At 40.7% G+C, this 144,179-nt stretch overlaps 6 protein-coding genes across 14 annotated transcripts in view; 3 read left to right on the top strand and 3 right to left on the bottom strand.

Annotated features, from left to right (window-relative positions):
- dnm3a (dynamin 3a) overlaps positions 1–20,646 on the bottom strand; it is a 57,588-nt gene extending 36,942 nt beyond the window's left edge. For all 6 annotated transcript variants that reach the window (XM_056262775.1, XM_056262776.1, XM_056262777.1 and 3 more), the window contains exons 1-7: positions 20,438–20,646; positions 4,396–4,469; positions 2,787–2,936; positions 2,020–2,223; positions 1,796–1,894; positions 125–285; positions 1–14 (exon numbers count right to left, since the gene is read on the bottom strand). The exon at positions 1–14 is cut by the window's left edge and continues 129 nt beyond it. In XM_056262775.1, coding sequence (XP_056118750.1) covers positions 1–14; positions 125–285; positions 1,796–1,894; positions 2,020–2,223; positions 2,787–2,936; positions 4,396–4,469; positions 20,438–20,598 — 863 coding nt within the window. In that variant the 5' untranslated portion in view covers positions 20,599–20,646. The remainder of the gene's footprint in view (positions 15–124; positions 286–1,795; positions 1,895–2,019; positions 2,224–2,786; positions 2,937–4,395; positions 4,470–20,437) is intronic.
- Positions 20,647–22,680: 2,034 nt separating this feature from the next.
- Positions 22,681–32,097, bottom strand: mettl13 (methyltransferase 13, eEF1A lysine and N-terminal methyltransferase). The gene is made up of 8 exons (XM_056262773.1): positions 31,784–32,097; positions 28,993–29,734; positions 27,110–27,309; positions 26,829–27,018; positions 26,547–26,723; positions 23,457–23,669; positions 23,122–23,253; positions 22,681–23,007 (listed from the first exon to the last, which is right to left on the bottom strand). The coding sequence occupies exons 1-8, from the start codon at positions 31,934–31,936 to the stop codon at positions 22,715–22,717; spliced, it is 2,100 nt and encodes a 699-aa protein (XP_056118748.1). The 5' UTR covers positions 31,937–32,097; the 3' UTR covers positions 22,681–22,714.
- Positions 32,098–32,245: 148 nt separating this feature from the next.
- On the top strand, positions 32,246–34,908 carry itpa (inosine triphosphatase (nucleoside triphosphate pyrophosphatase)). Its single transcript, XM_056262774.1, has 8 exons — positions 32,246–32,368; positions 33,033–33,090; positions 33,175–33,239; positions 33,323–33,396; positions 33,483–33,514; positions 33,597–33,709; positions 34,238–34,314; positions 34,652–34,908. The coding sequence occupies exons 1-8, from the start codon at positions 32,306–32,308 to the stop codon at positions 34,779–34,781; spliced, it is 612 nt and encodes a 203-aa protein (XP_056118749.1). The 5' UTR covers positions 32,246–32,305; the 3' UTR covers positions 34,782–34,908.
- Positions 34,909–44,840: 9,932 nt separating this feature from the next.
- vamp4 (vesicle-associated membrane protein 4) lies at positions 44,841–60,142 on the top strand. 3 transcript variants are annotated; one of them, XM_056262770.1, is made up of 9 exons: positions 44,913–44,997; positions 46,783–46,915; positions 49,977–50,078; positions 52,551–52,597; positions 52,735–52,785; positions 55,870–55,970; positions 58,830–58,909; positions 59,394–59,445; positions 59,592–60,142. In XM_056262770.1, exons 2-9 carry the CDS (start codon positions 46,913–46,915, stop codon positions 59,615–59,617), a joined length of 462 nt encoding a protein of 153 aa, XP_056118745.1. In that variant the 5' UTR covers positions 44,913–44,997; positions 46,783–46,912; the 3' UTR covers positions 59,618–60,142. The 3 variants fall into 3 exon arrangements, with proteins under 3 accessions (XP_056118747.1, XP_056118745.1, XP_056118746.1); XM_056262771.1 differs by lacking the exon at positions 44,913–44,997 and adding an exon at positions 45,015–45,032; XM_056262772.1 differs by lacking the exon at positions 46,783–46,915 and having other exon boundaries at positions 44,841–44,997.
- A 6,733-nt stretch (positions 60,143–66,875) lies between these two features.
- Positions 66,876–73,742, top strand: myoc (myocilin). The gene is made up of 4 exons (XM_056262769.1): positions 66,876–67,428; positions 70,516–70,581; positions 70,825–70,920; positions 72,483–73,742. The coding sequence occupies exons 1-4, from the start codon at positions 66,951–66,953 to the stop codon at positions 73,268–73,270; spliced, it is 1,428 nt and encodes a 475-aa protein (XP_056118744.1). The 5' UTR covers positions 66,876–66,950; the 3' UTR covers positions 73,271–73,742.
- Positions 73,743–75,304: 1,562 nt separating this feature from the next.
- On the bottom strand, positions 75,305–110,998 carry prrc2c (proline-rich coiled-coil 2C). Of its 2 annotated transcripts, none has more exons than XM_056262767.1 (33): positions 110,618–110,998; positions 99,782–99,951; positions 98,973–99,150; positions 98,731–98,843; positions 98,440–98,565; positions 97,997–98,292; positions 97,805–97,884; positions 97,486–97,622; positions 96,946–97,033; positions 96,682–96,853; positions 95,986–96,565; positions 95,250–95,425; positions 94,812–95,058; positions 94,350–94,560; positions 91,804–94,218; positions 88,819–88,979; positions 85,136–85,290; positions 84,636–85,014; positions 84,370–84,455; positions 84,051–84,245; positions 83,602–83,853; positions 83,079–83,171; positions 82,888–82,989; positions 82,480–82,663; positions 82,180–82,377; positions 81,387–81,508; positions 81,068–81,258; positions 80,740–80,974; positions 80,312–80,620; positions 80,089–80,192; positions 79,186–79,333; positions 78,884–79,108; positions 75,305–77,108 (listed from the first exon to the last, which is right to left on the bottom strand). In XM_056262767.1, the coding sequence occupies exons 2-33, from the start codon at positions 99,894–99,896 to the stop codon at positions 76,860–76,862; spliced, it is 8,322 nt and encodes a 2,773-aa protein (XP_056118742.1). In that variant the 5' UTR covers positions 99,897–99,951; positions 110,618–110,998; the 3' UTR covers positions 75,305–76,859. The 2 variants fall into 2 exon arrangements, with proteins under 2 accessions (XP_056118742.1, XP_056118743.1); XM_056262768.1 differs by having other exon boundaries at positions 79,207–79,333.
- Between the last annotated feature and the right edge of the window lie 33,181 nt (positions 110,999–144,179).

The raw sequence follows: 144,179 nt of genomic DNA, 5'->3' as shown, positions 1-144,179 counted from the left end.
TGGTTGGTAAGTTGCTAGGGAGGCAAAAAAGAGAAGAAATACAATTAAAGCTATCATTTCCATCTGTGGGCTCTCATGTATTTCACACATGTGGTAATTCTTGTGATGTTCTGTGTCTTGTCACCTGGTTGAGGAGCCTCTGTAAGTACGGAGTGCCCATGCAGTCTGCCATGTGTCGGTATGCAGGATGTGACTTGAAGAACCGTTTCTCTGCAGCCAGAGCTGCACTGATGTCCTTTTTTCCTTCTATGTCCTTCTGACCACGGTTTACCACACCAATATAACCTGTAGCCACAACATTGTTTTACAATGACGCCTCTTTGTTTTAGAGAAAAGTCATTACGAGAATAATCTTGTAGAACCTGCTGTGAAAAATGTGACCTCATTATTTCAAATTGAAATAGCTAACAGGATACTGAACTTTGTTTGTTTTGCATTGGAGTATCAACCAATTTACACGTATTTACATTTAAATGGGTTGCATAAAATACAAAAAATGTTAAAACAATTTTGCTTTAATGAAACTAAAACATCACACTTATAACATCATGTGATGTGATGTGATGTAGTTTTCTAAAATGGTTTTGAATTTGATCATTTGTCCATGCACTTCTTTCACTTTTTTTCAATCTTATTATCCTGTGAGATTTCTTCTTTTTTTACACACAATGGTAAGATTATAGCACAGTTTTTATTAGTATTACATTCTGTCTACACAAGCCGCAGTGATTCAAAACTAGGAGGCCTCAGCAACCTCTCAATGGGGCATTAGAATGAATTAAAATCAGACAACAACAAAAAAACTAAACAAAAAAAATGCTAAAACAACTAAACATTAAGGTGTTTGTTTTTATTCACACCCTAAACTACTTTTTTCTTCTTTGAAGAACTAGAATAGCTTAATTTTAAATGTGTGATTTCTAGACCTGGAAAAGCCATGTAAATTAATAAAATCTTAAAACACCATAGGGATTTTTCATAAAGAATACATATTTTCCTAGTTATGCCTCTCTCTCTCTCTCTCTCTCTATATATATATATATATATATATATATATATATATATACTCTAAAATGTTTTATTGGGTAGAAATTTTGAGTAAATTTTTTTTTATTTTTTTATTTACTCATCCTTAAACCGTAATTCATGAACAACTGTCATGTAACATTCATGTAAATTATATGGTTAAAAAGAGTGGGATGCCTAAAGTACAGTCAGCTGCTAAAACTTCAGGATTTCTGAAATGTAATTATATTAATTATAATTGTTTTAGTTATTTATTTGAATATATGGACATGCCTAGTATCTGTAATTTATATATATATAAAATAAAAAATAAAAAAACATGACAGAGGATGTACCAAAGAAAACTTTGAATATTTTTGTTGTGGACAATGGGATGCCTTGAATCAAAAAGGTTGAGAAAAAAGCATAAGCTCAGCTCTGATATGGAAAAAAATATCTAGAACTTTAGACTTGAGGTGGGAAAATGTGATTTCTTGTTCAGCAGTTTTGTGACCCAACAAAAATGGAAAAGTCAAGGTCCTACAACTATAAGTCCGACTGTATCCAATCTGCATAAATGACGAATAGGATTTCTAGAGTGTCTTAACCCTCTTCCATGGCTGGACTTCTGTGTGTCTAATGCATTAAGGGAGCAGCAGGAAGCATGAAGACTCTGCACCTGGCCCTGTTTTAGCCACTATAGCCTACAGCAGACTTGCTTGGCAGTAGCCCAGGTCTTAGACCAAACTGCACAGGCCTCTACTGACACATTTCTACATGTGTGCTGTACCTCTGCGAAGTGGCAGTAACCTGTTCTCCAGCACGTCCCTGACATCTGTGCCCTTGTCCACCAGATCCAGCTTAGTGATCACGCCAATGGTGCGATGGCCTGACAGGAAGATCACGCAAAGCAGGAAGAAAAACAAGAAGGAAAAACATTATGATGTTGTGAATGGGCCAAAAGGGGATATAACTGAGGACAGATATGAACCATAATCGTTCTTTCCCACTCACCCTGCGGATCCACGTCTTTGGCCAGTTTAAGAGCATCGGAGTTAGCCAGATCCATGTTAGCGGGTGTGACAGCAAGGATGAGACAATTCTCTCTGCAGATGAACTGCATGATCATGTCTCTGATCTGGTATTCAATGTCAGGAGGCTGATCTCCCACTGGTACTTTAGTTATGCCTGGAAGATCTATCAGAGTCAAGTTCAAAACTGCAGAAAGAAAATGAGAAAAACAAAGACAGAGATATTTGGCCAGATACTTCTAGGAAAGAAAAAAATCTCTCCGAGGCATGGACAACATTAAAAGGCGAGCAAATATACCTTTACTATTGTTTTTATTTTTTTTATTTTTATTTTTATAAATTAATACTTTTATTCAGCAAGGACACATTAAACTGAAAAAAAAATTTATCAAAAAGTAAAGACATTTATAATGTAACAAAAGATTTCTATTTCAAATAAATGCTCTTCTTTTGAACCTTCTATTCATCTAGGAATCCAGAAAAAAAATGTATCACGGTTTCCACAAAAATATTAAGCAGCACTGTTTATAATTTATCTGTTTTCATCAGTGATAATAATGAAATCTTTCTTGAGCAGCAAATCAGCTGCTGAATATTCAGCTTTGCCATCACAGCAAAAAGTTACATTGTAAAATATATTAAAGTAGAAAACCGTTTTAATATGTGTTTTTGATGAAAATAAATTCAGCCTTGTTGAGCATAAGTGCGTTAATGTACGTTAATGAATTACTTGTTTTCTGACAATAATACCATTTGGAGAGTAGACCCGAAGGTTGATGGGAATGGAGGATATGCCCTTATTTGTTCCAGTGACTCTGTCTGTCTCTGCTTCAATCTCCAGTCGGACATCATCAAAGTCTGTAAACTTCTTTCCTTTACAGTGCAGAAACTCTGCATGCTCTGTAGTGGAGAACGGAAAGTACGAATTATAAAAGTAGAAGATGATAGGGCCTTAAGGAACTGACAGCGCAACAGTTTGTATTCAAATTCAAAGATCTGTCAGTTCTCCACTCTCCATACACTGACTGGTTTTAATCTTAACAGAGGAGACACTGACCTCTAGTGCTCAATGCACATACATACCACAAGATACAGGCTATTTTTTCGAAGTAGAGATGGAACCCAAAGACTCAGACTAGAACGGATTATAAAATTAACCGTATAGAATATTATTACCAAAAGGGATTTGATAAATTAAAATTGAATATTGAAAGTTAATTATTTTACATTTGTAGGTGTAATATTGAAATCCAAATTAAAATTTATAGACATTTAAAAAAAGGTTCAAAACTATGTTTAACTCCTTTTGTATGATGAGACCTTATATACTGAAGTATACTATGATATACTATATATTGAAGTAGCCAAATTTTCTATGTGTGCAATTGTGTGATAATTTGATGTCAGGGTACGTTTAACAATATACTAGAAACAGAAACGTTTTTCCTTTGCGTTTTTGAAAAGTTTTGTGTATAGACAACAGCATTGTCAACAAAAATTTGTGTCCACGAGAACGATTAAAAACGCTGTATTATGCTGTCAGGCCAGTGGTTGGCAATGTCACTTTGTAAAGAAACACGTGCCTAAAGACTGAAAATGTAATGCGCATGTACGCACCGTTGTAGTCATTTACACAGAGACGATAACGGTATCGTTTTCACTTGGATCAGAAGTCAATGACATGGCATTATTCTAAAAAATATTTATAATAAAGAAAACAATTTAGAAGATTTTAAAAATTTCTAATTTTTGAAATGTGTAAATGGTTTTTCTTCTAAAATGATTTGTCAATTAATAACGAAACAAGAAGAAAGAGGAGTTACTATAAGGGTGCATACATTTAAATAATTGTAGTGTACAAAGATGTAGAAAAAGCTTTTGTGCAGTCATCATTTTCAGTGAATGGAATTATAGAATGATTTAAACAGATTTTAAAAGCCAAACAATTGAAAAAAATCTCTTCAGCTTTACCTGGCTTTGTGATAATTGGTTAAATGATTATTTGTTGAATGTGTGTATTTTTATTGTGTTACTGTGCCTTAAATTTTAGATTGTTTGTTGGTTGTAATATTTTTAAGTCCGTAGTAAAAGCCCAACTAAAATGTAGTATCCTACACTGTTGTCACATGAACTCAGCATATGATATATTTACTTCAAGGGTGAAATCTAGTTGTTGTTTTTTTAAATAATTTTTAATCCAATGTTGTGTAATAAAAAATAAAAATATAAAAAAAAGTTTAAAAAACTCCACTTGTATACATATATATCGAGTTATATTGAGATATTCCGAACAACGTTTTGGTACCTGATCACTAATTAAGTACCACAACCAAAATGTGCACGTGAGTATCACTCATACCTGTAGTTGAACTGATGAGCTGAAGGACAAGTGGTCTCCTTGTAACAATTCCTGATCCTCTAGGCAGGAAATCTCTGAGAATATAGCATTGATCATTATGTCAACAAAAAAAAAAATCACTCATGAGTAAACACGTTGTGCAAGCCAAAATACAATTCTCCTTCCAAAAAAATACACACAAAAAACTTCCCCCACATGATACACAGACAGAGACCCTTGTCTGAGGCAGAGTGCCAGAGACTCTGTCATTGCATACTTGGATTAGTCCAGTTTTACAGTGAAACCATAAACCTTGTCCCACCTCCTCACACCCTTAATGACCCTCATACTCTGATATTTATGGCACGTTTTCACACAACTTGTACTGGCCTGCACATTTACACATGAGTTGTGGGTGAATTTAGCCTTAAATAACCAGAAAGTAGTCAATTCATAATCCAGTCCAGTTCATTTTCACCATCAATTTGCAGATCACACGAGTGCACTCTATAAATAAAACAGTCCAGACGAGGAACTGCAGCTGGATCACTGATATTCTTTACGCGTGATGTTAAAATACCTCCTACCCCTGTTTAAAGTGCAAAGAAATATCTAAATAACCCAAATCTTAGTTTGATTACCCCCAAAAAGTGTCAACACCATCATAGTTTTTTCAGATCGTGGCTGATTCAATGATGAGGACCTATTTGTCTTAGAAACAATTTAGATTTTTGTTCTTTATCCAATCTATTTCGAAAGACGCAATAATACAATGATGGGAAAAGTTTGACATTTCCATGGAAAATATGTTTTCCACTTGGTCTGATAAATCCTAGGCTTGAAATGAAGTGTGCGCGGATCTAAAACAGAACTATTTCCCAAAATAGAGGGGAAAGTCCCATTGGATTAGACCTAGTTAAAGGCATCCAGGGAGGAGGCCAGAATGCAGGTAGAAGCTGCATAAAGTGTATATCATAGACTGCTGCAGTGATGACGTTTTTTTTGTAGGCCAACCCGGAAGTTAACATCCCCCTGGTTCCCTCGACAAAAACCCAACAGGATTTTTCCATTGGCTTTTGGATTATTGCAGATTGCAGAATTGGCTCTATGACCAAAAAAAAAAAAAAAAAGCTAAACGAAGGCTATAAACAAACAATGGCCACATGACTTCAACATCACCATCGTTAAGCTTCAGACAACTCTTTCAGTCTTTATTAAAAAACATTTTCACTGAAAATTTAAGGTATAATAGTTAGCAAGAGCGCAATTTATAAACACAAAGAGGCTGTTAGATCGGACTTGTCAGTAGATGAGTTCTCCTGTTCAGCGTGATGATGTTAGCAAAAGCCTTTCTCAAGACAAGTAAAAGCTTTAAAGGAGGTATTCACAAGGAGGTATTACTGATGTATTTTATGTTTTTATGATTGAAACGTGAAATTATTTAGTGCATTATTTTAGGCACTAAAAACCTACTGACTTCAGGATGATGGAACTGGGTCACTCGTTTACGGTTTTGGCCTACAAAAATACATCAGCCCTGCAGCACTGCTACTAGGCTACAGATAGAAAAAGAAAATCATCATAGTCAACTGCATCATCATATTTCCACATACTGTTGGTAGTGCGACTATTAGTATTGTTCATAATGAGGGTTTGGCATTTGTACAAACCACTAACCCCAAAGGCCCTGATATACTTCAAGCGAAATCAAAGAACAAACTGATGTGACATCATTTTGAACAAAATCAGGTTAAAACGAAGTTCGTTTGGAGTTCGTTTTGGGAGTTCGAAACAGTTTGCTAAAGCAAACTTTCCAGAAAATTATGTGCGGACTGGTAAACACTTCCGTACTACCATTGGTTTGTGGCAATTACGTAATAGGTAGGTGTGCGCTGAGGCTCTGCCTTATTTCACATGGAAATCTTCTCTGGTTCATTTTTTTCTGTTCAGTCAGACATCCGTGACTAAAAACATGAACACACTGGAGAACTGCTTTATAGTAGAAAATGAAGTTGTACTTCTGATGAAATGAGACGAAATGAGAAGAATGAAAAAGAACTTCGCCGTGAGTATATCGGGGCCTTAAGTATTGAACGTATTTTAGAAATGAAACTACAGTATGAACAAGCCAGCCTGTGGTATTTAGCTTGAACTTTCACCTAGGCAGTGACTCATCTGTGTGTTTGACACATGGCTCACTCTTCTACAACAATGTCCTTTACATTCCCAGTCATTCCCAATACTTACCCTTGACCTCCACTTTCTAACCCCTTAACAAAGCCCCTCTTGACTCAACTGCTGCAGCCTCATCTTCTCCCCCTTCTCCTTGCTTTCTTCTTCACTATCTGCTTATTTCACCCTGTCCCTCCCCCAGTACCCAGCATGCATTACTGTAGTAAACAGACACAGTAATGCTGAATTGAGCACTGCCTATGTGTAACATTGCATTAATGTTTACACATTTCAGCGGGTGTTTAAGTAAGCATTTCAAGATTGATTAAAGCACTGGCTCAAGCAAAAAGTAACATTCTGTCATTATTCTGTTAAGCTCCAAAACTGTCAAAAAGCACCATAAAAAACCATGGCCTATGTGGTGGAAGAAGGAGTAAAGACTGAGGTAGATTGGGAGCCAGGGTGGAGCAGACAAAGTTGGTGACCAGGGTGGTACGGAGCTGAAGACCACCAAGGCGGAGCCAAAGAGCATTTCAGTGGAGCTGGCAGAACTAGAAATCCCCACGGTAGGGCAGACGGAGCCGAAGGCCACTTCAGCAGAGTAGGTGAAACTGTAGACCCCCACAGTGAAGCAATAGGCTATGTGCACAAGCGTAGTTTCGAACTTCCGCTATTGTCAGAAGTCGGCATGTCAGTTTCCGGTTTACGGCTGTTCATCCGCATCCGCTATAAACGAACAAGATGAGTGCTGCTGTTGTACGAAAAAAAGAGTTGTTAAACACATCTAAGTTTCTAAGAACTGTAGGTGGATCTATCATCTAACGCCCGTTTCACACATACCCCGTTTGCAGTGCGTGTTGCGGTGCAGGAGCAACGCGCGCTATAGTGCTTTCACATATGATGCGTTTGCAGTGAATAACTGATCCGCGGCTGTACCACAAACACATACTTACTTTTTTTTTTTTTGCGCGTCGCCCAAAATGTCTATTTTGTGCAGCCACTGCGCACGAAGGTTGGTGTTTTTCGGGAAGCGGTGGAAGCTCAAATGGCTGTTAGCGACTTGAAGCAGAGCAAAGTGGCACACAGCAGTGCTCCTAACGCACCATGTTAACAGGTTAGGGCTTTCACTTTTCACACCGTTCCAGATGCGGCACGTATAACAGCAGTACAGATCGTTACTGCACCGAATCTGCTGTGCTGCATTAAAGTGACACCGCATGTTTCGTGGTCAAAATGCACAAAGATTGACCTGAAAATGTAGTAATTTCACCATAAATGCGTTTCATTAAATAAAATGTAGTAATCTCACCATAAATGCATTTAATATACCGGTACTACTATTTTTCACAGTCATCTGAAGACTGTGAAGACCGGGGTAAATCAAGGAAAACTACAATTAAGGCGACATAATGAACAACACTCGTCTCATTCGTGGAGGTGGAAAAACAAGTTCTTGTGACATGCAAGATCTATTGTAGGCTATTACAATTTAAATGCAAAAGAAAAGGCACATGAGTCGGCTGTTTTTGCCAATTTTAAGTTTTAATTTAAATTATTTGCCATTTTAATATAGTAAATTTGACCACTTGCTTGAGCAACTTAATATAAGTAATGCATGGAATAACTTGCGTTGTTTAAATTGTGTTTAAACGTGCACACATCCATTAAAGAGTGTGTACAAAGAGAATAGCAATGCTGACAACTTTTTTTGAAAAAAGTTGCAGCACAACTTCTGGATTTTAAATAAAAATAGAAAGTATGTGTTTGTGGTACAGCCGCGGATCAGTTATTCACTGCAAACGCATCATATGTGAAAGCACTATAGCGCGCGTTGCTCCTGCACCGCAACACGCACTGCAAACGGGGTATGTGTGATAGATCCACCTACAGTTCTTAGAAACTTAGATGTGTTTAACAACTCTTTTTTTCGTACAACAGCAGCACTCATCTTGTTCGTTTATAGCGGATGCGGATGAACAGCCGTAAACCGGAAACTGACATGCCGACTTCTGACAATAGCGGAAGTTCGAAATTACGCTTGTGCACATAGCCTATTAGAGCCGAAGACCACCACAATGGTGGAGCTAGTGGGGCTGATGACCACCGAGGCGAAACAGGCGGAACTAGAGACCACCGCGGCGGCTCTGACAGAACTAAAACAGAGAGGTTGAAACGGCTGGCTGTCACAGTGAGTTCATAGATGACCTCTGTGGTCATGTCAGGGCAGGCAGGAAGTTCAGGGATGACCTTCGTGGTCATGTCAGAGTCAATAGAGTGCATAGGTGACTCTTAATCGGCCTCCGCCAGTTTTGAAAGCCTTGGGACAGCCTTAGTTGCTTCAGGTGCGGTGGCCATGACAGCTGAAGACTCTGGAGTGGCAGCCCTGAAGGCTGTGGCAACCATGACGTGAAGAGGCTCTGGCGTGGCTGCCATGTTAAAACTAATAATTTTGAATGAATAAATAACTTGGCTATTCTCTATAGCTTTCCCAAAACTTTGTATTGCTGCTCTTCTTACATTACTTTTATGTTCTCTGGATGAATCGCTTGTGTTGTTCATTTGTTTGTCACTTTTTTAGTGACACTTTTTCAAAGTGTCTGCTAAAATTATGAATGTATATGTAAAGTAGACCAGTGTGACAGCCTGGGAAATTCCTCAAAAAAAAAAAAAGATTACAAATACATCAGCAACATTGTATTTCTGCATTTTGTCATGTCATCTACTAGTCATGTAATAATCAACTACATCCTCTACTAAACCCAAGCACTACGCTCCCTCTATCAGTGAGATCCCATTTCACTAACCCATTTCTCCAGGCATCTTTGGTGTTCCACTGACTGGCAGTGATACTGAGATCACAGATGGCTGAGGGTGCAGTGTTCTTCATTCATATATAACCCATTGCTATGGATACACGTACTAATTTTTTTGCTGTGCATGAGCTCTAAGTAGGCCATCATATGACTGCACCGAATAAGTTCATTCTGGTGCATAAATGAAAACCATTTGCAACTCATTGTACAGCATTTCAGCTGATCAATTTATATTAAAAACAGAGGCAGACCACATAACTTATTATATGGTCAGGACTCAGGTGTTCTGAAGCATGGAGAAACATGATTTTTATTTGAGTGATAGCCAAGGTCATGGTTTTGATTCCCATGGAATGCAAGAACTGATAGAAATAAATTAAAGTGCCACTATTTATTATCCTTTTTTTCAAATATTATCTTTCACGCAGTGTGTTATATAGTTGTTTGTAAATGTAAAAGTGCACGACAAATAAAGTTATTGTCTCCTAATAGAAACAATCGATTCTGAAGTGCCGAAATTAGTCTCATCTTCTGTTCCATACCTACATAACAATGTAACAAATTTGCATAATAACAGCCTATGGTCTTCATTGGCTGTCAGCGAACAATGTCTACTTTGACCCTCAAAAACACGGTAGTTGTAGCTGAGGCCTGGAAAAGTTTGGTTTATGTTTTGACGCTGTTTTCAGAGCTGTGAATCCAGTTTGATGCACTTCAAAAGGATGAGGACTCACTCTGAAATTGATATTTCCAGAAAACAGACACCATCATTCGCATCACTGTGTATGAAACACTGAAGAGCTGAAATTTAGATATGGTAATAGGCAGGGTTTTTTCCGACACGTGCTGTAAGCGGTAGACCAAGTGCTGCGTTCCAGTCCAAAATTGTCATGCCCTTCACTCGCTAACTTCCCTCCGTCTCGTTCACTCAGATGTACGTCATTGCTTACGTTGCATGAGTGCCGACTACTGGCGGAAACTGCAATGGGCTGAATTGGAACGTCCTAAGCCCTTGATCACTTGGAATCAGAGAGGAGTTTTTCTCCTTTAAGAATTTGTTTAATGCAGCATCCAAATGTATATAGATGTGTTTGGGTTGTTTTAAAAAAAAAAAAATCATAATTAATATATCATAGAGTTGTTTGTGGTGGTGGTGATTAGATAAGATCTGCGGTGACGTACCCAATCGTGTTGCATTGTGGTATAGAGCTGCCTGAAGTGTACATATGAAGTAGACTCGCTCCCTCGGTCAAAAGGGAGCGAAGGTCTGTCCATATAAACTTCCCTCGTCCACTTCACGAAGTGGAACTCACTTCAAAAAGGCGGCAGGGATTCCCCCGAGGGGAAGTGCTTAGGGAAGTTTGCAAATGCGTGTCTAAAAGTGGACTGGAACGCAGCACAAGGGTTCAGGGTTCCGGTTTCGCCCTCTGAGCTTTTCGGCACCTCCGTGGAGGCGGTGGTTGGAAAGTTTAGAGAGGCGAAGGCGTGCTCAGCTTCATTTAGGACCATGTATACCGCTGAGATCCGTATCCATGCCCAGACAGGGCCAGAGAGCCAGCGTTGCCTCTCGTGCGCCTCCTCCGTGGAGGAGTAGGTCACAGAAGAGGTGCGACTCCCGCAAGAAGAGGGATCTGAGGGAGGTGATCCAGCACAAACGCACACAGTGTCGGTGATGGATCACCTCCCTTGAGGGCATGATTATATCTTAGCCCTCTCCTCTCTTCCCCGACTCCCCAGGCACTTCTTACATCAGGCCTGAGGCTGGGCCAATGGTGAGAACAATGTTCTGATGGCCCGCCGGCGCCTCGCCTCGGCTTGGTTAGTGAGAGTGCCTCTTTCAGGCATGTAAAGGTGGTAGACCCCATGCTCATAAAGAACTGTCTGGTGAGTCTTCACTTCGCATGCCGCAGGTTAGCTGAGTTGGTCTTCTTTAAGTGTGATTTTTGTGTGCAACTAACACTAAAATGTATCTCTCTACAGACCTCGTTCCCTGTATAGAGTTATGGGGTCATGTCAATGTCATAAGGTATTAGGTAAGGTAAAAAATGTTGGTATTATGGCCCTAAAGTTCCCCTGTTAGGTGGCTAGAATGGTAGAGAGAAGCACCAGTTGTATGGGCTTCTTTTGCGAGTATGTGATGGCTTCCCTTGTTGTCATGAGTAAGATAAAGCGAGGTGCGCCACCGCTCATTCTAGTTGTAAAACTATGTTTATAGCTTAGGCTTCCTCTCATGGTGAGAGCATTTGAGGCCGCCGCTCACTCATATGAAATATGTTCTCAGCGGAGAGTTAAGTGGCATAACGTCATTCTACAAAGAAGAATGGGAATGTTTATGCTACCGCTTGTTTTTTTCTACACACACCTGTGTTAGCCCTCGGGCTATTAGCCACCTCAGGGTAGAGTAGTTGGTCTCTCTCTCAAAAAAAGTTTTTTTTGTTTTGGAGTATAGACTGAAGCTGGAGCTCAGGACCGTCTTACATTTTTTGGTCCTGAGTACATCGCCCCCTTGAGCTCTGTTTGGGTTTTCAGTAGGCTGAGCGATTCTGCAGCCCCTCGTATGAAAAAAATAAAATAATCAATTTCTAGTAAGGCTGTGGCTCCTCCGAGCCCTCAGGTAGATCCAGGGTTCCAGACTGCGACCATTTTTTGAGAATGTGCGAGTTAAAATGTTATGTGGTCGCATTTGTGCGAGTGGACGCTTGAGCAACAGAACGCCGTTGTATCAGCTGCTGCAGTCCGTAACTTATGTTCAAAATGAACGAGGCTACATCATGAATCCATTTTCCAAACCGTGTTTTTGACTTATTCTGAATCACTACGGTACGCTTATAATAAGTGTTTATATTCGGACTATTTTATCCCGGGGTCGTCTCGGCTGCGGAGTTGCCCAGTGCCTGCGTGACTCGCCATAGACATTAACGGAGAGAAGTTCCGTCTACAATGTTCTTCCGCAAGACACGTGCAGTTTATTTATTGACGAACGTAGACGTCACGCGCATTGCACACTGATGGTGAAACGCGCCAATTACGAATTCACGAATTAAGGCATATAAAAATGATAAAAATGGTCTCACGAAACACAGAGCCCCTTCCTCCTACGTGTTTTCAGCGGTTATATTTTCCTCTGTCGAGCGATTACTCTCATGATCGCTCGACAGAGGAAAAGGAAATTATTATAAAATGCAGAAGGTAATTGGAGTGTGAGTTTTCTGCTTTTTGTTACAACTATAAACTTTGATAACGAAAAATCTGTATCAGTTTATTATAATAGCTACTCTAATCTTTTAAAATGTATGTTTAATGATTTTTAAAAGATAGAAAGATGATTATAGATAGACAGATAGAATATGATTTAAATGTAAATAGATAGATTGTATATAATTCAAATGTAAAATGCTTAAAATTACAGATTAAAATTACTGTCCAAAATCCATGAAAATCCTGAAATTGGGCAATGATAATTACCATATATTACATGTTTTTTTTATATAATATATTACAGGTATTTCTGCAGCAACCCAGAAAGCCTTTGCTAGCCTTGGTCCATTAAAACCACTATTCATCAGCATGCATTGATTAATCCCATGGCATGTAGCAAAAAAAAAAGAAAAAAAAGGTGCGACCAAATCATATGCTGGTGCGACCAACTGAGAAAGTTGGTAGCACCAGTGCAACCAGTGGAAAAGTTAGTCTGGAGCCCTGGGTAGATCTATGCTTACAGGCTGGCCCTCACCAGGGGCGCCTCTGTAGCTGGCCTAGGCTATGCTAGGGATAGTGGAGGTGTTCTGCAAAAGCATTTCTGCCTCTGTTCCTTCACTTTGTGAATGTAGGTTTTTTAGCATCCCTAAATGACAGCCTCCTCCCATGGGAGTCGTTAGGCCAAGGCCCGCCCCCTTTTCTGCATTCTGGGGCAAGAAGAGTAATGCAGCTTGGTGCAGAGGAATGATTTATAAAGACACTGGGTTAGGCCTCAATAAGTTCCCAAATAAGGGCACTAGGTAGCCATCCCTCAGGTTATCAGGTAGGCCTCACCAGGCCTCCTTATAAGTGGTCTTCCAGCGACGCTGGGTTCTGGCAGCTAGTGGCCGCTTGCTATCAGTTTAGCTGGCCTTAGCAGGCAGCTTCTGAAGGCGAGCTTCCGCCCTAGCATGACTAATGGTCATTGTCTGCTACCGGTTCCCTCCCGGAAGCTCTTTTATCTAGCCTACAGCCTGGTTTGCCTACCAGGCAGGCCATGTGCTCCCCTCACTGAGGGTCACTATGAGTACTCAGCCTCCTGAGTCTGGTCAGATGGTCGTAGGCCTCTCGTGAGGCCTCCCAGTTAGATCAGGTCTCCTTAGTGCTTTGAATTAGATTTAGATATCTGCATCTGATCATCACATTACATATTCAAATTCTCAGTGTTAAGCATGATAATATGGTAACATATCACACTGAAGTATGCTGATTTAAAAATAACATTTATTTAAAATAAAAGTTCTTCTTTTGGCAAAATTACATTTAACTAAACAGAGGATTTATTCCCTTCAAACTTAAATTGTCAATGTTTCATTACATCACTGTTGGAAAACACTCTTATCAGAATAATTTTTTACCTTTATAAATTACATTGCTTCCCTAATTTTATTAAATGTATGCTCCATCTTTCATTTCATCAATACATTCAATTAGAATAATAAGACACTGTTACCAATCAAATTAAATAATTGACATTGAAAAATTACAAATGTATTAAATGAGATTATGAGAGTGTTTTTAAATATTTTTTGAATATACAAATAAGGAATGTTGAAAAAATGATAGGCTACTTTGAAACTAAACCGCCAGTAGGTGGCGGCAGGCGACCGTCTTAATGAGCGAGTCATTGAGTCATTCATTCAAATGGTTCGTTCAAACGGCTGATTTATTCAGAATGAGGCAGTTTATGAATGGTTAATTAAATCTTTGACTCAACTGATTCGTTCAAAATGCTGAATCATTCAGTAATGAAACAAGGATGACGCCCGTTTCACACATACTCCGTTTGCAGTGCGTATGCGGTGCGTATTTTTTTCCGTACCCATGTTAACAGGTTAGAGCTTTCACACTGCACGCGGATGCGGTCCGTCGATCCGTTCTAGTTGCGGTGCGTATACAGCAGTGCAGAGATCGTTTACGCACCGAGTCTATTTTTGCTGTGCTGCAAACGCTGAATTAAAGTGACAGCGCACGGTTCGTGGTCAAAATGAACAAAGACTGACCTGAATATGTAGTAATTTCACCATAAATGCATTTAATTCAATAAAATGTAGTAATCTCACCATAAATGTATTTAATTAAATAAAATGTAACCATAAATGCATTTAATTAAATACTACTTTGTTCACAGTCATCTTTTTACTTTAAGACCGGGGTAAAGCAAAGAAAGCTACAATTTACTTCAACAAGGCCACATAAAGAACGAAACTCGTCTCATTCGTTGAGGTGGAAAAACAAGTTAATTGTGACATGCAAGATTTATTGTATACAGATTTAAATTATGCAAAAGAAAAGGTATGAGTCTGCTGTTTTTTGTCAATTTTAGGTTTTAATTTAAAATGTTTGCGATTTTAATATAAGTACATGGTTAAATATGTTACCACTTGCTTGAGCAACTTAATATAGCCTATAATCTAGGCCTATATAAAAGTAATGCATTGAATAATACGTTGTTTAAATTGTGTTTTAAACGTGAATAGGCCTACAAAGAGAATTGCACTGGAGGCAAAAACTTTTGCTGCTGATAACTTGATTTGATTGATGATTTTTTTAAATACAAATAGTGAGTAAATGTGTTTGTGGTACAGCCGCGGATCAGTTGCGCACTGCAAACGCACGCAGCATATGTGAAAGCACTATAGCGCGTGCTGCTCCTGTACCGCATACGCACCGCAACACGCACCGCATACGCACTGCACACGGAGTATGTGTGAAACGGGCGTGAGTGTTCCTGTGAGTTGCGTTATGGTTCTGCTGTGATCTTTGTTTGGAACTATTTTCGCTACTGAAACAGAACAAAAACAGTCATTGCGTCTAAAATGTAAATGACTTAATTTTAACTATTTGTTTATTGAACTGTTATCAAATCAGTGTCTCTGTGTTTCAATCGTGATGGTATTCAGGAAAACAGCACTCTGGTCGTGTGATGTTTCTTAACTGTATAATATGTTATAAATAACAGCGCGAGCCTCAACAGCGCAACTTTGTTACGGTCAGTAGTCCTACATTAGGTAGGTAGGCCTATATTATTATCAACTATAGCTATCAATCGCCACTTACATTAAATTAAATTAAAACAGAATCATCCTCGTGTTTTCGGTGATTCCCTAGTTATTTTTAATTTTATTTTTTTTATATTAAAATTGTTTTAATCAGGGCATTTGTCCGGTTGGGCAAGTAGCTACAATTCTCTTTCACTTGTCCCTTCAAAAAAACTAAAAAAACAAACACAAAACACGTGTCCTGCACAAGCGTTATTGTCGAGCCCTGATATGTTTTCCTTGATTGGTTTTCCCTGAAGAGAATTACGTTGTTGAAAAAGAAAAGTAAAAGAGTGACGCACGTTCATTGCGTTTTACCGTGATGATGAGAGTTCCGTGTCTTTATTAAACAACACATTATGATGATTTATCTGTCATCCACCCTCGATTAATTGGAATGTTATGTTTTTATTACTTGGCCCGCCCAGGCCGCGGATTATGATCTGCGCAGCACTATCGGCAAACTATACGGTTTGAGAATTGACGGAGGCGGCCGCCTCGTAATTCTCTATGCAGGAAAAACCCTGCCTTATCTAGCAAGTGTCCAGAGGCTCTGTCTTCGGACAGACAGGAATTTGGCCAGACTGAAATGTCCAATGTAAGTGGACCACCAGCTCAGGCCTTCCTGGTGGCATTTCGGGTGAGTATGTTCCCCTGAATAATAATTGGCTGGGGCTCCTTTGGGTTCCCTAGCCACATTCCCTAGAAGGAACCCCTTCTAAATTTGAAGCTGTGGTCCTAGGCCCTTGAGCAGGCCCAGGTAGGCCTTTCATTACACAATGTTTATGGAGGTTTTCCTGTGGAACCTTTAGCTTGGGCTATGACCGTAGGGAATGCTGTCACTGACAACCCAGTGTGACCTGAGGGTGAGTGGTTCTGGCATTTCATTTGAATTTGCTGGTTTTGACAGTTGTCACTGCCAATGGGTATGCACTCCCCTTAGCATGGTGGTGTTGGTATATCATTCCCCTTAACGTCAATCGACGCAGTGCGAGTTCCCTTTCGAAAGGAACGTCTAGGTTACGACTGTAACCTCTGTTCCCTGCGAACAGGGAACGAGACACTGCGTTCACTATGCCTCGGTGCAGGGCTCGAATTTCGGTGCGGGATTGCGGGTATTGCGCATAATTCTAATCATTCCCGCAGGTCTCCCATTTATAATGCGGGAAATTCCCGCACTCGTAATCCACACAGATTATAAAATCAAATCATTCTTTTAACTATTAATCTGCCAGACGCAATTTCACAAACAGCGTGAGTGTTCAGCGGTGCCGCGCGCGTCTTCTATCTCTTCTCTCAAAATGTGTTGTGCAAGGCAAGCATCAAGCGCTGCGGTGATAATACACACTCGCGTTTAGGAGTCGGGACATGACGGAATATTCACTTGCACAATCGGGCAAGCAGTGCATCGTGACTGAAGTTTACCATTTGCACGTCTTTTTAAGTCTTACCAGTTTAAACATTCAAGCGATTTTAAACTAATCAGTGCTCGCGCGCTCTTAGAGAGATTATTTTCTATGCGCACATTCATAGAGAATCCGTGCCTCAAAAACAGCTGGCCAGTAACAAAAGTTATTTTTCGCGGATTATATTGCGGTCTTCGTGAGTATACTCTAAACATAGTCGCTTTTGTCTTTAATAAGCATAAAACGCATGCCAGTATAATGAACACAGGATCCGTGCACTAGCTCTTAAAGTGACGGAAGCCATATGTGTGTGTCATTAATTTTGTTGTCAAAACAACAAAAGATAGCTTTAAGTTAAAGGAATCAGGATTAATAGCCTATGTATTTAATTTATTCAGGACTAAAATACTACCCAGTGTTATTTTCCATTTGATTACTTTATTCAGTTTCTGTATATGAATACTAGTGTGTTAGACCTATTCAAAAACTTTTCTCTTTATTTGTCTTTATTTGTATCTTTATTCTATTGTATTTATTTGTGCTACTTTTATCAATTTAATTAAACAATTTAAATCAAGCTTCCTTGTGTTGTGTAAATTTACAACCCCATTGTAAAAATGCAATGAGCGCAAACATTTAGGCAAGATAAATGTAATAATTTTGTTTGGAAAAAATGCTTTTCCCTTTCTCCCCCTCAAACAAAAAAAAATCCCCCCCATGAGAATCATCTAAGGGGGGATTTCCCCCCCATTTTCCAAAACGAAATTCAGGCCCTGCGGTGTCTGCCTACAAACAGTCCCTTCAGACGAAAAGGTGATTATCATGTTTGCAAGGCGCCCTTATATACTTCCAGGTCGCACGTTAATGATTCATGGGCTGTCGCCGGTCAATATGATTGCCTTGATTTGATAGTAATTTCAGACACCTGTCACGCCTGAGGCATTCCCCTTAGCGTCAATCGACGCAGCGTCTCGTTCCCTGTTCTCAGGGAACAGAGGTTACAGTCGTAACCTAGATGTTTTCAGACTCTTTGAGAAATTAGGTTATGTGCAATGTACATTATAAGCACATTTAAGTGTTTTTTTTTACTTTGAGTGCATGTAAACCTATTGTACGAGACCTCCAAAACAAAATTAGGAATCTTTAAAATGGCATAATAGAGGCACTTTCAATTCTGTCTAAGTCGCATGGGATAAAACTGTCTGCCAAATGCATAAATGTAAACTGTGAGTTTGTAGCATTCTTCTAGTCTAACTCAACAGTAGAGCATGGCGCTAGAAATGCCAAGGTCATGGGTTTGAATCCCAGGGAATTTACTTTGAGATGTGGGCATTGCACTCAAAAAATTAATATGAGCTTTCAGTTGATTGTGGAGGGGCGGGGTTTAAACATAATAAATTATTAGAGAAGTTTAACATACATTATCAGAGAGAGGTCTGTCATTTTGACAGGAAGATCAAGTCATGACATTTTGATTAAAGTTTACAGAGCCAAAAAGTATTACACATATTTGTGTTAACATTACCATAAAAAGCAACTGAAGCATTATGCATTGACACAGGGGTTGTAGCTGCCCTATCAAGTGTGTAGTCATCTTCATCATCATTTAGTGCAACTTTCACTTTTCTAAGGTATGCATTACTTGTTCAAGTCTTTTTGAAAAGAGGAACATGTAACATCTTAGTATGATTTTACACTTTCAGGGATGTATGCATTTTGACATACAGTATGTGATTGCGTATTGTGAAGTGGGTCAACATGTTCTAAACAACATAACATTTGCTATACAGAATTCAAGTGATTCAAGTCATTAAAAAATAACAGCCTGTCTATCAAATCAGAGTAAACTGGGTTTCCACTAACTGCCTGAAAGCATGATGCCTCACACACTGACTGGGATTTTGGTCAGAATGCTTGAGTGCCTCCGTCTCAGATAAGCAATGAATCCTGTTCTCAGTCAGACACACTTATCTTAGGCTCTATTCACTTCACTTCAGCTCACCAAACTGATATGCACAGAGTAAACAATAGCTTTCACTAACAATCACAGCTTCCTGTTGGACAGGCCCAGTCTTTCCATGCGGAAACCAGCGTGCAAAGAGAAGATCCTGTGAGGTTCTCTTGTGCAAAGACAATAAAAGATGATTAAAGACTTGAAACTGTATGCTTTACAGAGACTCTTAAAATAGTTTCATAATAGTTTAAAAGTTTGGGGTCTGAAAGATTTTGTTTTGTTTTGAAGGTAGCTCTTATGCTCGAAACTCCAGTAAAAACAGTAACAGCTTAAAATATTATTACAATTAGATTAACTGTTTTCTATTGTAATATATTTTTAAATGTAATTTATTAATGTAATGGCAAAGCTGAATTTTCAGCATCATAACTCCAGTCTTCAGTGTCACATGATCCTTCAGAAATTATTCTAATATGCTGATTTGCTGTGCTAATTAATATATTTGTGGAGATTATGATAAATTTGTTTAAGGATTCATTAATGTTTGATGAATAGAAAGAACAAATGAAAAGAAACATGACCCTATACTTTTGAACAATAGAATGTGTCTGTGTGTGTGTGTGTGTGTGTGTGTGTGTGTGTGTGTGTGTGTGTGTGTGTGTGTGTGTGTGTGTGTGTGTGTGTGTGTGTGTGTGTGTGTGTGTGTTACACTTAACAGATTTAACTTAATTTTCGGTTTTAATATGATCACAAGTTTGAAGTTCAGAGGGTTGCAGAAGAAACCAGATAGTACATCAAGCTGTTTTATCTCAAGAGATCAATGAAAAAAATGTTAACCCTTTTGAAACGACCGCCTTTAAAAAACAAATGACAATAAGTGACCAAATTATCAGACTCAGCAAAATATTAATCTTTTAAGAAAATTAAGAAAAATAAGTGTTTCTATCTCATTTAAATACGGTCTTAAATTCTATAATATCAGATCGCCAGCTGATCTGTATAGTCCAGAGGAAATTAAGTAAATCTTCAGATTCTGCATGGCACAGGGACTTTGGCTTGGCAGGCCATTAGACAGATGGAGGAAGAGGTAGTGACTGCTCCCGACTACAGATGAGAGCGTGACCATCTGCACCTGCTTCAGCTATACACTTCAGTGCCTCTGCCGAAAAGTGACTCGATTCAACACCACTAGCCAATTAATCAGTCAATTCTGAGATTATCGCCATCCGCCACATGGCCATTTAATATTTGTATCCATTTCTTTTGTTAGGATTTTGACATTTCTATATCATACTTCGGTCACCCTGACTCCTACCTACCACCCATATATTGATATCAGCCTGTTATTGAAACCCTACATTGTTCCCTGGAATGTTGAACTGAGCTATTAATTATAATACACAGCTATCTAGACAGTGCCCAGTTATGATGGTGTCATACCTGCCCACGAAATTTTCCAGGACAGAGCTTTTGCCCGCGCTCTGCCCCCCGACCACCGCGATCTGCGGCAGGTCCAGGTCGCAGCTCTGTCCGATGGCACTGAAGGCGTCCTGCAGGCGGTTCACCAGCGGGATGAGATCCTCCATCCCCCGGTTGCCCATGGTTACGAAGCCGCGAGGATGCGGCGCGTGAATCACTGGGCTCAGCAAACCTTTGATATATATAATATATATATAAATATATATATAAATATTAAAATTGAGAGAGAGAGAGAGAGAAACAACTTGCCAAATTTAAATAAGCTCAGTTTTTATCCAGACATAACGTTAGTATCTTAATTTGTGACATACAAAACCACTATTTCAATCATACTGCGTTACTTAACGATATAAAGTTTTGTTTTTTCTTTACAAAGCGTATGTAATGAACATACAAATCAGTTAACTTTGTAAATTTAACGTAATTACCTGTTGTTCGTTTTTCCGAGCGTTGGTCCTCCTCACAGACGGAGCCGTTCAGAAAGAGTAACGGCGCTCGTGTACAGGACACTGAGCAGTGACTGAACTTAAAAACACACACCCCTTTCTATACACGACGAACCGAAAGAAACTATAAGGTGATATATAAAGAAACTAAATAAACTATCTTCACTGAAACTCGCCGTTTTAATCATCGTAATAATCTCCGTTTTAATTTGCCCTGAACTCAACTTGTGGTCGAAACCTGTCAGCCAACTGTTCGTTTTTCGTAGAGCGCGCTTGCGCGTGCTCGCGCTAACGCCACTCCTCTGGGGGAATATAAATACAGATTTGGTGATTCTCAGCAGTATGCTCTTTTTGCTTATTATTGCTTGTTATTAATGTATGAGGAAAAAAATTCAGAATTCAGTGATAAGGAAAAAGGCAGAGTGACGTACCAGCAGTGGCGTGCGGCGCGTGCTTGCGACCCTGCCCCTTTGCTTAATGCTTTCACAATCTAAAAACGATACACCAGAATGAATAATACAGACTAAAATCTGTTTGTATTCATAATATATATAGCCTATATATATAAAGCAAAACTCACTCAGTCCGTTGCGACCGGTTAATCCAAGTGTCTATTCAGTGAAAAAGCTAAAACTTAAAAAATTACAAAAACAAATATAAACACGTGGTTACTTCTATCAATCACTCATTTATTTGAATAGCGTAAACACATACTATTTTTATGATATGGAGCAGCAGAAAGGAGGATATGGAGCACCAGAATTTCAAACATGTGAAGTGGTATAAATAGAGCTGAATATAATATTGGAAACTAGGACATTTGTGCACATCTAGGTAGTAGCTAATACTATTCGTTTATAATTGATTTTGTATGGCCTTTTACCCCTTGATAGGACAGTGAATGCCACTGCAGGGTGCAGCCACCCTCATGTCAGAACAGTAAAACTGTTGAGTAAGACTCATCCAGTAAAAATAACACTGCACGGCCATTATAGGGTTGCCAGATAGTTTGATTCTGTAAAAAACACTAGTGAATTTCTCTTTACAGCAATACATTTAATTTATATTTTTGTCAACCAGTAAAAATGTCCTAAAACCTTACATTATATGAACATAGTTGATATGTTATTATAAGGCATATCTCAGGAAACAAACAGATATTTAATGTCAAAGAATTTATGATTATTTTATTATTTCTGTTTCAGGACCATTACAATTCTTCTTTGTTTGAACATGAAACCAATAAAGCAAGATAAAATGTACTCCCTTTTTATAAGGGAGTCTTATTATTATCTGAACATAACGTGTAGTCCCTATATTGCTATTATTTGTCCTATAAAGTGAGACAATTACTTAAAGTGCAAAATTTTTGCATGTTGTATTGATAATTTGGGTTAATGAAGCCTTTTGATGTTAGTATTTCCATTTAGATATCAGTGAAAATAGTTGGTATAATTTAAACACATTCAAATACTTTTGAACATTTGAAATACTACTTTGGTGTTTTCTTTAAAAGCGCTGGAAGAGAAGAGTAACATCTATCACAAAATGATATTGATGTGTGCGGATAAATAATTTATAATAAATGCCGCAATATTCCATAAAAAAATTTCATGGTGACTTTAACGGTCAATCAGATGATCTCCTCCTTTCTAAGTAGACATTTTGTTGTTTTCCACAATAGGATGCAATTGGACCAGACTAAATGCCAACACGAGACTGGGACTGGAATAATTCCTTGAAAATGCTGTGCAGAAGTGAAATAAGCCATTTATTTTATCTCTCCACACCTTTAGATGACTTTCAGGTCATTCAGCCTTGCAGTAATGTCTATTTGAGGCACACATGGTGCAGTCTGGGTGTTTGCACGTAGTGTCTTCTGTAGGTCTTTTGCTGTCTGCTGTAATGTTTGTGGAACGCTGTGAGGTTTGTGTTCCTCTCCTGCACTTCTGCAACACAGTAGCACCTCGTTGACTTCACCCTCGATTCCACGAGAGAACACACGCGGGAACACGGCTTGAACACGTTCAAGAACTGACTTCCTGAGAGCCGAGTCTCGACACACAAGGTTCAACATAAATAGTCCTGTGGGATGGGAAAAAGTAAGATTGATCATGGGAAACAACCACTTATTACAGCACAAATGTATATTTTACTATCTCAAAATCAGAATTTTTCAAAACTTCTTTTAGTGCTTACCTCGAGGGGTTAATAAGCTGTAAACGTTCTTCAGAAGTGATGTTTCTACAAAGGCAGATGGAGGGCAGCTCATGCCCAGGGTCGTGTCTTTGCTGTCAACGTCAAACATGATGACATCAAAAGAATGTCCCCCTATAAAGAGTGCAGAATTTTTTATATATATTAGAAGGAACAGGTTGTCTGTCTTGAGCAAAGCAGCTAAAACCCAAATCCACCTCTATGTCTTCTCCATAAAATAGATGACCAAAAGGCCATTGAATATTGTTGTGGACAACAGGGGGCCTTAGAATCAAAAAGGTTTAGAATTAGAATTACGAGTCTAGATGATCTCTCACCCTGGCTCTCCAGTGTTTTGATGTGCTCCAGTCCATCTCCAAGTATAACTTTCAGCCTCTTGTCATTCTGAAATCCAAACCAGGTCTGAGCCACTTCCAGCACTGCTGGGTCCAGTTCAACCACTTCCACCCGTGCACAAGGCACAAAGTCATGAAGAAACTGGGGCAGACCCCCGCCACCTAGTCCCACCAGTAACACGGACACTGGGTGATCTGTTGGAGAACATGTGACTGACTAATCAGAACAGACTTTTTTGTGAATTATGCATATCGTTAAGGGGGACTGACATTCATCACCATAATAGTGGTCCATATGATTAATGCTCGTTATTGCAGTGTTCTGAACTCATACAATAGCTTTGTGCGAGGAACAGACCGACATCTACTAGTTATCAATTACCAAAGCTATCTTACATTCAATTTACAGCAAAATGGCATTGGTTCTCACATTTGTACTGTAGTAATCTAACACATGCTCTGCCATTCTGTGAATTCTGGGTTCAGGCTAGAAGCAAAATTTAGGGAAGGGCAAAATTATCAGTGAACATATGCAATAAAGCATCAATAGTGCGCCACTAAAAAATACAACATTTTTCACGTTTCTAACTAACGTGAGCATTTGGGTGAGAAGTGTGGTGGAATATGTGTATATGAATACTGTGATAATTATGGTACTATTATGGTTACCATAATTATCACAGAGAATTATGGTTCTCCCAATACATTGCAGGTGGTATTATGCAAATTAGTGTGAAGTGCTACAGTGTATGTTTCTTATGTTTTCAGATTTTTTTTGATGTTTTTTTTTGTATTTATTATCTTTTTGGGAAATGTGTCATGTATAAATTATACAGAGCTATCATTTTTATGTAATGTGGGGGGGGGGGGATTTATTTCTCATTTTAATTCACATTTTTGTGAATTGTATCATGTTTAATGAGGTCCATGCAACGCGTGCATAAAAACTACTTCACGTACGCTCTCGATCAATCCGCAATTGCCAAGTCAGCAATTATTCTCATAGTTTAGCGGCCGCGGGGCCCCTCAGATAAGGCAGGGCCCCAGGCAGGCCCGGCGCCACGAGGGGGCAAAAGGGGGAATTGCCCCCTCAGATCTGATTTGTGCCCCCTCAGTTTCATTTTTGTATTCATGGTTACAAATGAAATGTTTTAAACCTTAAATGTTTAACCTTTGGAGCGGTACGGTCCCATATAGGATGTATAATGTTCAGTGACGTGACATCACTACCAGATTCGCGCGTTGCTTGGCACTGAGCCAGAGACGGACGAGCTCAGCGCTGTCATATATCAAAACTATGCAGTGTTTTAAACCTCATATTGTTTATTTTAGGTTTCAGACATTGAAATACACATAGGCACTAGTAAAACAATACATTTGGAGTTTGTAAAATACACACGGATGTCTGTGGAAGCAGTAGGTAATAACAATCTATTTAAATATAATTTGCCAACGTGTGTTATTCATATCAGACAAACATAGTGGAAGTGACTATAAAGTTTACTCTATTCTTCTCACAGTTCACCGGCCACTTTCTTACATATATTTCGGGAGAAACTGATGATGACTGACAGGACTCTCTGAACTGCGGCGCAAATAAACATGGTGGCGCCCATCTCACATTATAGATCAAGATCAAGATTATTTATAAAGGTTTTAAACAACCAAACACACACACTTACACATTTTTGACAATCGGAATATCAGATAGTTGATGACATGGTAAGCCTTTTTGTGAATATTTTGAATAAAAAAGGAAAAACGAAATAAAAGCGATACACATCTGTCATTCATTATTGTGGCTGCGGTGTGTCACGTGACAAATATGACGCGTTGCCATGGAAACATTAAGGGGGAACGTTCTAAAATAAAAACTTACTCTGGGGAGTCAGAATATTTTAAATTTAAGCGTGAAAGAGTTCATATATGAATGAATAATAAATTATGCTGGCTTATCTTTTTATTACGCGGTTACCTGTGCAGTTGCATATGGGGTGTTTTATGGAGCGCTGCATTTAAAAATCTGTTGTTCCAAAGCGAGGTGTGTATTGATTGTTCATTGATGGTATAAAGTTAAGCCCCCCTAACAATTTCACATGCCCCCTCAGTCATTTCATCCTGCAGCCGGGCCTAGCCCCAGGCGACCACCTGTACCGCCTGTTGGACGGTATAGCTCATTAATGTATTATAATTACTATGTTGTGTGTGTTCTTCATACCTTTTAGAAATTAACATTTTGTGCTTTTGTTGTTGTTTATTATAATTTTAATTTTTAATAGTAATCAATCAGTTGATTTTAAGTCTAGAATGTAATGTTTTAACTGTTTTTTGCATATAATGTACAGCATAGCCTACATAGATACATTCACTATATTTGTTTTCATTGGCTTTATATTACACATTGTTTGGAGTACAACATTGTTAAAAATAATGGATTCAAAATCATTTTTAATTAAAAAAAATGTTTAATGTAAACTAATGTCACAATGTCAAAATGAATAATAATCGACAGCTTATTCGATTATCAAAATAATCGTGAGTTGCAGCCCTAGTGCACAGTGACTTTTTCAGTCTTTTCCAATAGAACACGTCTTGTGGATCAATTTAATAATAAAATGATTTATTTTTTTATATTGATATTATAATTGATAATAATCAGAAATGTTTCTTAAGCACCAAATCATCATATTAGAATGATTTCTGAAGGATCATGTGACACTGAAGACTGGAGTAATGATGCTGAAAATTCAGCTTTGGATCACAGGAATAAATTACATTTTAAAATAGATTCACATAGAAAACAGTTATTTTGTAATAATTTTTCACAATATTACTGTTTTTACAGTATTTTGGATCAAATAAATGCAGGCTTGATGAGATTTCTTTCAAAATCATTGAAGAATCTTATCGACCACAAACTTTTGAATGGTAGTGTCTATTTAGCCAGGATATAATTAATTATTTTAACATCAAATAAAGTAAACACTTTAATTAAAAAGGATTACGATACAACCCTTTCCAAATGTAAACGCTTCAAACTTTTTCTAAGCTTCTTAATGTTGGTACACTTACCTTTATTATTGATTGCATCCATTCCTAGCATGGCAAAACCCGCCACCATGACTTCATGGTGTGTACAGCAGAGAAAACCCCTGTCCACACTGCGATCTTTAGCTTCCATTAAAGCAGGGGCTTCAGAAACAGATGCTTTGGCTTTTTTCTTGTTCTTCTTTTTATGAGTAGAAGAAGCTGGAGAAAGAAACGAAACACTGACATAAGTCTTCAGTCGTATCTGTAAACATTGCAGAATTCAAACACAGCTGTTTTCAGCATCCAGGTATTCTGTAACTGCACCTGTGGCTTTAGACCAGAGTCTGCTCTCTGACTGCACCAGCTGGGAATTATTCATGAAGATCAGCCTGCGATAGAGATGACCATCCTCTCCTCTCACATCCTCCACAGAGTACTCTCCAGTCAAAGCACTGAGCCCTCGTCCAACGACTTCCCTCCACCCCAGATCTCCTCCCACAGACAGGAACGGCACCTATACCACAGCAAATGTGAGAGAGAGAGTGCATGAGCGAGAAATGAAGACAAGATAAAGAGCGATACAGCTGCATGTTATTCTCGTGCACCTGCTGATTGGCTGGCATTCCAGGAGGAGCGAGTTCCATCACCATTGGAGAGAGCTCTGATTGGACCGCCTGCATGTCCTCATACTCTTGATCTCGATGCATTGCCACAATGACCAGGCGTCTGAATTTTGCACTGGACGCTAGCTGAGTCCGACCTTCAGCTGAGCCATATAACCAGTCAGACTCACGGCCCTGAGGAACTAAAAAAAAAAAAAAAAAATTGTTTTTCATTTTTTATAAAAGTTTAATTGGCAAACGCTTAAGGCTAAGAGTCTATGATTGGATGATTATTGCAGTGATTATAATGTTTCTAGCATGTTATATGTTTTGCAACAGTTCTTCTAACCCTAATTGATGGAGTGTGTAGCTTCTCATCTCTTAAACAACCATGTAGGAACTGGAAGCGACATCATGGCCATATTCCAGGATGACAATGTCAAGATTCATCAGGCTCAAATTGTGAAAGAATGGTTGGGAGGGAGCATGAGAATCATTTTCACACATGAATCGGCACCTCTGAGTCACTCCAGACCTTACATTTTTGGATAGTGCCGGAGTAGACTTTACAGAGTCCTTGACTCTTGCATTGTCAATACAAGACCTTGACCAAACATTGATACACCTCTTGATGGAAATAAATGTTGTGATGCATTTTTTTGACAATGCATGAGTCAAGCACTCTGTAAAGTCTCCTCCAGCACATCCCAAAGAACTACAATCTCACAAATCATTAAAACTCATCGAATTAAAGATGTTGATAATAAATATAGAAACAATATATTTTACATTTATTGCAAAATACACATAATGGGTCTCATTCCTGAAACATTCGTAAATATACGAGTAAATATGCGAGTGATTTGCGCGTAAAGAGACCTTCCCGAAAACTTCTCCTGATTCACAAATACTTCGTAAACGTCAGATGTGATAGTGAAATGTGTGTGTAATGAATTCCAATCAGTCGTAAATGGGACGCGCGTGCACGCTCATTCTCAATTACCATAAATCCCGCCCATTAAATCCGACTGACAACTATATATGGGCATCATATTATGACACCAAACGAAGGATTTCAACATGTCTTCTCAAAAATTAATGAAAAAGAAAAATTTCTCAGATGCAGAAATCGAAGTTTTATTATCAGAAAAAGAAAAAAGTAAAAAGAAAAACTACCGGTATATATAATATTTTTTCAAAATGCTGTGTAAATATGTACCCGATTAAGGTGAATTAAAATGCAGCCTTAGTTATTAATGAGCAAAACGTTCGGATGTTAAACTCACTATTTACACGTGGCTGGGAGCAGGTGTAGATTTCTTTCGTACCAACTAACATTTGGAAAATACGAACATTTTAATGAATCCGAAAATTTACGCCAGAACTACTTTACACACGATTTACACAAAAATTCGTTCTGCTCGTGTTTCATGAATGACACCCATTACGCATAGAAATATTTAAGAAGTTTGACAAGGAAACTGACTCTACTTCCTTCACAGTGCTTCATGGGAGTGAGCGGGCACTAAAGTGTTTTTTGGTGTGAATGTGATTTGCTTGTTGATTCATGGAGATTTCCTTGCAGAATCATGGATAATGTAGTTTTTCACCATGAACTCCGCTGTTAAACACAATTATTTACAATTTAAATAATGTGTGCACCATCGATTAACAACCTTGTAGCTCACATTAGGTCGGTCTTAATTAATAATGCATTTATGCATTTATTTGCATAAATTAATAAAATCAATTCCCAGATTGAGTAAATGAATGGGATTTTTACTTCCAGAACTCGACTGTTGCACTCTGTAAAACAGGTAATTACACGTGTCTTAGCCTATGACAATGATAATAACAATGAAGAGGCTAAAGAACCAAATGCTCACCGATAAAGATAGCAAAGTGGTTACTCCGTGGCAGCTTGGCAGAAGGCAGGCTGTCCTGTACATTCAGAGTGTATCGTGGCTGGCCGGTGGCTGCGTGGCACAGTGTGAGGGACTGTGTGCTGCTAGCATCTGTTCCACCTCTGAGCTTATGAAGCATTAGATTGTAGGCCTGCCTCTCCTTCACAGCAGACAACAGTTCCGGTACTGATGCGAGTCTAACCGGAGCGCCATCCTCCCCCTGACAGAGCTCAAGCACTGCAAACGGTGGAGCTTGGCGGAATTTGGTGCAGACCAGAACGAAAACAGGGAGGGCGAAGGAGGTATCGGACACTTCATTCTGCTGTCCACATAGACAGTGAATTCGTACAGCCCAGCCCTGAGCGAAATGTTCCACAGCCAGCTTTATGACATGTTCCTGGGCTAATGTTACGCAAACGTACCGGCCCCCAACACTCAAAACTCTGACAACTTCTGCAAGCATCCTGCCTGCAAGAGCACCGTCCTCTTCTGAAGCCATGGCATCAAGCGTGCCCTTATCTAGGGCTGCCTGAAAGCTCCCGCTCTCAAAGCCTGTCTGGGTGGCATCCACCTGCTGGAAGGTCAGGTCAGGACGGCGCTCTGCGTTCCGCTGGTTCATGTGAGACACCACCGTCTCGCTGATGTCAATGTTGGTTAGCTGATGGTAGCCAACATCATAGAGCTGTTCACTCAGCTCAGAGTTACCACAGCCGACCACCAACACCTGCAGGCCAACAGTTACAATTCTACTTATACGTTTACATTACACTTGTACAACCTACCTATTTAGGTTCCTAAAGAATTATTGGCTGCTTAAAAATAGTTTAGCCATTATTTACCAAAGATATTGAAATACTCTATCTTTTCTCTAGTATTTAATCTATATTTAATATATAGCCTACAGTGAAGACTAGGGCTGGGTATCGATTCAGATGTTCAAATTCGATTCGATTTCGATTCACAAGCTCACAGTTCGATTCGATTTCGATTCTCGATTCGATTTCGATTCTTGATTTGAATTTCGATTCCTGATTCGATTCTCGATTCGACTATAATGAATATAGATGTAATACAAATCTCAGTCTAAATATCAGTTATCATTTTTTAGACAATTTTTTATTACATTGATCTCACCTAAATGTTTGTTTTTACAATGGGGGAGTTTATGCAACACATGGAAGCTTAATTTCAATCTTTGAATTAAATTGAAAAAAGTAGCGCAAATAAATACAATAGAATAGGCCTAAAGACACAAATAAAGAGACATAAAAAGAAAAGTTTTGGGGTAGGTCAGAAATACTACAGAAACTGAATAAAGTAATCCAATGTAAAATAACACTGGATAGTCTTTTAGTTCTGACTGAATTAAATACATAGGCTATTAATTCTGATTCCTTACAATTAATGCTATATTATGTTGTTTTGACAACAAAATTAATGACAGACACATATGGCTGCGTTCACTTTAAGAACTAGTGCACGGATCCATTACTGTTTCATTATACTGTCTGTCACACGCGTTTTATGCTTATTTAAGACATAACCGACTGTCTTTACGAGGTTACTCACCAAGACCAGAGTTTTGACATCATTTTGCGTGTTTTTAACTGTTAAAGCGATATAATCCACGAAAAATAACTTTTGTTACTGGCGAGCTGTTTGTTGTGAGGCGGATTTAGGCTGCACGCAATGAAAAACATGCACGAGTGCGCGAGCACAGGATAGTTTAAAATTGCTTGAAAAAAGACGTGAAAATGATAAACGTTAGTTAAAATGCAATGCTGGCCCGATTGTGCAAGTGAATCATGTCCCGACTCCTAAACACGAGTGTGTATCGACGCCTGCAGCGCTTGACGCTTACCTTGTGCAGAGTGAGAAGACGCAGCACGTGAGCCCTGAATATGGAAAAAATCGATTCGTGGCCGTTGAGAATCTATTTTGAATCGACCACATTTAAAAAAACGATTAATCGAAAAATTGATTTTTTTGCCCAGCCCTAGTGAAGACAATGCAGTGCTAGTTTAAATTTGATTAACAGTATATTGGATCCGTGCAGCTCTTAAAGTGACAGCAGCCTAATAAACCTCATTCTGTCTTTGTTTGAATTTGAATCAAACAAAAGTCACTCGCTGCTCTTGACTGAATAACTTTAAATAAGGATAATCTCTATTTAATATATAGCCTACAGTGAAGACCATGCAGTGGTAGTTTAAATTTGATTATTCATTTTCTCTACCTGAAAATTACTGTTAGAGACTTACCTAAAAAAACTTGAAAAGCAGTGTTTATTTTATTTGTATGTTTGTTCTAATGTATTTGTGCTATTACAATTTAAAATAACTGTTTTCTATTTCTATTTTTAAAATGTAATTTATTTCTGTCATAGTTTACAACCATTCTAATATACTGATTCGATGCTCAATATTATTATTTTTTATATTATTATCAATGTTGAAAACAGTTGTGCTGCTTTATATGTTTGTGGAAACTAATGACTAACATTTTTTTTTCAGGATTCTTTGATGAACAGAAAGTTCAAAAGAACAGCGTTTATTTTAAACAGAAAGTAATAGATACTAAATATTTTGTAATACTATGTCTTTACTATCACTTTTGATCACATTACACCTTACTGAATAAAGAATTAATTTTTTTTTTTTTTTTTTTTAATCTCTTACTGACCCCAAACATTTAAACGCTATTATGACATATTTGAACTCGACCGAGACCATCGGGAATCATTAAAGTCTGGCATCATTAAAATCATAGTTACCTTATCACGGGGTTTAATGTATTTATGTAGTACACCGCAGAGCGAGTTGTAGTCTCCGTACCACTCGAAAGCCTTTTCTCCTCTTTTACGGAAAAAGCGCTCCCAGTAGTCGGCTGAGCTGAACTCCTCAGCGGTGCGAGGCAATAAGCTCATGCTTATGGATCTGATCCTCAAGCCCCCTCTCAATTAAGCTTTATTTAGATTTAACTGATGAATTATAACTTTTTGCAGGCAGATAAAACTTTACCAAGATAGGGTAAATACTACTGAAGATATGATTTTTATGCTGCAGTCGTTGACATGTGATGACGCTCGCCCACATGTTTTGCACTTTCCACCCGGAGTGATTTTACAGAAGGACGACATAGAACAAGCAGCGATTGGTCAGTGTGTGAGGGGGTGTGTCTAGAGTGTGGTATATGCGTTCACTGATTGGTAGGAGTTGTAGATCGATGAATACGATTGGTTTATGGCATGTCCGTTCCTACAGTGCGTTGTTGCGGGGCCGAAACAGGCTGAAGCATGGCAGTACCTACCGGCAGAGCTGTGGTATTCGTAACCGGGAACGCGAAAAAATTGGAAGAGGTGAGAGTATGGCGTGTTTCATAATAGTGAACCAGCCATAAAGTATCCAGTAAAAGTACAACGTAAAACAGAATGTGAATAAGCGTCTTGCAGTGCGTGAAGTCTCTCCTCTCCTCACGTGTAATATGTTATGGCAGCTTCATAAATAATCCATATCCAGTCCTGCTAAATAAACGACTAGTTAGTTAGTGGATTTTATAGTTTATAAGATTTTTATTTTTAGATTCAAGTTATCAACTGCACACATTTGAGCTATTCCCACAAATAGGCTACAAAACACGGCCTGCAATGTTAAGTACGTTTTTATTTGTGTTCAGTGGTTAGGATCATGGTCAATAATGCAATACAGCAAATCATAAATGTTATATTAATTCTTTTATTTTATAATAATTTTCAGGAAGATTAGCAAAAATGCAAATTAAAACTAAATCCCGATTAAAATCATGATCTTGATATTTTCTAGAAATAAACGGTAAAAAAATAAATGTTAACGTTATGTAGACAATTAAAAATAAAAACACTGGAATGGGCCCAAAAATTCAGCCTAAATTAAAATATGACTCAGCAGAGGTTTGTATTGGTTAAAACTGCGTCAAACACAGTATATGTTTTTGCAATTAAAATTATTTTACTAATTGAATCTAATAGTTCCCTGTTCAAACAGGTCGTTCAGATCCTTGGTGACAAATTTCCCTACAAACTGATTTCTAAGAAGATTGACTGTAAGTATTTGGCTGTTATACTTATGTTTTCTTGACTTCTCAAGGATGCTGTTGCTGTATTTGTAATGTGATTGTGGCTTACAGTGCCTGAATATCAGGGAGAACCAGATGAGATTTCTACACAGAAGTGTCTAGAAGCAGTCAGGCAGGTGTGTAAATTGCACACTTTTTCACTGGCTTTCACTGAGTTGATGCCTCGGCTCACACATGATCTTGTGTGTTTCCTCTGAAGGTGGATGGGCCAGTGCTGGTGGAGGACACCTGTCTGTGCTTCAAGGCGCTAGGAGGACTACCAGGACCTTACATGTGAGTCTCTCTCTAGTTCCTTTTATATGCTGTAAATATAAAATTATATGCATGGTATACAGTATATATTTTTCTTCTCTTGACAGAAAATGGTTCTTGGATAAACTGAAGCCTGAAGGTAAGACACTTTGACAAAGGTTTGGTCTGCGTCTATTGAATTGATGTGAATTATTAAGCTGTTTTCTTTAATATGTTTGCAGGATTGTATAAATTGCTGGCAGGTTTTGAAGATAAATCAGCCTGGGCTCTGTGTACATTTGCTTTCTGTGCTGGAAAAGAGGAGCCAGTTCAGCTGTTCCGAGGAAGAACCGAGGTGAGCATGTTTATTTACTGTCCCATCAGATATAGTGCTTTTTACTTAGAGGTTTGGTGCTCATACAGGCAATACAGGTTTAAGGATCTCATCTTATTTCCTTCTCTCTTTTCCCCATCATTTCTGTCTCCAATATCACTATCAAAACAAACTAAATCTATTGACAGATGAGAGGTATTGTATATAAGCACCACAGATTTTTAATGTACTCTACCATTCAAAAGTTGGGGGTTGTTAAAAAAAAGTGTTATGCTCACTAAGGCTCCGTTTATTTGATCAAAATATAGTAAAACTGTAACATTGTGAAATATTATTTACTGTGACGCAAAGCTGAATTTTCAGCATCATTTGTCCAGTCTTCGGTGTCACATGATCCTTCAGAAATCATTCTGATATGCAAGCTTTTCTTATTCTTATCACTATTGTGCTGCTTAATATTTTTGTGGAAACGGTGTTATGCTGTGTTAACCCAATAGCCTGCAGGTTTTTGATTCTTCCCTCAGACATTTCTAATAATATTTTTTTCAGGGCCGTATTGTTGAGCCCAGGGGTCCAAGGGATTTTGGCTGGGATCCTTGTTTCCAGCCTGATGGTTATGAAAAAACGTGAGGAGAATTCGATTTTTAAATTGTGTTTCTCAGGTTCACCACTAAGTGGCAGTATCGGTCAAATTAAAGCCAATGAGTTTTGATTTAACAAAATGTACACCTATTTATAATAGACTTTTCCTAGAGTTCATGTGATTGCAGTGTAAGAATGCTGAATGCTGTATTTTTCTTTAAAGAATGAAATATTAACTTAAATCAGTGATAAGGAAACACAAGCCTGACAGTTTATTTTTTCGGTATCTCAAATCGAATGCTGTGAGATAAAATGAAAGCTTTTTTGATTTGATCCTGCTTTTGTTTTTCTCTTTCCCCTGTGCTGTGTTTCTGTGGGCAGTTATGCTGAGCTCCCTAAAGAAGTGAAGAACAGCATCTCCCATCGGTACCGTGCCCTGGCAGCCTTGTCGGAACACTTCTCCCAGCAAAACGACACACCAGAGACCAAGCGCACAAAACACCAGGACTGAGTTCTGTTCTCTTTCCAAGCAGAATCGGCCAATCACAGCTCAGTTTGGCTCTTCCTCAAATCAATGCACTAATGTGCTGATCTTAAACGCTTTAATATGTACTCCATCCTCTTTGTCTTTTAAATAAATGCTTATGATGTTTATAAAAAAAAAAGAAATCACAGCATATCATCATCTTTCATTCTAATATTCATTTAAAGTTGTAATGAATCTAGATGGATTTGAATTAAGTTACCATTAGCTATAGTAACTATAGTTAGCTTTATGTAAAAAATGTTTATGGTATGTCCCCATTTGAATTGCTTTGTAAAAGTGTGTGTGTGTGGCTGAATGTCCTCACTTATATAGTGAAATATTATGATAACTGACTAGCAAGGAGTAAAAGGCTTGTAAATCGGCCAGAATATGTTCTTATTTAAATCGAGTGTTTAGCACGTTTGTTTGGTAGGTTTATGGTAGGGCTTGGGTTGATATAAAGTCTATGTAATGCCTTCACTAATATAGTGAAGCACTATCCTGTGAGTGTGTGAGGACTGAGCAGGTCTCCGGATAGAGACGTGGGGAATTCAGAGTAATAAATCTTCCGGATGTTCCTGTGACACCTCCTGTTTGTTCATCTGCCCTCTGCGCAGGGGGGATGTTACTCTGTATTACAGTTTTATCATCCACTGTTTGTGTTTCTCATTATTAATGGCATGCAGGCAGTGTTTTCACTGCTGTTTCTTGCATTCTCTGTCATTCACTCACTCACTTTCTCTTCCTGACCCTCTTTCCCTCGTGACAAAGAACCCTTTATTGGTAACACGTGCGTATGGAGGCATTTGATTGAGAAAGCAGTATCGAGAAGAGAAGAGTTCCTCTCTTGGAGAAGGTTCAAGACCCATTTCATTTAGGGGGAAAGATATGAGATTCCTTTTTTTTCCCTTTTTTTTGGTGTTTCCTAGGGCGAGCATCACAATAATGCTCTTACTTGAGAGGTTTCTTTAAATCACAAACAGCAAATATTAAATTTCAGATATGAATAATGTGGCTTGCCGAGGAGAGGTGTGCTGTCACATTTCTATTACTTTTTATTATTAATAAACAAGCAGACTTGCTTTGAATACCATAACGACTCATGGGTTCCATATAACAAGGCCCTGGCAACCACCCACAATGCAGTGTTAATTAATTACTTATTAATGAATAAAACATTATTATTATTTAATTTAATATATATATGGGGTATAATATAGTTTTTACCCCATACACAGTAACTGGATTTCCAGATTTCATTTCATAAACGTAAAAAAAATACTGCTCAAATGTCCAAGGTCATTAAGATTTTTTCAAAAAAATAAAAAAATGTGTCAAGGTTTCCACAAAAATATGAAGCAGCACAACTGTTTTCAACATTAATAATAATAAGAAATGTTTCTTGAGCATCAAATCATCATATTAGAATGATTCCTGAAGGATCATGTGACACTGAAGACTGGAGTCTTGAGTAATGATGCTGAAAATTCAGCTTTACCATCACAGGAATAAATTACATTTTAACATATATTACAATATAAAACATATATTTAATATTTTTAATTGTAAAAAATATGCTTTTTACTCACAGCCATAAATCAGACTCACTGCTATGCATGTGCAATACCATAAATAATGCTTATGTAAGAATAGGAGCAATACATTGCTTTTGGTCTGCGTAACCTCTCCAAGATGCCCAGTAGTTCTCGGTCTCTTGATTTTTTGATAGGTTCAACATCTGTAATATAAGCCTAATGTTAGATTCACCAGACAGAAATGTAATCATTAAGCTACAAAATGTTTATGGGGCTATAAAGCAAACATTTTAAAGTTAATATCCTGGATCATAATTATACGTCTGCTAGACTTACATTTCAAACTGAAAAGCTCTTTACTCATTCAAAGGCCTTTTACATTGGATTTGCTTGCTGGATGCACTCAAATTAAGTTTGGAGCTGTGTGGGGGGAAAGAATTTTTAAAAGCACCTCAGGTTTGAATTCCTCATGGTTGCACGGGATGATTGCGATGCAAACAACTGCTGAGAGAATGCGACAGAGCACTGAGACAAATGGCTCGGGAAAACATCTCCGGTATTCAAACTGTCTATGTCCAAACCACATCAAAACACGGGCCACGTCCCCGTCCCAGCTCCTGCTGGGCTTATGGGAGTGTGCCCATAAATATCAAGGAGTGGCATCCATGGAAAACACAGAAAGACGGCGAGAAACAGGTACCATGATGACCCTCAATTATACACAACAACATTCCTCACCTCTTAATCGTGTGGAAATGCTTTTGTCTGATGCTTTTCGAGTTCACAATGTGTAAACATGTTGTCGGATGTCTGTCTAGTGGGGAAAACAAGTGTTTAAGGTGAAGAAACATCCTGTAAACATTGTCAGACAACCAAACTATGGGCTGTTTGGCGATCTGCATAATAAAGTTTCTAAATGCCTTGTGGGTATTTAAAAAAAATAAAGGTAAAATGCAATTTTGTTCCACTAACTTGTTATAGCAAGTAACATTCACACACACACACACACACACACACAGAGAGAGAGAGATAGAGATAGAGACAGATAGACAGACAGACAGACGGACCCAACCCACCAAGGCATGGACTCTACGAGACCCTGTGGCATCTGTCACCAACACATTAGTGGCAGATCCTTTAAGTCCTTTAGGTTGCGAGGTGAAGCCACCATGGATCGAACTTGTTGGTCCAGCACATCCCACAGATTCTCGATTCGATTGAGATATGGGGAGTTTGGAGGCCAAGTAAACACCGTGAACTCTTCATCATGTTCTTCAAACCATTCCTGAACAATGTGTGCAGTGTGGCAAAGTGCTTTATCCTGCTGAAACAGGCCACTTCCACCAGGGAACACCATTCTCATGAAGGTGTACCTGGTCCTCAACAATGTTTAGATAGGTGGCACATGTCAGATTTACGTCCACATGAATGAACGGACCCAGGGTTTCCCAGCAGAACATTGCCCAGAACATCACACTCCCTCAACCGGCTTGTCATCGTCCGTCCCACAGTTTATCCTGGTTCAATTACTTCCCCAAAGAAAATGGGACTCATCGGACCAGACGACCACTGTTGACAAATTCTCACCACCCACAACCCACAAGCTTTGCCGTTTCAGAGATACTCTCCTTGCCCTACACCTTGCCATAACAACTTGGTCTTTATTCCTGCCCATTTCTTCTGCATCCAACACTTTGATTACAAGAACTGATTGTTTGCTTACCCTCTAATCCCAGACCTTGTTCGGAGTTGATCAAGGATGTTTGTATTTATGTTTATATATATATATATATATATATATATATATATATATATATATATATATATATATATATATATATATATATAAACTACCATTCAGAACTTTAGCGTCGATAAAATGTTTGAATGTTTTTGAAAGACGTTTCTTATCCTTATTTAACACAGCAAAAACAGTAATGTTGTGAAATATTATTTCAATAACTGTTTCCTATTGTAATATTATTTCAAATGTAATTAATTCCTGTGATGCAAAGCTGAATTTCCAGCATTATTACTCCAGTCTCCAGTCTCACATGATCCTTCAGAAATCATTCTAATATGCTGATTTGCTGCTCAAGAAACATTTCTGATTATTATCGATGTTGAAAACAGTTGTGCTGCTTAATAGTTTTGTGGAAACCATGCTTTTTTCAGGATCCTTTGATGAATGGAAAGGTCAAAGAACCGCGTTTATATGAAATATAAATTTTTAGTAACATTATTAAGATCTTTGCTGTGAATTTTGATCCATTCAATGCATCCTTGCTGTATAAAAGTATTAATTTATATTAAAAACTCATACTGAACCCAAGTTTTTGAAAGGTATTGTATATACATATAAATATAAATAAAAAAATATAACTGTCCATTCAATCAAACATACAGAGACTAAAGAGTGTCATATGTTCTAAATGGACTTGTAACTTCACTCATGAGAAAGTTATCACAAATCATGCGGGTGAATGAGGCCATAAACTGCACAGCAGGATGTCCTATAAAGTTCAGGAATCCAGTTTAAAAGGTCATAATCAACAGCAGCATCTCGCAGTGACCCATCAGGAGGCCTCCACAAACACCTGGTGCTCATCTTCAGCAGGACTTCTTTGTGGCGTAGTAGCATCCTTTACAGATCTGGTGAAATAATTGTATGCGCAGTTCCTGTTTAGGGAAAATGTGTTTATTGCCTTGTTGACTAGACAGCAGCATGTGATCCAAGGGTTTCACAAACATTGTTTAGGTCTGTTTGAACTGAATGATGTTAAAAAAAAGAGAGGCTTGTGCAAGTGTTAACATCTGACAGAACATAGATCCTAGGAAAGCTCTGTTTTTCACATAATTTTGCCTTATTCAGTGGGGTCTAAGTGAAAACACATGCTTTTTTTAAAATGCATGTGCCCTCGTAGTCTTTAAACAAAACTTCCCGTCCCTCTCTTCTCTTCGCTTCTACAATTAATGTGTTTACTTGCCCGAGGCTGGGGGGCAACCTGTCACTAACATGAGATCACAGCCATGCAAGTCAATAACCATCCAAACAATTCCCCATGGAGTCATGGACAAAATAAGTCCCGCCATCACAATAGGGAAGAAAGAACTTCGCAACTTCAGAAACTTCTCAAAAATGTATATTACTAAATCCTTAGTGTGTGAGTCTTGAAATTATGTTGCCCACTGGTTGATGACAGTGACAATCTATAAATTAGAACTAGCCTGCCATGTTCAATTTGGCCCGAATACCAGTTAGCCCTTACCTTAAATTGCAACGTTTGACACTATCAGACAGACAATCATCATACATGTTGTAAACGTCATTAATTTAAAAATTCTGTTTCAAATTCGTCAAAACAACGGCATAAAATATTGCACTTACATGCTCAGATGACACAGGTTCACAGGTGCCGCAAACCATATTCATCCGCACAGTCACGCAGAGCCAAAGCACAACCACAACAATGTTCTTTCGCAACGTGCATGCAGTCTTGTTTTTCAACCGCTAGAGGGCCAAAAGGTACAGAGTGTAGCCTACCTTTAATGTAAAAGTATGATGTAATAAATACTGAATTTAAATTAATACAAATTTGTAATTTGAAAACAAAATGTGTAATCAAAAGTTTTATAATAAATTAAAAAGCAAAGTAGAAGCATTTTAAGTTTAATCACCAAAGTATGTTGTTTTCAACCTAAATAAGATGTGTCATGATGAATAAGTGTAAAGAGCACTAAAGTATGAATATATTTTAAATACTATTATAAACGCATCCAGGTGCACTTATGGTCTTGAACACATATAATACTGAGTAAAACGGCAGCATCCTGTGTGGACACCATGCATTCGGAAGTAAATCTGACCTCTGGTGAACTTTTAAACTTCAGGACACATGGCAGGTGTGACCTGTGTCATGGTGTTTGAAGTCTTCATGACAGTAGGTAAACACATTACCGGTAAAGATGAATGCTTCCTACTCCATCACATGCAGAAACACCGCAATGAATAAGGTTTCCGGAGACATGGATGTTTCATGTTTGATTGAGGTCTGTTCTGCAGTCAAGGTCAGTTTAAGATTTATCAACTGCACCGGTAGCAGAAGAAACTGCAAAGGGAGAGAAAGAAAGCAGGGCACATTTTGATCTTCTCACCCTCAGGGCTTCATGTCATGAAAATTGCCATCTTGGACAAAGATTTTAGGGTCTGTGTGGAAGCAAATACAGGCAGTTTTTCGTGTGTGTAGCTTTAAATGCAAAATGAGCTGCTGCTCCCCACCCCCCTTTCCAGAAGAGGGCTGTGGGCTACTTTACACTGTTGCCGTGGGTTGTTTTTTTAGTCCGTGCAGGTTAAAGCGTATTTTACCCCCCTGGAACACAGTTTTTACTGGGCTATAGCTAGTAGCTAGTTTTAACAGTGATTGGGCAGGTTTTGAATAGCAATTGTGCTGTTTTTGTTACACAAACCTGGAAACCCTGTCTTAGATACTCCGACAACGACAAAACAGAGGAAAAAGTATGGGGTCGTTTACAAAGAATGCGTTTTTGCATTTCACTGTGCTGCTTTTATATTATTTACTATCTAAACACACGCTAGACAGATTCGAGGCCATTGACCAATTGTGGGACGCGAGCGCATTGCGTCCGTCTAGCGCGTTAACAAAGAAAAGCAAAGGAAAGTAGGGCAGTGGATAGAAAAAACGCGTTCTGTGTTCATTGAAACAGCCAGCAAAATTTATTTTCCACTATTTTCAAGCTATACTAGCTGCTATAGCAAGGAAATTAACATGGCGGATTGTGCACAGCTAAAGGAGGATCTTAAGGTGATGATACACGGGGCAACTTTTTGAGCAACGTTGCTGCGGGCAATGTTGCCGAGTGATGTTGCTTGGGCACTTTCCTGTTGAGAATGGGCAGCAAATTTCTATCTGGATAATTTAGATCGGTCGTGGGTCCTGTGTCTCACCTGGTTACCCTTTGACGGCAACTTTGCTCAAAAAGTTGCCCTGTGTATCATCACCTTAAAGGTGCCTTGTGTAAAAAAATCAATTCAAAATCCACATATTCCATACCAGATGGGGGCAGTATACCTCCAGAAAGTTGGCCTACTCTAGTCTGTTTTTTAGTTTCGGTTTGTTAATCTTCTAAAAACCGTCAAATCGTCCGCTTTGTCCCACCAAAGCCTATTTTGATCGGTGAGTGATGTAGAATAGAATGACTGCTGCGCTTGACAGGGCGCATAACGGGCAGAGAGAGAGAGAGCGCCCCGGCCGCGCGCGCGCACTCTCACGTCTTCAAACAACACGAGCGCTGTCCTCCTGCTCTCCCTCGCGCATATTAATCAAATCAATTGACACGATCGTAAGACCGCAGTTCATTTGGAGATTTTTAGAGATTAGAGACTCAATGAAAACATCTCAACACTAAATTATAAAGGCCGGTCTCATATAGACGCTATTGACAGGTTCAAGTACGCCCACAAGCCGTGCGAGTTATTCGTGTATTGGAGTTTGGCTGGTGGTTATGTATGTTGCCCGCATACTGCCTCCCATGGCCGAAACTGGTATTATGACACCGGCCGGGCCGGGGCTAGTAATTTAGCATGCTAATTCAGGTTTATATCTCGACAGCACTATAACTTGTCATTTTTTTAATGACATCATTGCATTTATTTCTTCTCATTCTTTTGATACGTGTAGCTCATTTGTTGGATATTTTTACCTCAATTTTTACATATGGCACCTTTAATGATCTAAGGTTCTAAGCTCAAAGGGTAGATTCAACCAGCCACCAGTCGTGGGTGGGGCTTGTCACACTGTGACGTCACAATATATAGAAAATGCGAAGGACTCTTTTTGAGACACTGTTTATGATTTAAGGGAATATTAAAAAAGGAGTGGGTGGATTGTCACCATTATAGGATGGTTGTGTACTCACACTTCCCACACACATACATATGTCCAAAAACCATGTAAAAGTAAATTTAGCATAATAGGTTCCCTTTAAATTTGTCTATATAGTTTTAAGTTTTAGCTATTTTAGTAATTCTAAACCAAACAAAAACTAGACATTTTGCCTTGGCAACTATAGCTAAAAAATTATATTTTATTTTCTTTCAGTTAATGTTTATTTCAAGTAATGAAATGTTTATTTATGGACAGAAAGAAGTGCTCAAGTGCATGTGGGACTCATCTCTCTCATCCTTCAGCCTTACACACCTCGCCCCTGTCGTTTATAATCCTGTAACTATAAAGTCAGGATTCCCGCTGATCACCATCCCATCAGCCGGCCTGCCACCTTTCCATATACTGGTCTTATGAAATGTTCAATTGTCCATCTAGAGGCCTCAGCAGAATCCTCTGTGACTAAATCGCTCCTGCTCTTTCTCTCCTAGTTTTCAGGACGTCTGCTTGCCTCATCAGAACGACGGGAACGTTTATTTTAGCCATTTTCAACATGCACCAAACCCAGGACTCTGACTGCGTGTATAAACATTAGGATCAACAGGCAGATAAATATTTCCTTTTAGTGACATAGGTCATAAATTTGTTCCCTCATAAATTTCGGAATATATTTCCTTGGTCTAATGTTCTGTGAATTGCTGATATGGTTGCAAGCATGTTCCCTCCATTGTATGAAGAGATGTTGAAGGTTAAACTGGACAAACAAAAAAGTATGAGGAGTACAGCTTTATAACCCACCTGAAAAACAACCTAAAGTGTCCCACGGGTACCTTAAATTAACCTGAAGTTCATAAGTCATAGAAATGGGAGTCAGTGGAGTCTTTTTAAACGTGGAGGGTTAAGAAATAGCTGACTACGGTACAGTTCCAAATGCTCTTTCTTTTGTCAAATATATTGCTTTTTCAATTCAAATAGCAAAACTTGAGCCAAGTGACTTAGTGGAATATTCAAAGTCAGACTTGGCTTTCTCACTGTTTATATAATGATATTTCTCATCAGTTTTCCATTTCCTTCAATGTCTCACAGGATTCTGAAAATGAAACAATTGACGAGAGTTTTAGGGAGTCAGTATATACAGAGCGTTACACACTCCAGCTACCAGGTGTGCGTCTCAATCAGCTCCCAAGTTCACTAGTCAGGCATGGTTCAGGGTGTCGGCAATTTTAAGGGCTGTCTCAATTGTAAAATCCTTCCAGTGCACTGAAACGTTCGCTCGCTAAAAAGTCCCACAATGCACCGTGAAAACCACAGAGGTTCTGAAGAATGAAACATAACGTTAACTGCGTCCAAAATGCAGACTCTCTTGAGTAGGTACTTATTTTAAATAATTCACAACCGCTAAAAATGTATGTTCTGTATAGTATGAATGTGTTTAGTATTAATATAATCTGGCATACTACACTCGCCATGTTGTCATTATCATGTGACCTACCAGCATCAGTTGGGTTGCTTCACTGCCATTCATAAATACTCTCCCGTGGCCTCGTGGGATAGTAAATCGTCCATCATATGCACACTTCAGAATCTCGCTGGAAGAAGTAGATCATCCGGGAACTTTTTGCCTGCTATGAGTGCTGTGAATTCGGACATTCTTTTGTCACATACTGTTATATAGTAGGGATGTATGCGATTTCGAATGCAGCCAAAGTGTAGTGAGCCAGGGTCCTTGCTTACTGTCCTTTCCAGTGCCCGAATTCATGTATGATATACTTATTCGCAACATAGGGAGCTAGGAAGGTACGCCAGGTTTTTGCTCAAAAGACACATGCAGAAGAACTTCACTTTTATGTCTATAAGTGCATCCTTATAAGGGAATTAAGTATTAAAAGTGTGACCTTTGGCAAGGGCCTTTTTGGGGGACACTGGACAGTCCACCTAATCTTTTCACTTTGCGAAGCACCTTCTATCCCCATGTGAAACATTTCTCAAGGTTGCCTGTTTTACAGATCATGCCTCCTGTAGCTCGCGGGACACATTCCTGTCTGCTCACAAAACCATTTCTCCTCTGAAGAGCTGCATCACTCAGCATTTTTTTTGTATTCATGTGACAAGATGATCTGAATTTATTGCTCCAAATGTTCCATGAATCTTATCCAGTCCTTGGTTTTTATTTATTTTCAGTGTTTGTTTGATCAATTTCGGGAAATCTGATAGGCCTAAATAAAAAAATTCAACCTAAACTTGACTCATAAGTCTACAGTTAACCATCAGAAAATAACTTTGTGATGTTAAGCCAAACCTTACACAATATTTCATATTTTATGCAGGCGTACATGTATAAAAACTTATTTTGTGTGATAAACAATCTCTTATGCTCACCAAGGCTGCATTTATTTGATTGGAGATACATTTATTATGTTTTATTCTTGTTTCATACATTAGATGATGATTTAAATGGCGATGATTTTTATTATTTTTGTTGAATTAGATGTTGATGAGATTTTTTCATCCTTTTAATATATATGTATGTATTATTTATAACATATATTTATAATATTTTATTAATAGATGAAGAAATCACGCGCAGGAAACAGGATCCGTCCAGTTGTGTTGACTTCCGCTTCAGAGCCGAGCAAGAGGCGTCATCGCCATCATTCAGGACCCGTCACTTCGTTCAGGTTCAGATCAGACACTGTCACCGGGATTAATAACACACAGACGCGGTTCTTCCAAACAGGAATCGACAAAAGAGAGATCTCTGAGGTAGACTGGCCGGGGATGTGACTCTTGAGGCCTTTGTACGTGTGTTTGTGTGTCTGTCAAGCGGTCAGTGATTTATTCAGAGGTGTTAGCTGTTATGCTAACTGTCATTCCCACTGCTTTCACTTCAATCTTTCCATTCTTCCACAAATCTTCATGTCAACACGATCATTTGATTTCATGCTTGTTATTTTCTCCAAAGCATGTCTTCTAATTCGTGTCGATATTTTAGCGTCCTGTAGGGTATGTTTACATGGTTGTGATGACTAGCACACAGCTCCTCTGTTTAGCAGGTGCTGGACAGGAACATCAGCTGTTTTTGACATGATCGGCAACGTCTGGTCAGTTGAACGTTTGCTTGAAAACTAGTACATTTAGGAGTTGTTTGGAGTCTAATCTTAACATTTTGCGTATTCTTAATCTCATATGCACATAACATCCTGATCTCACTAAGTTGAATAATGTAAAAGTCCTGTAAAATTAGTGTATTTGACAAATGATAAGCGAAGGACTCGTTGTTTTCCAGTCTCGTATTGTTCATGAATGAGTGAATGTTGAGTCTGCCAGTCTTTTCTGCTCAGTGATTGTGCGAGTGCCATTGATTTAGTCTCAGTTATTCAAACAGTCTCTGATTAATCCACAGTTGTTGATGGAAAGTCAAGGCTATCCTGTTCCCTGAATTATGTAAGTCCCATCATCTGTTAGTGATCTCAGTGTTTCTTTTACCCGTTCGCTGACCTGTGTGTTTCTGAAGCGTTTAGATTCAGTGATGAGAGAACACTGAATAATGCCTAACCTGTTAGTTTTGTTTGTGAGCTGTCTGTCATCATGAAGCTGTTCCGTAACAATGTGACGCATGTGAAGGTTTAATCAGTGTAATCACTTTGAAGTCTGCAAACATTTTGCTATCAGAATGTCCATTGTGGGTTTGGTGGCTTGTATTGTTTGTATTTGTTATCATGGCCAGATTTCTGCTTACAACCCATCCATCCAGATTTCATATCACTATTTCCATCCATCCATCCATCCATCCAGATTGCATATCACTATTTCCTTCCATCCATCCATCCATCCATCCATCCATCATATTAATATTCCAGTCCAATTTGTTGTTCCAAATATGCATACTGTTATTTTTTTTAGCTTTAAAACAAAAATAAAATTTAAAAAATCTCCAATCCATCCATCAATCATATCACTATTTCTGTCCGTCCGTCTATCCATGATTTGTGAAGCACAGTGGACACAGAAGTCACTTTCAAACCAAGCAACTTTCTGTTGGTCAATGCAGCAAATCAGCGTGACCAGTTTGAACCCGTTGCAAAATCCGCTTGGGGGAGTCAATTTTTGCAATCACGTGAAATTCCTGATTGCATGGATTCCTTATTGAAATTGACCACACATTTGCACAACATCATTGATTCTCTGGTGTCTCATATAATTGATTGGGAAGCACCAAGTTTGAATTAGAAGCGCAAATGGAGTTTAAGAGCTAAGACAATATAGTCAAGAATGAGTAACTCATATTTCAGTCTGTTCCTCACCCAAAAGGGAGGTTGAGTAAATGATGACACCATGGTAAGGTTAAGTTTTGGCTTATCTGCACATTTAAATATTTTTGCACTGAAGTTAAAGACAAGTAAATATATCTACATGGTCTCAGTGGATGGTGGTTGGATTCTATGTCCTTATTTCTCTGTCTTGGCATCTTTTATTTACCTTTTCATGCTCTTTCTCTCAAACCCCATGTCTTTTTCCTCTTCCCTTCCTCTCGTTCCCTGTCCCCAGCCTCTCTTTTCCCTTATCCTGCTTTCTGGAACGCTCTTCTGTACTCCTGGATAAAGGAGAAGCCGTTTTCCTACAGCTCTTCCAGCAAGAGAAGCAGAGAGCAGTCAGAGAGCAGAGGACAGTGGACTCAATGGTACTAGACTTGGAGTTTGGGTTGAGAGTTGTCCAGTGGGTGGAGGAAGGAAGCAGCTTTAGTTTGCCTGTTAATGAAAAAAATTAAACTTCTCAAGAACAGCAAGAGTTCATAAATGTGTTTCATGTTTTTTTTTTAAGTACAATTGAGACACATCTATGTCATTTATTATTTACAGGGACACGTTTACCACATGTTCTTCATTCAAGTACTGTGTGTTATGGAGTAACTAACTAAAACTAGTGAAGCTGTCACATTTAGCAACAACCTAACTACATTTATGACTAGCATGACAGTAGATTGGCTGTTAAGATAATTTGCTTCTCCACTAAGAATCTATCAGTGTAGCATGACACTATTACGTTAGTCTATTATGTCACATTGTGTTTTACATTAGACAAACATACTCTCTTAGCTTTGCCAGGAAATCTGATTCATTTTAGCAAGTTCAATGCTTCACTGATTCATTTGAGTCATCAATCAATAGAGCGCTGCAGGAATGAGTCCTAATACCAGGAAATGAGTTAGCATTTTTGCACTTCCATCTGTCATGTCTCTGGTTACAAGGACTCTTTTTTGATTATCATTTTGTTTAGTTTGTTCCTAGTTTATCTTTTCCTGTGTTTATTTCCCGTTTCCTTGGTTTATACTTATGTTCTTCTCATTTGTTTCTATGGTTACTGATTATGTTGCTCACCTGTGTCTAGTTTAGTTAATCATTATCCTTTGTATATCTACTCCTTAGTTTATTTAGTTCTTTGTCGTCGGTTGTTGTCTTTGTTTTGTTTGCAAAGCTGTCATGTTTGTGGTTTCCCCATTGGATTATTTATTTTGTCATCATATCATCCTTCTTGTTTTGTTTATTTAAAATAAAAGACATAGTTGCATAGAGATCCTTGTAGGAATGGGCCAGATACCGGTTTGAAAAAGTCACGGTTTTAAAACCTCAAATTTTTTTCTTTATACCGTTCCTGCGGTATGACCTTCAAAGAAAGAAAGTGCAGGAATCCAGGTTTCCTTTTTTTTTCTTTAGCTGATTACTCACTTAAGTGACTGGATTTAAAAATATATTTTTTTTTTACAGAGAATAGTTTATTTATTTATGTTCTAGTTATTGTTGAGCTGCATGTTTAGGCTCCCTTAAGTGACTGCATTTATTCTAATTTAAGAAGAATTCAATTATTTATTTATTTATTTAATTATTTCACCTGACATTCATGTTTACTACTCTTCCAAATATTCTATACTTTGCTTAAAAATAAAATGTATTGTGATCCAATGAAAAAAAGATAATTTTTTTTACCAGACATTTAAAAAGAACACATTTAGAGCTGTAGCCTAATCGCAATACCACGATTCGAGATGTGCACCGATTGCAATTTTCTTTGCTGATTCTGATTTCTGCTATTTGTGCGACCTACCGAAAGCGATTTTTGCAGATTCCGATTTTCTTTCTAAAGGCTCGTACACACCGGGACGAATATCGGCGCGCGTTATTCGCCAGCGTTTTTCAACGCGTTTTTTGTGTTCACACCCAAGCGATTTTCGCTTTCGATGTGTGCTCGGCAAGACCGTTTTGTGTTTGAGCGCCCCCAAAGCCCGAGATTCTCTGGCGCCCCCAAGTTGTGTTTTACTGTAACTTCAGAAGCTCCAGACACGTGAGCAAAAACGCCAATCTCATTGGTCGGATAGTTTTTGACGCGGTGCGTCAAACTAAAAAAACGAACCCGAGGCGTTTTTTAAAAAATGACGCTTTTACGCGTGGCGTTTTTCGTGTCGGTGTGCACACTCACATTGGCGCCCTTTGTTTAGTCACGAGGCGTTAAACGTCGGCGAATATAGCGCGCGAAATTCGTCCCGGTGTGAACAGGCCTTAAGAACTCAAATTGACAGCATGAGCATATACAAACAAAAATCTACTTATCTTTAATGAAAATTTTATAAAAGTTTAAAAAGTCAGTAATAAAATAAGAACAAATAAATAAATTGCAAACAACTGCACAAATAAAATGCAATAGTAAAAAGACAGATATGAAATAGACCAGATACATTCTTCATCGTACAGTTTGCTGCATTATCACAATTTATCAAGGGTACATAAGTGTAGAATCTGGCTAGCTACAATTTCAAAATGAGTTTCCTATTAGTTGTACTGACTCTAGATCTGCACTCTGATGTTCAGTGGTGAGAAACTGTCAATCAGAGGGACTGTTTGAGAACCAGTCATTGTTATTCCATAGGTAAAGTTTAGATGTCTGGTAGTTTCTAGATGAAAACCTGCTGTGGACTTCTAAGCTATAGGCTACATGTTTGTAAAATAATGACCAAATGGTTTAACCATAAATGAACTGCTGGGTGAATATAATACACATTGAGGAACGTTATGACTTGGACATCAACTGCAGGAGCTTGTCTTTAACTGCTCTGTTTGATGTTTGCAAGCATCACGTTACAGTCGGCGTGGCTAGATTGATCCCCTTCACTAAACTAGTTAAATATAACAGGGTGGTCTATCCCAAGTCTGAATTACGATGGATTTACTTAAAAGTAGTTCAGCTTTTATGGTTTAAAGTTCAGTCAAATGAACTAACTAACAGACCACTGCCCAGATATATGGTCAGTATAGTTGAGCTTTCACTTTTGGTCACAGTCTGGTCTGAATTAAGACTTAAAGAACAAAGAGTTCCAGCTCAAAAATCCGATTAGATGAGTCACATTCAAAGGCATTGTAAAACAGCTGATAAATGCACGCTTGTTAATGCACAGATTGGTGCAGAGCAAAATTCAAACAAACTTAGCCAAATTAGAAGCTAATGAACTGTATTGCATTAAATTATGTATCAATTTATAAGTGATAATGTACAGTCCTGTAGTCATAATTTCAAAATAAGCCCAAAATAGAATAATTTTGCTATAATTCCTGGCTGACTGGACATCAAATGGAGACGAAATATTATTTGAGCTGAAATTATTTTATTATATGAGAAAAATGAGACAGTGAGTGACACAAGATGACATAAATCTAGTCAATCACTTCTGTGCTTCCTGTTTTTGCCTGCAGAGGGAGCCAGAGAGGGAGGAGCAGCTCGACCCCAGCATGCCCCCCAAATTCAAACGGCATCTGAACGATGAAGAGGTTACCGGCTCTATTCGCAGTGAGCGGGTAAGTCAGTTTTTTACCATATAGATTAACTAGAGCTGATTGAAACTGACCAGAGCCAGACCTGCACAGCTCTGCACTTCTACAACCCCATTGTGCCCTATGATCTGTTTGTGCTGTTAGTGTTTACAGGAGTAAACAGCTCTCCCCTCAGTGTCTCAGAACTTACATAATCCATCTACAACTACAGCTTTTATGCTATTACACACACACACACTACATTTCAACTCCTGTGTTGTAAAACCCTTCAGAGAGCAATTTGTTCTTATCAAATGTCACGCAGTTACCACGTGTCATAATAGCAGTGGATAAACTGAGGTGGATGAAAAATTAAACAGATGGGGAGAAAAATAAACAGAAAAACTCAAATAAAATGGAACAAGATTTTGCAGAAATAAACAGACGTCATATGTAAACTTACTAAACTAGATTATTTAAATGAACAAATTCGTTTTTTTTGGCCTATGCAAATCAATGCTGCAATTCTGTTTTACTTTCCAGCAGTCAAAATAATTAAGATTGTTCATATTATTTTGAAAGAAATTCATATTTTTATATAGCAAGGATGCAGTAAATTGAGCAAAAATGACGGTAAAGACATTTATAATGGTAATTTCTTTTTAAATTTCAAATAAACACTGTTCTTTTGAATTTTCTATTCATCAAAGAATTCTGAAAATAAGTAGGCCTATTACAGTTTACACAAAATATTAATCAGCACAAGTGTTAAACATTGATGATAATAATTAGAAATAATTATTGAGCAGCAAATCAGCATGTTAGAATGGGATCATGTGACACTGAAGACTGGAGTAACAACGCTGAAATTTCAGATTTGCATCACAGGAATAAATATTTTTTTTAAATATATTACAATAGAAAACAGTTATTAAATTGTAATAATATTTAACAATGTTACTGTGAGCGTAAGAGACTTCTTTCAAAAACTTTTGAATGGTAGTGTAAGTCACATGGACAGACCAAAAACCAGTAATAATACATCTCTATTTAAATAACAAAACCAAGCAGTGAACGGAAAAGTCGACATAAAGTGAAGACTAATGCCATGATGTAACCGGCATTAGCTCACGCAGGGGGTTATAAACTAGCGGAGCCCTTCCCAGAATCTGTCAGTACCAATCTCATTATTGACATTCAGTGTCTCCATCTTCTGCCAGTCCTAGAGAGTCACTAAAAACCCTGCCAGGCCTTACAGTCAAAAGCCTGTAAATCAGTGTCAGGATTTGATAACCTTGTGTATTTTGCTTGGGCACAACTCCCGACTGATGTATGATTGGGAGAAACTGTTGGATGGCTGAGACATTAGCACATCCAAAGAAAAGCCTCCTCTAATTGGCCTCGCATAGTAGCTCGAACTGCAGCAGTGAGAGAGCAAGAATGTGTAAAAGAGCTAAGATGAGTGTGGCTTTCCACGTGCCCGTTATGTAACACCGCTGACCGTGACCCGTGAAAAGACCCAGTTCTTGTTTTTAAATATTCCCTAGTAAAGGGCCATTTGGATATGAGCAAGTGTAGTGTTATTTGCAGTCATAACATGACATGTAAGCTCAGTTACTCATTTCCTGTATACTGAATCATTTGTATGAATTTTCCTAAAACCCTGCCGAAAAATCATAGTTCCAAAAACAGCAAAATTTATTTGAGAATGTGAAAAATTTCTAAAAATGCTTAGAAACTGCCAGACTTTGAGATACTGGTATGTCTCATGAACTACCCTAGATGTTGGGCAGCAAAATGAAATGTTGAATGTTGTCATATTTTAGTTCCAAACTATTATTTTCTACCAAATTTTATGGCTAGCAAAATAGATTTCAGTCATAATATTGCACTGAATCATGATTCATTTTGCAATGAATATTCAAAAGAGTGATGTATGCCTACATGAAATGAATCTGTAGGACAATATATTTTAGACATAGAAATCAAACCTTATTGGTTTTAGAAGGCATTCCTTTCAAAAACATTGGCTATAATTTAATTTGAGCTTGTAGCAGGTCACAGATGACATCAGTTGTGACGATAGTGATTCGTGTCTCTTCACCACTCATTCATACACAAACATCACAAGGGTAATTGATTATTTGAGTTGTTTTAAAAAAGATTATTCTATTTCTTTGTGGAAAACGTTTCATTTTTCCTTGGTACGGTTGACATTAGCATGGAATTGTCCAGATGGAATTTTAGAGGAGTGTCACAGGTCTTGGATGCAGTTATGGAAAGTTATATAATATTAGTCATCGGGATGTTGAAATGATCTGGTGAGGTATTTGTTCAAATTTGTGCAGTCATGGACTTTACAACAAAACTAATGGAAGGTCAACTGGATGCCTCCTGATCTGTGATTCATTGCACCAGAGATCAGATGGCACAAATGCAGACCACATGGACTACATATCTCTTGTCTCCTTGCACCAGTTCTAACTAGCCTGACACCCTGATCTTCTTAACTTGCAGAGGAACCTACTGGAGGAAGACTCAGATGAAGAGGAGGACTTTTTCCTGTAAGTCTGTAGTTTTGCATAATCAGCATTGACAAATAAAGCGATCTTTGAGCATTTATTACTGTTTGCACACAGCTTTAACAGGAAAGCTCTTTATGACAGTGTGATTGGTTAATGGATTTTTTTTTTTTTTGCAGGAGAGGACCTACAGGACCAAGATTTGGAGGCCAAAATGACAAAATTAGACAGTACGTATGACTTTTTAGGACTCATTTTTCTTTGCTGGCCTGCTTTTTACTTTCCTTGCCAAGGAATTTGAATTTTTTTTCTCCCAACTCCATGTGTGAACTCCATACATTCATAAACACAATTGTAATGGAAAAAGATGAACATGCGGTACAAAACAATACGGATTGGTATAAAACTACAAACTAGGGCTGCCCCCGAACAAAGATTTCTCTGGTCGACTAGTAGTCGTTCATTTAAGCCATTAGTCGACTAATTGCACGTTCATATTAATTTAATTACTTAAATATATACTGGGGGAATACTAAACCATAATGAGGCTTTTTGAATTGGTTCGTTTAAAAGTACACATTTCAAGCTTGCTATAGATATATTTCTCATGTCTGTGAGGCAAGTAGCCTATATGCTGAGTTTCGGTTCATTTTTGTGACGTGCTCCAGTTCACGGAGACCAAGACAGCAGAAAGCGCATCCTGTTTGTTTTTTTTATTTTGTTGTTATTGTAAGTTTACACAAATAAAAGTGCCAAATACCATATTTGTATAACCAAAAATGACGGAGTATATTAAGTTGTTTTATGCAGTAGTAAATGGTAATGTATAATACTTTAGCTTCCACACTCCGAACAAACACTTGGATATGCTGCTAATGATAGCGCACAATAAGCTAGGCTAACATTAGAGCGAGCAGCCAAGTAAAGTTGCTACTACTTACATGTTTCATATGATAGGCTTTACTACAAACACATTCTTACAGATGCTTCCAAGACTGCCATGCATCCTACATATATCCGTAGAGCAGTTGTCAGTTTTGTAGTCGAGATAGGCTCATTCGAGTCTGAGTCAAGGGCAAGACCAAAAGAGGGTCTAATCCGAGTTTAGACCAAGACTATGAAAACATGGTCTTTAACAAGGACTTGAGGACCAAGACCCAGAAAATGTGCTCTTGAATTCGAACAAGTCGGTCTTGACTACAACACTTGCAGCTGTAAGTAAAATGAGTGCCGGGGATGGTTACCGGTGTGCTGCTAGGGTGTTGCTTACTGGCTGAGGTCCAAAAGAGCCCACCGCCAAGTGTTTATGATGTTCTGCTGTCTAGATATAGCTCAGGTCCTTCCTTCAATGTGGATCTGTGGGATTTTTTTTACTGTTTTATCATCTGGCAAGGGAATATAGCTTTCAACAAGCCGCACAAATTGAGGCAACATTGATGTCTAGCATAACCTGTGTGAGACACTAATGGCAGTTTTCCACTGCATGGTACGGTTCGGCGCGGAACGGTTCGGCTCGCATCGCTTTTCCACTGGTGGTACGACTCGACTCGGTACGGCACGGTTCGGTTCGCTTTAGCTCGGTTGCTTTTCCACCGCAGTTAGTACCCCTTCAAAGTGGGTGGGACTGATCGTTATTTTGTCCCTACACTGTTTGTAGGTCCGGTGATAGCCGTGTGCGGCTAAGAGCTGAGCTACTTCTTGGAACACTTTTTCATTCCGTTTTGCCCCATCCAGCTCTCGCTGGATCCGCTCCTCGGCAACCAACGAGAGGAACGTCTGCACCTCGTCCACTGACCACGATTCAGCCATTTCTTTTTAAAAGTTTTGATCTCTTTTTTTTCCAAGAAAGTAAAAAACAGATGCTACCGCGTTGGCTGTTGTCTACTGGTTATTTAAATCTAGCGGGTTTAGTGTCTCGTGTTGCAAATCCAATGACGCTGGTAGTGACGATTCTGTCTGACCAATCAGTGATCTGCAGTGTTTTTACATCACATTTTAGTACCGGTACGGAACGCTTGGAACCTCAACAGACCAGGTACCATTTAAAGCGAGCCGAAGCGAGCCGTACTGTACCGTACCATGCAGTGGAAAAGCACCACGAGTGAGCCGTACCGAACCGAGCCGTACCGTACTATGCAGTGGAAAAGCGCCAAAGCGTGCCGTACCGAACCGAACCGTACCGTACTATGCAGTGGAAAAGCGCCATAAGAAGGGGCACTTTCAGAATTGAACAATTAGGAATTCCGAAATTTCCAAATAGTAGAAATGGTTCAGTTTAGGAATGTGGATGGATATCTAATAACTTCCACTGGCAGGGTGTTGTAGAAATCACAGTTATTGACTGCTCAAGCACTGCCCATGTCGTTGTGTTTTGCAGAATTTATATAACTCCTTATAATGGCATCTGTGAAAACACCCACCCACAAACACACCTCCCGTACGAGAAGAAGGGAAGCACTGTAACCATCTGGGTTTCTATGACACAACATAATATTTGCTGGGAAAAGTAAACGGCTACTCCCATTATTCTAAAACCCTCGGTTCCTGACGTAGCTGTAGTAGCCGGACTGTGGGCCTTTCTTTGTTGTTTGTTATGAAGTTTGGTACATACTAATATGCTGCAGTAATTCTCCCAAAGGAAACCCTGCAGAGCTTCGCCCCATGTGAGCAGCCACAGGTTTACATAACCACTGTGGAGTAACACATAAAACAATGAAATTTAATAGGGAAAACTTGGAAGGTGAAATTTCCCTAATGTTTTTTTCTGAACTTTTCCGTGAACGTCTTGGACTCTGTTGCTTCATTTGCATCTGTGCTAGAGGTTACTCCCAGGTGCAAGAGATGAGCGAGTTCCTGTGCGATTGGCCATTTGGTGCAGATCATGGTGTGTATTAGATAGGCATAGAAGCCTCATGAAAACATCCTGTTCTCAGTTCATTCGCAGGCTGCGTCTCCAAAAGCCATGCCAGTCCCTCGTGCCAGGTGTATGAGAGGAGCTAAATACCTCACAAGCTATTTAGTGCGTATTTGCGTGTCACGTCTACGAGTTCAAATAGTTCAAGCTATTTGGATGTGTCTAGACCACGTCTAGCAAAACGTTCTCACCTCCTCTCAACACTGCAGGGTCAACAGATCGTAGTCATAATGATATCTTGTTTAATCTCGAGCGGTTTACAGAAGAAGAGAGGGTTCTCTTCAAAATATTAGAAACACAGACACGGACATGTGCACCTGAGCTGTTAATGTTCTGTTGAGTTAAATGAAAGTACCAGATTGTTCTCTCATGTTGTCTTCTCTGTCTTGGTGGCCTTCAGTGTGCAGTCTCAAGTTGATGAGGTCATTGACGTCATGCAGGAGAACATCTCCAAAGTGATAGAACGTGGGGAACGTCTGGATGAGTTGCAGGATAAATCTGGTAAGATGGACGTGGAAAGCTCATTATGAATCCTCAGGCACTTTGTGATTCCATTGGATTCAAGAGATTAACATGATTAAAAATTACTCTCAGATCTTCTGTTGCTCAAAAAACCTGCTCATGTTAATTTTTCTTTTTGATGTGTGGGTGGAAATATGCAATATTTGGAACGTTAGCTCCCATGCCAAAATATTTAAGTTCAATTTAATTCAAGATTCGCAAAGCATATGTGAATCATTTCAGGGCAAGGCTTATATCAGCACATGCATAGTTTGGGAAGCTGTATGTAAACAAATTATTATTTCAGATCAAAAACATATTCAACAGCTCACTACACTAACTGTGGGAAAGTTTATTGAATCCCAATGTCACATGAATAAACCCCTTTGTTAGTTTCAGATTTCATCATACCTGATCCTAGTGAGTCATGTCCCATTTCTGTTATTTGGTTTGGGAGCTGCCTGGGACAAATGTGCAGGAGAGTAGTTAAAATATCCCCAGTCCCACAGAGTGATGTGGTATTTTTCTTATTTCAGGCCAATATAAAATAAATAAAGCTTGCCCCATAACAAAGGCACGTGCTTGGTCCTGTTTTTGTATGTTATACGAAAGGACTTTATGAGATGTGCATGTTGATTAACCTTTGCGGTAAAAGGAGCCACTGTGTTCAGAGTTTAAAAGTATGAGCAGATGTTGTAGTGTTGCATTTATTTGATTTTAAAGAGAAAAAAAGATGAAGTGTGTATTCCCACACCTCAGAGTTATGATGGTTTCCATTGGTTGAGCCAGTGTGGTTGTTTTTGCTGCTGTGGATGCTCAGATACCTTACTACGCACATAATATTGCGTAATATGAAATAATTTTATGATAATGATAATGCCACGTTACTCGGTGGATTGAATTCAGTGGAACAAAGTTTCAATAAGTGTTAATGTTAACTAAATTATAAAAAAATATAATATAAATATTAGATGAAAGCTTACAAAACTTGAGATGGGTAAAACTTTACAATTAGGTCATTGGTTAATGCATTAGCTAACGTGAACTAACAATTAGCAATTTTTTTTATTTATTAGTCTTTAGTTAATGCACTCTGGACAAACAACGAACAATTAATTTCTACTAACATTAACAATGTTAACAAATACAACTTTTAATTTGAATAATGACTTGGTAAATGTTGAAATTAATTAACTAACTAAGATGAATAAATGCTGTAAATGTATTGTTCATTGTTAGTTAATGTTAATGATTTGCTCTGCTACCAAGAAATTAGAAATGTTGCCTAACTAACTGAAATATTATAAATTATATAAACAAACAAGTGGAAGTGTAAAATTACTAAAACGTAAACTGAAAATAAGACTAAATTAAAGCTAAATTGAAAAAAAGAAAAGAAAAAAATTAGAAATAATATGAATTAAATATAAAAATAAACGCTAATTCAAAATACTAATAAATACTACAATAGTACATAATTAATACTAAAACACTGGATGGCATCAAGCTGAAAAAAGCTTTTACCCTCTGGGCTGCTGAACTTACAAAATGCAGTCAATTATTACGGAAAATGTACATATATCATTACACGTAAGTACGAAAATCAAAACGGGTCTGTTCTGAGCTCAAGTACGTTTTCTTTTTCTGTTTACTATCTTGCTGAAATTGCAATGCTTTTTATGTGGAGGTCCAAGTGAAGCATGGCGCTTATGTTGACAGGTGCATTGAAGCTCTGGACCGGTTCATGTGAAAGGGACTTGAGTGTCTGTATCCATTACCCTGGGAAAACCCAGACAACTTCCGGCAAATTTAGATTTGCTCTGCAAGTTAGTCTGGCAAAGAGCTCATTCAAGCTCATTTCCAATCCGTCGAAATCGAGGCACCAATCAGAAACGTTGGGGCGGGCTTTACACGATGACGACAGCGCTGGGATTTTGAAGCAGATTTTGTAGCCTACATTACAAAGATGGATGCCGCCGTCGAACATCACTTGTTCGAATCAGCTATCGCGTCTGTTTTAAGAGATTTGAACGTTTCCTTTTTGTTAAAAACCGAGCAAAGAACAACACTCGGAGATGTTTCTCCGCCGCTCTGCATACGTCATCTTCTTCATCGCTCTGATTGGGTTTAGGTCTATCCGCGACGTCCGTTGGTGACGCCCCTCTGGAAATGATTTGTCTATGACCCTTTGCCAGACCATAACTCAGTTACAGCTGAGAATGGTCTGGTTTTAACCAGGCTATGTATCCATTGTTTCCATTTCAAAAACAACACCTCCTCTTTGTTTGCTAATAGAGAACAAGTAGCTTCATAGTGCAGCATCTGGAAGACATTGTCACTCACAAAGGAGAATGTTTCCATATGCTGTCTGCAATGCTGCCTTTGTGCCTCATGCGTAAGGATGGACAAATGATTAAGTAAACAATACTGTTGCCACGTTTAGATTGCTTAGTCCTAACGGTGAATCCATAGACTGTTACTTAATGATTTCATGAATTTTTAAGGCTAAATGTAAACTGATGTGTCTGTATTAGTAGGACCCCTGTGTTCTTTGTATCTTTCTGGCTGTAAACACAGTCATCCTCTGTGGGATTGTTGAATGGCAGCTGGTTTAAGCTCAGCTTTATTGATTCTTGTTCTTGCATGCTAATAAGGCTGAACATGTTTAATTTGGTCACACGTGTTGCAGAGTTGTAACATCCCAAAACGGCATCATGAAATCAACAAGCATCTCTAGCAGACAAAGATAATCCATATAAAACAGTCTGTTGTTTATGAGTGTATGTCATTATATAATAACAAGCATGCATGGAAGTATACCTTAGTACTCCTGATCCTCTTATGTCACATGACTTTCAGAAAGCCTATCGGACAATGCGTCAGCGTTCAGCAGTAGAGCCAAGCATCTCCACAGAAGGATGTGGTGGAGAGACATGAAGGTGAGCCTCCATCCTGGATGATCTTCCACATCTGAAACTATCAATTTGATTTGATTTTCCTCTATAACATTCACTTTGGAACATAGTATATATATTAGGATTTTTATAGATATTTTGAAGCCTTGATAAAGTTTTGTTCAAGGTAATTAAATCAACCGCTTTACGTTTTTAGCGAGCGAGAGAGAGAAGCAACGCAACGCGCACGGAGCGGAAAGGGCTTGAATGAAGGCTGTAGATTTTTGGCTGTAGATAAAAATATTATAGATATACTGAAGCTCCGAAAGATCATTACCATAAACAACCCTGAGTGCTTGTGGTGAGAAACCGCTCCATTGTTTTGACGCGCTGTTCACTTTAATCTGTAGAAACCGTAAAATGGCGCAATCATGTCCAGCGGTCTGCCATTTAAATGACACTCTGCACTATGGGGTCTTTTAGCCCTGTTTATCCTATATACCTTGTAATATATATTTTTTGTCCCCAGATGAAAATGATTGTAGCGTTGGTAGTGGTCATCCTTCTCCTTATCATAATCAGTAAGTACACACACACACACACACACACACACTTTTTCCCCATGTAAACTGTCAGTACAATCCATTTGCTTTTATACTGAGGCTAGGGACTATCTGACTTCTTTCTTTTTCTTGAATTTACATCCCTCTTTTTTGTTTTTTTGCAGTTCCTGTGATCTTGCAGTATCGCTAGTGTCTGGCAGGGAGGTTAGAGGCATAATGTACTCTTCCTCCTTCCTCTCCCTCATCTTTCTGCTGTCATTCCTCCGTACCAGAGGGGGCGCTGCACAGGTTTGGGCTGCCCACTGTATTTGCCTATTTTGGCAGGGTCTGGAAACAAAACAAACAGGGGCAGAGTTTATTTTGTGCGTGTACGTCAACACAACATATCAAGCTCTCACAACGAAGGCACAACACCGGTGCAGACCAATCTCTTGTATGCGCACAAACACAATGGTTATTTTGTTGTATATGCATTCAGTAAGACTTCAGACAAATTAAAAATGTACTATACACAGAGAAACTTTTTAGCCCTGCATTCTGGTGGTATTTCGATGTCCTCTTTATAGTTAGTTTTACGCTAGAGCCGTTCTGTTTACACCATGATGCGCACGTACATTTAACAATTACAGGGTCCATTTCCCACATATGTAGGTCTATGAAATACTGACTTCTCATGTGGGCGGGGCCAAATAGGAAACCTGATGATGTCACGCTGCACCATTCTGGAAGTTTTAACATGGACAAAACATTGGGTATAATTCAAGTTAGTCTGAAAAGCAACAAGTAATGTTACTTAATATTTGCTGCTATTACCTGCTGTTTTTTTTTTTTTTTTTTTACATTTGGCAACAATGTTTTAATTTATCGTGGTTAATTGTATTGAGTTGGTATTATTTTATTTTAAGCTTAGTTATCTTCACTGGTGTAATTTGAACAGCTTGTTAATGGTCGGTAATGTAATAGTTGTGTGTGATAATGACTTGGTTGACTTGCTGAAGGTTACCCTGAACTCAACTGTAAACTTTAATCCATATCATTTTACTGACTTGTTTTTTTTTTCTTTGTTATATTTATTTGTAAATATCTATGACCAATGTAAGTCAGCATTGACTTCCCATTGGGAGACTGTGAAATAATCTTGCATTTGAAATAAAGTGATTTTAAAGGGCATTTAATCTGATTCATTGCATTTTTGTTCTCTCGCAAAACTATTGCGTTGCGTTCCCCTGAGGGCCTGTTTACGCTTGGTATTAAGATTAGGGATGCACAATATATTGGCCACCATATTGGTATCGGACGATATATACAGCATTTATCTGAAATGGAAAGCTTGTGTAACATTAAACACTACCCTTCAGAAATTTGGAGTCAGTACGAATTTTATTTTTATTTTTGGGGAAATAAATTTTAAAAAATCAATACTTTTATTCATCAAGGATGAGTTAAAATTGATCAAAAGTTACATTAAAGACATATATAATGTTAGAAAATATTCTATTTTAAATAAATACTGTTCTTTTGAACTTTCTATTCATCAAAGAATTCTGAAAAAGAAATTTACACAACTATTTTCAGTTCTTTTTAGCATAAAATCATATAAGAATGATTTCTGAAGGATCACGTGACAATAAAGACTGGAGTAATGATGCTGAAAATTCAGATTTCATCAGAGGAATAAATTACATTTGAAAATATATTAAAATAGAAAACAGTCATTTTAAATTGTCATAATATTTCCCAATATTATTTTTTTTATTTTTTTTTATCAAATAAATGCAGCATTGGTGAGCAGAAGAGACTTATTTTAAAAACATTAAAAATCTTATCGATCTAAAACTTTTCACCGGTAGTGTATGTTCATTTTTAATGTAACTGTTCTTGGCCTAATAAGAAAATTTGTCCAATATATTAAAGCCGATAAATAATGGATTATTTCCTTCAGCTGAGACGCTTCAGATGCGCACTGTTCGCCATGATGGTTTTGAATTGCTTGAAAAATGATTGGAATCACTTCAAAATGTGAAAAAAAATATAGCTAAGTGCAACATTTGCAGCACAAATCTGTCATATAGGCTACATCAAATTATAATGAGAACATTATAATTGTGTGCTTGGGACATGGCTTTTAATTGTGAGACTTTTGTTTTTGTAAGGCTCTCAAATTATATACAAATCTGGATTTAGATTTATCGGATTTAAAATATAAAGATTTATCGGTTATCTGTATCCCTAATTAAGATGCGTTTTGGTCAATTGATCACGAGTAGACGGCGCTAATGTAAACGGGTCTAAAACGTTTTGAGCTTGTCTTGTCCACTTTTGAATGACTTTTGACCACTTCCAGAGCAGTCAAACACATTTGGCCAGATTGCTTTCAAAGTGTAGACGCTCATGTGGTCAAATATGTTCGAAGAGGCACAAAAGACCGCCTACTTTCCAGCTACTTCAAGCGTAAACATGGGAAGCACGCTAGCCAGAAGGGATTTAAACTTTGTCGGACGATATTCCTGATTTCTAGCGCACTCACCAACGCGGTTCAGTTGCCTTGTGGCTGTCAGAGCAGAAACGAAAGCCGATGCTCTCTTTATGCTTTTTGCGTCGTCTCCGGTCGCATTCATATGTAAATTGCGTAAGCTTATTTTGTCCATTACATTTAAATTTCTGGAAAAACCCTCCCCCCATACTTTTACCTATCCATAGACCCTCCCCTCAAAGAAATGGACAGAAGACAGAAGTGGATTAAAACCAAGGGGGTAATCCATCGACCGGAAGTTGAAGCCGGCCGGGTGCCGCCATCTTGTAGCAGAACTTCACTTGCGTTAGCATTTCCATTGACTCCCATTCATTTTGGCGTCACTTTGACAGCGAATAACTTTACATCTGAGGCGTTTAAAGACTCCATTTGTCCATTATTTATTTCTAAAGAAACACGACAATGTATAAAGGGCTCCATTACCTTCTATGTTACATTATGGCCCCGTAGAAGCAGTTTTAGTAAAAATAGGCTAACGATTGCGTCATAACCACTCGACTCTCTGTCGCGCTGTACAGAAATTACCGTACAGACAGGAGGAGAAGCTCGCAGGCAATCGGGGGGACGTCCCGTCAAGGGAGAAGCCCATAGATAATGAGTCCATAAAAGCAACGGAATACTTACTCCTGCTCACTCACGCCAAAGAACTCTTTGCTCAAGTTCCCCGTCTCTGCAAGATTAACGTTGGCAATTTTCACGCACAGCTACTAGAAGAGTAACGTCTGTCAGACAGGTTGCTCACGTCATCAAGCTTAGTTTGAGTCGGTTTGAGTCTGCGCGTCAGGAACGGAAGTGCTCAGAAATCGCTAAAAATGGGCTTCAACTGTCTCAACTGAGTTCCAATGAGATGGCTCTGTCCATTTCTTATACTGTCTATGATTAAAACACCAGGTGTAAACGGGAATGTCTCCCTCGTTGGTTTACGTTAAGTTTCTCGGGGGCAAAAGTTTTGAAACCGAATGCAATACTTTTGCAAGAGAACAAAATACATTTTCAAGAGAACACAATATGTTTACGTGAGAACGCAAAAGCAGTGAAATAAAATGTTTCCTCCCATTGTCTCTTTAGGGGCTCCGTAGAATGGCCCGTAACTTTCAAGACTTGTGTGATGCTTCAAAAGACGCAGTGGATTTTCTGGTTTTATTTGAGAAACTTGAGGTTTTTTTTCTTCTAATAATATATAATGTTTCTCAACAGCCACAGTAATTTCTCCTGACTCATGTTTGGCAATTAATAAACATAAGAAGCAGTACGTCAGTTCAATGGATGTATATAACTTCATAAATGGCGTATAGTGTAACTCACCCAACTATACTTAGTAAAGGTCTCGTCTTCAGTAATAGTTTTTGTTTCGCATGTATGGTTTAAGTCTTTTTATAGAACTAAGTACTATTTCCTTCTTTACCGCTGAAATTCAACTCCCTGGTCAACTCCCTATAGTGGAATGAAAACAGATCTAAAGGAGTAAAACTCAGGAGCTGGTGTTTGAATCAGACCTTTAAGTATCATTACGTTCCTCACACTGAATGACTTTACTTTCATCCATTTATCCTTCTTTTCCTGCATTTTTATATATTTGTCTGTTCTTCTCATCTCAGTCATGCACTCTGGTTCCCATGTGTTAATGGCAGACGGCTTCACTCCATCTGTAGTTACCAATTTTGGACAAAGAGAGTTCAGAGACAGGCAAAAATCAGTCTGACTGGTACATCAATGAGTGTCCAGGTCTTGCCAAAGTCTATATGATATTCTGATCTCTAGCTAGGTCCCTCCTTCATGGTAAGACGTTTATAAATCTGATCCAAGCAAATGACTTGAGGTGGCTTTGTACATGTGTGGATTGAACTATTTAACTTGTTAGAGTGTCATGCTGTTCTGTTTTGCGTTAGCAAAATCTCCAATCAGTATTTAATCTCTGCCATGAAGAATGTCTCTCATTAGTTACATAACTAAGGTTCTTCCGCTCTCTCCCCAGGCAAACACGTCTTAATTGTGTGTGTTTGTGTATGCCATTCACAATAGTCTTAGATCTTTCACAAAAATAAGACATTTAAAAAAGTAATGTTTGCATGTTTATATACATATACATAATGTAAAGTTTGTCAGTTAATAAATGCTATTGAAGGTTTGTTGCAGATTTGCAGTTCTGAACTTGCTGGAATCTGTTCAATACTGAAAACAAAAGGTCACATATATGAGTGACAGATATCATATATCAGAATCCGATGTTTGTATGGAACTTTGTAAATGACATGAATAGGATTGCAGATATTAACTGATAGACTGAGGGAATGTTTAAGAATTGCATTGACTGAAGGAATGTAAGCCTTGATTCTACAACATCCTTCATTGTCAGCGTCTCAAGTTATAGAATGAGTATTATAGAATGAGTGTTTGACATAATGGATTTAGTTGGATATAATTTGCAGGCATGGTCTTGTAAATACACAATGTTTCTGGTAAATGTCTCTTCAATCTCCCATAAATCTGATGTGGTAATAGATGAAATGAAGCCTGCAAGGTGAAATTTGAGAGCTCTGATGGTGGTCCTGAAGAACGGCCAGAAGGTGCGAGCAGAGGTGTTGAAAACAAAAGTAAGATGTAACAACTTCCAGCCCCAAAATGTATTTGGCCACATTTAAGATGTACCGATGTCGTTACTGTATTCATTATATAACAAAATATTAAACTAAGTGAGATTTATTCTTAAGACCTCAAGCACATTTTTTTCCAAGCAAAACATTAAAAAAAACAAGTTTGATCGATTATAAAACAATAGATATTTAAATAAAAAATATATATATATTTGGGCACTTATACATAAATATATGTGATGAACTATTTCTGTGGTTATTCTGTTAGGACAGCTGTGCGAACTTGAGGAGAACTGACATCTGCTAAAAATCACTTTAGCACCTCTTGGTTAAAAGTCATTGCAAAATTGCTCAGAAAAGTTAGAAAGAAATGATCTGGCATAATTTGTTTGCAGATGTGACGTGGTTTCATATTTTGTCATCCATAGAGTGAAATTCATTTCTTTTTAAATGTGATGTGTTTAAATACTTTTTGGGACCATTAGATAACAATATCACATCAACATGTAGTTTTAGGAAGAAATTGCCTGTCAAGGTGTGTCCTTAGTTGCATGTCAGTAACTTTAAAGCCTCCAGGAAAAGTTGTAGTTGTTATTATGCAAATAATTAATGGAATTATTAATTGGTAATCCTGTTTATAACTATTTTTTCTTAATTGAGTAGAATAATTAAATCTGAATTTATAGCCATTTTGTTATGACATCCCTGTTTTGAAAATTAATTGTTGTACAATATTTTAGCCAATATATTTATTTATTTCCACTAATAATTTATTCGTCATATACTTGCTAAACTAGAAATGCATCGTATGTAAATGCAGATTGTTCAGAAGGCCATCTTACCCTTTTTTTGTACAGTGGGATAGAATGTGTGACAAAACATATCCACCGTTTAACATTTCACCTGCACACTAAAAAGAAAACAAGTAAAGGTAAAAATCTTTATAAGCACTGTCAGAAGCAAGGAATAGTGTGTACTAGGTATTTGTATTACTAAATTTCTCCGAAGACTTAGCTGGGCAAGAAATTCAGACATCTCACGCACATTCAAACAAAACAAAACGAATGGCCACCATGAAGAGAGATTCCAGTCCTGAACCATCTGGGCCACATTATAGATAAAAGAGTGTGAAAGTGTTTTGAGCCAATGTTTAGTAAGTAAACTAACAAAAACAGACTTATTGAAAGAGTGAGGTGATGAACTGTGGAGGGGAGAGTGGTGGAAATGACAGTGGGATGTCATAAGTAAATGAGAAAGAAGGAAACTAAATAGCGAGGGATTGTGAAGGTTGGTGACAGAACGAGAAATGGGCAAGGGAGCATGATTCTGAGGATTGAAGCTGTTATTAGTGTTATGTTAAACCGTTACAAATGCCATCAACAAGATCACTAACACCTCAAACATGCATTGACCTCTGCTACTGTTTGCATCACATTCTGACCCCTTTAGCTAAGCTCAACGTGTAAACCAACACTGTGGACCTCTCCCATGGACTGTCCCGGTTGGGGTAACTCTATCCAAATCTACCCCCTCTTAACAGCCTGTCTTGGGTTCCCCACAGTGAGATCCCCTGGCTGTGAATCACCAGCAGCAAACCAATAGGGACCACATACACCACAACACCCGAATTAGAAAGCAGCAGAAAGGTATATTCTCCCCATTAGGTACTCTTGAAACTCTCTCACACACACCTAGCTAGTTTGTTAGGCACATTACATAGGTAATTACTACAATACCTAGAGGGAAAATGCCTGAGCATACAAACCATTAAATGACACTTGGACATACTGTGAACAAACACTGTGTTCACCTGTGGTTGCCCCTGCATTCCTGAGCACAAAGCTAAACAAACAGCACACAAACCATCCCACACATGCTCCGATATGCCCTCCAAGAGGAGGTTGCAAAGAAAGAACTCTGGAAGGATCTTTTTGTTGTGGCAATCACTCAAGCACACAGCATCCCTCCTTTTCTTCCGTCCCTCTTTGAGTCTCTCCGTTCTTCCGTCCCTCCCTCCCTTTCCTCCCTGACTGTATAAATAAGTCCCAGCGTAATGTGCCTCAGACAAACTGCCTCCAAACCTGAAGAGACAAACTGAGGGATCACAGACATCGACCACCAATCCAAACGAGACACTCTGACCAGCCCCTCAAAGGCAATCTTTTGCACAAGCGAGAGGAAGTCAGTGGTAGCGAAAGATTGAGAAGACTCAGGTGAGAGGTCATTAGTGGAACGCCAGAGAAGTGAGCGGCTCCAGTTACGCTTGTGAGGCGAAAGGGAAGGGATAGGTTAGTGCCGGAGTTAAAGAGGACAGGGCAGAAAGACCTCTGTGTAAACCTTCCTGGAAGAAGAGCATCGGATAAAAAATATTCCGGGTATCTGAGGTCCACCTCAACATGAGGTTTTTGGCTGTGTTGTGTGTTTCCTGCCTTCTCATGGGCACCCAGGCTCAGAGCAGTGCTAGTTTTCGTCGGGCGAATGCTGGCAACGGCCGTTGTCAGTACAGCTTCACAGTGGACAGCCCTACAGAGGCCAGTTGTCCATCACCAGGTTCAAGTCCTGAGATGGAGGCCCTGAAGTCCCGCCTGGGGCTGCTAGAGGCGCTGGTCGCCCGTCTCGTAGGAGGTGAAGCCGTGTCAGAGTCATCGGCGGGTTCTGGATCTCAGTCAGGCCTCCAGGACGCTTACAACCAGGTGATGGGGGAGAAGGCTCAGATCCAGAGAGAGAAGCAAAGACTGGAAAGACAGGTTCAGGACCTGCAGCAGAGGATGGAAGAGCTCCGCCAGGAGGCTGAGAGGTTGAGGAGCAGACCCTGCACGCAAAAACCTCCTCCTAGAGTGCCGGAAATCGACAGCAGCTTCAAACCAGGATCAGGTTAGTGACAACCAAAAAATTTAAAGAAAAAAATTGTCAGGGGATATTTTGTTGAGGTTCATCTTGCGCAATCAAAATGATCTTTTGGCCAAGTGTTCACTACCTTAAGTTATTAACTAATGATCGTTGCAACGGAAGTGAATCAATCAAAACTAACTTTAGATGGAAAATAACTTAATTCTAGAGCTGCCATAAAGCCAAAACAATCTCTGTTACTTTAATTTCCTATTATCACTGTAAAGCCGCTTTGGAACAATCTACATTGTTAAAAGCGCTATATAAATGAAGATGACTTGACTTAAAACATTTTATCTGCTTGGGATACATTTGTGATGTGCAAAAATTGTGTGTACAACAGCTTTTGCCCTCGAAAGGAAACCTTTGTACTATATATACGTACTCCTATAGGGTTCACAGTATCATACAATGCATATTATTACTCTAAGGTACTAAAACGCATCATTAGGGATAAATAAAGTACAAAAGTGTCCCTTTAAGGGTACTGTCCCAGTGACAACCTTTTGTAACCCTAAAGGTGCAATTGTTGCAAACTATAAATTTATCATAAAGTGTGAAAGATCGCCAATAATACCTATTTTGTTTTGTCAGTATAATGATGGAAAATGCTCAAGCAAAATATACACCAACTTATAATCTTACTTTTGTGGCTACCAAAATGTTTAAAATGCAATTGAGCCATGACTTGTAAACAGGTGTGGTGTCTGGGAAAGCAGAGAGTGTGAGCATAATATGACATGCTAGAGTTACTGGCACCTTGCAACAGACTCTTACGGTTTATGTGTGTATTTCCACAGTTATACCTGCCTGGAAGTGTGAGTCATATTTCGGGGGGGATTGGTGAGCAGGTCATTGTGTTCATTTTAAAGCAGCAGCGAACAGTATAGATAGATCAGAGCTGAACTAGGTGACATCCCCCTGTCATATATTATAAGAGTAGGTCAACATGCGAGTGAATGAGGGTGTTGGGGGAAAGCCGCTGAAGCAGTAAAACAGTACTGTGCTAATGCTCGGCAGTAAAGTCTTACTGACAGCTCCCAGCAGACCACTGACTGATGCTGCATGAGGAGGGGTGGAGGTCGGGGGTAACTGATCCCTGCTGGGGTTGTTAGTGCTGGATTAAATATACTGTTGGTACCTTTACGTCATGTAAAAAACGCATGAAAAATAAAAACGGAGTTTAACAAGACAGGAGAGAAGCACCTTGGAGACCCTCTTTGCAAAAAAGGCCACAAATTCCAGCTCTTTGAGGTTGAAAAGAAAACAGGCCGTCCGTCTTGCACGTCCTCACCCTCTTGGATTCAGTTTTGCTTTCAGGTTCACAGTCCCTTTGCACCCCAAACATCATACTGTGCAAACGTACACAAGCATAGAGGGGCTGAATAAATAGTAATTAACCAGTGGATACAAAATTTTAATTACATTGATTAATGCAAGGTTCAAAGGTGCATTACTTGTTTATATTCCTCTGGCTGATTTGGCAGTCATTTTGGACTAACACTTAGCAGCAAAAGCAAAGGTTTTCTGGTACCAATGTAATAGCAGAAATGCTCTTTTTTTCAGTCATTTGTGATTAATGACAACAAATGTTAAATAAAGGGGGTCATTTTTATACTTTTTTATAAGTACCACTAATTGTGTAAAACATTTTGATGAGAAAAAAATACTGAGCAGTGAAGACGCCTAACTGAACATGCAAACAGTCCATGCAAAAAAAAAAGATCAGGATTCCATTCAGCCATATGAATGTTGTCAGTGTCACCTCATTAAGTACGAACATATGAATGCGTGCCTCTGGAGATCGTTTTGAAATGTTTTGGAAACTTTAAACAAAAGGAATTCTCATTTAGAATTATACTAAGAGTTGGCATCTGCTTCACGGCCTACAGTTGCAAAACCCAAAAGCATTCAAACAGAACAAAAACCCCCTCCAAAGTCTGAAAGATGTTAAGATGTGAAGGCTCCTGCAAATAAATTAGTCTGCAACACGCTACCAGATGGTCCAGAAGGTTCTTGAAGTTCTGCTTGATCTCTCAGGGAACCATTAGGCACGATATACAGATAAGCATAAACACCTGCAAACAAACCTTGGGAATTACATGCTTTTGTTGCCTTGTGGTGATGCATAGACCTGTGTCCATGAGCAAGTGTTGATTATAGGGATAAAGGACAGTAACTACAGACCTTCCCACTGCAGGTCTGAGCAAGCTATCATCATCAGCAGCCCTTTTTAACCCTCGTCACAGCAATCAATCAAAGTCAGATTTCAGATGTTCACGACCATTATAAGAGACTGTAAACATATAAGCACATGATCAGACAATAACAGAGTTAATTTAGCCCTTGGGCAATAAAATGGCATAACATTGAAGGAGAGAGGATAATGTGAGTGTAAGTTGTTCAGGTCCTTTCTGTATCATTAGTAGGACCAAACAAAACTAACTAACTAAAAATTTCCAACAAGGTTTCCAAATCACCCCTTCTCAACCATCTTCCATTTTTTTGGACTTTGGACAAACAGGTACTGGTTGAACCAAAAGTTGACAAGTCAGATCACTCAAACAAACTGAGCAATGTTGAAAATGTTGCACAAGTTGGGATAAGAAAAGTTATTTTTACAATGAAAAAATGACACAATGGCTTTTAACTTTGCTTGTTAACCAGGAAGAGTGTATGTGCTCTCTGCTGGAGTGCATGTCTGAATTTCGGATGTGTAATGGGAGGTCTGGAGTCTGGCAGGCACCGGGACAGCTGGGAATCTACTCAGGGCTGTTTATTTCCTTCTGTTAGATTCCTGACTGTCAGTAGAGCTGCCAGTCCCCCAAAACCATGCATCCCAACAAACATACCTCTCTCAGGCAACTCAGGATCAATGCCAAGTCTATAAGTCTGTCCAACTTTACTAGTTTAGACTTCCATCATGGTACTCTGGGACATAGTGAATCTCACTTGAGAGCTGATTTTAACCATTTTATTGGACTAGCTAAACATGTGATCTACCTGATAATAAGGGGCAGTAAACATTGCCTAGACAATAACAGCAAATTGATAATTTGGTTTGCCTTTTAGGTCCTGCACTTTCCCAACTGGTATCCAGGCCTGGGAATACACAAGGAGACACCAGCAGTTTAAGAGGTAGAGTAGGGGGTGTAACAAGGGTATAGTTACTTAGGCAGAGAACAAACTGCACTATCATAAATTATTAATCCAACTCCATACTGCAAATAAGACAAATTACTTAATATTCTTGTTACTGACTGCATGTCATGGTCACTAGTTGCCATTCTGATTGTGAAGGCTTGAAAAATGTAGACCTCAACACCTTCACATGCATGTCTCAATTTGAGTATGTGAATTTCTATCTTTCTGATCTCCTAGATCCAGCATGGCACTCGAGTTCAGGATATCAAGAGCTGACAGCTGTGGTTACTGAGGTGTCTGCCCCAAATCTGGAAGGTCCAGCGGACATCTCAGGTGAGTCTCACACCCTAACTGGCCATTTCCACCAACAGCGGAACAGCTGCGGATCCTATCCGGAACGGCGGCGGAGTCAATAGGTTTCCATTAAAATCAATGTGTGTATTTTCGCTGACAGCGGAACTGCTGCGTTCCGACTCCGTCCCAGCTCCGGCGATTCGCAGCCCTCCTGAGCAGATACGCAGAGCTTCTATTTTTGCCGGATGCCGGAGAGCTCCGCAGCAATTCAGCACAGGGCAAATTGTTATATCACGTGATCATGCGTGAATTCGCAAGATCTCATGGGTCCTCGTGACTTCAGCTGTCAGTCATGGCCACAGCCATTCCGCAACAAATCCGGACCTGATAGGTATTGAAGGACGGCGGAGCACGGAGCCGACACGCAGTGGAGCCGATCCGCAGTTGGTGGAAATCCGGGGTAACCCTAGGGTGTCTATCACCTATCTAAGCCACAATCTAGGGCCCTGTTTACACCTGGTATTAAGATGTGTTTTGGTCGATCACATCACTAATAGACAAGGGAGACACATTTCCGTTTACACTTGGTGTTTAAATCCGTCTCTTTTGTCCACTTTCAACCACTTCTGTCCTGATTTCTTTAAGGGGAGTGTTTATGGGCAGGTAAATGTATGGCCTTTTTCAGATCTTTCAATATAATGGATGAAATAAGCTCACGCAATTTACATATGAACGCGACTGGAGACGACGCAAAAAAACATATGCAGAGCATCAGCTTGAGTCTTGAGCCAACCAAGTTTATATCCCATCTTGCTAGCACGCTTCCCATAATGTTTACGCATTTAGTCGGTAGGCGGTCTTTTGTGGCTGTTCGAACACATGAGCATCTACACTATGAAAGCAATCTGGCCAAATGTGTTTTCGACTACCTCTGGAAGTGGTTGAAAGTGGTCAAGCTCAAAACATTTTAGACCCCGTTTACACCTGTATTTAGAGTCGTCCACTTGTGATCCGATCAACCGAAATGCATCTTAATACAAGGTGTAAACAGGGCCTAGTAGATGTCCTCTGACATTAGCTTGACTGTCAAGTCATGCTGATATATATATATATATATATATATATATATATATGCCCCATGCCCCTACATATGTTCATCTCAGGTGCCTGAAAAATTGATACTGTGCACATAGCTTTCATTCCTGCTGACAGCACTTACACAAATTCTGCTATTTTTACCAATTCATTTAACCCTAAAATAATCTAGCTTATAAAAGTAGTGTGTATGTTTAGTAAGGCGCCAAAATGGTAATGTGAATCACTTGACGCGATCATGTTGCTAAACAAAGACAGTAAGGTTCGGGTTTTTCCCAAGAAGTCCTTTGAATTCTGCCAAGCATCCCTTCCCCCAGTACCTCTCTCTTACAGGGTATTTTAGGAAAGGTTAAATATGTTTCTAATCTTTTACACTAGCAAGAATGGTAGGACAAGCTGTCCTCTCTTCCACCTTTTGCAGATTTTGTTTTAATGGTATCTTTCAACCTGTCATTTGCAATCCAATGTTTCCAACAAGTGTCCAATCTCTTGGGGGTTTTTTTCAGGCTGTGGTGACCTGGTGTGGGTAGAACAGCCTGAGATGCACCGTAAGGCTGACAGTATTGCAGGTAAATACGGTGTCTGGATGCAAGACCCAGAAGCTAAGGAACCTTATGGTCCAGAGATGGTATGGCGCATCGATGCCGTAGGGTCTGAAGTGCGTCAACTCTTTGGGTATGAAAACATGGACCAGCTGTCACGTGGGTTTCCTACCAAAGTCCTACTCTTGCCAGAATCTGTGGAGAGCACAGGTGCTACCATGTACAGAGGCTCCTTGTACTACCAACGGAGGCTCAGTCGCACCCTTCTAAGATACGATCTACTCTCCGAGAGTATTGCTGCTCGCCGTGATCTTCCCCATTCTGGCTTCCATGGTCAATTCCCTTACTCCTGGGGTGGTTACACAGACATTGACCTGGCAATAGATGAGAATGGTCTATGGGCCATATACAGTACCAACAAAGCCAAGGGCGCTATTGTGCTCTCCCAGCTGGACCCTAACAACTTGGAGGTGAAGGGCACCTGGGAGACTAAAATTCGCAAGACTTCTGTGGCTAATGCTTTTATGATCTGTGGCAAGCTGTACACGGTTGCTAGTTACACCTCGCCAAACACCACCATAAATTACATGTATGACACCGCAACCAGCCAGGGTAAAACAATCTCAGTGCCGTTCAAAAACCGCTATCGCTACAACAGCATGGTAGACTACAACCCAGGGCAGAGAAAGCTACAAGCTTGGGATAACTATTACATTGTATCTTATAAAGTGAGACTAGGCAAGCAGCAGTAAAGCGAAGCTATCGGCATAAATGTCCATTTCACCCAGCTTATAGACGCATTTTGCAATGTTTTAATATTTTAATATCAAGTGGGACAGCTATTGTTGGATTTACTGATATTCAATGACAATTATAGACAATCTAGCGTAAAAAAGCAACTGGGCAATTCAACCATAATTATGCTGGGGACATAAATAATAGCACCAAGAGTACGTACATTTAATGAACACAGAAAATATAAAAATTTTCCTGATAATATTGAAGCACCAACAATTGTATATAGGCTGTTATTTTCAAGACCATAATAAAAAGAAATTAAGTGTACCAGTGACTACATTGCACAACTTCACATTAAGTGGACTTATCTTTGTTCATGATAAACGTTAAAAAAAAAGAAGTTCCTTTGACCAACACGTTACCAAATGGATAAAGTTTCTAATCATGTATCATGATATCAGTTTAATAAATTGAGGCCACATTTAATTCCTCAGTGATTTTGTCCACTTATGTTAATAGAGAAATTATTTTTCTACCTTTGTAAGTAATGTCTTGTCTTTTGTGTTTAAGGCACTGAATAAATTCAAGGGGGAAAATGTAAATGGCATACAATTACAGTAAGCCTACCTTTTGACTAACAGATTGTAGAGGTATGCAACTTTAAAAACCATAACAAAACCTTTGCTAGTGTACTTGCTCTAATCCTCATGCAATCATACTATCCTATTTCTGTATATGATGAATATTTTCCCTACTCTCTTTTAAATAGACTCTGCTGCTTGAGATGTTAAGATTGGGATCTTGTGGCTACAAGTGTATTAACTTATGAGAATAAAGATTTAGTGTTAATCTGTGTGCCTCTCTTTTTAATTTAGTGGTGTTTGCTTATTTTGCATGCATTAAAGGTGCCCTAGAATGTTTTTTTTTAATTATTTTATAATGTTTCCTGGGTTACCCTTATAATGTTAGTATGTTTTTTAGATAAAAAATAATCATAATTTAGAAATAAATGGCATTTTTCCTAGCCTGCTTTTAGCCTCTGATTTGAACACTGTTTGAAGGGGCGTGTCTGCTGTGGGATTCAGTGTAACCGCGGCCACTGCTGTGATTGGCTGACATGCTTGCATATGAAAAAGCAACTCATTACATGTGAAACTCTCTCTCGAATACTTTTACTACTGCTATCATACGTTTTTACTATAACAGCTATCGAGATTAACGAATCGTGAGATGTTTTTAAAGTATTTAGATCTATTCCCATCACATAAAATGTTGCCGTGATGAGCATTGAGCAGATGAGTGTGTTGATCGCGAGAATGAAGATCTTATCATTGCAAAGCAGTTTCTGCACTCTCTCTGCTTTCCCCAATGCAAACACGATGATGTAAATACAGTAAGAGCTTCGTTGTGCAGTAACGTGCGTCATTGATTTCATAACGAGTTTGGCAAGTGTCCAGATAAACTCGCGCTGTGTGGAAAGATTGTTCTTTGATCGCTTTCTGTATATAATTTGTTCACAATTTAAATACGATTATTTTCATCCTACTAAAAGAAACGATGTGAAGCTGATATTTTAGTCACTGGCTTGACTTACTGATGCATAAACAGTATTGAACGATTTTGAGAGAAAGATTACCTGTCTGAACTTGAACAATTACACATCAGAAAGTGTTGCTTGGTAGCTCGATCCGAGGCCAGCTCTGTATTGGCCCAAGTTGAGGAAACAGCTTCGGCTGCGCAGTTCCGCCTGGCATTGAGGGCTGGCATTATGCAAATATTTGGAGGCGTACATATTAATGATCCCGACTATTGCGTCACAGTCGGTATTGTGTGGAGAACCGACCGTTTTTCAGGGGTGTTTTTCATAAACGTGAATTAAATGAGAACGCGAAAACAGTCCAGTTTGAGATTCACTCTATGTCATGTCCATGCACTGAACTCTTGTTATTTGACTATACCAAGGTAAATTCAATTTTGAATTATAGGTCACCTATTTATTGTATGGTATTTTACTGAATTCAGCACCACAAAACAAACATGACCACAGCTCATTTTTTACAGCATATTATTTTATTAGTTTCTGTAACCAAACCAGGAGAATGTAAATAAGACCTTACATATTTTAATACAGCGATTTAACCCCTGTACAAGTAAAACAAAACAGAAATCAAAAAAGAAAAGAAAAACAAATCAATTCCCTCTCCTCCCCTTCTGTTTGTAGTTTCTCATATCTACTAAAACAAGAAATGGGGGGCCATACTGAAACCCTTGTTCAACTGTATGCCCCTTTGCAATAGCAACCCAAGAGGAGTGGTTTGGAGAAAGACCATGTATACTCAGGCCTGTGGTCACCATAACAGAGTAGTCCAAAACATCTGGGAACCTGTTCAAGACTTGCATCACTCCTGCCCCAAACCCTCCATTGAGTTTGGCTGCCTTATGCTCAACATTCCTCTTTCTAAACCTGCAGCTCGTTACCATTGAACCTAAAATGCTTGACCACTCACCCCAACCCAAACCCCACCCCTCCTCTGCAGTGATTGGTCAGGAGAGTCAGAGTTGGTCAGCAGCATGGTTGGGAGCTGTGTGGAGAGGCTGGAAGGTGAAAGAATGGAGTTATAGAAGTGGGCGTGTCTACATCTGTCATCGTTCACAGAAAAGGGGAGGGGCTTAAGCTTAGGACATATCAAACATAGGCCTGGTCTGGAGGAACCGTTTACAAAAAAAAAAATATTCCATCATAATTCTACTATATGTTGACCAAGCTGAGCCATCTTTGTCAAAATCATATATTCATCTAAAAGGATTCATGTCTCTTGACGCCTAACCTTTGGCTAAAGATTCAAGGTTATTTTGCGCACACACGCAAACGCACAATCTTCAATTCTTGCAGGCGTAGACTACTGACTGAGAAGGCAAGAGGGAAGGCTCACAGTGGAGACTGCAATCGATGAACTAATCAGATATGTCGGTAATCAATTCCTAATCTGCTGAAATGACGTTCTATGTATTGTTAAGGCCAATACACATGGTTGAAGTGAAGTGAAAGAGAATGAGAGAGCAGGTAATGTTGAGAGGTGTACACACAAACACAATAATTATATGCAAGTGTGTGTAGACATTTCATTGTATCTTTATCGCCATAACCTCAACATTGTTTCTCGAGAACATCAAGAACAAAAATTGGAGAAAACATCTTCAATAAAAAAAGGAGATATTTGCCTTCCTAAAACGTGTTTTCTTTACATGCGGAAATGTAAAAGTGAAAAGTAAATCATATTGCTATTAAAAATGGCATTCTCACTGTAACTTTTGTTGATGTCTACCTTCATTGTTCACTGGGGATGTACAGTTCAGACAATGCAGGGGCGCTTTCTCTGTAATGCCAACCACAGCAGAGAGAAAGGATGGACTGATAAAAGGATGAGGAAAAAGGGCACAGTAAGTGTGAGAAATGCACATCACCTCGTAAAATTAACCTCCATCACTCTACTTCCCTGCTGCTTTCAGGTGCTATAAGACGTCACCCCCCTTCCCCTCTCCCAAGCCTCTGGCCTCTCAGTCCATCCTTCCATCCATGTGCCCTTTCTGAAGCAATAACGGCTACTTGCTCTCCTCTGGTTTAATGGCCTGCGGTTTGATCGGACCCGTCCGTATGGGTTTGGTTGTTGCTAGAGCAGGTTTGTCAGACTCTGCGCGGTCGGGTGGCGCCCCCTGGTGATTTGAAGTGATGCTGTCGGTGGGTTTGCCTGCTCCTTCCATGCGGGTGGGCTTGCTTACTGGAGCCTTGAGTTGTTGCTGCTCAGAGAAGAACTTGTGGGTAGACTGTAATACCTCAGCTCTCTGTTTAGCCTGAGAGAGAGAGAGCGAGAGAAAGAGAAAGAAATAGAAAGAGAGAGAGAAAAAGAAAGAAAGAGAAACATTTAAAGGCAATATAGAAAGTGCCCTCACATACAAGCTCTAAAGCATGTCCACATGTAGTGATCGACCCATAATCGTTTTTTCCTGATTTTTAAGCATTTTCTCATAATCGGGTATCGGTTTTGTTTTACCGATAAATATAAATTAACCTCCCTTAGTAAACTTTAACATAACAGCCATTAATGCACAAATGAGATCTGTTACATGCTTAAAATGTCATTTAAACGTGGCGCTAAAAAATAGAGAATCTCACAGAGTCACATAATCCATCAAGTCGTGTCACAATAAAGACGTAATTTTACATGAATTAAATAAAACATGAATGCATTGATTTCTTGATTTTATTTGATTCTCATTTTGATTAACCTGTATTGATTCTTAAATACCAAGAATCGATCTAGTAGTCTATGCGGTTTTAAGTTGATGCGTGAACAAAACTTAACATGCATTCCATCCAATAAATCGCAATAAGCTTACTGAAATATATTATGTCTCAATGCATATATATATATATATATATATATATATATATATATTTTTTTTTTTGTCCTCGCATTCTTTCTTGTGTGACACACCTGAATGAAAGGCTCATTATGCAGGTCATTGTCTTCTCAGGTGTGAATCAGAGCATTATTTATGATCCTTCAAGTCCCTACGCATATTGCATTTCCAAACAACAAGTGTTTTACAAAATTTTGTTTTATGTGAATGATTAGGCAGGATGATTTTCAGATAATTTGGAGCAAAAACTCTAGGCAACAACATCCATTAGTCAACAGTATTGTGGACACATATTTAGTGTGTGTTTTGTAGCCTTATTTCCGAAACTTGAATTTTTTGTTTTCAATAACCATGCATAAACATTATTCTCTCAAAAATGTACATACTTGTTGCTCACATATTATGGTAGCCCTGTTTGTGGTGAATAGAGTGTAATGACACCTTTGTCATTAATATGTTTACAAGCAACTGAAAAAAGCACAAATGTCAGGGCATGTCAAAACATCAAGGACCCAAAAAACACAGACCACAGAGGGTTAAACTCCTAAGCTTATTTTGGATTTCTGTCTGATATTGACAAACATTGAAGCCTCCCCTTACCCACATACAGTTAAGTAAATAAATAGTGTCATTTTAAAGTAAACCCTTAATAAAATAGTGTCCAAAATATTATAAAACCCTGGACAATGTGTTTTTGAATCTTGTCTTTGAAAGTGCAGACCACGGTACCAGGTTAAAGACCTTAAGAGGTTAACCCCTTCAACCCGAAGTGTTTTTTGATCCAGATGCAGCTCATGTAGAGGGACTTCACTACTTCACAAAGATTGTCCCCCTACCGTATTTCCTTCCCGAGTTATTGCATGTCAAACAAGATAGATATGCAAAATCATAATAGAAATTATATATATTTTTTGTCTTTTATCAGCAGTTTCATGGCATGAGAATGTCCATATGTAATGTAATTTATATTTTCAAAAAATGTGAAAGGTGTTCCTTTAAATGATACCTACATTTTGACTCTTCTTGCTATAGTTTTGGAGTTATGAGTCTTTAGTTGTGTGTCACTCAGAAAAAAACAACTCTAAAAATGCCCTCAGGGCTTAAATTATTTTAAGTGAGGCCCCCTGGTTGAGAACCAATGCCGTAAAGTCATCATGAAATCAAAACCACACTTTTACATTAATAAATGTATTCACAACGCTCACCTTAAGGTCCTGTTCTGCTTTTAGGGCAGCCTGTGTTCCGCGGGGTACTAACGGGGGACCAGAAGGTCCACGTGGAGGATGCTGGGGTCTGGGATGGGGCATCAGACCACCACTCAGGTTAGGGGACATGGGTGGACCCATGGGTGAACGCTGTACCCCTCCAGGAAAGGAATTTCCATGGGGTGGACGTACCAATGGAGACACCATGTTGGCCTGAGACAACATCTGTAAGCATGATAGAGACGAGAAATACAGTTAATACTCCAGAAGCATTATTGAATTAAGATTTCCCAAAAACTTACTTGGTGTCTGTAGTGGCTGACCTGTGGGTTGAACTGTCCTGGGAAGTGCTGAGCAATGCGCATTCCTGCAGATGCCGACTGGAACTGTTTGGGATACAGCATGCTGTTCATCTTGCTAGACTGACTACTGGGGCTTGTGGAGCTCGCCCTGAGAACACAAATAAGGAAGCTGTCAGAAAACATACAAAATATGCTTACGACAGATAACGGATATGCATCCAGTACACAAAAAGGCTGTGAAGCTCCAAGCTGAAGGTTATTTTCCAGCCAATGAGCTGTAATTGAGTATCTGTCTGTTGGTCTAGTTTTTGGTCTGGTGTGTTCTGCACCATTGACATTAATCAGATCCCATCAGCGGCTTTTCGGCCAATTGAGCATGTTGAATTGCCAGGAGAGTTTAGCGAAACAACCCATGAGAAGAAAAACTCAAGTAACGAAAGCAAGCAAACGACAAAGTCAAGAGGGAAAAACAGCAAGCAAACGCTACTTTGCTTTTTAAGGTTTGTACCGGTCAAAAGTTTGGAATAATTAAGATTTAAGTTTTTGAAAAGTCTCATATACTCAATAATGCTTCATTTATTTGATCAGAAATACAGTAAAATGGTAGTATTGTGAACTATGATTACAATTTAAAATAACTTTTAATATGCTGATTTGGTGCTCAGTTTTTATCAATTACTGGTGCTCAATTAATACAGGTTCTTATCAATGGTGAAGTTTTTGATGCTTAATATTTTTGTGGGAAATGTGACACAAAAATGTGTACCTTGAAATGCAATTTAAGTCGGTTTGGATAAAAGCATCTGCCAAATGCATAAATCTAAATGTAGCACTCATTCTTTGATTTCGCATTTGGGGTGTCTGGGCCTTAAGCTGGATGGCTTTGCATGCATACACACACACCTATAAGGGCTAGATGTGGGGGTAGTGCTTCTGGCGCTGATAGGTGGAGTTCCAGGCTTCATATCCATTCCACCACTGAAGAGCTTCAGATCCATCTCACACATCTACAACAGATAAAAAGCATGCATTTTTCAAGTGTGCAGGAAATATCTACTACAGGGTCTACAATGAAAACTTGCCAAAGAAAACATGGGTAGCAGCGTATGTGCATTTGTGCACAAACCTTATTGGAAGGCTGCATCATACTGTGTGTATTCTGGCCAATAAGGCCACGGTAGGGCGGATTGCTGGGGGGCTGGCGGTTGAGGCTGGGAGGCGGGCCTTGGGGAGGGGTCGGAGGAAGGGACTGAGGCAAAGCCAAGAGCGGCTGTCCACCACCAGAGCCGAAGTTGGGCAAAGACAACTGTGAACCTGGCACAGGAACGGTCACCTGCTGTAGGGCAGAGCTGGGACTGTGTGTTGAGCTGTAGTAGCTGCTCTGCTGCTGGACTTGTCCAGAGTATAGGTTTGAGTGCTGACTCATTCCCTGACGCTGCAGATCATCAAACACGGACAAAAAACAGCAGAGTTTAGATCAAGGTCATGGCAGACTGAAAAAGTGGGAAGGAGGAAATTATAATTGGCCACAAACACTTGGAATTAAATTCTGACCTGCAGTAGGTGCGTGTCTATCAGCTGTGATCCTCCCATGCCAGAGGGCTGATTCATTTGGGGTTCAAACAGGATTGGGATGTGTTGGGTGTTTGAGGTCTGTTGAAAGGCCAGGTTGGACTGAGGCTTGCCCAAATCTGGGGGCTGCACTCCAGGGTAACTATGCAGTGGCGTCCCAGACAGCATCATGGCAGATGTCTGGGAGAGGCTGTTCTGCATGAATGCCTGCTGAGACCTGTGAAGGGAAGAGAGCACACAATATATTGAAATATAATATATTACATATAAAATTGTTGGATGCTGCAGAGTTAAAAGCAGTCTGCAGTACCTGTAGGTTTGTAAGGAGGAGCTGAAGAGATCTTGCTGTTGAGATACCGGAGGTCCAGTGTTGAGGCTCAGCTGGGCCTGGTGCTGATGCTGGTGTTGGTGTTGGTGCTGGTGTTGGTGTTGGTGTTGGTGCTGATGCTGCCCCTGAAGAGGAGCGTAGATGGGGATGGGGATCTGCTGCACCGCTGTGGGCTATATGGAACAAGGGTGTCAACCAACCTCAATAATTTCAGGAAAATATGAGTACTGGAAACATTCTTCCAAGATAATGACTTGACAGGCTGATCCTGCTGGAGGAAGACACTGGTGGTGGGTGATACCTGTGAAAGTCCAGGCTGATAGCCTTGCTGTTGGGCTAAAGTGGGAGGAGCCAAGCGAGGATGGGGCGCACTGAACAAGTGGCTTGTGTCCATGTAGAAGGCCGGGATTTGAGTTGCAGTACCTACATGATTAGAAAAAAACAGTTGATCACTAATTCAAAAGACTTACATGCAGATGAAGATATAAAACAGAGAAATGCCAGATCAATTAGAAATGGTTAAATACATATCATTCAGAAGTCTGGGGTCAATAAGTAAAGAAATTAATACTTTTCAGCAAGGATGCATTTAATTAATCAAAAGTGACAGTAAAGCATTTAAAATGTTATAAACATTTTCTATTTAAAATAAATGCTGTTCTTTTGAACTTTCTATTCCAACAAATAATCCTGAAGAAAAAAGTATCACGGTCTCCACAAAAATATTAAGCACCACAACTGTTTTCAACATTGATAATAAAATAAAAAAGAAATGTTTCTTGAGCATCAAATCAGCATTTTAGAATGATTTCTAAAGGATCATGTGTAAATTACATTAGAATTGTAAACCTTAAAAAAAAAAAAAAAAAAAGATATTTCCTAATATTACAATTTTTACAGCTTTTTTAATCAAATGAATGCAGCCTTGGTGAGCATAGACTTGTTTTAAAAGTCTTACCAACGCCAAACTTTTGAACAATAAATCTATTAAATCCAATGAACATTATTCAAAAGACAATATTCAAAATGAATAATAACAAAACAAATATTTATATTGGCTGCATGAGGGTGTTGTGGTCTATAAATAAAAGTACCTGCTGCAGACTGGGATACGAACACCTGTGGGGTCTGTTGCTGCGGTAACAGAGAAGGCGCACAGCCCAGTTGGGAAAAGTTAGTGCTGGACATAACTGAACTCTGCAGCTGCTGGGGCTTCACCTTACAGATGTTGGGAGGGTCAGAGGCAGATGTGCTCTTCGTGCTTAGAGAGGACGTTGTGTAGGTCGCAGATCCTGTGTAATAGAGGACCGATATTAAAATTGCCAATGTCTGTTTAAAACGCTTCTACCAGCACAACCCATGAAAGGGTCAAAGCATAAAGTGTAAACTCCTACCGGACAGTGAGGTGCTGGGGGTGACAGAGGCCACAGGTATCTGAGGCACTGAAGCACTGGAGAAGGAGTTGAAGGAGGCACTGCCTGCTCCTCCACTGGTGATGGGGGAAGCAGAGGAGGTGACAGGAGAGCTCTTTTCCCCCAGACTAGGCGAGTTCTCCCAAGCCTTACGTGCTGATTCCATCTGCAGGAAAACAGTGAGAAGCAGTTTTACAAAATGCTTTTGGTAGCATCTGCCTTCACATACTTGAAAAGTATGTTTAGTGATGATTTATGACTGGTGAAACTAAAACAACAAAAAAACCTGGTCTAAACTTGTGTATTGCTGCCTTTGATTAGTGGATCAGTATTTGTAAAACGAATGAATGAATTCAGTGCGACACATGAATCATTCAGTGCGCGTCTTACTTTGAGTGTGAGGTCTACAGTAGCAGGAGAGACTGTGGCAAGGCTAGAGCTTTGCTGCAGGGCTTCTCTTCGCTGAATAGGTAACGGGTGCGGGAGAGCCACCTGAACCAACAACCAAGAAAAGGATCAGAACACACAGGAAAAACTACACACACAAATACAAAGATCGATTAGAGCACTGAAGCACTAACAGGGGTCACAAGGCTCTCCTCCATCTTTGTCCCTGCAGTGGGGACGTTGTCAGCTAAAGAGGACGACGGGATTGTGTAATCAGTCACCGATTCCTGCACAATAAATAGACACTGTCAGGGAAAAATAGAATTTATTTTTCTATAAAATATACACTACTAATCAAAAGTTTGCGCTTGGAAAAGTCTCTTACGCTCAACAGGGCTACATTTATTTGAGTGTAATAGACAATTAAAAAAAAAAAAAATTTATATTGATATTTGATTAAATATTCTTGAGCATAAATGTTGTGCAGTACAATATTTTATGTGGAAAGTGATTTTTTTTAGGATTCTTTGATGAATTTCAAATAATGCTGTTGTTTTGAATTTTATAAGTGTTCTGTACCATAAAATGTCTTTACTGACACTTATGATCAATTTAATACAACCTTTCTGAAGAAAAAACAAATTTTCCAAACTCACTGAACTTTTGAACGGTAGTGTACAAATGAAAGGATTGAGGCAGCAGGATATTATGTTGCACCTTAGAGCTGCTGGAGTATTCTGCTGATGGAGCAGTGATCATGCCCTCAATGTCTCCGCCCAGCTCAGGAACGTTGTCTTTAGTAGGTGAGCTGGAGTCTCTGTCTCGACTGCCTCCAGTCACACTTTTATCCAGACCCTCTCCATCGGACTGACGCACATCTTTAGCAGCCTTGCGGTTCTTGAGTGAACGCTCTTTACCAATGGGTCCAGGTTTATATTCCTTGTGCTCCAGAGGAGGGATGTCAGGTAACTGCAGAGGAGAAATTGATTTTTAAATGATGTTCATTATTCACCTATATATAGAAAAGTCTGAAACCACAAATGAACCACATATCTCGCAAACATAGAAATATTCTGTTTCACTTGAAAATTCTGCTGCATTATGTGATGCAAATGCTGTTGCATGTTGTATATACAGGTCCTTCTATAGACAAAAGCAGCGACTACCTTCTGAGGTTTGACAGGTCCAGCACGGGGCTGTTTTTGTCTCTGCTCTTTGGGTTCGGGTAGTTTATTATCAGATGTTTTCTCTAGCAGGGTGGGCACTCCATCACTCTCAGTGCTGCCTGCTGAAGAGGGGGCACCAAACTGGATGCTGTCCATACCCAGCTCAACCCCAGTGTCTGTGACAGCTTTCACACCCTAAAAAAACACACACACACCACCACTTACTAAAGTTCAGAATATCAAAATGGTGCTGGTCAGCCCGTTACAATTTCAACCCTGGTTTAATTCTTATTGAACAATTCAAATATCCTTCTCACACCTCAGGTGTAACAGTCCCAGTAAATGAAGTAAGAGGTTTGTTCCAGGCACTGACAGAGGGAGGCTGGGGAGGGCTGATAGGTCCAACTACAATAGAAAGAAATGGGACAACCATCAGATACAGAACTGTTGTTAAAATTAAATCAAAGTAAAAAGATGTCAAGAAGAAAAACTCCCTGCTCTTAATTTATTTCTTAGTTTCTCAAGAAACATTAATAAAGACAGTATGCGGTGTAAGTAAACATGGCTTTAAGTTGAGACACTTACGTTTCTTGACATCAGAGAGAACAGTGGAGCCAGCCACCTTGTTCTCCCACAGTTCAGTACCCAGGGTGTTGTGCGTCTGACTCTTGGCAGAGAAGTCTACAGGTGCAGGAGCCAGAGGTGCAACAGCACCCTCAAGAGGCTGGGGCGGGCTAGTGCTCTGATTAGAGGCGGGCAGATTGTGCTGTGACACGGAGATAGCTTGCTGTGGTTGAGGCTGCTGCAGGACAGACTGGGGCTGTGGAGCTGGGGCTGATGGTTGCTGCTGCTGCCCTGCTGCCATTCCTTGCTGCTGTTGCTGTTGTTTTTTGGCAAACCGTGGAGGAAGTTTAGAACCGCCACCTCCCCTGCCCTTCTCTCCAGAGCCCTTTTTACTCCAGTTCTGCAAAGCATTTGGACAGACATAGAAGATATCGGATGAAATTTTGGCATTGCACCAACTGCCATGGTTCAATGCATGCAATACATGAATGCAAACTGACAATACTAAATTCTTTCCACACCTGTGAAGTCTGCTCTTCTTTCTTCCTTCGTTCCTCATCCTGCAAACGTTTCTGCTGTTTCCGTGAAACAACCTCTGTGAACCCATCATCGGTAGTGTTCGACTGAGGGTCCTCCAGCGTTGTGACTTCTGGGTGGTCATCAATGATCACAACACCTGTGGAAGAGAAAAAAGGACAAATGAGTTTCAAACTATTTTATTCAGTTTACCAATATTAAGACTTAGTAATACAATACTACTATAATACAACCCCCAATCCAGAAAAGTTGGGACATTTTGTAAAATGTATAAAATAAATGAGGATTTGAGGAATGAGATTATTCACTGACCAAATTGTATTTTGTAAATTTAAACAAATATTGATTTTGATGGCTGCAACGCACTACAAAAAAGTTAGGACAGACAAAATAAAAGTGAAGAGACTAGAATATCCAAGTTAATATCCAAGTGTTTTAAAAGTTCACAATTAGCAGGCAAACTGGTAATAGATTAGATCGTGTTTGGGTATAAAAGGAGCATCCACCAAAGACTCGGTCTTTGCAAGCAAAGGATGGGTCATCATGGCTCACCACTTTGTGGCATATTTCATGAGAATTGTCAAACAATTCAAAAAATCACATTTCTCAATGCAAGTTTGCAAAGTATTTAGATTTTTCACAAACTACCATACATATTGTGATAAGATTCAAGGAATCCAGAGAAATCTCAGTCTGTGTAGTGCAAGGCAGGAGATCTCCGTTGAATGTGTGCGACCTTCGAGCCCTCAGGTGGCATTGCATGGGAAACCGTCATGCTTCTCTGTTAAATACAGCCACATGGGCTCGAGAGTTATTTGGAAAATTGTTGTCACTTAACACAAGGGCTGCACAATATTGGAAAAATATGATTGTTTCAGCTTGTTTTCGGAAAAAAGTTTTAGAGTGCTCTGATGAAATTCTGGATGGTCCTTTTCGTCTCTGTGACAGGTGCAAAAGCAAACATCTGTCATGGTATGGGGGTGCAGTGCAAAAGTTATGGGTGACTTGCATTTGTGCGAAGGTACCATTGATGTGGTGGCACAGAGACGTATACCGCCATCAAGACGACATCTTTTCTGGGAAGCAAGACAATGCCAGGCCTAATTCTGCACATACTAAAAAGTGGTTTCTAGACACTACACCATAGAAGGGACGTGGTTGACTGCCTGCAGTCCAGATCTGTCATCATAAAAAGGAGAATCAGACAACGATGACCAGACTGTTTAGAAGCTGTCATGTATCAGTCGAGATTGGGCAAAAATTCCACTTGCAGTTAATATCCTCAATTCCCAAACATCAAAAAAGTGTAATTAAAATGAAATGCCACTGTCCCAACTTTTTTGAGTGTGTTACAGCCATCACAATAGGGCTGAAACAACTAATCGATTTAATCGATTAAAATCGATTATTAAAATAGTTGACAACGAATGTCATTATCGATTAGTCGGTCTGCTTACGTCACGAGGTGTGTTTACTGGTGATTGGTTGAAACAGGCCAATCATGATGCTCTCCGTCTTACATGCGCTGCGCTTCTTGAGACACACGCAAGGTCTCTCTCCCTTCGCCGATCTGCCGTGCGCGCAGGGACCGAGATCTTTTTTACAGTCTATGTTTGGAGCACAGTCTCTTCTGTCTCGCATGCGCGCTCTTGCTTGCGCGCTCTGGATTCCGGGAGTTTGAACTAATTTGCGGGCATCAGGGAGATATCAATCTGCGGATGACTGCGGAGCTTGCTGCGTACCATTCCGTTCTCTTTTTATAGCATTTGTCTACTATTAAGTAGTGCTGCACGATTAATCATATCGTAATCGCGATGTCAAGCCTATGCGATTATATGACGCAAAATATGAAATAAACAAATTAGGGCTGTTAACGCAGCATCTGTTCTTTTTTGTCATCCTTTGGCTAGTGTTACATGATCCCGCTCTTATTCATGCGAATACTTTAAACCATTCAGCGAGACAACTCAAAAGAGAGCGCGCTGCCTGAAAGACGGACGCGCGCCAGGATCATGCGCATGCACAGACCGCGCGCCAGAATACAGTTCTCTTTCCGCTTGAAGTGAACGAACAATAACACACACAATTTTGCCAAAATATCATTTGTCGAGTGTCTTCATAACATAAGAGCAGTTTTATGATGGTCGTAAAGAGTTGTGAGAGAATAATGCGCGTGTGAGATCCGCGTCTCTGTCAGCAACTCTTAAAGGGCCAGCATCCAATAAAGCTTTCTGTCAGTAAAGTTAATCAAAGAACAAAGGGAACAGAGAAAAACACTCACTGCTCTTGACCAAAGAACTTGTGTAGCTTTAAATAGGATTTTAGTCCATATAATTTATGCAGCGCAGACTGTTTGATAACTTTATTCAATTTCTGTACATGTCCTACCTGTAGACAGGAAGAGCACAGGTAAATATGACATTTATTATGGGTTTATGTGAGGATTGTTTGAAGTTCACTTAAATTAACATTAAATTAATTTTTATCCAGACATCAATAGCTTATTGATCAGGTGTTATCAATCATTTAGTTGTTGTTGCTAGTTCGAGTTGAGAAATACACATTTCAGAATTATCACTAATCTGTGTGTGCATTTTGCTTTAACCAAGCAAGTTGACTCATGAAACCATTTGTTTATTATATCGCAATCGCATATCGCAATATTGACCTCAATAATCGCAATATGACATTTTGCCCAAAATCGTGCAGCCCTACTATTAAGTTAATTGTTTTTCAAACGCGATCTACTGCGGCTCTACGTTCACACGCTTGTTTACAGTCTTTCTATATTTATTTTACCAATTATTCTTATAATTAAATTAATCTTAAATAAAAATTAAATGAATTATATATTTGAGATGTTTTTAGTTTATATCTTCACATCTGAACAACATGTCTGTGTAAATTTGTTTTAACAAAAATTGTGTTAAAACATATGTTGGATATAATTTAATAAATTTTACATTAATCATGGTTGTCAACTTGCCATCAGCAATTATCATTAAAAACAAAGCAAATATTGATATTAGTAAAACTCAATGTGTGGCTTTTGCACTTTTTAAAGTACACTTTTACACATAAATACCCTTGTGGCGAGCAGGACGAGGCAGAGGGACGTGAGAGAGCGGCGCGAGGCCGGTGGCGTGAGTGATGATGAACGACACCTGTGAGACGCACCGGTCTCGCATCTCTCACGGCCCTCGGCCTCGTCCTGCTCGCCACAACCCTGATTCAGGGTTTTATTTAGTTATAATAAAAAAAAATCTAATTGAATTTTTTTATCCGATTAATCGAAAAAATAATCCTCCGATTAATCGATTATCAAAATAATCGTTAGTTGCAGCCCTACATCACAATCAATTTATTTTTACTTAAATACACTTAAGTTGGTCAGTGACAACTGAAAATCTTTCCTTTGTAACTTTGTCAGTTAAATAAAGTTTAAAGAGAATTAACAAAAAACAGATTCTTGATTTTATTGCATTTTACAAAATGTTCCAAATTTTCTGGATTTGGGGTTGTAATATTAAAACTTCTTGCTTGGAGCGAATCAGCTAGCTAAAACGCCAGGGTTAGAGTCACTCAAAATGGTCTATTAATTACTATGAAAAAAAGGTTGGTACTGGGTGCAACTACTGCAATATAAACAAAAGTCTTGAATACTCACTGGCATAATTGTTGAGATCGAACTGAGACAAAGCATTTTCTTTCTCTTTGGGTTTTTTGACCGCTTGTTTTGCTTCCTCTTTCCGACGACTGGGTGCTTGATCTTTCCCAGCCTTTTGACCTGTACCAGCCTGAGCGGCCTCTGCATTCTGAGGAGCAGCACTGCAGGGAATAGAGAGAAAATATTAGCTTATCAGAAAATCAGAGCAAGGCAGATTCAAATAATATGTTTCCAATATTGCTTTAAAGCTGCAGTCCGTAGCTTTTTTTGGGTTAAAAATTATCCAAAATACATATTTGAGAAAATACATAACCAGCCAGTGTTCAAAACTCTCTGCTTGCCTTAGCTCGATTCAAAGCGGTAAGCTTGTAATAATGTTCTTAATTCCAGTGGTACTGATGGATTTCCGCGGGAGATTCGAGCATGTCTTTGTGTCATTACGTCACATCTGTACACATAAAGGAGTCTAGTATAAGCTATATTGAGTGTGAGGATTGTTGGAGGTGGAGATTTATAGCTTTTCTCACAGCACTTGATGTAATTAAACTTATCAATTTGATGGCGGATCCAGAAAGGTTCAAACGACAATCACCATTGACAACAGATTCACCCGTTGTAAAATGCAAAAGACTTCGTTTGGACTTCGGAGTGGCTACAGAAAAGTTTTGCGTGATATGATAACTTATAAGCGATTGTTATATTTAATCAGCGCGATTTACTGCAATGTCAGAACCAGAACAAAAGTGGATGTTTCTTGCTAGATCAGATGACATTTTCCGGTGAAAATTCTTATGTTGGTCATACTTCCAAAAAGAATAATCTGTGATTCTGAATGCAGTATCCACACCAGTGCGGTGACTGACAGCCTCACACTCTCCTCAAACATTGTGTTCATCCGCGCTGTGTCGAGGGTGTTAAAGTACAACTCACGTAAAATGTATAATTCCACAAATGACTGCAATTGCAGATTTAGAACAGAGATGGCGACAGAGGAAAAACTGCGGACTGTAGCTTTGACAAAGCAGGAAGCCATGAAAGGCTGAAGTATACTCGGACCATATATTCAGTTGCTTATAATTTTAAAGGTGCTCCAAGCGATGTCACGTGTTTTTTAGGCCGAAACATTTTTTGTCACATACAGCTAGGGCTGCAACGGTTAGTCGACGTTGTCGACAACGTCGACAATAAAAATTTGTCGACAAATATCTTTGTTGTCGAGTAGTCGTTTGATCTCACGTGACCTAATGTAAGGGCCTGCAATCCCACGATTTGACCGCTACGGCGCTGTAGCGCTAGAGTGTAGTGCAGCCCTTACAAATGCTATTGCGGTAGAAGAAAATACAGCGCGAATTATGACAGTGCAAACGAATCCGAACTAGCAAGGTTTAGGTTTGGGAAAGTTTCACAAAACTTCAAATCAAGAATGCTGTCGTGTGCAATTTTCACGGGAGCACAACATGCATGTTGGAGTGCAAGAGGAAACATCCCGGCAAAAGAGGAGCCGGTGAGAAGTGAGTGTTCTCCAGCTGGAGCTTAACGTTACTAACCAGCGGTAAATCTCTCTTTATTAGAGAATGCAATACTACTAATAATAGTAATAATATTATCAATAGTAATATAATTACAGTAATGTGATGACTTATTTTGTATAGAATAAAGCTTGATCGAGCTTAGGAGTCAGGGCTGTTTTTATTATTGTAACACTATTAGTATATTAGGTATTATTATAGTCTTAGGCTATCACTTGCCTGTATTTTGTTCAATAATCATGAAGACTTACAAAACGAGATGTTATAGGCCTATCCTTCCTATGATATAGGAAGAATATCATGGCAGTTACTTTTTCATACTATAAATTAAAAGGTGAATGAGAACGTCTCTGTCAGCTCAATTGTCATGTAAAAAAAGATTGTAATTTTATAATTATAATAATTGTTTGCAGATTAATATTTATCATTCTTTGTGTCCTGAAGTAAATGTCCCTTTTTCTGTTTCAGTTCTAAGAAAAGCAGTGGGCCTATTAAACAATGCTTAGAGAGCATTTGTGTGTGATTTGAGTTGGACCGAAATCTGAAAACTTAAAGAGAATGACCTGTTTAGTTGGCTCAAAGTTCATTAAAACAACTATTTCAAAAGCTGAAGTGATTTTCTTTTTTTATATTATAGTTAGAATATGTATAACTCAATGTTTTAAATAATTGGAAAAGCTGAATAATCGTTCCAAACTTACTGATTAGTCTGCGAAATAATCGATGATTAGTCGATTAATCGTTCTAATAATCGTTAGATTAATCGATTATCAAAATAATCGTTTGTTGCAGCCCTACATACAGCAAACATCTCACTATACGCTAGCTGCCTGTCCCCTGAACACACTTTTTAAAAAAAACACGGTCTCTGTAGACAGCTCAGGCTCCACAAACGGCAGCAAAAAAAACTGGTCTAACCTGGACCACGAAACAAACAGTGTTCCAGCCAATAACCCCGACAAGAATGATTTGGGGGGTGGGGGTTAGTGCGCGTGCAACGGAAGGGAGGGGGAGGGATGAGGAGGAGGGAGGGTCAAGTTAGCCTCCGTTTTGTTTGACAATACTTCGAACGTCAACAAGAAGTGACGTCACCCAACATCGCTTAGAGCACCTTTAAGATGGTGCTGCACGAGTTTTGTTCTGAAATGCAATTCTTAACTTAGGCAGGGGTGTACAATCCTGCTTATGGAGGGCCAACATATTGTAGAGCTTAGCTCCAACTAGCCTCAACACACCTGCCTGGATGTTTCATGTAATACTGAAGACTTGATTAGCTGGTTCAGATGTTTAATTTAGGGTTGGTGCTAAACTAACGCACAGAGGCCGTACCGGATTGAATTTGAAGTATAAGCAAAGTAACACTGATGCTTGCCTTAAAGCATAACAGATAGACTATAAACTGCCATATTTAAACTCAGAATCTCTACTTCCTAGGACAACGCAGTTCAGGACTCACCCCCTGCGTCCCGATTTGGCTCCAGATCCTCCCCTTCTCTCGCTCTTGCCTCCAGGGAAGCCTCGACCTGTTTTAGGCCCACTATTTCCCCGGCGGTTCTGTCGATCGACAGGCCGCTGGCTGGAGAAGCTCCTCTTGGCTGCTGAGGCTAACTCCCGTTTTGGGATTGCCACACTTTCTGTGGGGGATTTGCTCTGTCCCCCAGAGATCAGTGTGGGCACAGAGGAGGAGGAAGTAGTGGCGGTCATGGCCGCTTCAAGTTGCTTCTTGTCCTCTCGCTCTCTCCGTTCATTGAAGTCACTACTCTCAGAGGCCGTCTCCCACTCCTCGTTGGCCTGGTCAGATGAGTTCTGATTGGACAAGTCTGGTGATTTGCTGCCAGCAGCAACTACAGTAGTGGCTCCCATTTCAGGAACAACCGTTTCTGTGACAGAAAGTTCAGGCGAAGTCACATCAGGAGTGAGAGAAGGTGCTGTAGTGGCATCAACCACTCTCTCGGGCAAAGTGACCAGAGTTCCAGGAGCTTTAGACCGTGTCGGGGAGACAGACGTAGGTACTGGCATTCCAGGAGTAGCTTCACCAGCAAAAACTGCAGCTTCACGTTCTTTAAGCCTCCGAAATCGTGGGGGCTTGTCCTGTCTGGGTGGACGGGCTGCCCTTGGTCTCCGGGGCCTCTCCCTCATGCTTTGTCCACCCTCTCCGATCTTCTTGTTATCATACTTGGCGTGACGTCGTTCGGAGGGTGTGCTATCAGTACGTGAGGTCTCGGCTTCCTCTGGTCGAAATGTCTCCATGGGCTTTGAGGGCCACTGTGAGCCCTCTTTGACAGCAGCCCGACGGAAAGGAGCAGATCTGTGGCCACCCCGTTCCCTGCCACCACCTCGCCTGCTGTGCAAACTACCCTTTCCCCGGCGTGCAGCCTCACCCTTTAACAGAAAACCTGGTTTAGGTCGCCCATCCTCATCCCGAGACCCAGGTTTTTCCGAAATAGGTCCAGCTGCAAATCCGGAGGCAGATTTAGATGATCGTGATTCCGTCAGCTCGCGACGAATCGGTTTGCTTGGTTTTGCGCTGGGCTCGCGATCTGATGCTCCGGTGTCACTGGCAGATTCTCTACCTTCACTTTCAGAATCTGTGTCCGAGCCTCGTCTACGTCTGCGCTTGGGCAAGACTTCGAAATCTGAGCTCTCACTACGGGTTTCACTCTCTTCCCGGCAGCGGAACCCTGCAGTCCCCGTGGCACTTAATGGCAAGTCTGAGCGTGACCGTGGCTCTCTGTATGGGTAGTCCCCTCGACTCCGGCCACGGCTACCTCGTCCCCTCCCACCATAGCTGCCTCTGTAACTCCGGCCACGGGAATAGTACTCTCCTCGACCACGGCCTTTATAATCAGATGGCCAGTCCTTCTCTCTTTCTGCTTCTCTGTCCCTCTCTCGGTCACGTTCTCTCTCTCGCTCCCTCTCGTCTCTGCGATAAGATCTGGGAGGGAGGTTGGACTCTTTGCGAGATGGTAGTTTGGGTTCAGGACGTTTGTCATTAGTTGGAGGCATGTCTGACTTTTCCTCAGGAGCAGTTGAGACTGTAGAAACCACAGTTGTCTGAAGATCTCTGGATTTTGCTCCACCAGTCGCTACTTCCACTTCAGGTTCTACCACTACTTTCTTCCCATCACCAGATGGCTTCAATCCTTCTTTCAGTCCTGCTTCTACAGCAGCTGAAGGAACACCTTTGTAAGTAGCACCCTCTTTTTTGGACCGTTCACCTCGCTGCTCTTCTTTCTCTCTTCTCTGTTCCCTCTCTTCCTTCATGTCTCGTAGTACAGGTTTCTTAATAGGTCCAGATCTCCTGACTGGCCGCTCCCCTCCGGGACCCTCTCTCCTCCCGGATCCAGATCCACGGGATCCCCAGCGCATTTCTGACTTCTGCTTGCTGGGCGCAGGTAAAATAAGCTTTTCAGTTTTGTGCATACCATCATTAGACACAGGAGGAGTGGAACGGCTGTTGTTCACAGACCCTTGACCAAAAGGCTCCTTTCTGGACTTGTCCTCAGGTCTTTCTACAGTATCAGGGAGTTCCAAGGTTTTCTGTGCTATGATAAGTCCTTCAAATCTGGGCTCTTCCAGTTTCAAAGAGTGACTGGAGCCTTGAGAGATACTCCGTTTCAATACAGCCTGTCCAATGGCTTCAACCTCATCTGCACCGGATAGGTTAACCTCCTCAGGTTCAAAGGAAGGGATGACTGGTGTTCTGTCAGTCTGTAAAAGACCTGGTACCTCTTCGGTAATACGACTAAAAGCAGATAAGGTTTCAGATGAATCCCTGAAGAAGTCACTTTTGCCCCGGGGCTCCAGTGGGCTATGGTCCTGAGGGTAGACACCTGATAGACCTCTATCCAGCTCCAGACCAGCATCCAATCTAAGAGGGGACGAGGAAAACAACATCTTAGCACTTAGAAAAACATCTTAGCACTTGATCAACAGGTTATTTCTAACAGTGGGGGAAATCGTATAACTATATTTTTGTTCTAAAACACTGCAGTCTCTCACCTTGGCTCCTTGCCATCTTCTCGTCCTTTAGCAGTGGCAGAGGAAGGCAGGGGCTCTGTTGGGGGATATGGGTCAGAACCCCAAACCATTCGAGGCTCACTGGGAACTCCGTGTTCTCTGATTGGTCGGGTCAGATGATCAAAAGTGTCTGATCCAGAGCTGCTGTTGTCTGCGGGCTCTCGTCGTACCAGCTGCTTAGGAGGCATTCTCCCTGATGATGAAAAATAGTTACAACGACTGCAGATATAGAAAGCAGCAAAACAATTGCTCCAAAACAAAATGTCAGAAATAATTTTTCACAATACTAAAACTGAAGACGTATTTTAAAAGAAAAACAAGGAAGTGAAAGAGCGTAAGATGAAAACGAGGAAATTTGTTACTGTACATTTTAAATAATTTACAGTGATTGGGTTTGTTACCTAGTTACTAGGAAAGGAAACAATTTCAGTTTGCAAGAAATACCGGGGTGCATAGGAGGCATGTCTATTGGTGGCCGTCCAGACATCATACGAGGATCCATATAAGATTGCATCATTAGCCAGCGTGGGTCAAAGCCCATCGAGGCTAGGTGTTGGTGGTGGGGGCCAAGAGGTTGGTATAGGGATCTGTGCTGAGGGGGAACAGAACCCCCTGAGGGAGAGACTGGACCCCCTCCACCTTGCTGCTGCTGCTGCTGTTGCTGCTGCCACTGCTGTTGTTTAAGCTGTTCCTAAAGAATTTGAGAAGAAAAACAATTAACTACATTAAAGCAGGAATTACTACAAAGAACTTCGGTTGTCAAATAATATCTGACAGGTGACCTGAACAAACTATATATTTTCATCTTTACAGGGTTCAAACTAAAATTGATGCTTAAAAAGGAAGCAGGCAACAAACAAAGCCAGGACAGTGTGTAAGCACCTGTTGTCTAAGGAACCTGGGTGGCAAAGACTTCTGGAACTGTTTTGAGTATCCAGAGGTGACAGAAGGGCGAACAGCTGTCCCTGTCTCCCCCTCATTTTCCAGTTGAGATGGAAGAGGTGTATCTTCATTAACAGAATGATCCAGTCTGGACAAAGACAACTGAGGATCCTCAACTGAAACAAAAAAATTAGACAATTTTAAATCTAAAACTAGCACACTGTATAAGAATTATTACACATCAGGCAGAAGATTTTATCCCAAGCGACAGGGGATTGAACCAATGACCTTGGCGTTGCTAGTGCCATGCGCTATTTTTGAGCTACACTACAGGAAAAGTCCATCCCAATTTATTGTATGCATCAAACCAGGTGAGCGTAATTAAGGTTCTTGTCACACTTGCTTTGTTTGGTCCAAACAAGATTTTACACCCTACCCTGGCTGGTCTTATTTTCACATTGTACATTAAACCATTTGATTCTTTAGATTTACAACTAAACCTTCACTGCAATAGAAAGCCATTTGAGTTTATACACAGCAAATGTATTGCTATACATGCAAAAAGGTACACTTTTGGAGACAAACCTCTATGTGAAATGCACTCTGTGTAATAACAGTGATGGGAGCATCCAAAAATGCTAATTAAATATCAATAAGGATGCACTGCTTTTATCCTGATGGTGAACTGTACCAGCAAAATCACATCAACCGCACATGATGTTTTCAATCCATTTACCTCTGGGCTCCTCAGCACTGAAGTAGTCTCTGGTTGGTTGTCTATCCACTTGTCTATGCACTTCCTCACTACCAGCAGTATCAACCTTGCTTTGGGGTTCTGGGGCAGTCCTATGAACAGGAGGGCTAGGTTGCCGAGTAAGAAATTGTGGCACCTCCTCCACAGTGGGCTCTGTCCTTTGATGGTTTGGCATGGGAAGGCAGGGTTGTTGTGCAGGGGGAGGTGGTGCAGGCTGAGGGGGTGGAGTATCAGCAGGTTGTTTAGGCACAGATTCAGTCACTTCCTGGTGGTCATCATGAGCTTGCGTAGTTGGTTTAGAAGTTTCTGTAGTTGAAGGTCGACGTTTCTCCTCCAGTTGTTTGAGTTTCTCTTTGCAGGCAGCAAGTCTCTGTTCTTCCATGCGCCGTTCCTCCTCCTCACGCCGTCTGCGAGCACGCTCTACTGCTTCCGAGAGCTCTGACTGCTTCTTCCGTTTCTGTCGCCATGCTTCCGTTTCCTCCTCACCAGCAGGGGGTGCTGAAGTGGGCAGCTTTGTAACACGTGGGCCACCACTTCCCACAGAACGTCCAACAGTTTGTCCCTGCACAATAATATATTTTTTTGGAAATTAGACAAAAAACAAAGCAGCTAAAAAAAATAAAATACGTTTTCAGCTAACTTTGTCAAATCAGAGAATGGTCCCAGTGCACGCCATACCTGTTGGTCCATCTTGCTATAATGGACAAGATTGCCAGGGGAGGGAGCCCTGGGATCTCCACTTTCCACCCATGAACTCTTGCCATCACTCCTCTCCTCTGCTCCTTCTTTCCATCCCTCCTGGACATCAATTTTTCGTGTTCGCATACGATCAACTTTAGTCATCCACTCCCTGTGTTTTAGCAAGAAAGTTTTATAGGACCAATTTTCACTATGCCCAAATGCGTTCTGCAATTTTTATTCCATACAAATATGAGTGCTTACCAGCCATCGCCTTTCTCCTTAGCTGAATGGTTCTCCTCATCATCACTAAAGTTCAGTTTCTCAGTATAGTCAACTTCCATCTGGGCACCTAAATAAGACCAAAAATGGTGACTCAATGGATAATGATTTAAATATGAAATAAAATGTGGCAATATCTAATAAGCCTGGGAATTAAAAACTTCATAATCATTTATTTTGATTATTTTGTACTTATCTTCTGGTACGCACCCATGACCTTTCAAATGTAAGACCACTCATAACATGAAGTACCGACATTGTTGCAAAAATGGATGCTTTGCATTACGAATTAAAAACTAACAACAGGTATTGACTATAAATTCTGACTGGATGAGCCACATTTAAAGAAGTTGAATTCTGAATTCAATGATTCCCGTTTTATGTCAAGCTGATAGCCATATAAATGGTATAGCAACCTCTAACAACTGAGACATTTCTACTGTTGCACTGTACATCCTCCACCTAACCCTACCACAAACTATGAAAAAAAAAAAAAAAACCTATCTAATGGATAGTTCTCACCTGCCCAACCCTCATCAGCATCAGTGTCCAGATTGTCTAGCTCCTTTAATTCAGTGGCACTAACAATTGATGGCCTGTCTGGATCCTGATGCCATGGCTGAGAGGGAGGTTGTGCGGGTCTTCCAGATCGTGGACCCCTAGGTGGAGAAGAGAGAAAAACGTGAGAAAGCGAGATTTTACAAAGCTCCTAATGTCCTGGAAGTATCCCAAAATACCAAATTGTCTTGTTTAATAGAAATTGTCTTTCAACTGCTTCCACTTTTAACTTTTCCATCTAAAGCCAGTTAAGTTTAGTTTTAGACCTTATGGGACCACTTACTTAGACATCTCGGGTGGTCCAGGGTATCTAAAGCTGCCTTGTACAGGAGGAAAAGGCCCTCGAGGGTAAGCATTAAACATCTGAAAAGATGCACACATTAAAATAGCACTGCCAAATAAAAAAATATAGCAGCATGCCACATCTCAGGAGGTAGAAGAAATGATAAACAATGGTTAAATAACAATCACTCACATATGGCGGCATCATGCTCCTGAACTGGGCAGCATGGAACTGCGATGACATCCCTCCCGGTGGTTGCTGGCCACCATTAAGTTTATGCTGAGGGGCAGTAGGTGGGAGCCTGTCCCTTGCATCCCTCTTTTCTCTGCCCTCACCAGCAGAGGGTTTTCCTGACTCATCAGAGTCCCCAGAGGGAGATGGTGTGCCTCTACCCATGCCCGACTCCTCAGAGGGCTTACTGTCAGTCTCTGAGGGGCTGGGAGCAACGTTTAAGTTCCTGCCTCCACCTTCTCGCCAGCTACCCACATCTAGTTGGTAATAGGCATTAAAGACCACAATAAGGGAGTGCACATGAAAATATTTTTTTTATCATTAAGAAATTGTTGAATATTATTTCAAACAGTTGTATCAGGGATGTTACACAAAGCTTGTGAGTGAATGGGGAGGACAATTACTCTGAGGCCTGAGGCTGGGGCCCGGTCCATAGGGCTCATCTTCCTGATCGCCTGATTTATCCACCTCACCAGCCGCCTGCAGACTCGGAAACTCCTGATGGAACTGACTGCTCATCCGAGGAGCTCCTGCACATACAGCGCCATTGAAGCACTTGGCTTTAGCAGTTTAAAACACATAATTTTGATAATTCTGCTACTTATATTTGCTTAGATAAGAATTTACAGTTCACAGAGAAGTATTTTGAGAATACTCTAACAACAATGAAATGGTTTACAGAAGAAAAGGCTTACCGTCCAGCTGCCCAGGCTGTTTGCTGTTGGCCCAGGAGCGGCTGCCACCCAGAGGGGCATCAGGGATCTGGGGCACAGTTGGCTTGGGCTGTGGTGGAGGGGTCTCTTGCTGCCTATAATTATAAGAGAAGTGTTAATGGAACACCGAAATCTAAAGGAGTATGTTTGGAACTAGAGTGTTATAACTTCCAAAACTAATCTTGCAACAGGCAATACACCCATCATTTAAGGTGTAGTTTTACCGTTCGTCTCCTGGTTGATCCTGTCTGGAGGCCCATCCGCTTCCGTCCTTGGGTACGATGCTGACGTTGGGATCGTTGCCTTTGTTCTCAGCTTTCAGGCTGGGCAGGTTAGCTGGAGGGGGCATGCGTCGACTAACGGCAACTTTGCCCAAACTTTGGAGCCCATGTCTGGCGGCAACTAAGGAGGAAAAAAATACATTTCATTAGCCTTAACAATTACTCACTGATCTTTTGATTAAGACAAAATTAACTATAGTTTTCAGACCAAAATTTAACAAGAACATCATTAATTGCAGCTATAACCTTATAAGAAATGTTTTGGGCACTCTCTATCTGCTAAAGCTCATAGGAATTCACAGTGAGTACTAAGAGGACAAAGGCTGCTTATTTGATCCAGCAACACACAGGAGGCTGATTGGGGAGCTCAATAAATGACAATTCAACAACTTCACTACATCACTTAGTTGACACTCTTCTCAATGAACGATTCTTATACTAAGAGTTGGTTGGAGTGCAAATTATCATGAGCTACTTGTAATTTTGGCATGTTTTGTGACATGCACATTTCACCACAAAATAAAGGTAGTTCATTGTCTGTATTAAAAGCTATTGCATTAATTATTGTATTTAAAACGTAAATGTTTTTTCCCCGTTTGCTTAATTTTTTCTAATGCAAAATATGCAGTTTACCGCCTCCAATTTTGAGGGGAAAAGTAACATGGAAATGTTCTTAATAGGTTAAGAGATTCACTCCACTACCGAGATCTTGGTAATTAACAACAATATCTAAGAATGGTCAGTTGACTCACCTGCAGTTTTCTGGGTCTCCAGAGACTTGCCCTTATACGTGTTGAAAAGGCTAAGGGTTGCATACTTTGTTTTGCCATCCTTTGCCTTGGTGCTCTGCCCTGACTTCTCGGACATTTCGCTGGAAACTCATTGAGTCTGGTCCTGCGGCCTCACCCCTCAGAACCAGCCCCTAAGGAAGAGACCAAGAAATGAAAGACTGAGTGAGCTGACAGTAAAACCAGATACTTTCTCTAATATCTACCTGCACCTCTGTGTTTCAAGCTATATTTCCTGAGCAAGCTACAATGCAATAACCAGGAGACTAGGGCTGTCGCGATAACCGCAATATTGCAGTACCGCGCTACAGACAGGACAACCGCAGAGGAATGCAAGTAACCGGAGCAACCGCGATATTCGTGTGTTTTCTTTTTTCATCGACTGAGCGCGTGCGATTACCTGCGTCTGCCTTTGAAGTCAAGTCATGTATATTCGTGAAAAGGTTGCCGTTTCCAAGGAAAACGAAATATTTGTCGTATCATCCTTTTAACATACAAGGGAATTTACCATGAATGGCGTCAGCGCTGGTCAGCATTACACAGCGTGAGGAAGCCGTGGGGGGAAAAAAGCAGCGAGACACGCATTGAATCAATGCCATTGGTGTCTATTAAGTGAAGCAATGCTTCAGCTTTGCCCAAAAGCGAAGCATTGCTGGTCAGCTGAGCCTTGAAAAGTGGAGCTCAAAGTTAAAAAATAATTAACACCTTGTTTCATTACATCTGTCATTTAAGGAATCAGCTTTTTTGAACGTTTTCGTTGAATGAACGGTTTAATGACTCTCAAAGACAGTCCGTTGGCGTAACAATGTAACTGCGCGCTGAGTGACAGTCTTTCAATACGCAGAGACGCTGTTTAGTTTCGGTTACTGAAAATGTTCTTGTTTTTGTGTATGCTGACCACATCGTAACACGTAGCCTATTTATATAGCAACAAATTAATATAAATAAAAATAACTAAATGACAGTAATACCGTATATCACGCTATTGAGCCACTCAAAATTACCGCAAGGGAAATTCCGTCACCGCGACACCCCTATAGGAGACATTATCTGTTTCCATATACCTAATTTTATGCACATTTTCATCATTCCCATAATTCTTTTTTAAATGCTGGATGGAAACACCAAAATGTGCATTAAAAAAAAATGCACATAAAAAAAAACTTCTGAGCTAAGAGTCGGATAAACTTTATCCGATAAGAAAACATGCGCATAAACTATGGAAACAGAAACATCAAATTCTTTGATGCGCATTAAAAAAGATGAGACTTGGCGATGGGATGTTATAACTGGACCAACCAGCAGATCGATCTCGTTGAACACTGAACAGCATGCTGTTTTGGTTGATCTGAAATGCTTGAGCAAAGTCTGTCATCAAAGTGGTTCAGTATAATTACCTCCCAAAATTGTCTTACACGAATGTGTTCCCAGAGAGCAGCATCTGCCTCTGAAAGCAAGATAACAGTCGTCTGCGCACTCTGAGGTGCAAGTAATTTATTATGTACGAAATTGTTATATACAGTGGCTACTGCAGCAACTTCTATTTTTCTTGGTGATATCCAACGCCGGTTTTTCAAGAAGTGACAATTTTGTTATCTTCGACTCACTGGATGGAATCGGTGCTTTATTCACAATTTTTTTTATGCGATATTCCAATTTTGTGTGCACAAGTTAAATTCACAACTTTGGATGGAAAAAGCTAGGCTGTTGAGCAACTACAGAGAAACCGACAAATGTGCATGTGAGCAAGCAATTCTCCCTAAACACAGCATTTGCAAATGATAGCCTTTATACTTGTTTCACAACATTACTACATTTAATTTAGTGCTTCAAACTGGGAGGTTTATTTAAGGCCAAGGCCCTAACTTGCAGAAAATAACTAAAAGATTAAGTGCACAATCAGTCTTTTATCAAACTTTCCAACTTCCTGCTTGAGGCAGAATCTTATGTGCTGAATATATTTCACACATTAAGATTTCAAAATATCGACCACATAGTTTGCCTTGCAAACATACAGTATCTGTCTATTACTAGTTGGGTGTCATTGAAGCAGATGGACTGCAAAGGGAGTCAGAACTCTACATATTTAAATCTCAGTGGTTTAAATCAATGATGCATATCATGTTGCCATGCTAATGTCAGTGTAGATAGTGCATTGACAGTAAAGGAGGGGGTGCAGAAATCTACAGTGAGCCACATGGGGCTCCATTCATAATTGATGTGGTATGAGTCCTTATCCCAAGACAGCACAGTGAAAGCAACAGGGTCACCTCAACATGTCTATACACAATTAGATTCACCGCACAACCACAATACTGGTCTGCTCACAAAGAAATGTGAGTGCCACACTATATCTTCATAACTATATTTATATTGTGCTATCCAGAACAGAATAAATGAACAGTTGAACACTTAAATCTTTAGAAGCTGTTAGAAATTCACAGCTTTAATTTGAAATCATCAATGAATGCTGAAGCAATGAGTCTCAATTTTTAAACAGTTGATCACCTCTAGGACAGAGTTAAAAGGCAACAATCATGACAAATCAAATTAGGGGTGCGATATGTAGGCCTATATCTATGCTGCTAACATCGTAATATTGTTTTAACGATGTGCGATTGACAAGTAGCCTATGTACCTCAGTTTACAAACACACCTAGAGAGTGGACGCACCTGATGTAGTCTAGGACTATATATATATAAACAGCAAAGCTTCTGTGTTGCACGTTACACGTAGGCTCACTATTGGCCGACGCTGGTCATGTGTGTGATGCGTGTGACGTACAACCTAGAAGTTTACGTAGTTTCACTACGTGAAATCTCGAGGCCAACAGAGAAGGAAATTAATAGTTGAATAAAGTCGTTATTTTTGTTTGTTTTTTTTGCGCACAAAAAGTATTCTCGTCGCTTGATAAACTTAAGGTTGAGCCCCTGTAGTCACTCAGACTATTTTAACGATGTCTTTCATAACTTTTGGGCCGGCCAGTTTCGATCCCTTAAGAAGCATATGGAGGAGTGCTCCAGCTCTCAGATTTAATATCTTAATTTGTGTTACGAAGATGAACGAAAGTCTTACGGGGTTGGAACAACATGAGGGTGAGTAATTACAGACAGAATTTTCATTTTTGGGTGAACTAACTCTTTTATGCTTCAATGACTCACTCATTAAAGGGACAGTTCACCCAAAAATTTATTCTGTCATTAATTACTCACCCATGTCGTTTCAACCCATGACTTTCGTTCATCTTCAGAACACAAATTAAGATCTTTTTGATGAAATCTGAGAGCTTTATGTCCCTCCGTTTACAGCTACCACTTTGATGCTTCAGAAAGTTCATAAAAAGATTGTAAAACAAATACGTATTTATAAAGAGGTTGTCCAAATTTTCTGAAGAGACTTGATTGCTTTATAAGATGAACAGATTGAATTTAGGCTTTTATTCACATATAAACAATCATCTCACACATCAGTTGTGGTAAATGCAAGCTTAAGCATGTTCGCTTGACGAGCGAGAACCAACGAGGTTCATTCTCGTGTTATGCAGCACGTTTGAGCTTCTGCAAGAACTAGGGGTGTAACAATATTCGAACCGAAAAACCGCGATACAGAACCCACGATTCGAATCGTGATACTCTCATGGCGTACCGAACACGCCCGCCCCCGGTAGCCCAGCCCGGCTCATTGGACCTCATGTCTGTTTTGTAGCCTAACCACCATTAACACCAATAATAATAAGCAAGGTGTAATCTTTCAAATTCTGACTATTTGATCACGAAATTCAAACAATAAACGCCGTTTTGGTGCTCTTTGATGTGGCGTGACAGATCACTGTACTAGCTCCTCATTTCAAGCGGCAGCGCGGAGTGCGAGTAAACGCGATCATCTCTTCCTCAGTTACAGAATAAACATGAATGGACACCTGAAGGTATTTTGAAAGATACAGTAAACTTACTGAAAGGTATCATAACTCGTGTAATCGCTCAATTAGTGTTTCAGCAGCGGAAAGACGTCAATAAAACAGCATAGCTTGTCACTAGTATTATGTTTACCTCAGCAGAAGTCATTCAGTGTCCACAACTTGTTGGTTCCTAGAGAAATTAACTCTTGCACTAAATAAATGCACTATTAGCCTATATATTAGTGCTGCCACTAACGACTAATTTTCTAACGACTAATCTTTCGACTAATTTTTCGATTAGTCGACTAATCTAAACGACTAATTAAAAAAAAATCAAGTGTTTATTTCGTTGTGTCCATTTTATTTTGAACTCAACTGAAGGACCAAAACATAAAATGTCACCTGTTCAAAAACATTATGTATTAACAATCTAAGCATTAAGTATCTGCATTTCCATTAGGCTATACCCATATTAGTCAGAGTCCTAATCTAATCCTCTAATAACAAACATGTATGTATTACTTAAATTAGCTCTTTGTTCTGCCTTAAAAAATGTACAGTAAGCTAATGATTAATTTATGTACATTTCTGAAAAGCATAACTGATAGGCCTAACATCACTCTGAATAGTAAAGTAGATGCAATGCATTTTCTGTGAAAAGCGCTATACAAATAAATTGGAATTGAATTGAAAGAGTCTGGACTAGCCCACTATGAGTCGCGCTGAAAGCAGGCAGGCACGCAGTTATGTAGCTCGCGTTTACACTTGCGTGCATGGCGGGCCGTGCCGCGGTTCGCGTGAATGTGAAAGCAACACGGACTCGGGAGCGCTTGTTCAGGAAGTTAAGTAACCTGCCCATGCGTTTTAGCTGATTATGATGCATTTAGTTAAATAAAACACATGTAAGGGATGATAGTGTTGATGATTTACCTTGGATACGCGAGAGTTGAGTCTGCAGTGTATTCGCGCATTGCGCGTGCAATCAGGGCAACACATTTGGAAATCCACTGTCTCCTCAAAAGAGTCCGTTTGAAAAACACAATATATTGACCCGCGTTCTGTTTTCTATCATGCGCCGTGCACGTTTGCGATGGCATAAGATGCACGCAAACTCACCAGGGTTCGATAGAATTGAGTGTGAAACCAGACCAACGCTGCGGGGGGCGCCGGGAACAATCGCGCTCTGACTCGGACCGCAGCAAACGAGCCCACTGTGAAAGCTCCGTCACCTGCCTCCGCAATTTTTCATATCAAAGCAGTGAAGGCGGGCGGGAACGTGAAGGAAAATGATAGCAGATAAACCAGCAGGGCGCGCACGGCGCACAGACTGGTGTGTGGAGGTGAATTACAGTGAGCCGTTTGTGACGGGAGACCAAAAATAAATAGCGGCCGGTCAATAGTAAAACGACACATCGACTAAAAAAATTGCCGTCGACTAATTTGCATGGTCGATTACGTCGACTAAGTCGACTAATCGCGGCAGCACTACTATATATTATGTTTTACTTAACCTGTTAATCTTGATTATTTAATGTACGTTTGAAATATCTTTCATGAAAATTACAGCAACTGTGTCAATTATTATATTTCAATAACAAATTAGAGTAAAAACATAAGCGCAAAAACTGCCTTACGTTCAGTTTACATGTTTTCATACAATGTGTTGGGTGTTGATTATTATATCTAAAAAATAAATAGCATCTGAATTAGGCTAAAAGTATAGGCTCCGTTGTTAACCTTTAATGTTATAGTAATGTGCGGCTCCCTATAGTTTACATTGGCAGATTTTTTTTAATCCTTGCAAAACGTTTAATTGTAATTTAATTAATTTAAAGACAAAGACACATTTTTTTCATTAAACCACTGTATTCAACCAAAGAAATCCTTAGTCGACCAAAGTCTTGTCCTGCGCAACGATTAGTCGACAAAAAAAAGAAAAAAAGATGCGATGTTTTGATTGAACATTTAACAATTGTCATAGAGCATTTATAAAACAACAACGAAAAAACATCAAAAATACATAAAACTATAATAATAATAATTTTTTTTGAAAATTAAGTGAATTTTTTTAACTGCAAAAAGTGAGGAGCACTGTCTATAGTAACAGTCACAATCGCGCACCTGACCACGCGCTACAAAAAATATAACTGCTATCTGCCACAATGAAAAATCCTAACAAAAGCTCTCGTTTATACAGGCTGTATATTCTTCTTTACTTTCAAAGCTATGGGTTAACTTTTGTCCAGCCGATCTAGGAGTTTTAAAACAAACACTCAAAAAAACCCAAAGAGCCTAAAAAACAATCCTAATAATAATAGGCTGTATTGTAGGACCGCATATAGGTTTATTTTCGTTTTGTTACATTATTTAGGCTATTTTTAAATGCGTCAAGTGTACAAATAAAAACAAAAACATATCAAGAAAACACAATCTATTGAGTCAGCATGATAAAGCCGTTAAAGGGACTGCTCACGTCTTTTGCGCGCTCAAGTTCGATTTCAAATGTAGGCGCGCGGTGTGCGCGCTCATGATGGAAGCAAGGCGGTGTGACCCGCTTTTTTTTTTCCAAGTGCGTCCACAACGCATCGAGATAAAAACATATAGTGTATAAAAACTGAAACAAGTAGCGTTCTAACTGAATGAATACAGCTAAACTATATCCCTTACTGAGCACGAAGCAGCAGCGCAGCCAGCCACAGGTGCGAACCGAGTGTTCTATGTGTGCGCTAAACTGTGGCGCTGTTACAAAATAGCCTAAATTAAAGCATTTAAAGTTGGGGATAAACCATAGGCTAATTATATTTAGAATACAGTAATATATAACTGCTTATAAAAGGAATAAATATCAAGGTGTAAATCATTGAAAATTTCTTTCTATTAGTAAAAAAAAAGAAAAAGCAAATGGTCGACCAATAAGAATGTCAGTCGACATCGACCGATTAGTCGACTAAACGACTAAAGTTGACAGCCCTACTGTTTAAAAAAAAAAGAAGAAAAAAAAAGAAGCAATTTTAGCTTTCTAAACCGAGCCGAGACGTCAAAACCATGGGAAAACCGAACCGTCAGTTTTGTGTATCGTTACACCCCTAGCAAGAACCAATGAGGTATGTTCTCACGCGTCAAGCCGTTGAGTTTCTGTTTTTGTTCGCTGATCAATGTTTCTGTGTGAATAAATTACTAATGACTAAATTAAATCTGTTCATAAAGAGATCAAGTCTCCAGAAAAATTGAATTAATTTGGATAAGTTTTACTATCACTTAACTTTTTGAAGCAAAGCGGTAGTTGCATAGCTGTCAACGGACGGATAAAAAGTTCTCAGATTTACTAGCCATTGGCTAATTAAAGAAATGTTTTAGTCGCCTAGTGTGAGATTTGGTCGCATATGTGAGTGACTTACTCGCATTGTAGAGGGTTGAAAACAGATCTGAAGATGAACGGAACTTGCGGGTTTGGAATGACACGAGGGTAATTAATGATAGAATTTTAATTTTTTGGTGAACTAACCCTTTAAGGGTTCACATATCGTGTCTAAAAACATGGCGTCTGTCGTTGCTATGCAACCATGAACTGCTCTCTCCACAACGACAAGAAAGTTACATAAATGAATTACCACCACCGAAAAAAGCTTGGTACAAGATTTATTTACGGAGAAGGGGAAAAAAAACAGTGTTTGGCTGCACCCCATCCTTCATGTTGACTGAGCTTTCAATGTGGTTATGGAAAGGGTGAAGCTGATAGGTTGGTTCTTGTCAAATTACCTGCTTGAATGCTTGAGGCATTCTGAAAAATTGTGATTTTTTTATTTCGCTGCGCCTGGAAAAAACACTAGCGTTAGGAGCGAGCTTGCAGTGCGCCTACATTTGAAATGAAGAACTTGAGCACGCAAAAGACACGATATGTGAACGTCAAATACTTTGTTCCTGAATGAATCAGCAGTTTGAATGAATCAATTGAAACTCAATGACTCTCATTAACAGTGAATTACAGCCACCTACTGGTGGTTATAATTTCACATTTAAAAAGTATCTTAGTATCTATAGTTTTTAAATAATTTCAAAATATCAATTTAACATTTTAGGTTTAAAACAAAATATTTATTTATGCCTTAGTAGGTTAAATGCATTAATTTCCCTCTGAGCTGCACTACACAGTCTGTGTACCTGCATCTAAATTCCACTTCAGATGCAGCTTCAGTCTTTCCTCTGCATTGCAAAGATGAATTTTGTTGATACTGATTTCATTTGATTGGTAACAGCCCTATTGTGTCTTATTACTCTAATTACATTTATTGATTAAATGTAAGAAAGAATGACACAAAATATGTTGTATGAAGTATTACACAAACATTTAATTAGGTCAATTTATAAAAATAAAAATAAAGTATTTTATAAAGGTAAAAATTCTCATAAAGGTAAAAATCTATTTAAACTCATTGGAAAAGAGAATTTGTCATTGCTGCAAAACTAACCACCACACAGAATATGAAGAATATCAAAAACTTTAAGTAAAGGTACCAACACAAACAGCAAAATATTGTCTTATCGTTATCGAGATATAATTTTTTCATATCGCACACTCCTAATATGTACAAATAGTGCATAAAACTAAACATATAATGCAAACCAGCTCCACAAAAAGGAAAAGTCCCATGACAAGACAGGAGTAATGAAAGACAAGGTAAAATGAAAGTGAAAGCAGTCATCTTTTACTTTAGGTTATAGCAAACACTTCAATGAGGAAAAATTGTGCGCAGCTTCACCAGCTAAATGCCAACTTCCCTTCAATCCAGACCAGACCTCAAGAGCCATCATCAATACAGCTGTCTGGTTTGTAGAGGGAAGAAAGGTTACAGGTACTGTAGCTAAACCCAACCGAAGGGACCACGCAAAGTCTAGGGTATCATTCAATTGCCTCTTTATTCCATACTGCCAGGAGCCAGAGACAGACGGATGAATGGATAAAACCCCCTAAAGATTGTGAGTCATTTTTGGATGTTTAAGACCAAAATGGTTAAGGCTGGAAAAAGTGCCTTTTAGGCACCACATTCCAGGCTTGTGACACATTTTACTTGTGCTGTAAACAGAGGAACACTAACATACTGGCAGTTGTATTAAGTAATGAAGAACTTGGTCTGAGATGGTGAGATTCACTTGAGGTTTCAATTAAAACATCTTTATTCTTTCAACCCCAACCTCTGACATCCATTCACACCCCCATCACCAGGCCATCTGCCTCCCAAATACATAAGCCAATTGCTGCTTTCCTTTGATATTCCCAAATGAGCATCCAAGCAATCACTGCACTGAGCCGCAACCCCTGAGGGATGAGTTAAGTCAATATATTTTCAATAAATTGAAGGGGGCATTCTTAAAGCAATGAAGAAAGCACTCTTATGATACCTCACAGCTCAAAAGATCCACCGTTACCAGGAAGCCTCAAAACATTCACTTGATCTGATGTTCCTGCAGCTTCATTCCTTTCTTTGTTAAAAACACCCATCAAGGCTGGTCTTGTTTCAACCAATGGTGTCCTTGGTGGCATTTCCTCTTATGGATATGTAGAGTTCTTTTAAGTGGGAGTTAAATGCTCAAGTCTTTCTCCACTGATGCTCAAGTATCTATCTGCTTCTGTTGAAGGACTGTTGTGCTTTGACCCTAAAAGCTTCTGACTTGCTCAGTTTAATGCCGTTTTCACAAAATCTCATGGATCTACGGTTTCAAGGCCCACAAAACATCATGCATAGAGAAGGAATGAGTAATTTGTGATGTGGATCACACAAGAATGAAGTATCCATTAAGATAGCTGCTGATGGCAAGTTGTAAGTTTAACCCTTAAAGCCTGACATATGAAACAGTCAGAACATTTAGTCAGAACATTTACAATACAAATGCTGCTAGAGAGATGTAGAAATAAATGTTCCTAAAAAAAACCTCATATTTTATACATTATTATTTTATACAAGTTTTTTCTAAAAAATTACATATGGATAATAGGTCTGCTATTAAAACCTAAGCTGCTTTAGTCCAGTAAATGCTCATCTTGAAATATTACTAACATAAGTTATGTTTACTTAATTCATTCAATATTTCACAGCAAAAAGACATGTACACGACCTGAGGGTAGACATTTTTTACAATTATACTAAAAGGCCTTTTTACTTTTACTAAAATATGAATTATCAATCAGCATCTAGAAGATTGTTAAAAAAGAGCAAAGTATTGTTGATAATTTAGCAGCTTTCATGCATCAAATATAACAGAATGCAATTAAAGGGTTAAATCACAAGAATATGCTTGATAAGTCAACATGGTGGGGAATAAGCATGCGTGTATCTTGCATGTGGTAAAGTGGAAGTTGTGGCTCCTCGTTTGCATGCCCTGATTTTAATGTTTTGTTTGATGTACTGTAATAGTCATGTGAGCCATCACCTTTGGCTAACCTACCTCTGCACAACCAAGAATAGGACACTGGATAACTAGTGTCTTCCTCATGACTGCGAACTTGCCTTTCAGCTTTAAAATGCAACAATATAACTACCAAGTTGAGGTCGTGTGGATGCAACAAACATTATTTAACTAGTCAAACCATTTCCCAAATTCCACCAATTTTGCCGACAAAATTAGTCATTTATTGAAATGGGCTGGTCAAGTGGGCCCAGTGAGGTGGCCTCCAAACCCCCATTCTTCCCCAAATTCTGCCTCCGGCAGTCATCTTTCCGCAATTTCTACACTAAACCTGCCCATAATAATGCTGACCTGTGTGAGAGAACAAGAAAATGGGTTTTGTTTGCGTGATTTGTCGTTGCTCATGGCAGTGCTAACATTAGCTAGACTATTCTTTTCTCTTCATACACTAACGTTAACGTTACAGCAGCAGCACTTTGATTAACCGTTAACATACCTGTCTCCGCCGGTCCCGTCACTCTCTTCAGGAATATCGTTTATTCCGTCCAGAAGGTCTGAGTCCTGGTCCTTTGTATTGTGTTGGAGCGTGTGTGTGTGTGTGTGTGTGTGAGAGAGAGAGGCCGGCTGTGGATTACAAAAGCTCGTGCTATGCTAGTCCCAACTAGCCGAGCGGTTAGCGACTCACAAAACCTCCTCCACAAAAGAGAGAGAAGCCCTTTTATCCCTCTCTCTGTCGTTTTCTTTGCGTTTATCTCTGTCTGGTCGCGCGGCCGGTGTGAGGTGAGCAGTAACGGGCGGTTGGCGGTGTCTCGTGCGCTCGAGAGAGGGCCCCGCTCGCGCCGCGGCCTGTCGCACAATCAAAGATGGCAGAGCGCCAACCCACGAGAGCCTGACGTCACCGCGTACAGGCGCTGCGCAGCGTCAGCGACCACAGACGCAACTTTAACATGTAAGACACAGCAGGTGGCGCCCTTTATACTGTTCTGTCTATTAAAAAACTATCAAACTATTTTCTCTTTCCTGTAATAATAAAAATATCAGATTCATTTTTCAATCCAATCATAAAATCTCTCCTAGAGGGAATTCTTTTTTGAATGCACAGATCGCTGATATTCATTGGAAAGAAAGAGGCATTTAAATCTATTTACATTTTGTATGCTGAATAGAGTTAAAGAGGTAGGCCTACACTTTTAAAATACTTCACAAAATCTACCCATGTAAAGCTTCCTTATCAAAATTCATGGACATTGACAACAAATGCTCTTTTTGTACTGTAGTCTACACGAGGAAGACTTTTGTTTTACAACTATGATTAACATGTGGTCTGATGTTTGTTCTTTTCTTTTTGCCCCAAGAAATGTTAATTATGAATTATCTCTAAAATATGTTATATGTTCTTTCACACACAGAAGCAAAATGCTTGAATATGTGGTGAACATCTACATTTTTCATGGTAAATATTACATCCATAAACAAAAATTTGTGTAAAAATAAATGCATACTTACACATAATTTATTCTTAATAGAGATGGAGTCGTTGGAGAAGTCCTTAAAGTTGATTAATAACAAAAATAACGATTTTTTTCATCTTTATGGAGAAATTATTTATAATGTAATGTCAGCACTATGCCAAATTCAGTGAATCCCGAATTCACTGAACTCGGGAACTTCCCTATAGGGAAAAGGAAGAAATATTTTCTTTTTTCTTTTTTTATCATTCAGATTGTTTTGTATGTGATATATGTCCCTTGAAGCATTCTTTCTGTATGTTGAAACCAGCTATATGACTAAAATAAATAATAATAAAATACTGTTCTATCTGTTCTAAATTTCTACACAAAAATGTCAGTGTACATAACAACCAGGTTTTTTTTTTTTTTTTTACGACGTTTTCCAAACAGGTGCTGCTTGGTCTCCTGAAAGAAATTAATGAAATTTGGCTTGGACCCTGACCATTTATTTAGTGTATGTGGATTTTATAAATATCATACATTTTATAAACTTAATAAATAAATTAATAATAATACATTGTTGTAATGCGCCTTTCTCAGACTCAAAGCAGCATGTAAATTAAATAAAATGTTGAGAAAGAAAAATATGTTTATTGTTTTCATTGGACTTTTACATATCAAAATGATTAATCTTGAATATGTTTTTTTTTTCTGTTATGATTTTCTACATCCACATCCCAAAAAATGCATTTGGACACAATAAGCTTTTATGAGTAGCTGTTTCACCTATTATGATCTATCTCTGGTTATTTGCATATGTCGTTCAAGGAATAGCTCTCCCTAAATAATTCTGGCACCAAGTCCATATGATTTATTTTTTACTGTGGAACACAAAAGATGTTTGGCAGAATGATGGCACTGCTCTTTTAACAAGGACATTTCACAAAGATTTATTTTTCTTATCAATACTACAACAAATGATAGGGTAATTTGTTCATAATAATACAGTAACATTTTAATATCAATTTGATAAAATTGAGTATGCTCAATGGTTAAAATAGCTTGTGTAGTGCTGAAAAAGTATATTCATATCTTTATTTTAATGATCAAAAAGTTTTCATTAATTACATTTATATTTGTTATATTTATATCTTTTTAATTTGCAAATGCAATGATAGCTGGAAGTTATACAGCTATAATTTACAGAATGTAAGAATCTCACATACTACTTTTTCTCAGTTACAATTTACCCTAATTGCTTGTTATAATGTTAGATTTCATAGAAAGTATGTTAAGTTTATGATATATATGATCACTGTGTGGTCACTGGCAATGGTAAAAAAGCCGTGATCTTGTCGAGGAGCGATGAAGGGTCTGCTATGAGTGAGTGCAGACTGGCCCTGCTGTAATACAGAGCAGACAGCAGCGCTGCAACAGACACTGAGAATAAGAGTGAATAAGAGGAGCGCTGTGACTGCGGCTCCGGTGCACAGCGTGTTTTCAGGGGCTCTGTGACTCGATCCCACTGAGACAGGATGGCCTGCCGTGCACCTTCCCATCGGCCCGGTCCATGCAAGCGAAACTGGTACGGGGTGCAGGGCCCAAAGATGATGTTCAGAGCCAGTCTAGGGTCTGTCAGGAGCAGCTTTAGGATAGATGGACGGACACCCACTTGTTTAGCCAACTCATCCATGTAGGGGATGTAGTCCACCTGGATGGTGTGTCTCTGGGCGGCCACATACCTGCATGACAGTATGGTTAAGAGTCATCAAGATACACTTAAATTACATTTCTATAACTGTAGAAATTGTGCACATGCTATGTTATATGTGAGGTGAAGTGTGGAGAACCTTTGAGTTATTTCGTTCTCTTTTGCTTTAATGTCCTTCATCATTGCACTCATTGAAGGCAGTTTGCACAATCCTAGCGAGCATATCACAGTTTGTTATGTACAAAAACTCTCTATACTTAATGTTCATGTTCATATCTTACTTTAAAATAAAACAGAAAAGATTAATTTAATACATTTTAATGAGTGATTTTGTAATTTCAGAACTCAAAACTATCAATCCAAAAAGAAAATTAATTGAAAATACACTACATCTTAAGCTCTAGCAAAATTTGTCAGTTTAATTCTACAGGTAAAAACAGAGAAAGGGGGGGAAATGGTCATTAAAATTAGATTACAATGTTTTAAGTTGCAAGAAACTTTTAGTAATATTGTAAGATTTATTATTATTATCATCTTTAAAGCAACTGTATGTAGTTTTGCTTAAATATTGCTAATCTTTTCACACATGCATTGTGTGCTAAGGGATTGAATGTGTATGTGTGAAATTAAATGTTGGCGACACAATAGGCCACACAGCACACAATATACATTGGACAGCATAGACTATTATAAGATAGCAGAGATAGGTTTGCAAGGTTGCAAACTTTTAAAAGCTTATACCTGCTATGAGATGTATTTATTTGCACGGAAACATTGCAGTCTTTCATAATTAACACTTGCAGGGAGGTCCACTCTGCTGTTGGATTTACTTTTTTTCTTGTTAGCTGTAAGACTTATGATCAAAAACGTCCTCGGTTACTAACATAACCTCAGTTCCCTGAGATACTGGCAACGAGTATTGCTTTGCTAGACGAGATGGGAAAAACTTTTTCTCAGAATACTGAAGCCTTATAGAATCACGCAGTGAAACTGCACAAGCCTATGGCTGTAAAATCTGGTGAAGGTGGACAGCGAGGACCAGCCAGCCACCGCACAGATATCACCAATGGATACTCCACTGGACAAGGAAGAGAAGTGTAAGTTAGCGCAATGGCATTCACTGTCCAGCGGGATAATCTTTGCTTCGTGACCGGATGCCCTTTGGTGCGGCCTCCAAAGCACACGAAGAGCTGCTTTGAATGTCTGAACTGGGCAGAGTGCTCGATATATACTATTAAGGCCCAGAAAGGACAGAGTAAGTGCAACTTTCGCTCATCTTCCAAAACGGGAAGAGCAGCCAGAGTAATGACCTGTGGTCTGAACGGAGTAGAGAGCATTTTAAGCACATAGCCGTGTCTTGGTTTGAGGACGACTTTACTGTCGTTAGGCCCAAACTCAAGGCATGAGCATGCCCCTTATCCAACAGCTCCTAAAGGGAAGACAGTACCTGTGAAATCTCACAGGACGTCGGGTCTTCACTCCAGACTGCGCACCAGTCAGAGAAGACGGACCATTTAAGGGCATAGAGGCGTCTAGTGGACAGGGCTCTAGCCTCAGAAATAGTGTTTAGGACTCTCGAGGGGAGGTTCAAGAAAGAGAACGGTGGAGAATGAGGAGGAGGGGACCGTGAGCGCAGCAAGGCGAGACTCGTGGTCTCGCAGTTAGAGCGTCCGTCTTTGATGAACACGGCTTGTGGGGGCAGGCCCGGCGAGCGGCGTGCTCAGAGAAGTGTTGCATTTTGAAACAGACGCTGGAGAAAATATGCTCTTTTAGAGAAATATGCTCTCTAAGATGCTCTCCAGGGGAGGAGAGTCATTCTCAGCCTCCGAGTGTCAGCGAAAATTTGCACAGAATTTGCTCTGATAGTAATCACCGGATAGCTGCAGGAGAGATGAAGAATACTTTCAATATAGCAAATGAGTCAAACGAATTATATATATAACGTTTATGATACTTTTTCGGGACATGTGTTATGTGTCTGTTTTAAAACATTAAAGTCCCTTTTATATTTACATTTAATCATTTAGCAAGTGCTTTTATCCAAAGCTACTTACAACTAAGAAGAATCAAAGCAATCAAACCAACAATAGGGCAACAATGTGTAAGCACTGTGACTAGTCCCAGTTCTCACTATTACTAGTTGCTTATTAGCTTGCATATTAGTATATTGGCTGTGTATTAATACTTATAAAGCACATATTAATGCCTTATTCTGGATGACCTCTATAAGGAATCTTCAGAAGCAGTTAGGTCCATATGCAACACTTTATTAAGAAGAGTAGTCGACAGGCAAACGGTCAGGCACTGGCAAGATCAACAAAATAGAATGGGCTCACACTTAGTAAAGTCCAGGCAGTAGGTCAGAGCTGGCAGCGAGCAGAATCAAATCCAGGGACGAAGCAGTGGGTCGAGAGGCAGGCGGCAGACAACGGGAAAATCAGATCAGAGGAGGTCAAAGACAGGCAGGCAGGCAGGCAGGCAGGCAGGATACAGGGATAATGCTTAGAATGTTCACAGAGGAAACGAGACATCGCACTGGTTGTGAAGTGAGTGAGGCTTATATGTGGGTAGGAAACAAGATGCAGGTGCGTGAGCAATCAGTGATAACAGGTGCGTGAGTACTCAGTCCAGGAGTGATGTATGAGAAAGTCAATACTCGGGTGACGGCTCCCTCTGGCGGCCAGAGAGGGACGTTATGGAATCTGAGATTGGGACAGAGCCCCCTCCCTGCGAGCGACTCCGGGCGCGAGGATGTTGGCGGTGTCGGGGTCTACCACACGGTCGGGGAGCAGGTTTGTTCGGGTGGTTGTGATGGAACTCAGTGGTGAGAGTGGGGTCCAGAATGTCCGTGGCGTTGACCCATGAACGTTCCTCTGGGCCGAATCACTCCCAATCCACTAGGTATTGAAGCATACTACCCCGACGCCTGGAGTCCAGTAGTTGGTGCACTCGGTAAGCCTCCTCGCCCTCCACCAGGATGGGTGGTGGATTCGTCTCCTGAGGTCTCCTCTCTCCTCCCTCCGCGGGGTCGGTGGCGGGTTTGAGGAGTGAGACATGGAAGGTGGGAGCAATACAAAAGTAGCGCAAGACGGTAGGATACTGGGGTGATTTGACGGAGGATTTTGAATGGACCCACATACCTTGGGCTGAGTTTCTTGCAGGGGAGCTGAAGACGGAGGTCTCGAGCAGATAACCACACCCGTTGTCCGGGTTGATATTCTGGACCGGTTCGACAGTGACGGTCAGCCTGTCTCTTGCAGTGGCGGACTGCCCGTTGGAGGTGTGTGTGAGCTAGGTTCCACGTCTCCTCGCTGCGTCATAACCAATCGTCTACGGCAGGAACGTTTGCGGGTTCCTCAGACCATGGGAATAGAGGTGAATGGAAGCCGAGGATACATTGGAAAGGAGTTAAACCAGTGGAGTGTTTTTGTATGGAGTTCTGGGCGTACTCTGCCCAGATCAAGTATCGGCTCCAATCCTCTTGATGGTGATGACAGTAGGTCCGGAGGAACCTGATTCTTTCTTGGTTCAGACGTTCTACTTGCCCGTTGGCCTGAGGGTTATATCCAGACGTGAGGCTCACATTAACTTATAGGGTCTTGAAGGCTAACCAGACTCGGGAGGTGAACTGGGGTCCACTGTCAGAGACAATATACTCGGGTAGACCGTACAGTCTGAACACCCAGTTGCAGAGGTGTTCCGCTGTTTGAAGTGCAGTGGGGAGCTTGGTTAAGGGAATAAGGCTGCAAGCTTTAGAGAATCTATCCACAACGGTGAGGATGGTGGTATGGCCGTCGGAGGAGGGTAAATCCATAATGAAGTTGATGGCTATGTGGGACCAGGGGCGTTGTGGTATGGGCAGAGGATTGAGTAGACCGGCGGGTGACAGACGGGATGATTTTTGGGTGTTGCAAACCTGGCATCGTTGAATAAACCTGGTGGTTTGCCACCAGTAGTGGTTTTGGAGAAGCTGAATGGTGGCAGTGACTCCAGGATAGCCAGAACTGGGAAAAGCGTGAACGTGCTCCAGGACCTGGTTACGTAGTGTATCGGGGACAAAGACTCTGTGGGGCGGACATGCTAGCGGAACTTCCGTCTGACCATTGGCCTGTTCCAGCTCAGTCTCCAGATTCCACTGGATGGGACCGATGACGAGGTCGGGGCCCAGGGATGGTTTCAGGAGCTTGGTGGTCGGTTCTGGATCGTACAGTCGGGACAGAGCATCGGCTTTAGTGTTCTTAGACCCAGGGTGGTAGGTGACCGTGAACTGGAAACGGGTAAAGAAGAGGCACCAGAGAGTTTGTCGGGGGGGTTAACCTCTTGGCGGTGCGGAGGTATTCCGAGTTTTTGTGATCGGTGAGTACAGTGAAGGGGATTGTGGTTCCCTCCAGCCAGTGTCGCCATTCCTTGAAGGCGGCTCTCATGGCCAGAAGTTCACGATCTCCCACGTCGTAGTTTCTCTCATCGGTGTTGAGCTTCCTTGAGTAGAACGCACAGGGGTATAGTTTGGGAGGAGATCCCTGCCGTTGGGTGATGTGGGTTACACGACCGGAGCCTAGTGGTCTCCCATCGACGGCCTCGACTGTGAGATGAGAGGAACAACAGGTTAGAGCAATCCTGTTCCGTAGAACAAAGTCTTGTGACATAAAGTTCCCGGCGGCCCCGGAGTCAATCAAGCATGGGTGACTATCTGACGGCCATTCACCGTGAGTACAAGAGATACAGATATGCAAGAGTCAGCATTCGGGGTATCAGCAGTGAAACTCACCGGCCGTACATCTCTCAGACGAGGACGTATGGGACAAGCAATGCGGAAATGACCAGCCTCGCCACAGTACAGACACAGATTTTGATGCCTCCGACGTTCTTTCTCTTCCAGAGTCAGCCGAGAGGTGTTTATCTGCATGGGTTCGACATTGTCAGTAGATGCGTAGGTGGAGAGTCTGGGAATGACAACAGAGCGTGAGGTAGACACAGGACGATGACTCACGCGGCGAGATCGCATGAGATTGTCGATCTGGATTGAGAGATGGATAAACTGATTGAGTTCTCTCCCCTCATCGCAGCAGGCCAGTTCTGCTTGTAATTCATGACTCAGACCTCTTCGAAACATTACTTTTAATGAGTCATTGGTCCAATCCGTCTGCACGGCGAGGGTTCTGAATGTGAGAGCATATTCGGAAGCAGTGGAGCGGCCCTGAACGAGTTCAAGAAGTCAATCGCCCGTTCCCTTGCCTCCTTTGGAGTGTTCAAAAACCTCCCGAAACTGTTGGAGGAACACCTCAAAAGTGGGAAAAGCCGTGCCATCCGCTTGCCACACCGCTGTGATCCAGTCAAGTGCTTTTCCGGTAAACAGAGAACAAACAAAGCCGATCTTGCTGGTCTCGGTGAAGTAGGGCATGGGTTGCTGGGCAATGACGAGCGTACATTGCAAGATAAAGCCTTTGCATCTCTCTGGATCTCCATCAAACCTCTCGGGAAGTGCGAAGTGGGGCCTCGCTTGCGGAAGGTTGAGCTTCGGTGGCGCGGACAGCGGGTTGAGGCACTTGCTGCAGAGACATACCTGGAGCGGGGTTTTGCATGGTCTGGATGGCTTTCACCAATTCCTCTGTCAACGAGGTGAGACGGTTGAGCTGATGGTGATGAGCGGCGAGTTGATCTGCTTGGGCAGCGAACGCTGCGCTGAGTGCAGACATTGTCGCTGAACCTTGTTGTGGCGAAGTCTTCTGTAAGGAATCTTCAGAAGCAGTCAGGTCCATATGCAACACTTTATTAAGAGGAGTAGTCGACAGGCAAAAGGTCAGGCACTGGCAAGAACAACAACATAGAACGGGCTCACACTTAATAAAGTCCTTGCGGGGGGTCAGGGCTGGCAGCGAGCAGAATCAAATCCAGGGACAAAGCAGTGGGTCGAGAGGCAGGCAGCAGATAACGGGAAAATCAGATCAGAGGAGGTCAAACACAGGCAGACAGACAGGCAGGCAGGCAGGCAGGCAGGATACAAGGATAGCGCTTAGAATGTTCACAGAGGAAACGAGACTTCGCACTGGTTGTGAAGTGAGTGGGGCTTATATGTGGGTAGGGAACAAGATGCAGGTGCGTGAGTAATCAGCCAGGAGTGATGTATGAGAAAGTCAATACTTGGGTGATGGCGCCCTCTGGCGGCCAGAGAGGGATGTTATGGAATCTGAGATCGTGACAGCCAAATTCTACATCCCTCAATCCTCAATACCTAAACTTAAACACTACAAAAACTACCGTATTAACTATTAATTAGCAGTAAATTAGGAATTTATTGAGGCAAAAGTCATAGTTAATAGTGAATATGTGTTCCCCATACTAAAGTTTTACCTTTATTTTATTAAATAGATATATAGTAAGAGTTAGTATTAATGGGTCAAGTAACGAAAAAGATGCATCTTCAGCAGTTTCTTGAAAATGGCTAAAGACTCGGCATCTCGGGTTGAGATCAGTGGGTGATTCCACCAGCTTGGAACAGTCAGGGTAAAGGTCTGTGAAAGTGATTTTGTGCCTCTTTGAGATGGCACCACAAGCTGCCGTTCACTTACAGAATGCAAGCTTCTGGAGGGCACATAAGTCTAGTGTGTTTAAGTATAGGGGTGCAGAGCCAGTGGTTGTTCTGAAGGCAAACATCAGTGCCTTGAATTTGATGCGAGCGGCAATTGGCAACCAGTGCAAATTGATGAAGAGAGATGTGATGTGTGCTCTTTTCGGCTCGCCAAAGTCCACTGTTGCTGCAGCATTCTGGATCAGTTGCAGAGTTTTTACAGTGTGCTTTATTGCAGTGCATGTAAAACCACCTTCAAAATTAGCTTTTTGTGTTTTGTAGAAAATAATTGTTTGGAACATCATATCATTTTTGGACAGGGTATTCTTTTAAAGTAAAATAAATGTATTGTTTATTATAAATTATAATTTATCAAACAATGTGATTGGTGGGTATTTTACAAAGAAAATGGAAAAAATATATGAAGGCTTTAATAAGAGTATAATATTTCATACACTATAACTATTTATACTGTAGTTGTGGAAAATCACCTGTTTGGCCATTTTGCTCAGCTCTACAGCAAGAGTTCCCAGAGTTCCCAACTCTCTCCAGAGTTCCCAATGCCAATCACAACTACCCTCTTCCCTCGCCAATCTTCAGGGTTTTTGTAGTCGCGGCTGTGGAAGAATTTCCCCTTAAACGTGTCTATTCCTGTAATGCAATATATATAGCTTATCCATATAATTCCTTAAGTCTGCCATTGCATATATATTTTGTATATATTATAAACATTAAAATGAACAAATTATTAAAATCATTAACTTATTGAATAATTTTAAAATCTTGTTGAATCATTCTTTGCAAAACCTTGTAAACTTACTAATTATAAACAATATTTCTGCCTGAGATTCTGCTTAATGCCACAAAAGTTGTACAAGAGCTGTATAAGCCCTAATAACTCTTGTACAACTAAAGTTCACTATGAGTGTCCCAGTTTGGCTTTTATTGACTTTATGTTTTTGCACTTTGCACATAGACTGTGTTTGCTTAATCATCACATGTACTGCACCTGGAAAGTCCTTTAGAGGGAGGTGAGGGTGACAGTGGTGACCGGTGCAGACCATCACAGCATCAAACACCTGTTTCTCTCTCCGACCATCCTTGGACTCCGTCTCTACATCCCACTGACCAGAGTGAGGGAAGTCTGGCCTTGGGGTAACATGAAGGACTTTTGTCTAAGAAACACAAAACCTGAATTTGTGAACCTTTAGAAAATCCCCAAAACCTAAGATATATATGAGGTACAGTATATTCCTAACTTCACAGTTCACATAAGCTTTCAGGCCAGACCTGGAAACGGATGTGCCGTTTGAGCTGGAAGTGCTCAGCGTACATTCGGAAGTAGTCCATGATGAGGGAGTTGTGCATGTAGTTTGGGAAGTGGGCAGGGATGGGGAAATCACTGTAGCACATCATCTCCTTTGAAGTGTTGATAATCAATGAGAAGTAAATACTAGCACGATCTGGATCTGGATTTTCCTAAGATGGAAAGACAAGAAGCAAACTGTATCAGTTTCTCACAACATATTGTTTATTGGTGGTCTGCAATGAACTGTGGCTCAGGGTTCGGTGCTTGGCCCACTTATTTTCTTTATATTCACAACTTCAATAAATTCACAACTTTACTGGGTCATAAAGACATATAGACATATCTCACCTTAAACCTCCAAAGACCTCCAATGTCATCACTGGTCTCAAAACACACTGGCTCCAGGCCTTCATCCAGGCAGCATTTGATGCAGGTCAGCCCAGAGGTTCCTCTTCCACAGCAACACGTTGGGCCATGATGATCCACAACTGTCTGACTTCATGCAGATGATAGAAAAAAATAATGAGATTTGAGATTTAAACTGGTTTCTATATGTCAGACCCAGACATCTCAATTGTGTTGAGAAGACGCTGCTATGATTTTAGCTCCCAGAGTTCAAAACTATATAAACTGTAAAACTATTCAACCAGGTCTCTGAAAAAGGAAAAATGGACTTTAAACATTGATGTTGGTTAATAAGAAGTCACCACAGTTTACTGTAGCTACAATTAATTGCAGTAACAACTGATAAATCGAAGGGCTAAGTAAGAGCTCCAGCACTTTTAAAGTTATCATGAAATGGAAGTTGCAAGTCTTTTCTTCCCTATTGTTATGCATATCCAAGTGAAACTAGGGCAGGACTCCATTTTGTTGTGGTTTGCTATTCATAGTTTTTACGTGAATTTGGAACGTGAAATTATTGGAACCTGTCAGGATTCCACCAGCTTCACTCACTCCTCCCACTCGTTCACTCACTCCTCCCACTCATTCACAGTCCCCTGAGTTTTAATCACCATCACCTGAACCTCATCAGTTCACCTCCCTATTTATTTAACTCCTCTTCACACACTCATTGTCTGCTCTCGTCTCTACATGACACTACAGACTATCACGCTACTTACCTGCAACTTACCCGCTACCTGAGTTCCATCCATCGATCACCTGCTAACCTTCACACGGTAGCAGTCTCCAGTCTCCGGTCATCAATCTGTTCCTAGTGACTCTCCATCCCCATCTGTAAACAAAGACTCTGGTTATCCTTCAGCTAAGCTCCATCCTGAATATCGTCTGCTTGCATACTCACCATATCTCTGTCTGGATCTGCAACCTGTAAATAAACACTATTTCACTTACCACCTTTCTGACTCCTGTTCCATCCGTGACAGAAGACCAGACCTACGAAATGCAGAGTCCAGCGGAGCCCGTGGAGAATCCAACTCGCGATCCATTCGCGGAACTGGTTCATGCTGTTCGCCAGTCCTTACTTCCTTCTCCACCGGCTAATCCACCCACCGTTCCCGAGGATCTCCTTCACTCAGCATGCCACCATTCACTTACGCAAACATCCGCTGCTTTGTCAGCTGCCTCTGCGAGTCCCATGGCCTGACCAATGACATTCAATGGAGAGGCGGAGGATTGCAGCGTTTTTTTGCTTCAGGTATCGCTATATTTCCAAATTCAGGCACATCAATTCTCTAACGGTTCAGCCCAAGTGGCATTTATTATCTCCCTGCTGTCCGGCAGAGGTCTCCAATGGGCACAATCTCTTTTTGGAACTCAGATTCTCCTGCGGTTAAATCCCTTACAAGTTTCATTCAGCATTTCAAGGAAGTGTTTGGTCAGACAGTTTCCGATCTCACCGTTCACGATCAGCTCTTCAACCTTCGTCAAGGAAAGTCTTCAGTGAGTACATATGCCCTTCTATTTCGCACGCTGGCGGCTTCTAGTGGCTGGAATGAGACAGCTTTGATGACAGCTTTTCGACATGGTCTCAACCCTAACATCCGTCAGCTGGTGGTGGTATATGAGGATTCCTTAGGAATTGAAAACCTCATTCAGAAAACCATTAGAGTATCTCAACGCTTATCTGCCTGTGATGTTCTAAAAACCGCTGTAAATCCTCCGTCCTCGGCTCCATCAGTCGCCCCTCCAGCACCCGAGCCCATGCAGATTGACTCCACTCATCTTTCTTCTTCAGAGCGGCAGCGAAGAATTCAACAGCGTCTTTGTCTATACTGTGGGGGTGATAAACATCTCATCAACTCCTGCCCTATTCGACCTCAACGCCCTGCGGTAAGCACCATTCAGATTCCTCCAAAGATTTTAACCTTGAACCGCACAACTGTTCATTTATTAACCTCCAGTGTATGTGTCTCAGCACAAGCCCTACTCGACTCCGGCTCGGCGGGGAACTTCATTTCCACTCAACTCCTACAAAAATTTTACGTTCGTAAACGCCGAAGTCATCAAGATCTCCGAGTCCAAACCATCCAGGGTAGACCGCTGGGTCGAGGTTGAATTCGTCACTTCACCCCCACACTGACGCTCCGCATCGGCTGCCTGCACTCGGAAGAGATCTCCTTCATGGTGCTGGAGGAGTCCACTGCTGAGCTCATTCTGGGACACCCTTGGATGGTCCAACATCAACCCATCATCGACTGGAAATCCGGGGAGGTCCTTCGCTGGGGAGAAGACTGCTCGCATTCCTGTCTAGCTTCGGTTGAGAAGGTCCAGAAAGCCCCCTCTTCATCTTCGGTGGGAAAGTCCGAGTTCCCCGTGTGTTCCACATCCATTGAGGGTCCAGAGGTCCATCACCAGGTGGAGATTCCTGCTGAGTATTGGGCGTTCCAGGATGTGTTTAGCAAGCAGTTGGCGACCAAACTACCACCTCACCGGCCATAGGATTGCGCTATCGACCTGCTACCTGGAGCCACCCTGTCTAAAGGCCGCATCTGTCCTCTGTCCATCCCGGAGCAGAAGGCCATGGAGGAGTATGTGGAGGAGGCTCTTCAACAGGAGTTCATTCAACTTCATCTACATCCCCTGCCGCTTCCAGCTTCTTTTTCGTGGCTAAGAAGGACGGAGGCTTGAGGCCGTGCATTGATTATCGTCATCTCAACTCTCAAACTGTGAAGTTTAGTTATCCCCTTCCTCTGGTCCCAGCAGCATTGGAGCAGCTGCGTGGAGCCCGCATCTTTTCTAAGTTCGATTTACGCAGTGCGTACAACTTGATTCGCATTCGACGAGGTGATGAATTGAAGACGGCATTCGTCACGACCTCAGGTCACTATGAGTATCGAGTCATGCCCTTCGGACTGTCCAACGCCCCAGCTGTCTTCCAGGGTTACATGAACGAGGTCTTCCGAGAGTATCTCAACAGATTTGTGGTTGTCTATATCGACGATATTCTCATCTATTCCTCATCTCTTGCTAAGCAGGGGTGGTGATGGTGCAGTGGATAAGACACATGCCTTTGGTGTGAGAGACCCGGGTTCGAATCCACTGTGAGACACCAATGTGTCCCTGAGCAAGACACTTAACCCCTAGTTGCTCCAGAGGCGACCTCTGACATATATAGCAATTGTAAGTCGCTTTGGATAAAAGTGTCAGCTAAATGAATAAATGTAATGTAAATGTAAGCATCAGCGACATGTCACTCTAGTTTTGGAGAAACTGAGAGCTCATAAACTGTACCTGAAACTGGAGAAATGTGAGTTTCACACCACCACTGTGCAATTTCTGGGCTACATCATAGACCAACAGGGAGTGCAGATGGACCAGAGGAAGGTGGAAACTATCCGGAACTGGCCCCTGCCCTCTACTGTGAAGGATCTTCAACGGTTTCTCGGATTCGCCAATTTCTATAGAAGATTCATCAATAACTACAGTCACATCAGTTCTCCTTTGACCTCGTCTCTAAAAGGTCGGCCCAAGTCTCTGTCCTTATCTCCTGAAGCCATCTTAGCCTTTCAACAACTGAAAGAAGCCTTCCTGACTGCTCCCATCCTGGTTCATCCTAACCCAGATATTCCGTTTGTTGTTGAGGTGGACGCATCCTCAACAGGAGTTGGAGCAGTTCTATCACAGCAGCAGGGTGATCCTCCCAAACTCCATCCATGTGCCTTCTACTCTAAGAAGCTGTCCCCGGCGGAGCGGAACTATGATATTGGGAATCGGGAGCTGCTCGCCATCAAGCTTGCATTAGAGGAATGGAGGCATTGGCTGGAGGGAGCTAATCACCAGTTTGAGGTTATAACCGATCATCTCAACCTGGAATACCTCAGAGAAGCGAAAAGGCTGAATCCCCGTCAGGCTCGATGGGCTCTCTTCTTTACCCGCTTTGATTTTACCGTGTCATACCGACCTGGAAGCAAGAATTGCAAAGCGGATGCTCTCTCTCTCGTCTTCATCATGCTTCAACCGAAGATTCGCTACCAGAACCTATCCTCCCTCCAGCCATGATCATCAGCCCCATCATCTGGGACATCGACGAGCAGATTTCCCAGGAGAACCTTCGTCATCCCGCTCCGCCGGGAGGTCCAGAGGGGCGCGTCTTCGTACCTCTCCATCTTCGTGCCGCCCTTTTGGAATCAGCTCATACCGCTCCGGGCTCTGGAGATCCAGGTAGCAGATGTACCCTCTCGCTCCTCAGTAATCGGTACTGGTGGCCGTCCATCTCACAGGATGTTTCCAGGTATGTTCGGGGGTGCTCAGTCTGTGCCATTACCAACACCACCAGAAGACTCCCGGAGGGCAAGCTCGTGCCACTTCCTATCCCACAACGACCGTGGTCCCACCTTGGAATTGATTACATGGCGGACCTTCCCAGATGCAGTAACCACATTTGTGTCCTCGTCGTTGTGGATCGCTTGCAAGGCTTGCAAGCTGATCCCATTGCTTGGACTTCCAACTGCGTTTGAGGCCGCAGAGGCCCTCTTCAATCATGTGTTTCGAAACTTCGGCATCCCCGATGACATAGTGTCGGACAGAGGTCCACAGTTCTTTTCAAGGATTTGGCAAGCCTTCTTCAGACTCCTCGGGGTTACTGTCAGCTTATCTTCTGGATACCACCCTCAGACAAACGGCTAGACTGAGTGGAAGATCCAGGAGATCGGACGACATCTCAGGACCTATTGCCACCAGTACCAGGACAGCTGGAGCCGGTTCCTTCCCTGGGCGGAGTACGCCCAGAATTCCCTTTAGCAATCCACCACTGGGCTCACCCCCTTTCAGTGTGTCCTGGGTTATAAACCTCCACTCTTCCCTTGGTCGGGTGAGCCCTCTGAGGTTCCAGCTGTCGATTACTGGTTCCATCAGAGTGAGAGGGTATGGGACTCGGCTCACGTGCACCTCCAGCAGGCAGTGCGGAGGCACAAGGATCGCCATCTTCGTCCCTCATCTCAGGCGTTGAGAGCCGCCTCGGAGGAGGGGGGTACTGTCAGGATTCCACCAGCTTCACTCACTCCTCCCACTCGTTCACAGTCCCCTGAGTTTTAATCACCATCCCCTGAACCTCATCAGTTCAACTCCCTATATATTCAACTCCTCTTCACACACTCATTGTCTGGTCTCGTCTCTACATGACACTACAGACTATCACGCTACTTACCTACAACTTACCCGCTACCTACCTGAGTTCCATCCATCGATCACCTGCTAACCTTCACACGGTAGTTCAGTCTCCAGTCTCCAGTCATCAGCCTAGTGACTCTCCATCCGCATCTGTAAACAAAGACTCTGGTTATCCTTTAGCTAAGTTCCACCCTGAATATCGTCTGCTTGCATACTCACCATATCTCTGTCTGGATCTGCAACCTGTAAATAAACACTATTTCACTTACCACCTGTCTGACTCCTGTTCCATCCGTGACAGAACCCTTATTGGAACGTCCACCTGGAGGGCAAAACAAGGATTTCCTCCATTGCTCGCCAGTCAAGTCACCCTTATTTAGCGCTTTATTCAATACAGATTGTTTCAAAGTAGCTTTACAGTGATAATTTTTTTCAATGATGCAGTACAGAAGATCTAAATTTTTAAAGCAAAGCTCATCAGCCAGCCATTTTTGGATTGTACTAATGTAGTAAGACAGTGTATTAAAAGACCAAATCCAATACACCTTATTTATTATGCACACCATGTACAGGCAAGCAGAGTGCAAAGAATAAAAACACAAAAAAGAATTAAATGCAACATGCAGTTTCTCGTTAAGCAGTTTTCCACAGAAAACCATTAGAAACAAAAATGCTTATAACCATTTAACACATTCATTTTAGCACATTTAGTTCATAATCTGGGCTCCTCTGCTTGCCTATATTTGCATCATCAATAAGGTGTAATTCACTGTAATATCACTATTTTAGAACATTAAGGCGCTTTAAGTATTTTTCATGTTAAGCGTTTTAAAATCCTGCTGTTTTTAGTGATTGAAATACAGAACGTGGTGTGTAGACACAAGTCTACTTGTGATCTTTTGGATCACAAGTGCCCAAAACTTGTATTTTTGTTTTTCTTCTTTTGAGAGGTGAACTAAATATTCATGGCTTGAAACAGATGGAAAATTGGTAGGCCTGTGCTGCAGTTCTATGGGTGTTTTGCCCTCCAGTTCTCTGCATCAGTCACTTGACTAAAAAACTATGAATTGCTGTGATGTCATGTGAGTGACAGGTTGTCCTGTCCTCGCGCCATAGGTCATCAGAGAAGAGAAGAGAGTCGCTGCAAGTGTCGCTCTAATGATTAGTTATTTTGATTAAAGGATACGATTTATGGAAACATATTCCATAAAAAAATAAGAATTGTCAATAATAAAATCACAGTGACTTCAAAGCATAATGTAACCCTTGGGGGGGGGGGGGGGGGGGGGAAGTACACTTTACCGTACTTAGTTGAACTTAGTGCTTTTTTTTACCCTTAAGACTGAAGTAAATGTAATGTAATAATTACTTCTATTGTCTTTAAATTACACTTAAAGTGTACTGTCAAATATACTGACAAGCATTTATGGTAAACTAAATTATACTTTAATGTAATTTCTATTGAAACCTGAATGTCATATTTGTAAATACACATTTGTAAATACACATGAAGTTGCAATTTAGTACATTTAAAATATACTGACTATAAATGATAGGCCTATATATATATATATATATATTGTATATAAAAGTATTGAATATATATACAATACTTTCCGTGTTTACTTTGTTTGTCAACACATCAAAAAAAGTGTACTTCTTTAAAGCGTGACAAACTATTATTAAACAATGATTTAAAATGCACTTTTAAGTAAAACTTTTCATTTGAAATGATAAAAAAGTGCACTTGAAAGTGTACTCTCTCTAAGTACACATCATTTTATTTCAGGTACCATATATTTTATTATCTGCAGGTACCAAATACTTTTAAGATTTGAAGTACACTACAGGTGCACATTCAATAGTGACCCTTCTTTTTGGCAAGGGAACCTACGTATGCAACGTGGTGGTCCATTATTGGTCTTATGTAATACTTTTTCTAGCGTAGGCCTACAAATGTGGCACTGGTATGGCTCTGTTATCACACAGTCCATATGTAATAACTTGTTGCGTCATCACTAGTGTAGCATGTGGGAATGTGTTGTGAAATCGACTTGCAAAACCACTGACATAACTTCCGCATGTAACGCGTCTACAATATACAGCATCTGAAATCCATTCAGATAAATTATTAAGGTATTATTTTAAGCAAACACTAAAGTCACGTTACATAAACTGGTCCGTAACAGCCGAAAATATAGTTACATTAGTGTCAAGAAGAGAGTGAAGAAATTAATGAATGATGGTCACTTCAGAGAAATATGAACACTTCACCACTCCCCCAGTAGGGTTGCAAAAGGGGCAGGGATACATTTTCTGGTCAATGTTCATTTTAGATAATGCTGACATTTAGGCAGCATCCAGGGTTTATGACTGGGATAAATATCAGTAATAATAGGCCTATTAGATTACTTTTAGATATAATTGATTATAATTATTACATACAAATGATTATTTTATTCTATTCATAGACTCTTACAAAGCATTTAATACCATAAGTCATGAGTTATGTTTAAATGTATTAAACATTTTGGTTTTGGTGATTACTTCCAAAAAGCTGTTAGAACTATTTACAATGAATGTAATAGTTCAGTCAAATTACTAATGGGTACAAGTGGTAGATTTGAGATTGATTGTGGTATACAGCAGGGTAGCTCTTTGTCTCCATTTTTGTTTTTATTAGTTACACAAATTATGGCCCTACATATTAAAAAGCAGAGTTCGAAGGTATAAAGAGTATTTGAAAGAGTATTTAAATTGTGTCAATTGGCTGACGATACTACTATTTTTCTTAAAAATGAATCTGAAATAATAAAAGCGGTTAATTGTAATAAAGAGTTACTTAAAATGAATATAAATAAATTGGTGTTGTTTCCGCTTAAGTCATGTAATTTAACAGAATTACATGATATTCCGATCAAACATACAGTTACATATTTAGGAGTTATTATACATAAAGATGAGAATGAACACAGTGTTCTCAATATTTCAAGCCTATAATTAACAAAACTAAAACAAGATTTAATATCTGGCTTCAAAGAGATTTATACCTGAATGGTAGGGTCTTACTATCCAAAGCAGAAGGTAAATCAAGATCTGTGTATGTGTTGTGATGGATTTTCTATCCTCAATCCTAACTATTTTAGATTTGTCTCCCTAAGACTAACTATAACTTATACGCTAGCGCGTCTAATGACGTTAGCTACGTTCACACATCAGCGAGTCTCCAGTCGACTACAGCATCCGATCCCTAACTATAGCTACTTCAGCGAGTCTCCAGTCGACTACAGCATCCGTCTAAATCTCCAGCGAGTCTCCAGTCGACTACAGCGTCCAGAGCCGATAATCTAACTTACTTGTTCTCTTGCTGCGCAGCTTTAATGACAGACAGACTTGAGTAATTGTCCTTTAAATGTTCTTTATTACGGCCAGGAGTTCTCGAGCATTTCTCAGAGAATCTCCCAAGAATAAACAAGGCCGGAGGATCTCAGACAATTTCCATTGAGAATCCCACCGAAAACACGGAAACGTCTCGGTTACGGATGTAACCCTCGTTCCCTGAGTAGGGAACGGAGGCGTTCCGTCGGATGACGACGAATGGGGGTTTCGCTTAGAAGCCAATCAACTTCAAGTACTTCAAAACGAGCCAATGGCAAAGAAATGCCATGGGTCTGCGGAATTTGCATAGCGTAACTCCGCCTCACCTCGTGAGTATATAAGGAGAACGCTGGCAGCAAATAGGCATGTTTCTTCGCTGAGGAGCCAACCTGAGTTCAGGCGATCCCCGCGGTACAGCGGAAAGTGGCAGGAAGACGGAACGTCTCCGTTCCCTACTCAGGGAACGAGGGTTACATCCGTAACCGAGACGTTCCCTTTCGTTGTCACTCCGAGTTCCGTCGGATGACGACGAATGGGGATACCAGTCTAATCACGCCACCTTCCCAGCTGTCTTCCAGTGCCCTGCGTAAATCTGAGATCCCTGTCGTGAGACTAGCACGGACGAAGGACTCCTATTTAACACAGGAATACCAAGGTACACTGGGGAGCATATCCCAGGTCTTAGGGAAGTATGCAATTACTGCCAACCCAGAGGGGGGGACTTAGAAATACACATATGACCCGAGGGATGCATATGGGGAATCACTGGGGTATCCAGCCGCAGGTGGAATATTTCAACCCCAGGGGTGGCAAGGTGGCTTGCCAAGGGAAAGACACACGCTCAGAGAGGCTTACAGTGGGAATACACATGTGGGGGTAGCTCCGGGAGGTACCATGCACACGGGAGGCACCTAGCCGACGCGCAGGCAAGAGACACTGGCGCCGACGTCAGGAGTGCTGGAGGAACTCAGGGCTTTCGGAGAAGCTCACCTGAGGAGAATATCGCACGTATCCAGTCCGTAGAGTGGAATGGCGAGCAAGCGAAGACACCTGAGCGGGTCCGGTACTAGCTGGTTGAAGCGAGTACATGAGAGGACACAGGCTCCACTCGGAGATTGTAGAATCTGGCGAATGTGTTAGGTGTCGCCCAGCCTGCAGCTCTGCAGATGTCTGTTAGCGAGGCGCCATGCGCTGGAGCCCAAGAGGATGCCACACTCCGGGTGGAGTGGGCAGTCACACCAAGGGGGCACGGTCGACCTTGCTGCTGGTATGCCAAAGCAATGGCGTCCACTATCCAGTGAGACAACCTTTGCTTGGAGAGAGCCTTTCCCTTCAGCTTCCCACCATAACAGACAAAGAGCTGGTCTGAGGTCCTGAAACACTGCGTCCTGTCTACGTAGATGCGGAGCGCACGTACTGGACAGAGCAGTGCCAAGGCTGGGTCTGCCTCCTCCCGGGGCAGCGCTTGCAGGTTCACCACCTGGTCCCGGAAGGGAGTGGTAGGAACCTTGGGCACATATCCAGGCCGGGGTCTCAGGATCACGTGAGAGTACGCCGGCCCGAATTCCAGGCACGCTTCGTCAACGGAGAATGCGTGCAGGTCCCCTACCCTCTTGATGGAGGCCAATGCAGTCAGAAGCGCCGTCTTCATTGACAGGAAGTTAAGCTCGACTGACTGTAAAGGCTCAAAGGGAGCACTACGCAGGGTGGTTAAGACCACTGCGAGGTCCCAAGAGGGTACGAGAGGAGGGCGAGGAGGATTCAGTCTCCTCGCTCCTCTCAGGAACCTGACGATCAGGTCATGCTTCCCCACCGACTTACCTTCTATAAGATCATGCTGTGCGGCAATAGCGGCGACATAGACCTTGAGGGTGGAGGGAGACAGCCTTCGCTCCAACCCCTCTTGAAGGAAGGAAAGCACGACGTTGATCGAACATCTCCGGGGGTCTTCTCGGTGAGAAGAGCACCAGTTGACGAAGAGGTTCCACTTCAACGCGTAGACGTGTCTCGTGGACGACGCTCTAGCGGAAGTGATGGTAGCCACCACCGCTGGTGGTAGGGTACTCAAACCTGCCTCGTCCCGTCCAGGAGCCACACATGGAGGTTCCAAAGATCGGGACGAGGGTGCCATAGGGTGCCCCGTCCCTGAGAAAGTAGGTCCTTCCTCAGAGGTATGGGCCAAGGAGGTGCTGTCGCGAGGAGTACAAGTTCGGAGAACCAGGTCCGGGTGGGCCAGTACGGCGCTACCAAGGTGACCTGCTCCTCGTCCTCCCTGACCTTGCGCAGGGTCTGCGCAAGGAGGCTCACTGGGGGAAACGCATATTTGCGGCCCCGCGGCCAGCTGTGCGCCAGTGCATCCGTGCCGAGCGTGCCCTCGGTCAGGGAATAATACAGGGCGCAATGGGTCGAGTCGTGAGAGGCAAACAGATCTATCTGTGCGTCCCCGAACTGGTCCCAAATCAGCTGAACCGACTGGGGATGGAGTCGCCAATCTCCCGGGAGGGGCTGAAACCGTGAGAGCTCGTCGGCTGCACAGTTCAGAGCTCCTGGAATATAGATGGCACGAAGCGACCTCAGATGCTTCTGACTCCAAAATAGGAGGTGGCGGGCGAGTTGCGACATACGGCGAGAGCGCAGACCACCTTGACGGTTGATGTACGCTACAGTCGCGGTATTGTCTGATCGGACTAGTACATGCTGGCCCGAGAGCACGGCTCGGAAGCGGCGCAGGGCGAGCTGTACAGCCAGCAACTCGAGGCAATTGACGTGCCAAAGGCGGTGGGGTCCTGTCCAGGAGCCCGCGGCAGCACGTCCATTGCACATGGCACCCCAGCCCGTGGCGGAGGCATCTGTTGTTACAACAACGTGCCGGGAAGCTCGTTCCAGGGGCACACCGGCCCGTAGAAAACTGAGGTTCGACCACGGGGTGAAGGTCTGACGGCAGGTCGGAGTAACTGGTACTCGGAGAGTGCCGTGTTGCCATGCCCACCTCGGGACTCGGTCGCGAAGCCAAAGCTGAAGCGGTCTCATATGAAGTAATCCGAGCGGTGTTGCCACGGCTGCGGATGCCATATGCCCCAGGAGCCTCTGAAAAAGTTTCAGTGGAACCGCACTCTTGCCCTCGAACTGTCTCAGGCAAGTCAGCAGTGACTGCGCGCGCTCGCTCGTAAGCTGCGCGGACATGGCGACCGAGTCGATCTCCATACCGAGAAAAGAGATCCTCTGCACGGGGCAAAGTTTGCTCTTCTCCCAGTTGACCCGAAGGCCCAGACGAGCTACATGGCGGAGCACCAAGTCCCTGTGTTCGCATAGCTGGTCTCGAGAGTGAGCTAGGATTAGCCAGTCGTCGAGATAGTTCAGAATGCGAACCCCGTGTTCCCGGAGGGGAACAAGGGCTGCCTCGACGACCTTCGTGAAGACGCGAGGAGACAGGGCTAGCCCGAATGGGAGAACTGCGTACTGATATGCCTGTCCCTCGAAAGCAAACCGCAGGAACGGTCTGTGTCGAGGGAGGATGGAGACATGAAAGTAGGCGTCCTTCAGGTCGATCGCTGCAAACCAATCCTGGTGCCGCACACATTCGAAAACGCGTTTGGCGGTGAGCATCTTGAACGGCAGCCTGTGAAGGGAGCGGTTCAGAACGCGCAGGTCCAGGATTGGCCGTAACCCACCGGTTTTCTTCGGGACAATGAAATACGGGCTGTAGAAGCCGGTCTTCATTTCGGCTGGAGGGACAGTCTCGATCGCACCCTTCGCCAGCAGGGTAGCAACCTCCGCTCTCATGATAGGGGCATTGCCACCGACCATAGTGGAGCGGACTCCCCTGAAGCGGGGAGGAGACCGCGCGAACTGAATCGCGTAGCCGAGCCTGATCGTTCGTGCGACCCAGCGGGACAGGTTGGGAAGCTCTAGCCAGGCTCCCAAGGACTGTACCAGCGGGGTCATCCGAACCACAGACTTCCCGTCGGTGGAGCAGCGAGGCGGTATGGCTGACCCAGACGTGGACGGCATAGCGGCCCGGTGTGGGGGTACAGTCATAGACCGCGTCCTGACAGAGCAGACCAGGGAAGGACGAACGTTCCACGGGGGTCTGCTCTGCCAGGGGTCTGGCGACAGAGGAGGATGAGAGCGGCACGGTCCGGGGACGGCGCGCACTGTCATCCGGCTCTGGGACAGAGGAGGACGAGGGGTGCACGGCCCGGGGGCGGCGCACCGTGTCGTCCGAGAACTCTGTGTGCTCAGAGATGAATGTGTCACTTCTTTCTTTAACCACATTAGGGTGCTGCCCACCCGTGGGTGAGCAGCGGGGAGCGGAAAACAAAAGATTCTCCCCCGGCCCTCCACCGGGGGAAGGAGTGGTCCTGCTACCATCTCCTGAGAAGTGAACATCATCTCTGAGCAGCCCGTCTCAGAAGCGCCGCTTGGCCCGGCGTTTAGCGGGGGGCGGGGCTGGAGAGGGCTGGGGCGCCTTCTTACGGCTTCCTCCGCGACCGGGCCCGGGTGGAGGCTGCTGCTTGGGCCGGGCGGGAGGGGCGGGAGCCGTAGGAGGGCGCCCTCGGCGGCGAACAGACTGAGTACTCTGCCCGGTCGGCTGGGTGGAGGCAGCAGCGGGCCGTCGGGGCAGAATATGCTTGATAGCCTCAGTCTGTTTCTGAGCAGTCGAGAACTGTTGGGCAAAGTCCTCGACTGCACCGCCGAAAAGGCCATCTTGTGATATGGGAGTGTCGAGCAGCCGGGACCGCTCGGCATCTCGCATATCAGCAAGATTAAGCCGTAGGTGTCTCTCCTGGACCACAGCTGTGGACATCACCAAACCCAGGGAGCGTGCGGTCACCTTCGTCGCTCGGAGAGCAAGGTCGGTGGCGGCGCGCAGCTCATTGAAGAGCCCTGGGTCTGTCCTGCCCTCGTGCATGTCCCTGAGCATCTGGGCCTGGTAGACCTGCAGAATGGCCATGGCATGCAAAGAGGTGGCTGCCTGTCCCGCAGCTCTGTAGGACTTCGCCACTAGTGTAGACGAGTACCTACAGGCTTTGGATGGGTGCTTAGGCTCACCACGAGAAGAAGCGCTCTGAGGACACAGTTGCATCGCAACAGAGCGTTCAACCGGGGGGAGCCCAGTGTACCCACGGGCAGCGGCCTCATCGAGGGGAGGAAAGGCGGATGAAATCATCGAGCGGTCGCGGGAAGACATGGGAGTCTTCCAGGACTTCGAGATTTCATCATGCACGTCCGGGAAGAAAGGTATCGGGGCCTGACGGGGACGGGGATCCGCAGCCCGACCCAAATACCAATCATCCAGCCGCGAGCGCTCGGGGCAGGGCGGAGGGGTCCACTCTAACCCGATGCTCGCGGCGGCTCGAGACAGCATGGCCGTCATCTCTGGATCAGACTCTGGCACAACTGTATTCACACCCGAAGGTGGCAGCTGTGATGAGTCTTCACTTCCAGCAGACTCAGACCCACCTTGTGATGCCGCGATAGACATCGTGTCCTCCTCTGGAGCGCCAAAGGAAACCCGCGGGGCACCCGAAGATGGTCCCGCCGGAATCCCCTGAGCACTCACGGGTTGCAACACTGGAGAGGGTGCGGCTGGGCACGGACTGATAGTCGGCGCTTGGTTCCAAACCGTCACCCTCAGATCACCCTGGCCACCAGCCGAAGTACCAGCTCTATTTCTAGAGTCAGTAGATCGGGGTGTGGATGAGGGGGCTCTCACTCTTGCGAGATCACTGAGTCTTGATCGTAGTGCTGCGATGGTCATGTTCCCACAGAGAGAACATGAATCATCCAAGAGCGCTGCTCTAGCGTGATCAATGCCCAAACACACTATGCAACGCTCGTGCCCATCAGAGTCGGCAACGAGTCTACCGCAACCAGAAGTGCACGGGCGAGGCATCTTTAAAAAGACGTGCCACGTGCAAGCTCTTTTGTGAGAGAAAAGAAACACTGACTGTGTTGAAGCGCCCGGGGAGACACACACTCGCCGTCAAACCACAGACAGATAAGCAGGAAGTGCGCGCTCGCCGGAGATCGCCGTCACACCAACACCAGGGAATCTCGCTCGTCTGAAGAACTGACAGTACAGAGATGGCTGTGGAACGAAGGATTAACTTGGCTCCAAAGCGAAAACATGCCTATTTGCTGCCAGCGTTCTCCTTATATACTCACGAGGTGAGGCGGAGTTACGCTATGCAAATTCCGCAGACCCATGGCATTTCTTTGCCATTGGCTCGTTTTGAAGTACTTGAAGTTGATTGGCTTCTAAGCGAAACCCCCATTCGTCGTCATCCGACGGAACTCGGAGTGACAACGAAAGGGAACAACAGTTTTTATACAATAGGGAGGTATGGCATAATGACATTAATTTGATTGGTTATTCCTTCTGTTACTGGGTAATAATTTTTTAACGATTACTTCATTGATCACAAGTTCTAACTTAGTCATCTGTCTAGTCTTATTTCCCATATTTGTTATTTATACACACAGTCAGGGGTTCGACACACATACATTCATGTAAAATACAGAACGTCTTAGAACATTGTTTTAGAGATTTAGCAGGTTAAACAAGGTCAAATATTAAAACATGGTTTTCTTAATATTCAGCTTAAATTTTCCACCACATTCCCCTCTCTGGCCATAATCAAACATGGCCAATATTAAATTTAATTCTTCTAATCAATTGTCCATACCTACATGATTTACCTGCTCCACCAAATCATCACATTATAAGTCAGTGACTTTAATACCACCCGTAATCTCTAATCATTTTCATCAACATCTTTTACTAAATTTCGAATCACATTGATCTATTAGGCCTTAACAGGCCGATACTGTTGTTAACTATTTTCCTAATCATATTTTTCTTTCTACCCTGGTCACATCCTGGAGGAAATTCAAACAGAAACAGCAATATGATCAAAAACAACACTTATGAATATAATAACACACATGCTGCACTTGAACACTCAGTTAGACCACATTTGCTCCCATGTGTGCTGGTTGTCGCGTTGTTGTTGGTGTCGGCGTTTGGGGTTGCTTAGGGCTGGTGTAGTTTAAAGGTTAGATGCTTGCACAGAGGTGTCACCGCACCCCAGATAGGACCTTGTTTGTGGAGTGAGCCATTTCCTGGCTGCTTTGACCTGTTTAAGGGAGACCTTAACTATTTTTGTTAATGACAACATGTATTAACATAATCTGCTTGTCTGGCCGGTCGTCCTTTTTTGATGAGACCTGTGAAGTTTAATGTTAAACAGTGACAAGACAATATTTTATACATTTGGAACAGAATAAGTTCTGTTCGACAGGATCCATCATGACATCCTGTAAAAGGAAGAAGGTTAAATGTGGGGTGGACAGGGCAAGCTTGCTTGCTCTCTGCCTTCCCAAAGTTATACGCTGCGCAGGTGTGAAACTGTTTCTTTCTGCCACAACAATAACCCATCTCAGGATAATTAGCCAAAATCATCCATGGCCGTTATTTTATTGGGCATAATTTACCCTGTGGTCATCAGCAAAAAATATCCTGTATCTTCAAAAAAACATTGCAAGAGGTTAATATTTCAGTCAATCATTTCTCAATACAGTCACAGGACGTTTAGTCCATTTTCAAAGTTCCATTGACCAAGGTTACATCGAGTCGAAAGTTTCTTAGATGGTTAGATCATATCGAAAGTTCGTCTGAAGGCTACATCCTAAATAAAAGGAAGTAAGATTTATTTTGTTCTATTGTTGGATCTAGAATGGAAAGTTAGTCACCATCAGACATGAAAATGGGAAGTATGATAAAGTTTACCATAAGACAGAAATATAAAATCAGAGTTTTATGGTTAGTACCATAATTAATCTTATCTATTAAAATTTCCATTCATTCACATTCACAAACTTTCTCACACACACCCCTCTCTGGCCAGAGAATCATACCTTTTTGTCTGCCATAGCAGTTTATGAACTGAATGAGGAACATTTTATTAGGAGTGGAATACCACCAAATCCGAACGGTAACAACTTTTACGACAGAAGCTACTGAACGTAGACACACTGTGGCATTCCCCTCGCAACAGCATCTAAACGTTAGGATATTAATTCTCAATTGTCCGATGCAGTCACAATGTGTTTCAGTTTAACACAGTGAACGTAAACCTAACTTTTCAAATAGATTAAACACTTCAAAATAATTGTATAGACCTACGGTTGCAGTTGAGAGATTCAGCTTCAATCCCTCAAATGCAATTTGTCATTGTCATTAATTACACAATTTCAATTTTTCAAACCTTTTTGTTGTTGCTCCTAAGCTATTTAAAAGAAGATTTGGGAATCTTCACACAATCTTGGATCTTTGGACAAAAATAAAATAAACAATTTCATCTCGTACCCCTGGTGATGACAGCATGTGATTTCAAAAGTTTAAAATTTTAGATTCATTATTCTTATTGAATCTAGAGAATTACCTTTAAATGAAATGGAGTGACCAATATTGTTACTTTTCTAGTCATAATGTATTTTTTTTGTTAACTTGTGTCCTATATTTCCTTTTTCAGAGAATTCTGCATAGTCAATTACCAATTCATACTTTTACCACTAGTTGGTTAGTGTAATAACCCTCACTATGCCAAATCCAGCCCCAGTGTTTTAACAGATTGGTGAGTCAATCTGCTATTGAGCTTCCTGTAGTAGGGCTGCTGGACTGGTCCTAAAGCAGATTCAAAGTTTTAGTTGAAGAAATATGAAGAATTGCTGAAACCAGTGGATAATCAAAAACAATAATCAAGTTAATATGATAATTAACTAAATTTGAAACGTTCTCTGTAGTGGTCATTGAAAATTCAGCACCTGGCCCACAAGTGAGGGGATGGAGGTCTTTCTTTTCTGTGTGGATTTTCGTTCAGTTGACTTGTTGGGCTGATACGTTTGATCATCAGGCTGTGATGGCACTCTCGGTCTGGCTTTTGATCCACCCTGGCACAAAATTCCATAATGCATGGCAAAATTTGTCTTTAGGAAAAGTCTCAAGTGAATTTTCACCTCAAGTGAACTGTCCACTTCCTCCTTCAGGAGCTGGGGAGCTGAGGGCACCACTTCCTCTTTCTCTCTCTCTCCAGCCATCCAACCTTTCAAGCCAGGTGTCTGAAAACTTGAACACTCAGAGAACTGCAAAACTCAAATTAAACTTATAGTTTAATAACTAAAAATCTCATTTGGTTATCAAGACAGCAGTTCCTCATTTTATTAAAAAGCGTACTTCATTGCAGGAAAAAGCAAGCCTTTCTTCGTTGCAAAGACGCAGAAAATAAAGCAAGAAAACTACTCTTCAGAATACAGTGTATAATGTAAATAACATTTCTTTTGTCTTTTCTTCGTTCTTTTTCTTCAAGAAACCAAAATAAAATGACTCTATGATGCCTGTTATGTGCTTGTTCAAATCACAATTTATATTTAAATTGGTCACCCAACCTCATACTATGCATAATGCACAAAAATTATCTTAGTTAAACATAAACCATTGACTCTAAGAATCTCTGCAATGGATACATTTTTTTTTTTCAAGTTCTTTCACACTGTCTCCCAGGGATAACGGGATACAAATTCTAGACACCTTCAGATAGAAAGTATAATATTTAAACACGTGTACTTAATATCTTATTATTTATTTATTACTTTAAGAGCACCTAATTGCTCAGTCTTATATACTGTATCTCATCCACATAAATAAATCAAAGTTTAACTCACAAAAGTTTCTTTATGATTCAAAATTTCCTTATTATCTCAGAATGCATATTCTTATTTTTATGATCTTTAACTTTAACAATTTCTGTAATTTTTTAATTGATTTCAAAATGTCAAAATTCATAACTCTCATCGTTAACAATATTGATCTATGTATCTTGTCTCAACTCTTTCAACTGTATCTTTATATTCTCTCAGAATTAAACTTTTATTCAAACAAAACTTCAAACAAAAAGCAAATTGCAGCACCTCAGCATCTCGGGGCATTTTTCCCTCCCGGATCTGGTTTCCAGCATGACAAGTTGCTCTCTTTGCAGGAAGTTTTATTGACACAACAAATACAATACTCAACAAATACCAATTTGGTTGAATTTAACCATAATCATTGCTCATTGTCCTTAATAGACAAGGTAAAAAAAAAATTTTTTTCTTAATCCTTAAATCTTTTAAATGTGATCACCAATTTTCTTCAAATATTTGTTCTATCTGGCCACTTAATCTCAATCCTATATACACATGTGTATCTTTTTTTAATAGATTAATTATATCATTGTGGTAAATTTAGTTGACTTTCGTCTTCTCCATAGGATAATGGGATACACCGTTTAAACCTGGGCTCAGCCAGTTTTCTCATCTCTTTATTTTTATTTTTTTTTTTTTTTTCAACAGATCTGGAACATTTTAATTTCAAACGTCAAAATATAACAAACGAGAAACACGTTCCAAAATCTTATCTTAAAAAAAATATTTTTTTCATACGCACAAAAAATGTTTTATTTTACACATCAAAAAGGAAAACAAAAACTCAAGTCTGTGGGTCCTACCTCAAGTTCTTTTTTTCTCCGCCCGTCCGGGATGGTCCCTCCATCGGTTCTATTGGGTGGGGTCTGCGCCAAGTTGGCAGAATTAAAAAATGGGAATCTAAAAAATGATAAGTTCCTTGCCGAACTTATACTTATATCTAGTCTCGTCCATTGTCCGGTAAACAACCCCACCGACAGAGGGAGTATCCTTGGGCTCCTGGCTGGCTCGCCAAATTGTGATGGATTTTCTATCCTCAATCCTAACTATTTTAGATTTGTCTCCCTAAGACTAACTATTCTAGTATAACTTATACGCTAGCGCGTCTAATGACGTTAGCTACGTTCACACATCAGCGAGTCTCCAGTCGACTACAGCATCCGATCCCTAACTATAGCTACTTCAGCGAGTCTCCAGTCGACTACAGCATCCGTCTAAATCTCCAGCGAGTCTCCAGTCGACTACAGCGTCCAGAGCCGATAATCTAACTTACTTGTTCTCTTGCTGCGCAGCTTTAATGACAGACAGACTTGAGTAATTGTCCTTTAAATGTTCTTTATTACGGCCAGGAGTTCTCGAGCATTTCTCAGAGAATCTCCCAAGAATAAACAAGGCCGGAGGATCTCAGACAATTTCCATTGAGAATCCCACCGAAAACACGGAAACAACAGTTTTTATACAATAGGGAGGTATGGCATAATGACATTAATTTGATTGGTTATTCCTTCTGTTACTGGGTAATATTTTTTTAACGATTACTTCATTGATCACAAGTTCTAACTTATTCATCTGTCTAGTCTCATTTCCCATATTTGTTATTTATACACACAGTCAGGGGTTCGACACACATACATTCATGTAAAATACAGAACGTCTTAGAACATTGTTTTAGAGATTTAGCAGGTTAAACAAGGTCAAATATTAAAACACGGTTTTCTTAATATTCAGCTTTAATTTTTCACCACAGTGTCTTAAGCTTTAGATATGCCATCTAATGTGTACAAACATCTAATGTTATTTTTTTTATGGAGGAATAGACACCATTATTTGAGAAAGGACATTTTATGTAAACAAAACAACAAAGGTGAATTATCTGTGCTTAGTTTTGAAACTTTAAACAGTACATTCAAGGTTAATTGGTTAATTAAATTCACGAAAGAAAAGGATAGTATGTGGTATACATTTCCAAAACATTGGTATGTTGGGTCGGTATAGATATTTTGTTGAGATGTGATTTTAAAATTGATAAACTAAATTAGCTAACTTCCATAAACAAGCTTTATTGGCTTGGATGCTGGTATAAGCACAAATTTTCCCCAAATAAATATATTATTTGGAATAATAGATGTATTCAATATAAAAATAAATCTCTCTTCTATAATAGTTGGTATGAAAATAATATTATATTAGTTAGACAACTTTTAAACTCGAATGGTAATTTATTATTCTTGGATAAATTTGGGTTTCCAGTTACTCCAAAAGAGTATACTGCTGTATTTGGCGCCATACCTAAACAAGTTATACATTTTGTAAGAACTTGTGGAAGTGATTTTTCTGAGGCAATATATGTTAAAGACCGCATGTTTCTAGGAGACATTGATATTCTGAAACAGTTGTACTAATAAACATATTAGGAATATTTTAACTTTAAAAGTTCATTGTGGACCATGCAGTATTTAGAAATATAAACATGGAATAAAGCTTGGTGTATTTGTGAAGCTTACTGTTTAATTAAGCAAAATTTTACTTGGTATGTATCCAGCTAAATGTGTGTTAGAGAGGTTTAATTTAGATATTGATTATTCATGTGATTTTTGTTCAATAGAAAAATAATCTACTATCCATCTGTTTTGTACACAAAGTTTTTTTGGGTGGATGTGGAAAATTTCATTAGAAGGAAAACAAATTTTATAATTAAATAAAATAATTTTGATATATGTATGTATTATTCCAATGAAAGTAATAATAATAATAATTGAACTTTTATTGTACAGCTTTGTATTATTTTGGGTAAATTTCATATACACAAGAAGAAATGGTCAAGATCCAAGCCAAATTCTATTTGTACACTCTGGGAAGTTTTTTTTTTTTTTTTTTTGATGTAAATTCTGTATAATATATTGTATACTATTGAAGTTCGTTGGATAATAATTTTTTTAAAGGAAGATTTAGCCACTTTTGTGGAGTGGGTACTGGTAAATAACTCGCCACTTGCCATCGGCTCCGCTAAGGATGACAGCGTTACCAGTCCCACTCCACCACTGCCGCCAGAGACCAGCCAACCACCACCAGCTTGAGACCACCGCAGACAGTGGAGACCGCCCGTGAGTGACAGGACCGCACCGAGGATAAGGACAGTCATCGCCTCGTCATTGCCAAGTCCGACAAGGTGCGTGAGCCGGCAACACCGTGCGTCGAGGGAGTTGTTGTGAACTTTTTTCTTCTAAATTGTAGAAAAGTCAGAAGCGCAGACCAGGAGACGTTGAGGTATCTTTTAAGCAGAAGTTATTTATTTTGTCGCTGTAGTCATCTCTGTAGTATTCCCAAGTCTAACTAAGGCAGTATTATATATATTGTAGTTTATATACCTTTCAAGAGGGAGGGAGTACATAGAGGTGGAGACACTCTGAAACAAAGCATGTAAATGAAGCACAGGATTCAGCTCGTTACCGGAAATTCCCCAGCCCTGATCTCATCAGCATAACAGTGTCATGTATAGATGGTGATCCACTCAACCTGATTAGATCATTCAAACCTTGACATTATCATAGAGACACAAGGGGCCCAGCTGTACTTTGAGAAGTGACAAAAGGTTAATGTCAGCAGGCAGGATTGCTTGCTTTAAATCTCATAATCTATGCCTCAAAGTGGAAAACACTGTGTACGTTTTAAATACTATTGTAATGGAACCTAATTAAACATTTGTAACACTACAGAGTGATTGTGGAGCTTGGGGGCTGGGAGGATAGCCACAACCCTACTGCTATAAAGGTGTGTATGTTAAACTCTGGCATATATTTTGAGGAACTAAACTTTTTTTTTTTTAGGTAGATCTTACTGACTTTTGAGGGGAGTTTATAACAAGTACCCCTGTATCTCCAGTGCCCCCTGTTTCTCCAGCGCCCCCTTTTTCTCCAGTGTTTCCTGTGTCTCCAGAATTCCCTCTCCCACCTACTCAATAAGCCAGTTCCTCAACCCTGCCTCCGCTGATGTCCTTCAGTCCCTCGCTAGCTCCCACCTCTTCAGGCCACCAGCTCCATCCAGCACAGAGGATCCCCTGTCTTCGCCTCCAGCCTCTGTGTCCATCGCTCCATCTCAGCCTGACAACACATCGGCTCCACCCTGGCTCCACACCCTCCTCCAGAGCCCCCTCCCTCCTCAGTTGGACTATTTATGGCGCGAGGATGCGCCTTTTTGGGAGGGGGCGCTCTGTTATGTGTATGGTCTGTCTCCCTTGTTTGATAGTGTTTTTGGTTTAGTCCTGTGACCCAGTTCTCCCCAATCTGTCAAATTAGTCATCTCCTTCATCTGTGTCCTGTTAATTAT

This window comes from Rhinichthys klamathensis, unplaced genomic scaffold, assembly GCF_029890125.1.
Source record: "Rhinichthys klamathensis goyatoka isolate OS25496 unplaced genomic scaffold, OSU_Roscu_1.1 h1tg000196l_1, whole genome shotgun sequence".
Lineage (NCBI taxonomy): Eukaryota > Metazoa > Chordata > Actinopteri > Cypriniformes > Leuciscidae > Rhinichthys > Rhinichthys klamathensis.
This window is presented reverse-complemented; position numbering and strand designations above follow the sequence as displayed.

Bases quoted from the DNA above. Each gene is read 5' to 3' on its own strand.
- mettl13 (XM_056262773.1), bottom strand. From the start codon at position 31,936: ATGAGCTTATTGCCTCGCACCGCTGAGGAGTTCAGCTCAGCCGACTAC. The intron at 29,735-31,783 runs GTAACTATGATT...GTTGGCCTGCAG, and splicing joins ACATTAAACCCCGTGATAAG to GTGTTGGTGGTCGGCTGTGG. The intron at 23,670-26,546 runs GTAAGTGTACCA...GTTCTCCAACAG, and splicing joins GGATGCAATCAATAATAAAG to ATCACCCAGTGTCCGTGTTA.
- itpa (XM_056262774.1), top strand. From the start codon at position 32,306: ATGGCAGTACCTACCGGCAGAGCTGTGGTATTCGTAACCGGGAACGCG. The intron at 32,369-33,032 runs GTGAGAGTATGG...CTGTTCAAACAG, and splicing joins ACGCGAAAAAATTGGAAGAG to GTCGTTCAGATCCTTGGTGA. The intron at 34,315-34,651 runs GTGAGGAGAATT...TTCTGTGGGCAG, and splicing joins CCTGATGGTTATGAAAAAAC to TTATGCTGAGCTCCCTAAAG.
- vamp4 (XM_056262770.1), top strand. The intron at 50,079-52,550 runs GTAAGTCAGTTT...CTTAACTTGCAG, and splicing joins GCTCTATTCGCAGTGAGCGG to AGGAACCTACTGGAGGAAGA. The intron at 55,971-58,829 runs GTAAGATGGACG...CATGACTTTCAG, and splicing joins TGAGTTGCAGGATAAATCTG to AAAGCCTATCGGACAATGCG.
- myoc (XM_056262769.1), top strand. From the start codon at position 66,951: ATGAGGTTTTTGGCTGTGTTGTGTGTTTCCTGCCTTCTCATGGGCACC. The intron at 67,429-70,515 runs GTTAGTGACAAC...TTTGCCTTTTAG, and splicing joins CAGCTTCAAACCAGGATCAG to GTCCTGCACTTTCCCAACTG. The intron at 70,582-70,824 runs GTAGAGTAGGGG...CTGATCTCCTAG, and splicing joins AGACACCAGCAGTTTAAGAG to ATCCAGCATGGCACTCGAGT.
- prrc2c (XM_056262767.1), bottom strand. From the start codon at position 99,896: ATGTCCGAGAAGTCAGGGCAGAGCACCAAGGCAAAGGATGGCAAAACA. The intron at 96,566-96,681 runs GTATGGCGTGCA...ATTATTGTGCAG, and splicing joins ATAGCAAGATGGACCAACAG to GGACAAACTGTTGGACGTTC. The intron at 95,426-95,985 runs GTAAATGGATTG...TTTTTGTTTCAG, and splicing joins CAGTGCTGAGGAGCCCAGAG to TTGAGGATCCTCAGTTGTCT.